The sequence below is a fragment of the Bubalus kerabau genome, chromosome 8, assembly GCF_029407905.1.
Source record: "Bubalus kerabau isolate K-KA32 ecotype Philippines breed swamp buffalo chromosome 8, PCC_UOA_SB_1v2, whole genome shotgun sequence".
NCBI classification, from domain to species: Eukaryota; Metazoa; Chordata; class Mammalia; order Artiodactyla; family Bovidae; genus Bubalus; species Bubalus kerabau.
The window spans coordinates 115,883,327-116,024,880 of NC_073631.1; the positions used below are offsets into that span (position 1 = coordinate 115,883,327).

Sequence of the window (141,554 nt, forward strand, 5' to 3'; positions counted from 1 at the left end):
TGAATTAAATATACTAGAGGTTGATGTTACTTGGATGTCGACTTTTTTAGTAGTACTATGAGACATGAGGTTTAATTTTTTTCCAAACTTATTTCAAAATGTGTCACAAACCTTTGGCTTGGTAAGGCATTGATAAATTCAAGATAGAGTGGGAAATGAGTAATAACTTTAATTGGACATTTGTTATTAAATTGTTTAGGGTGTTGCTTTGCAAACCAACTTGCTGCTTTTGCTTTCGGACAAAATCAATGAGGCGATTTTCAGTGATGATACTCAATCCATGTAAGATAATACACACCCCAATTTTTTATCTTAGGTTTTAGAATTTGTATACTTGATGTGCAGAAAATTTGGCCATGGAACCATGGTTCTTGGATCATACCTTCAGTGGAAGAAAAGCAAATGTCATGCTTCATAACCTGTTTAATTTTCTTAATTGAATTTAGCTCAATTGAAATCCAGTGAATTTCAGTCCTTTGAGGGCGTAACTTTAGTATTTGTGTATTCTGTAAACAAAGAATTGATTGAATGTAGTTCTTAAAAAGCTTTTATGCTTATTAGACTATAGTGATTCTAGAAGGAAACAATTTGTTGTCCCGTTATTCATTATTTAAATAAAATTGCTAGTGAGGATAGAAATTTTCATTGGCACATTTTGTCACTAAAATTCAACTTTTCAGGAATTTCCTGGCGGTCCAGTGGTTAGGATTCGGTGCTTCCACTGCAGGGGGCCCGGGTTCAATCCCTGGCTGGGGAACTAAGATCCAGCAAGCTGTGTAGCACCTCTAAAAAAAAAAAAAAAAAAAATTTAGCTTTTCCTTATCCTAGATAACGGTCAATAGTGATCCTCCTGTCTTATCGTCTTCAAGTTATTTTGAGAACTGGTTTGATAATTTCACAAAGAGAAGCAGTGAGTTTCATTTATCGGTTGTAGCGTAAGGAATGGTGTGGACACAAGAGGTAGCCCAAGCCCGAACCGAGTGAGTTAGGGCAGGAATTCGGTTTGATTGTGGAGCAGATGCGTGGTCCTGGTGCTCATCTCCGTCGCCCAACTCCTTCTCTGACTGTCAAATGGCTTCGTAGGTCCCAACATAGAGACACACACAGAAAGGGAGCCCCTCGCCTGAGCAGTTAAGCCTCTTCCCAAAGTCCCCACAGAAGAGGGGAGCTTGGTCCAGAACGAGGGGGGCTGGCTTGGCGCTCAGCATCTCTGTCTTCGTGTTTGGTGGGCCCCGTGCTGTCCCCAGGTTGCTGGGCTGGCCTGGCCTGTCTGCCGTGTCCACGGGAGAGTCAGAGCTGCAATTCGAGAAAAAGGACTGTTTCGCCTTCTGTATTGAGGATCCACGAAGAAGAAATTGGGAGGCGGGCTGCAACAGCATTAGCAGCACCCACTCGACGTTTAAATTCTGACCGCATGACTGACCTGGGGCTAATCGCTTCACCTCTGTGAACTTTATCTGTAAGAGGGACTATGCATCCAAGAGAAAATGAAAGTATTTACTTAGCACAGTGTCGGGAACGTGGTAGGACCCAGTGAATCATACTGATAATCACTATTAATGCCTAATAAACTCAAGGCTAGGGTCTGATTTCTGACTGGAAGTTTTCACAGTAGGTCCCTTACTATCTTAGCCCTTGATTTAACTAGTGTTTTTTCTTCTGCCCTCCTGCCTTCCCTCTCTTTCCTTCCTTCCTTGTCTCCCTTCTTTCTTCCTTCCTGTCTTTTCTTGCTTGAAAAATTATTTTAGCCTGGAGTTACCTTTGGTAGAAAGCAGAAATAGAAGGGTTAGTTGGTGTTTTAACTAAAAACACCCATTTCAAGGAACCCAACGAGAAGTGGTCAGTGCAGAACTGATTGCAAATCTACATCTAGAAGTCCCCACGACGCCGGGTGAAAACAGTAAGAGGCTTCAGCAGCTGAAAACGCTTTCCAGAAAGCCCGAGGAGAGGCCTCGGCCTGACTCACTGTTGCCCTGGCAACAGGAGGGCCTGGAGGCCTCCGTCCTTGATCCCTTAATCTGAGGAGCCGCCACAACACCGCCCCCGGAGAGGTCCCCACAGACACCTGGCTCGTTACAGCTACCCTGCCTGAAAGGAGGGTCAGGGGAGAGACGGCAGTGTGGCCCTTCCCCCGACAGCGGCCTAAAGGTCTCCGTCGGGCCTCAAAGGAGAATCAGGCCGCAGTCTGCGGTGGCTTCTGAGTGCTGTCAAGGCAGCGCAGGGTCTCCTAATCCTTTTGTGTTTCTCCATGGAGCCCAGCACAATGCTCTGCACACAAGGGGTGTCTAATAAGTACGGCGTCCGCGTGGTGCCGAGCGCCCGCTCCAGTGCCAGCCCCATGGCCGGCTCGCTCACTGCCCCCTCCTGGGTGAGCCAGCCCGCGGGCAGCGACCACCTGCTCCTCCCCGTCTCCGTTTCTGCAGCTGCAGACAGGGGCTCCCTGACCCTAAGGCCTTTCTGGCCCCTAAGATTCTTTTTTTTACTCTCTTGCTACGTGCGTGATTTTGGCAAACGTTTGGCACAGGCCAAAATTCTGCTAGGTATACGGATTCCCGATTGTACCTTAAATTTTAAAATCTGATGGTAAAATGGAGTAATTTTGAAAAGAGGGGCTCCGGCTTCTCTTTTGTCAATAACCATAAAGGTTATTTGGTTATGAGGCCAAATACTTGGGCTTTGGCGCCAAGATGGCTTGAGTTCAAGTCTTAGCTCTGCCACATGATGGCTGTGTGACTCTGAGCAAACCAAACCTCTCTGGGCCTCAAACACTTCACTTATAAAATGAGCATGTGGTGTACACACCCGAGCTACAAGGCCTTAGAAGGTACGTAAAACCTTCAAAAGTGAAAGGATTTCAATAAATGGCAGTTATTCTCTTGGGCACACAACCCCGTGGGGGCCAATGGCAACTGACAATTCAGGAATTTGAGTCTGGCTTTCTAATAAGTTAAAGGTCCTGGGGAAGTGCCATGAGGGTACTGCTACCCAGGAAGGTGGGTCCTACCCACTGCAGGTGCTGGCGTGTGGCTGAGACGTGAGTTTAAATCCCTGTCCACTCCCACTTCAAGACTAAGTGCGGTTGTCTGTGTGATTTAACTTGAACTTCTTTGCACCAAAGTAATTTTCTGGCTGGTGGGGAAATTGTCTTTCTCAGAGATTCATTCTTTTAGGACACAACACCAGTTCACTACCTGCCCAAACTTTTGCTTTTACTAAAATTAAGCTATCATTGGCTTCCCTGGTGGCTCAGACGCTAAAGAGTCGGCCTGCGATGAGGGAGACCTGGGTTCGATCCCTGGGTTGGGAAGATCCCCTGGAGAAGGGAACGGCTACACACTCCAGTATTCTGGCCTGGAGGATTCCATGGACAGAGGAGCCTGGCAGGTTACAGTCTTTGGGGTCACAAAAAGTTGGACATGACTGAGTGACTTTCACAGCCATAAACTAATCTGAAATTAGCAAACTTTCATTCAGACCTTGGGATGTGCCAGCATCTTTGCTACATATTTACTCTATTGTTATTAAGCCTCAAAACAATGGTTTAGTGTCTGCAGTTCATAGGTGAGGACAGGGTCAGTTAATTAGCTTGTTCAAGGTGACACAGCTATCATGTTTAAATCCACATCTGTTTGACTCCAGGGTCCGTCTATACTTATAGTGACTCCTCTGTTTGATGCTGGTCTGTGGCTGCTGTTGGGCAGATGGAGAGTGGGGATCACACAGGTGTCCAGAAGTCGGGAAAAGGGAGGAGTGACCTGGAGTCCAGGGTGCTGGGCTGCAAGGAGGAATAAGCATGAGGAGGGGGTTAGAGCCAAGGAAGGGGAGGGGGGTCTACCGATCAGGTCTGAACAGCCCAGGTACCCTCAAGGTCTCAAATTCCAAGACTTGTAAAGATTTTGAGCAGCAGTGGCCTTCCACCAAACCTCTCCAGAACACCTCTGCTCACATCTCTTCAAGGCGTCAAACATCCCTGTTTCCTCTGTCACACCCCTCACCCCCAGCAGCAGATCGTCCACAGACCCATCCTCTGACCCGTCCTCTGACCACCGCTGGTTCCCTGTCAAGTCTGACTCCGGACCGTTCCCATCGCAGCAGCCCCGATACCCACTTGTCCCCATCTCTCTCCTGCTCAGCAGTCGGCAATGGCATTTCCTACAAGATCAAGTTCAAACTCCACACTCTCCAGTCTCAGATCCCAGACTCCCTCCACAACACTGTCTACCCCCAGCCAGCCTGTCTGGCTCTGTTTTCTCTCCACAAGCCCTTTCTCCAGTTCACAGATTTCATCAGGCACTGATCCCTGATTCAGCTGGGCCCACTTTCCACGCTTCAGCCATCGAGAATGCCCACAGCTGGAAGGCCTTCCTCCTGCCTCAAATCTGTGAAAGCCTCCAGCCCAGATCCCACCTCTGCAGGCAGAGCTATGCTGTGTCTAGGCTGTCCCCTTCCGAGATTGGCCGTGCATTTATGACGGGCTTGGCACGTAAGTGTTTCCCGCACACAAACCTAACGACTTGTTCCTGGATCTGAATCTGCTCTCCAGCCGGTTCTGCAGGTCAGGGCCTGACTGGCTGCCTCTCCAGCCCTTCACGCCAGCCCAGGGGCCTCTGCCCGGCCTCTGGCCGCTGGCCCTAATGTCCTCCCATCCTTTTAGAAAATTTCAGTGGAAACGAACATATCATATCCTTTCCAGTCTGTGCTCTTGGGCCGTCATGTCCCCTCTCTCATGCCTTACTTCATGCATCTTTATAAAGGAGGGTGTTGATGACCCCCAGTGGTAAAGAACCCGCCTGCCAATGCAGGAGATGCAAGAGATGTGGGTTTGATCTCTGGGTCGGGAAGATCCCCTGGAGGAGGAAATGGCAACCCCCTCCAGTATTCTGGCCTAGAGAATTCCACAGACAGGAGCCTGATAGGCTGCAGTCCATGGAGTCGGAGTCGGACACAACTGAGCACACATGCACATGGCCCCTTCAAAGCCAACCTTTTCCTTCCCCTTTCTGAATGCCCTGAAAGAGTATCTCATCCTCTGCTCTCCGCTTCCAGACTTAAGACTCAGTCCTCGACCTTCAGCAGCTGTTGGCTCTCAGGCTCTCTGCCTTCAGAAGTCTGGCTTCCCCAGGTCCCACCGCTGAGCCGGGCACTCTGCTCGCCTCCATGAACTGTCCCTTCAAATGGCCTGAACCCCGCCAGACTCAGGAGCGGAGCGAGAGTAGATCGCTCTGTGGGCCAGTAACCCGCCCGAAGTTTTCTTTCTGAGCCCCACTGGAGGACGATTGGAATCAATACCTAGCACAATGAGGGTACACCGGCGCCTTTAACAAGTCCAAAGAGAGCAACTTTGATGCAACATACACATGAAAAGTGTTCTGATTGGTGCCTTTTGTGGTTTTCCCAAATTGGCACCAGGTGCCTCTGCACCCCTTCCCTTACCCACACCCCTCCTCAGCCCCGGGCCACAGCCACACCTCCACCAGCTGCGTTTCCAGCCAGGCAGGAGGGCTGCCTGGTCCTGAGGGTAGCGTCCAGCTTCTGCTGTCGGTCTTCCAGCCTCGTCCAAACCTGTCCCCTCTCCCTGCCTCCCACCTAAGCCCCACTGTCCTCTGACGCCCGGGCAGGGATGGTGTGCGCTGGGGGCTCCACCCTCCGGTCGGCTCATTCACGTATCAGGCCTGCTTCTCCGCGCCCCCTGGGCCACCCAATACGAGGAAGCGGCACAGAAAAGGACTCCACGGAACCTGGCCACTGACACTGGGCACATGCCCCTTGGCCACCTCCTCAACCCCTCCCCTTTCACGACCAAACAAAAATGGCAAACAGGAAACGCTCGTCTTTTAAAAATTACTCTATTATTATCAAATAGAACCACAGTATCCAAAATGTCATTATAAAGTTCTATCCCCAACTAAGTGGCCCCGCCCTGCCCCTCCGAGTGGCCGGCGGCCAAATCACGCCCCCCGTGCTGATTGGTTTCATCCATTTTATTGTCAAGGAAATGAACAGCCCAAAGGGGGTTCCCCAGGTCCGCGCTAGCCCCCGCCCCCGCCACTGGGGCCTCCCGGGGGAGACGCGGCCGCCCCGTGTCGGGGAGGAGGGGGGAGAGGAGGGATGAAGGGAGAGGGGGTGGGGGAGGGCTCACGGCAAAGGGGCTGGGGTGCCCCGTGCCCGCCCGCTGGGCTCGGGCCGGGCGGCGGGCCGGGCCGCGCTCACTCGCCCGTGTGGGTCCGCAGGTGGTACTTGAGCGACTGCTTGTAGCGGAAGCACTTGGCGCAGTGCGTGCAGGGGTAGGGCCGCTCGCCCGTGTGCGCGCGCTGGTGCTCCAGCAGGTGGTGCTTCTGCGTGAAGCGCTTGCCGCACTCAGCGCAGTGGTAGGGCCGTTCGCCTGTGTGGATGCGCCGGTGCTCCAGCAGGTGGTGCTTGCGGATGAAGCTCTTGCCGCACTCGGGGCAGGCGTGCGGCCGCTCGCGCGAGTGCACGCGGCAGTGGTTGGTGAGCTTGGACTTCTCGCTGAAGCTCTTCTCGCACTCGGGGCACTTGAAGGGCCGCTCGCCCGTGTGAGTCCGCTGGTGGCGCAGCAGGTGCGAGGGGCGGCTGAAGCTCTTGCCGCACAGGCTGCAGATGAAGGAGACCTCGTGTTTGCCCGCGTGCACACGCTGGTGGATGACCAGGCTGATGTGCAGGCGGAAGCTCTTCTTGCACTCGGGGCACGTGTAGGGCCGCTCGCCCGTGTGCGTGATCTGGTGCTTAGTGAGGCTGGACTTGTGGCTGAAGCTGCTGTCACACTCGGGGCACTTGTAGGGTTTGGGGCCGCCGCTGCCACCGCCGGAGCTGGGCGACTTGGGGCGCGGCTTGAGCGCGTGCTTGGGGGTGAAGCCAGGGCCACGCTCGGGTGACACGTAGCCGCCGCGGACGCGGTGGATGCGCTGGTGCAGCGTGAGCTGCTGCTTGTGGCGGAAGCTGACCTCGCACTCGGAGCACTCGTACGGGCCCTCCTTGATGTGGTTGCGCTGGTGGATGATGAGGTTGATCTTCAGCCGGAAGCTCTTCCCGCACTCCATGCACGTGAAGGGCCGCTCGCCGCGCCGGTTCCGCTGCTGCTGGCTGCCCGAGCCCCGGTTCTCACCCGGGTGCCGCTCACCGTGCGACGGGGGCGCCAGCCGCTTCACCGCCGGGTTCCCCAGCTGCAGCGGCGGGGGGCTCTCCTCGCCCTCGGGGGACAGCTCCCCCGGCAGCGACGTCGGGTACAGGCCGGTCTCGTACCTCCCGGACAGCTGCCCGAGGGACTGCAGGTGCTGCGGCAGCTCATCGTCCTCCTCGTCTTCCTCCTCCTCCTCCTGCTCCTCGGTCTTGATCACGATCCCCTCTGCTCCAGGGGGCGGGGGACGGGGGTGGAGGGGAGAGAGATAAGACGTCGTTAGGTGTTGCCTGGCGCCCCTGACCCGGGTGAGGCAGACCCTTCGCCCACACACACAGCGTGCGCACTGCCGGCCCCGAGCCTTCGTGCCTGCTCGCTCCCCGCGGCCCAGGGAACCTGGGCTAGCCACGGGGCTTAGCTCAGGAAAGGGCCCATTTAGGCCGGTGCGACCAGGCCCAAAACAGGCGGGTCGGAGCCCTGTTTTGGAATTTTCTGCAGGGAAGCGGGGACAACGGGATCCTCGTGGTGGGACGTGGGCGCTACGTGTGCCCATCACCTGGCACCTCTAGCGGGCAGGGACTCACAGGTAAGAAGGTACCCGCATGCGGAGCCCTCCTGGAGGCGCTTGGGTCCAGGGAGCCAGAGGTTGGTATCCTCAGGACCCACGACGCTCCAAGCCCATCAACACTCCTGTCTTATTTTGGCCACTTGAGGGTCAGGTTTCTACCACGCAAGGGTCCTGACTCATCAAGTTGGCAACCTCTCCCCCTCTGCGGTCTCCTCTGCCTGAACTCGGCTCAGCCTCGCTGGCCTCCTTTCCGGAACTCACCTGGAGATTTCTCCTCCAGCAAATCCTGCCTACTGAGGAGGGGGGTGTGTGTGTGTGTGGGGGGGGCGGTCTCCAAATCCTGCCCATTGCTTTACACCCAGCCCCGATCCTGTCTCCCCCAGAAAACCTTCCTTGGCCTTCCCAACCTGTATCCCTCAAGCCCTCCTGAGCCCACAGCAGGCGTGGCGGTGCCTCCTGAGGTAGCACCTCACCTACATGGGTGGATGGCTCACTGCAGGCGGACTCCACCAGTCCTGACCCTGGAGCTGGCTGGGGTCTGAGGTAAGTGTTCCATGAACACCCCAAATGGTGATGTCCTCCTCCTGGCGCTCTGCCCTCTAGCCTAAGAAGTTGTCTGTTTTACAGGGTTCCTGGAGAACCTAAGTTGGAGAGTCCGCCAGCATCTGTGTGAATTTTCTCAAGCGCCTTGTTCTTACCTGGCCCTCTCTAAACACTGAATTGGGGAGCTCTATTCTTAGTGGCCAACTTTGTGTGACATGAGAAAGGCATTCATTTTTGAGTCTACCTGTGAGATGGAAGATGTGACAGTCTGACATTTGTGGAATTCTCAGGAGCAAACAACTAAACTTTTCCAGAACACTTTCCACCTACGCTCTCTCATGTTCCCACTATCCTATCACAGGAGACGTCAAGCAAGAATTATCCCTGTCTCACAGACACGGGGCACCCAAGCTTGCCGCTGTCACATAACGTTTCCAAATAAAGTAAATAAACTGAGACCTCTTCAGCACTTTCAACTGAAGGTCCAGCTAGTCTGTCCCCTCAACTGACAGGGAAACTGAAGCTGGCAGTGTTTGTGAGCTGGCCAAAGTCTTGTAAGTCTGTCAGTGACTGCTAGGCCACAGCACTTCCAGCTACTCCTCTGCACCCTGTAAGTGGCAGTGTTAAAATTAGAACACAGGTGTGCCGAGTCCCAGCTCAGGCCTCCCCTGCTATAAGACAATGCTGCCTCAGTCCAGTCAGGACGCTCAGCAGGAAGTGACCCAGAACATCCCTGGAACATGATGCTTAAAAGATCAGGAAGGAGGAAGCAGCTTCGGAGGTTGGCAACTCATGGCCCTGGTGTTGATCCTGAAAATAGGGTTGTTATGAAAGACAGAAGGGAAATACGGGCCTTAGAATATTGGAACTCTCCTTGGGTTTCAAAGTTGTATTTTCTTAACAAAATAAGAAGAAACAGTTGGCCCTAAAATTCAGGACTTGAAATCCCACAAAGAATCTTAGAATATTACTAAGTGGTACTAATAAAACTAACGGGAATGTTCACAGGGCAATCAATGCAAGGTAGCCTCACAATTTGCCTTGTGTCTTTCGCTATTCTCTAATGAAGGACAACGTGGTATGTTAAAAAGGTTTCTCTACTATCATGCAATTATTTAAAAATAAAGAGTTAGATCCACATCGTTTGACCAAGAATAATGTCCATGATAATTTATTATTGTGTGCAAAAAGACAAACTGCAAGGAAATAAAGTGAAAAAAATTTAAATCATCATTTCTCCGTATAAATATTAACTGATACGATGGCTAATGACTCCTAGTATACTAGACTTTGATAAGTCTAGTATAATCTTAATGATGATTCAAGAAAAGTTCAGGTTCATTTCATTTATGCATACAGTTGTACAATTCCCGAGTAAAACAGTAGCTAAGTAGACTTAGTAGCTAAGTCTAGTAGGATATTTAAAAAATACACCATGAGGATCACACGGGGCTTTTCTCAGGCCTGCATGGACGGGTCAGCATCACAGAAGCCGTCCTGGCAGTGCTCCTGAGAGCGCACGTCCTCACAGGGAGCAAGGGTGTGCAGCCTGGTGACTCCGAGGCTTTGAGAGTAAACAGAAATGAAGCCTAGATTCCGCCAGAAAAAGACAGCATGGTCTCAGCCATTTGCAAAGACGTGCGACCCAAGGTGGAAATCTTCAAGCCAGTTGAGGCTTCTAGTGTGACACAGGGATGACCAAGGACAGACATATCAGAAGACGGAAGTTCTCGCCTTGCCACCAGTGTGTGACCTTCTTGGCCTGCCGAGGGAGGGGCCGGAGAGATGATCTCTGCCATCCCCAGAGGTCCTCATCTGACCTGGTCTTTGGCTGCAGTGCCCTCTCTCCTTGCCCGGGGATGCTTTTAAATCCCGGGGCAGGGGACCTGGACCTAAGGCCCTGCTTGGTTCGGTCACAACTGTTGAGCCCTCGGTGGCACACAACCTCTCTGAAGGAGACCTCGGCTTTCCCCCAGGACCCCCTACCCTGCCCCCTCTGCAGGCCTGACGACACCAGCTCCCCCCACTCACCTGCACAGTTCCTCTGCTGCACCAGCATCTGCTTGAGCTCGCTGAACTCGCCTGAGCCCTCCGTGGATGCCTCCAGCGGGTTTTCCGGCTCCTGCATGTCCAGGTCCGGCTGCTCGCCGCACGGGTCTCCCAGCTCCGAGTCCTGGAAGCCATGCTCCTCTACCTGGCCCATCAGGGGCTCCGGCGTCTCCAGGCTCTCCGAGCCCTCGTCGTTGGTCTGCACCTCGATCTTAATCACGATCCCATCGTGAGCTGAGAAGGTGGGCGGGTGGGGGCGGGAGAGGACAAGAGATTCCAGAATATGTTCATTCCACCTGCTCAGGTTTTTGCAGCCCTAGAATTTATATTTTCAAAAAGTCTTATTTTAGAGACCCTGAAGAAATATCCCGAGTTGGCGGTGAGTAGGCTTAAACCTCTCTGGACACCGTGTAGCCCTGAATATAAACTGGAGTCAAGTTAAAATAGAGGCAGTTTGTTTCCACAAGCCCCTGTAATTTTATAAGATAGTCATGGTTTCTTTTAAAAAGAGACCCCAATTCCTTTTCCCAGGATAGGCCAGAACAAAGCCAACAGCAACTCTCTCTCTCTCCACCTCAACCAAGTTAAAGACAAGGCTAATCATGTGGTTGGGCTTCCCAGGTGGTTTAGTGATAAAGAACTTGGCTGCGATGCTGGAGATCTGGGTTCGATCCCTGGGTGGGGAAGATCCCCTGGAGGAGGACATGGCTACCCACTCCAGTATTCTTGCCTGGGAAATCCCATGGACAGAGGAGCCTGGCGGGCTGCAGTCCATGGAGTCTCAGAGTCGGACATGACTTAATGACTAAACAATGACAACAGTCATCTGGTCATTTGCACACCCTTTCAAGTCCTGGCCAGGTGTCCTATACCGACAGACCAGAGGCCCCCACCCCCACCCCCGGCCCTGCCCCAGTCCCCTCTCCCAGCCTCCATTTATAGGCACAAGATGGGGCCGCCGGGTTGTTTTTAGTTAAATAGCATCTGATGACACACATGGCCCTGACATTTTTTTTTTTTAATCTACTTGTATGTCTGTTGTAGGCTAATTTCAAATGTTGTTACACACAGGCATCACTTTACATAAATGGGATTATAGCACACATTTCTGGTTTTCAGTGCAGTATTTTTCCCCTTTTAATTTGCCGCCCCTTCCCCTCGCTCCTCGCTTGACAAGTACAAGCGTCTCCGGTAACTCCCGTAATGGACCTCACACTTTTCTCTGTGCTTATGGAATGATTTATCACAGCACGTTTATATTCATGTTTCTTTTCTAGCCATTGGTTGCAAAAAATAAAACTGCCTTATACATAATCCTCTATGTTCCTTTTCTCACTCAAATATACTGTAGAAATCCCTTCACAGCAATTTCTGTAGGCTAATGCATCCTTTTAAAAGCTGAGAATATTCCACAGTGAGGATCATATAGCAATGTGTTCAATCATTTCCTTATTGACAACATTCACTTTTTGCTCCTAGGCTTTTGCCCTGGTGAACAGTACTGCCATAAACATGTGTTTATTTATATCTCTAACCAAAAGGAGTGCTTTTATTTTTAGGAGAGTGGCGGGAGTGGGACTTCAGGGTCAAAAATTAAAAATATTTTCGATTCCGACAGATGTCATCAGCCTGCTTGTCCACAGGCTGCGACAATTCGCACCTCTCCCGGCGCTTTCCCGTCCCCGCCAGCAAAGGACATCACTGCTCTTTTAATTTTCCTCGGTCGGAGGGGTATAAAGTGATAACTTACTGATACTTCAATAGTTCTACTTCCCTGATGAAGATAATGTGAGTGTTATTTCTTGGTCTTTGAGAGTGGATTCTGTGTGAACTGTGTTCTGTCAATTGGTCAGAGACCTTTGATTCCTGTATTAAAGATAACCCATTTTTCTTACTGGCATTTCAAATATTTCCCCCAAACTCATCATTTGTCTTTGCCTTTGTGTTACCTTTTATCATAAAACCTTCCTGAAGTTTTCATCTCATCAGTTATGTCCCTTTTCCTTTTTATGGCTTGTGGGTTTTCTATTTTACCAGAGTTAAGCAGGAGGTCTCCTCTGGCCCTAGGTGGTTCATCTGGTCTCCCAGATTTTATTCCCAGGTCCTTATCATTTTATTTTTTACCTTTATCTCTTTATTCCACCTGAAATTTGCTTTCATCTTGTGTATAGTGTGGGGTCTCCACTTTATTTTCTTGCTTATGGATAGAGCTATGCCAGCATAAACCCCCTCAAATCACTGTGTTAATTAGGGAAACTAAATGTACAATGCGTGAACATACACATTCTTTGAACATTTATCCCATAGCTATTGACTGAGCACCAACGACGTGCCATGTGTGTTCCAACGGTGGAACACATGAGGCAACAAAACAGACCTCCCTGCCTGCCTATATCTCACATACGGCAATAACAGAATCAATAAACTAGATGGCGTGTTACAAGGTGTAAGTGCTGTGTTAAAAGAAACGGGACCAGGATCCCAGTGGATGAAGCTCCTCATTGTCCTTTGCCATGCTCCCTTGTCCCGCCCTAATGAAGTGGACCACATCACCAAGAAAGCAGACCGCTAATCATACTAGCGACTGATGGCACATGCCTAACGCTGGGTTCTTTCTGATGCCTGGCAATCCTTTAATTCCTCTCTGATCAGCCGCCTATTAAGTCCCAAATGATGGGGAGTGCACTGCATAGCCAACAGTCCGACAGCCTTCCACGCGGCCCGAGCCTACTTTCCCTCCGAACTGAGCCGCCAGAGATGTCTTCATCCTACTCTCTGTCTTACAAAAAAGATAAGTCATCCACACTCACACCCTGGCTTCCTCCTGCTCCAGCTTGACGTCTTCGCCTGGCCTCCTGTGTCCCTCCTCTGGCCTCCCCTCTTCTGGGCTCTCTACTACATCACAACCGTGGATCCAGCATCAGAAAAATATCTTCCCTGACTTCAAAAACTCCTGGAAATATTTTGCTTGCCTTCTCCCTAAGATAATTTTTTAAAACCAGGTACTCATTTGCACCTTCCTGAATAAATACATAAAATGCTTCAATCGCTGCAAAAGATGTAATTTCTGGAGTATTGTAAATATTGATATTTTAAAATAAACTCTTCCATTGCCATTTAATGTTGCCAATGGAATCTTAGAACTCTGGCAATTTAAAACCCACCATTATTCACTTAAAGAATACATGAACAAGTTCTTCTTTGATACTTGAAATTTTAATATCATTCCTTTTCACCTTGGACTTCTATTTCCATTCCCACTTTACCCACAGAATTTTATCCTAATAGAACATCTTTTTGTGCTCAGATGCCTTTTACTGATCACCTCATCTACCACTCTGCCACAGAAATGTGCATGTAAATGGAAAGATTAATTTTGCTTTCATTTCTAATAACCACAGGGCTCTAAGAGTTACTTTTCTGCCTGGTTTAAGTCATCCTTAGTTATTACTATTGTGGAATGAAAAATAATTATTCAAGATGGGAAACCAAAAACCTGGAGGAAGTGAATCTCTTACAAGGATGGATAGGGACTTTTCCCCCAATTAGTTCACTTATCTGAGAGTGAATATTCTTATCTCTTGAGTGAGACAGAGTTCAGAATAAATTCTATTCCTACTTTTCATTTTTATAAATATAACCATTGGGAGAGCTCATTTGCATAGATCTGGAGATGGGCTGGCGGGAGCTTTGTTATGGAATCATCCCTCTATTCTGTGAACTTCTGAATTACAATGCTGCAAAAGCACATGGTTAACATATCATCAAAAGCTGTTTTTAATGACCTATTAGCTGACAACTTAATTAGGTTCTCTTTCAATTTTGTTGAAAGCCAGGTATTCCAAATATCTGACTTCCAAATGAATTCACCATCCGGGCCCCTGAGCCATGCACTTCTGGTCCCCATCCCCGCAACAGTCTGGCTTGTGCCTTTGTTTCACGACCCCAAGGGCGTTTTACACCTCAGAGAAACACTCCATAGTAAGGCAAGATGGGCAGGAGGTGCCTGTTCTTTATTTTCAATAGTGGGAGACCCGGGAGCTAAGGAACAGCACTACTGGGACCGCATGCGGCCAGCGCCCTCGATGATGCGTTTTATGAAGAACAGATGGACGAAGACTTGGAAACGGGACCCACAAAGCCATCTGTGTTGTGCCTTCTGGGAAAGCCACTTGTACCCCATGGGCATGGGTGTTCCAGCCTGAAGACCAAAGCCTTCCCATCCCTTTGTTGTTCAGTCGCTAAGTCATGTCGGACTCTGCGGCACCATGAACTGCAGCATGCCAGGCTCCTGGGTCCACCACTATTTCCTGGAGTTTGCTCAAACTCATGTCCATTGAGTGATGCCATCCAACCATCTCGTCCTCTGTCATCCCCTTCTCCTCCTGCCCTCAATCTTTCCCAGCATCAGGGTCTTTTCCAGTGAGTCAGTTCTACACAGTAGGAGGCCAAAGTTCTGGAGCTTCAGCTTCAGCATCACTCCTTTCAATGAATATTCAGAGTTGATTTCCTTTAAGATTGACTGGTTTGATCTCCTTGCTGTCCAAGGGACTCTCTTGAGTCTTCTACAGCACCACAATTCGAAAACGTCAATTGTTCGGCGCTCAGCTTTCTTTATGGTCCAATTCTCATACCTGTATGTGACTGCTGGAAAAACCATAGCTTTGAGTATGTGGACCTTTGTTGGCAAAGTGATGTCTCTGCTTTTTAACATGCTGTCTAGGTTGGCCATAGCTTTTCTTCCAAGGAGCAAGCGTCTCTTAATTTCATGGCTGCAGTCACCACCCGCAATAATTTTGGAGCCCAAGAAAACAAAGTCTGTCACTGCTTCCACTTTTCTCCCTTCTATTAGCCATTAAGTGGGGGACCAGATGCCATGATCTTCGTTTTTTGAATGTTGAGTTTTAAGCCAGCTTTTTCACTCTCCTCTTTCACGTCCTCCTTTAAGACCCGCACTCCACCAGACATCCTAGGTTGCTCTCAGCCCATCATGAGTGTGATTCTCTGTGAACCCAAGCTGTTGTCTGCTCCTCTATGGCATCTAATTCTTTTCCCCTTGAAATGGGCAGCAGGTAGACATTTTTGTGCCTCTCCCCTACTTTCTGGGCAGCAGAGAAGCCAGTGTTTCCCACTGAAAAGTTTCCTCTGCACCGAACAACTTTTGAAACAGTACTGACAACCAACAGCCAGACTGCATTCATAAGCAGTAATCTGTTCTCCCATTTAGAAAAAATTAATCAAAGACTAATACATTGTGGGAACATAGTTTATGACCAAAGGTAGCATTTCAAACCATCGGAAAGGGATTAGGTAAGTGGAGTGGAGACAACTGGCTTCCTGACTAGAAGAAAAAAAAAATCTTCACATATCTCACCTCAAAATAAATTATGGATGAATAAAACTTTAGACATAAATAATGAAATCACACTAGGATTAGAGAAAAAAAGCACAGTTTTCCCCCCCTCCCCTCTTCCTTCCTTTCTATAAACAATGTTGAGCTGAGGAACTGGTTACTCCGAGACCCTCTGGGACTTCAAAGATTCCTTCCAGAAGCTACCTGGTCAGTTACACCAAAGATATTGAATATGCACAATACTATAATCTTTAGTATAATGTGCAATCAACTATAATCTTTTGGTGTAAATTTTCTGGAAAAAAAATTTGTAGATTTGCCTTGATGTTGTTTGGTGATAAGAAATATTTAATTTGTGATTGGTTTTTAATCTTGTAACTACATTTCTTCATAAGAACTCTTCTGAGATGGGAAAAATCTCTGCTACAAATTGTTTTCAAAGGTATTAAATGTTGTGAACACATTTAATTATTAATGAAGCAGGTATAATGTTATTCTGGGAGACAGTTAAACATTTAATTATTTACATTTTGTAATTTTCAAATAAAGACATCAAAGATATATTTTTGGAAAAAGCAAGTTGCTAAACAACGTACTTCTATACTGTCTGAAAAAAATTTTTTTTAACAATGAGAAAGCATTTATTACATAATTAAGGCTCTGTGTATATGTGTTTGACTACATGCACATACAGTGAAAGGAATAAGCTGCTCTTTTTTTTGGCTGTGCTGTGCAGCTTGTGGAATCTTAGTTCCCCACCCAGGGATCAAACCTGGGCCCTTCGCAGTGAAAGTGTGGAGTCCTAACCACTGGACCTCCAGGAAGTCCCGAGCTGTTGACTCTTGAAAGAGAAGTATGGAAACTTTCACTCTTTCAGCTTTTTTTCTTTTTGAATTATGTTGCTGCAACTTCACAATTTCATTGGAAAGTGAAAACCAGCATTGTCACGTTAACTTTCTCCAACAGCTCAAAGCACAGAAATGATGGCTGACACGGGCTTTCCAACCTTCTCGTGGGTACACTTTCTGTTAGATTTTTTAAACTTTGGTATATTAATTTTTAAAATCATCTTTAAAAAGTTTATGTATGCACATAGGTCAGAGGGTTGAAGAGTTCTTAAAAACTCACTTTTAAAAAGCTCCCCACCATGCTTCAACTTGCTCCCAGAGGTAGTCACTTCCCATCCTTCTAGCTGATTCTTTTGTCATTCACCTTTATACCTCTCTGTAACATAATGACACTGCTACTCCTTGAGTTTTCAGTTTTAAGCATCATCTACTGACTTCCTAGAGCTGGAGAGGACCATCTCTTCCTCTTCCATCCACATCTTGTCCAAATCTCTGATTCTTCCCAGTTTGTAATTCTGATTGGATTAACAATGGGTGTTTTTGTTATTGGATTATGTAAATACTATTTAAAATTGAATCATGTAGCACACTTAAAAGTACTTTTCTATGCTTGTAAACACTTTTCGATTTCCCTGGAGGTAGTTTTCTTTTGTTTATTGGTGTTTAGTCGCTCAGTTGTGTTTGACTCTTTGGCAACCCCATGGACTGTAGCCCGCCAGGCTCCTCTGTCCGTGGGATTTCCCAAGCAAGAACACTGGACTGAGTTGTCATTTCCTTCTCCAGGGGATCTTCCTGACCCAGGGATCAAACCCAAGTCTCCTGCAAGTCTCCTACATTGCAGGCAGAGTATTCTTACCTGGAGAATCCCATGGACAGAGGAGCCTGGCAGGCTGCAGTCCACGGGGTCGCAAAGAGTCGGACACGACTGAGCAACTTCACTTCACTTCACTTCCTTACCACTGAGCCACTGAAGAAGCCCCTTCTTTTGATTAACCTGCTGTTAATTACCACTCAGTCGGCTCCAAAGTCTCCCCCAACCCTTCCTAAAACCCTCCTCTCAAAATATCCAAGCATAATGGGTATTTCTCAGGTTTACTGACTTGAAAATTTTTCTTCAAATTTATGCTCCAGTCTGGACTTGTGCCTCCAGATCCACAATGTCTTTTGGGGATCCCCTTTGGTGCACCCCAGGGATTCCTTCACCTGTCTTGTGTTGGAGCTCCTTACACCTCTTCCTTTGTTTATTTCTTCACTTGGCAAAATATGTGCCCCAGCTTGAGGAAGGGAGTGTGGCAGACCTTGTACATCTCATTATCTTGATTTCATTCTCATATCTAATTAGATGATTCTGGTTAGATATCAAATTCAAGAATGTTGGAAAATACTTTCCAATTTTATAATGTAAAGAACTTTAAAGGCATTGCTCTGCTGTCTTGTAGTTTTCAATACTGCTGAAATGTCCAAAGTCATTCTAATTCTCGTTCCTTTGTATGAACCTGGATTTTCTCCCAGAAGTTTATCAGATCTCCTGGGTCCTCAGCTGTTTTGCAATTCCTTGCTCAAGTATTTAAGGTGACATCAATTTTTACCCGTTGTTCTGGACAGTTGGTGGCTCTTAAACCTGGAGAGTTATGTCTTTAAGTGCTGGGAGTTTTCCCTGAGATCTTTCATCACTAATTCTCTCCTCCCTGAAAATCCTCTATTCTTTTTTTCTGATTTTTCTGTTATTTGGATGGTGAACTTCCATCTTTTGATTTTCTTATTCTTTATTTTCTTTTCTGTTGTTTTGTTCTATTTTCCCAGGTCATATACTCAATTTTATTAAACACTGCTCAGTTCAGTTCAGTTCAGTTCAATCACTCAGTTGAATCCGACTCTTTGCCACCCCATGGACTGCAGCAAACCAGGCTCCCTTGTCCATCACCAACTCCCGGAGCTTGCTCAAACTCATGTCCATAGAGTTGGTGATGCCATCCAACCATCTCATCCTGTGTCGTCCCCTTCTCCTCCCGCCTTCAATCTTTCCCAGCATCAGGGTCTTTTCCAATGAATTGGCTCTTCCCATCAGGTGGCCAAAGTACTGGAGTTTCAGGTTCAGAATCAGTACTTCCAATGAATATTCAGGACTGATTTCCTTTAGGAAGGACTGGTTGGATCTCCTTGCAGTCCAAGGGACTCTCAAGAGTCTTCTCCAATACCCTAGTTGAAAAGCATCAGTTCTTCAGCGCTCCGCTTTCTTTATAGTCCAACTCTCAATGACTACTGGAAAAACCACAGCTTTGACTAGACAGATCTTTGGTGGCAATGTAATGTCTCTGCTTTTTAATATGCTGTCTAGGTTGGTCACAGCTTTTCTTCCAAGGAGCAAGCATCTTTTAATTTCATGGCTGCAGTCACCATCTGCAATGATTTTGGAGCCCAAGAAAATAAGTTTGGTTCTCGGTTATCCATTTATATTAAAATTTGAGTACTCAAAAGTGAATTGCAAGTCTGGTGCATCCAGATAGGGTGGGGTTTCCCAGCAGGATGGTTTGGCTAGGTCATTTCACTGTGAAATCTTTTGGGCTGGCCCTGAGAGTCTCCAGATAAGAGTTTCCCAGTACCCTGCCCTGAGGGTTAAACTTGGATGAGAGCCATAATTTGAGGAGTCAGGTTAGGGAAAAAAGCTGGCGATTTCAAGATCTGTCTGTAAGCTTCACTCATTCCCTTGTTTTCAACATGGTACCCATCTTCTCAATTGTGCCTGGTGTCCATGTCCAGAGATGCTTCTGTCTTCAGAGAATAAGCCTTGGTCACCCAGCAGGGTTGGGTGAGGCCGTGGAGGGAAGTGGCGGTGTTTAATGGACTCTTAAGATGTTTGACTAGTGCTCTGTTTTTAGCCTCACCTTTACTGCCATTTCCAAAGCTACCTGGTATCTCCAGTGGTGCTAGTTGCCGGGTCTTGAGCAGGGTTGGGGTGGACTGTAGATTGGGTTTCCTCCCAGCTTCCTTGACACCAGTTTTGGATTCAGCTTTCTAAATCAGTGACCGCTCAGCCATCTGCTCTTAGCCTTCCAAAACTCAGCTGCTGCCGTCTCCTCGTCCATTCCTTTAAAAAGTCCCTTCACTCCTGTTTTAGGAGGAGGGGGGGAGGTGGGAGTAAGCACATGTTCAATCTGCCACCTTAAACTTGGAGTTTTTCTTCATTTTTTAAAAATTATTCTTAGTGAATAAGAAGTGATATACGCTCACTTTAGAAAATGCTAGAAAGCATAGTGAAATATGATTTGGTTTATATTTCCACCCAGTTTTTCCCCTATCTTTTGTGGACGTTGTTGACTTCCTACTGCATTTACATTATCTGCTTCTTTTTTGGCCATGCCGCCCGGCTGCTGGGATCTTGGTTAACCCAGCAGGGATCGAACCTGGACCCTCGGCAGTGAAAGCACAGAGTCCTAACCACTGGACTTCCAGGGAATTCCCTACATTACCCATTTCTATATCCATGTTTCATATCAGCTGGCTTCAAACAGGCTTGGGCAATCCTCATCTTAAGCAAACAAGGCTCCTTACCCCACCCACCCAGCCAGCGTTTCTGCTCTGCACTCACAGCTACGCTGGATAGCCTCCACTTCCTCATCATGTGTCCACTCTTCAGCCCACTCTACAGGCCTCCACCCTGGCCGCACCACCAGTGCTCCTCCTGCTAAGACCACTGACGCTGCTAATGTGCAAATCCAGCGGACACTTGGCAGTCTTTGCCTTGAAAGTGAAAGTCGCTCAGTCATGTCCGACTCTTTGCAACCCCATGGCCTATTCAGTCCATGGAAGTCTCTAGGCCAGACTACTGGAGTGGGTAGCCTTTCCCTTCTCCAGGGGATCTTCCCAACCCAGGGATTGAACCCAGGTCTCCTGCATTGCAGGTGGATTCTTTACCAGCTGAGGCACAAGGGAAGTCCAGGAATACTGGAGTGGGTAGCAGATTCTTTACTGACTGAGCTATCAGGGAAGCCCATAAGTAAGTAAGGAAGAAAGTCTTTGCCTTACTAAACCACAATGCAGCATCAACACTGTTCACCCTGCTCCCTCCCCAGGGAAACACTCTTCTCTTGAACGTTGATGCATTATCCTAATTTCTTACTACCTTTCTGGCCACTCCTCCTATTTCCTGTGATTCCTCTGGTTTCTTCTTCTTTTCCCAAACCCTTCAACAGTGGTTTTCCACCTTGGGCTGCACATGAGAATCACCTTGGAAGCTTTTTAAAAAATACTAACACCTGGGCCCCACCAGGCCCACTATATTCCAAATCTGCTCTGAAAGTCAGGACTCTGGGGGCACATCCTGTGCTCCTGCTCTTCCCCCGTCCAGGCTGGGAAAGATGATCCTGTCCACACGATCGAGGCCCCCAGGTCCATCTCTAGCTCAGGTCTCTGCTGGGAGCTCAGGTCTCCGTCACTCAATACCAGCCCCTGGACATGTCCTGAGATCTCACACCTAACGTGTTGTCTTTCCTCCGGGTCGGAGTCTCCCATTGTCCTACCCCCTCACTCGTGTCATGGCCTGGGAGTCATCCTCAAGACCCCCTGTCCTTGTACTCAACATCCACCAGCCACACTTCATGGACATCCACATCTGTCCCTGGCTTAGGCGAGCTCCTACCTGGCCTACGGAGAGAGCCTCCTGGCTTCCGGTCCTCCTTCTGCATGAGGAGTTCTCCTCCAGGAACTCCCACTTGTGTTTCCACTAAAAATCCCACCTCCTCAGAGGCTTCTGCCAACCACCCGGGCTCAATAAGGCCTTCGCCACTGTATGTCCCAGAGCCCTGGAGCCTGTCTGCACGGCACTGCCATAGTGGCCGACTGTATTTTTCTATACATGGGGCGTTTAGGTTGTTAACACCATTCTCTTGACATAGTACAGGGTACAAAAAGTATTGGATGAACTAAATAATAAACAGACAAGTGAAAATACGGTGCAAAAATGCTTCACATGTGATTTCAGTGGCTGTATGACCATCTATCATGGTGTAATACAGTATTTGTTCATCCTTATTTTTAAAAGATTTTTTTGACGTGGACTATTTTAAAAGCCTTCATTGAATTTGCTACAATACTGCTTCTCTTTTAGGTCTTGGTTTTTTGGCTGTGAGGCGTGTGGGAATCTTAGCTCACCACTGCTACTGCTGCTGCTAAGTCACTTCAGTCGTGTCCGACTCTGTGTGACCCCATGGACTGCAGCCTACCAGGCTCCTCCGCCCATGGGATTTTCCAGGCAAAAGTACTGGAGTGGGGTGCTATTGCCTTCTCCCTTAGCTCCCCAACTAGGAATCAAACCCACATTCCCTGCATCGGAAGGCAAAGTCTTAACCACTGGACCGCCATGGAAGTCCCCTGATATTTGTATATCTTAATCCATATTTTGGGATTTTTTTCTAGGCTACAGACTCTCAGAAAGGAAATTATCAGGTTAAGTAAATGAATATTTTAAATATTTAAAACATATTTTAAGTCCAAAAAATATCAAATTGCTTTGTAAAAAGGCTGAAGCTACATACAATATATGAGAATCTGGATTTCAGCCATGGCTTCTGGTGTGTTTGCTTCACTCTACTAATCCGTCAGGTGACAGTGGTCTCTGGCTCCCCCGGTCCCCATTCACCCTTACAGGGCTGTGAACAGGAGCCCCGGCTCCGGGGAACTTGAGCAGGGCCAATATCTGAGTCACCTTCAGGCCTCCTTGCCCTTAGGAATCCGAACCATAAATGACAGCTTATGGACTGCATTTACTCAACCAATTCATAGAATGGTGATGTTCTGTGTATTTAGAACCATGACAGTTCTGTCTTCTAGCTGTTTCCCCCTTGGTATCACACTTTCAGGTCTGGCCCGGGGCTGGCCTTGTGGCCGCCCTTCCGAGGGAGAGGACACACAAATAAGAGGTGACCGCTGGCATGTTTGGGGTTCTGATAACTGAACTCATAGGACAAGCCTGCGGCCCCGAGGCCAGAGCCCCACATACAGGGGTGCCCTGTGGGCAGTACTTCCCGTTCCGCTCCTGTCCTCAACTCCAGTCAGGCTCCTGGTGGCTGAAGACGGTTAGTGGAACAAATGGCACATTCCAGCCACACAAGGCAGCCTCTGTGAGGCCACCGCTGCCCACAGACGCTCCGGCTCGGACGCACTTGTGCCAGAACCAACCCCGCCTGGGGCCGAGCCGGTTGAGGTTAGTTATTTGCTCTTGATTCTGGCCCCACTCAGTGGGAGGCCCACCTGTAATGAGGGTGTGAACAGGCTGACTGCAGACAGGGTCCATGTTCCTGTCCCAGCACTTCTAAGAAGATGCTAGAAAGGCAGAACCTGGACTACAAAACCCCACGGAAACATCAGCGGGGTTCTAGGATCTTTACCACAGACCGCCTCTCCCCTCTCGTTTTCTGCCTCCCAAGTCCTCTTTCTGACTTCTCCTCTTTTGCATCTCTCCATTCGCAGTGATACTGGTTTTGGATGTGGCCAATCAATCCTTTGACATCCAGACTTATTTTCCTCCAAACAAATGTCACATCTTGTCCCCAAACCCCTCTCTCACCTCATCTACTTATAAATCCATCTTTCTGCCTGCCAGAATGAACTCAGGACCAGCCCCTTCCCTCCATTTAAATCTCTAGGCAAATCTCTAGAAAGTATCGATGCTTTAGGGTTTCTCTGAAACACGCCAGCATTTATTTTTCCTTGGGGTCCCACCTCTTCCTGAAGTTACTTCCGCTCTTACTCCACGTGGCCACCTCCTCCTGGTCCCAGAGCCAGTGACATTCCTTCATACAAGACCCCGCTTTTGACCCCAGTGGGCTCTTCAGCCATATTATCCTCCTTTTGCAAAAGACAGGATCACCAATGACATTTGGCTACAAAAGACAAGGACTGCCCCCACAGAAGACCTTCAGGTGAGTGATGCAAGCCCAAGAGCAATGCCGAAGAAGGGGCTCTGAAACCACCTGTACCCCAAGAACACCGCGGTGCCAGTGTGGGGGCTTCTGAGTGACCTCTGTGTAAGGAACCGCTCCCCATGCGGACAGACAGTGCCTGGCGTCCCAGGCTGCTGACCCCTGTGGGTCAGCACGCCGGGCCCTGGCTCTCAGTACCCCTCCTGTTTCACAGATGAGAAAACAGACCTCCAGAAGTCTCAGCAACTAAAACCACACAGCGAGGACGCAGCAAGGCCGGGGCTCAGGGGCAGGCAGCCTGACGCTGGGTCTGCTCCCGAGCCCACGGCGGTCCTGCCTGCACCTCCCTGCCGCCGCCACCTCGCCGCCTCGTCTGGACCCCGCCCGCACACTGGAGGACGTTCAGGTCAAGTCTCTCCACTCACCGGCCGCAGGCCCAGGGACGTGGCCCTTCTCTGGGGAGCTCGAGGCTGCACCAGCGTCAGCATCCTGACAAGGGAACGCCTTTCTGTCAGTTCTGGTTTTGTTTCCAGCGGAGAGTGAGGTGACGCTCGGTCAGGTCAAAAGCTCCCCGAGACCATGGTGTTTTTCTAGTTCCGCCACCAGGGCTGCTGGTGACCCGGAGGCCCCAGGGCCTCTGGGCCGCCCTCCTGCACTGGCCTGCTGACATAGCCCGCTGGGGTCTCCTGTGGGCCACACACCCCACACTGGGCCTCCCGGGCACCAAGGCCACGATCGCCTGCAGCCACTCACCGGCACTGGGATCGGCAGGCGCCTCGCCCTCCTCAGAGTCCTCCTGCTCCTGCATGGCCGGCCTCTCCCCTCGTTCCATCTGTGACATGAGGTCTGGTTTGGAAATTGCATAATCTGGGCAGGAGGAAGAAAAGAAGATATTCTATGGGGTGATGTCGCACTGAATGCTACAAAACTGTCCCCTGTGTGCATGTGACACCAGGAGCAGCTGCCCTACTTGAGGCCGCAGTGCTGCAAACAGAAGGGCCAAGTTTCCAGCCCTTCTCCTCAAGGCATGCTGAGTGTGCACATGTGCACGCACGTGTGTGTGTGTGCTGAACCCATCTCAGGTCCTCCCGGCGGGACCAGCAATGGGCCGCACTTGCCGACTGATGGAAACCAGCCCTCGGTCATCTGTGGCTCACAGGTGGCCAATGCCTGCTCGGACTTTCATGACAAAGGCAGAAGATACTTAACATTTTATAAATGAAAAAACTAACCTTAGTAAAATCTAGAGGTCATGAAACAAAACACTGACAGGTTTTTTTACATTACAAAAAGTTTCAAGCTCTTTGGAAATAAAGTCAAAAGATTATGAAACTTGAAGAAAACAGTATGGCACATACATTTGTAAAATATAAGGCCAAGGGTTAGCATCCACAATTATATATATATATATATATATAGCCTCTACAGTTACTGAAATAAAAATATCAAAGGTACGAATAGGTAATTCATAAACACATAAAAAGACGCACAAGTTCCCATACCGATACAAGTCAGTATCATTTTTTGTCCACTAGAAAAGACAAATCTTTACAACAGGAGAACCGCGGCTGGGGTAAGGGTGTGGAGATGGCGTTGTCACGCTGCTAGGCAAACACACACAGCCCTGGGGACAGCCCCTGGAAGCGCCCGTGACACTGTACACGAGCACCTCTTTCCTTGGCAAGCCCACCTCCTGGAATCCATCCTGTTGAAATACTCGAGGAAGTGCACAAACACAGAGAAATCCTGACTGCAGCCCTCTGCAGCAGGGCTGCCGCTCATCAATAGTTCAATATCAACAGCGCAACGGTTCACCAGGAACACTGCACTGCCCTTCAAGAGGGCCTGTGGGCTGACACAGGAGCTGTCTCTGGCTACCGTTGGTAAAATAAGTGAGGGATCCCATTTGTGCAAACCACAAACCACACGTGCACGAGCGCACAAAATGATGGGAAACAGTATAGGTCCCAGGGTCCACGGTGGTTCCCTCGGGGGAGCAGCACTGACTAGAAGTTGGCGGCTGCTCGTTATCATACAAACCTAAATTGTTGCATTCGCACAATTATGTATATACTTTAAAAAGAAAAGTGGGGGGAAAAAAAGGTACCCCATGGAGAAGTACAAATGGATAAAAGTAACAGTTCCAGCAAGGATCAAATTCTCTATGCAACAGCATATTTAATGTTTTTCTAATTTTGTGTGTGTGCGTGTGTGTGTGGGTGTGGGTGTGTGTCCGAAGAGTTCCCCACATCAGAGAAAAGGATACATACAATACTAAAGCTTATCTTCCTAAGTCTTCATCCTCAAATACTCTTATTAACAAAGATAACAAGAATATACAGATTTGGGGGGAGGAGAGATATCGGTGAAATTGTGACCTCCCAGTGGGGACCTAGGATGTTCCTTTAACCCCCGGGGTCACACCTCATCTCTGCACAAGGGGGACAAGAGCTCTCAATCAATGGCAGTATTCAGGGCTGATACCTGTCCTAACTCCCGCGCGGGAAAGGTATGCTGTTTAAGTGCCGTTCTCACAAGGCATCTCACACTTTGTTCAGTAAGGGTCTGCTGGACAAACTAATTTTAAGGTTTATATATATATATATACAAACACCACTGATGTCCAAGTTTGTCCCCCGACTCCTGTGGCTTCTCCATAGAGCGGTTTCTCTGTTTACAAACTGTGCTGATCTATGCTGCACTGGTGTATGTGGGTATATGGGTGCCTGTTCTTTTTTGTTGGGCTCTTGAAAATGATTTCTGGGCGTTCAGAGGCCCCAGAGATTCCTAACGAGCCCCCAGCAGGCCGGCAGGAAGCCGTGGGCAGACAGCCGTCTTCTTACCCATGGAAACCAGAGATTCGTAGTTGCCGCGCATCACATTCTTGTACAGCTCCTTCTGCCACTCGGACAGGTTCCCCCACTCCTGCTCCGAGAAATGGACGGCCACGTCGTCGAACGTCACAGGGACCTGAAACCACACAATAGGCTCAGTGTGGACCCACTGGAAGGCGTCACTGGGCCTGGGGCTGCCGGATCCCAAAGCCGAGGACAGCTCCGGCCCCCTAGGCTTGGGTAAGAACTCTCAGGCCTGTAGCAGAAAAGGCCCAGCTATGAGTTTTCACCAGGGACCTCTCTAGAAATCAGAAGGCTTCAGCCACTGTCCTGGCCCGAGACAGTCAGGGCCCCGGGCTGTCTGGTCCCCTTCTCCTCTAACAGGATAATCCCTGCTGCTGTAAAGCGTGGTCTGCAGACCAGCAGTGGCACCACTGGAGAACATGCTGGAAATGCAGACTCTCGGGCCTTACTCCAGACCTTCTGATTCAGACTCGGCATTTAGTAAGATCCCCAGGTGATTCAGCCACTTACCCTGGTGGCTCAGATGGTAAAGAATCTGCCTGCAATGCAGGAGACCCGGGTTCAATCCCTGGCTCGGGAAGATCCCCTGGAGAAGAGAATGGCAACCCACTCCAGTATTCTTGTCTGGAGAATCCCGGACAGAGGAGGCCCGGGAGGCCACAGTCCTTGGGGTAGTAAAGAGCTGGACATGACTGAGCGACTAAGACACACACTTGCAGGTGATTCATATACACAACACGACCGCAAAGCGCCGGCCTAGACAACACGGTCCATGCATCATCCCCCGTCCCCACCCTGGCCCTGCCTTGAGGCTGCGCAGAGAGGCAGTAGTATAAAAAACAAAAAACAGAAAGAAAACCAGTCCACTTTCAAGTGCTCTCCTCTGGGAAACAATATTAAAACCTATCTGTCCTCTGGTGTTTTAGAACATCTCTGAAAATCACATTTTTACTTGCATTAACATGACTTTAAGTTAACTGATACAAATGTTGCACGCGACAGGGCCCTGTAACATTTCAGTCTTCCTTCCACCCCCACGGGAAACCACACTGGTCCACACTTGTCCACAGCTCAGCCACTTGGCCTTCAATGTGCCTTTTATCCCCAGACGTCATGACTGAACTTCCTTCTACCCTAACAGCTCCCGTCACTAGGATGTCCCTCTGATCTATAACCTATGCTTTTCATCAACAGGAGGAATCATTTGGTATGGGTGTGTCCTGTTCTTAGTGGAGCTGGGGACCACACATCATCAGATTCTTTTCCTTCTTACCTACGGCTTTCCCTTTCTTTGATACTAAATTCCTAAAATCCATTCCAGTCCCGGTCACTCCTTGGGAAGCCCCGGCTGGGATAAGGTTACCTTGGGAACTTCCCCGTTGCTGCCCGGGGGCAACCGCAGGATCCAAAAGTTTCTGTTCTTCAGCAGGTTCTCCATGTTCTCCAGCCGCCTCTGCAGCAGCCCGTACTCCTGCAGCAGGGTCCCCAGCACGACCCACTTGCTCTCCAGGTGGTTGGCGAACTCCACGGCTGTCTTCTCGCAGTCGGCTATCTTCTTCTCATTTGTGCCGGTCCTGCCCTCCAGGGTCAGGAGCCGCATGGCTTGGGCCTCCAGTTTCCTCTCCACCGCTTGGACGGCAGCCCACACGGCCAAGCGGGTGATCTCTGCCGTTGGGAGTGGGGTGTCCTTCTGGGCCGCAGCAGAGATCTGGAAGGGGGTGTCCTTCTGGGAAACTGGGCTCTGGAGCAGGGGGTCCATGTCGGTCTCGGGCACGGTGGGGGACAGGGTCAGGGGGTCTCTCTCAGGAACTTCGGGGGAGTGGAGCGGGGCTTCTTGATGGTGGGCGGAGTGGGAGAGAAGGGACATCTCTTGTTCGGCAGCGGCAGGGGGCGGATACGGGGGCTCTTCTGGGGAAGTCAGGGGGCCCTGGATCCGAGTCTCTGGCTCAGGAGCGCCAGGATACAGGAGTGAGGGTCCCTTCTGGAGCACAGGCGGCATTCGGCCAGAAGTCTCTTGCTTGGGGGCGCCAGGAGTCTGGGGTAGGCAGCCTTGCCGGGAGACAGCGGGAGACAAAGAAGGGAGTTCTTTGGGGGGAAGCACGTGGGATTGGAACAGAGTTTCTCGAGGGAGTCCGGCCGGGCCCTGACGTGGAGTTTCTTCCTGCAGGACGTTGGGGAATGACAGAGGGGAGGAGCGTTGGGTCTCCATGTCCAACTGCTGGACCTGTGTTCAAGGAGAGAAAGAACAGTGTTGAAGGCCAAGAGTCTCCAGCAGGCAAATAAATTCCGAAGATAAACACCCACATTAAAGGGGCTTCAGGCTTTGTAACAATACTATACGCTCCATGGACATGAGTCTCTTCTTGAGACCCTCACGCTGATCTACGTGTGGATGATACAACTACATTAACAACAGATAAAAGATGGTAACACCACCTCTGCTTCCATAGAGCGGTCTCCTTTCCACAACCTACACTTCGCAGGAGTCATCTCACGAGTAGAGGTGTGGGAGAGGAGAAAGGATACTGGCCTTGAACTGGAACACTCAGTTTTCAGCCCCATTTATACCAATGCTGTCTGGGTCCCCCTGGCCCAGCTATTTGACTTCTCTGTTCTCAGAGTCCTCAGCCATTAGACAGGGTCATAATATCTCACCCACCTGCTACCTCACTGAGTTCTTCAAGCAATGAGCACTAAATATAGAGTAAAGCTCTGAAAAGCAGTAGAGCAGAATCTTGTCAATGCTGGGCTAGCCAAAAACTGCCAGCAAGGTGGGGCTGGTTCTACGAAGGAACTTACTTCCAAGGTGAACCCGACATCCAGCCCCCCCACTTCTATTTGTATCATCAGGCAGTCATGGCACCCATGTTCTTTCCCTTGTTTTGTCCAACGGTAAGGACACACAATTATCTTAAGCTTCCCAGACCTTTTGATAAAAGCTGAATTGTTGACTTAATAACATTTTTCAGAATTGATACAGTATAGGTTTGCCTTTGAAACACTGTGGACACAACCCCTGCTGGAGAGGCTGAATGGGCTACTGGGCACCCGGGCTGGCTCCTGTGACATGCAGAGAAGACAAACACTGACACAGGTGTGGGCATGGCAATTCAGAGCCAAGGTTCCCGGGCAGAGGGTCCCCAGCGGTAGGTAGACCCTGCTTGTCGGGGTCCTCCCCATGGTTCATGAGGTGGGAAGGAGGAAAAACGGAAGCCTGGCAGGATGGGAAACAGAGCTGAAGTCAGCCAGTTCTGTGACCTGTGTCATGGTTGGTGGGGACTGGAGCCAAAATAAAGACCGACTCCTTCAATTACTTGAAGGGGGTTTCAATTATTCACTCTCCCCATTCCCTGACTTGCTATGTCCATGTTCAAGGAAAGCTTGTATCATCATGGAGGTGAAACCAAGGTCTTCTGAGTGATCAGCGCTGTTTCTATCTACCCAGACAATCAATATGTTTATTGGAACTGAAAAGAATTTCTTCTTTATCTACGTTTGTCAAGCACACTCTTCTTTCAGTGAACTGCTGAAAGGCCAGTTATTATGTGCCAGATAGAAGTTATCTTTAAAGTAACTGAAATTCCTTTTTTCTTCATTTGAAAATTAGCATATCCCTGGTGTCCAGTCTGAAACACAGTATGTGCTCAACACATGTCTGCTGAATGAAAAGTATAAATGACAGGGTTACAAAATGTTACTAGAGTTAATAATGAGGGGGTTTAGTAATAGCTCAGTTGGTAAAGAATCTGCCTGCAATGCAGGAGACCCCGGTTTGATTCCTGGGTTGGGCAGATACCCTGGAGAAGGGACAGGCTACCCACTACTGTATTCTTGGGCTTCTCTTGCAGCTCAGCTGGTAAAGAATCTGCCCACAAAATGGGAGACCTGGGTTCGATCCCTGGGTTGGGAATATCCCCTGGAGAATGGAAAGGCTACCGACTCCAGTGTTCTGGCCTGGAGAATTCCATGGACTGTATAGTATAAAGTAGGAAAAATATAGAGTTAATAATGAAGTTCTTTGAATCATCAAAGATGATTAATCTAAACTTATTTATATCTTCTAATGCTTTCTTTCATTTGTTCATTCATTCATTCATGTGTAGCGTAACTGAGACAGCAACAGGCTTTTAAGACAAGGACTGAAGATTTAAGACCTTGTTCAGGCAAAAGGTTTCTGAGGTAGTACAATCCAACAGCTTTGCAGGGAACCAGATGTGAGGGCTAATTAGTCAGGTAAAAGCTGACAATTATTTGGCCTTTATTATGTGCCATTAACTGTGTTTTACAGGGTTTATCTAATTTACTCTTCACAAAACCCTATGTTGCTGCTAAGCTGCTAAGTCACTTCAGTTGTGTCCGACTCTGTGCAACCCCATAGACGGCAGCCCACCAGGCTCCCCTGTCCCTGGGATTCTCCAGGCAAGAACACTGGAGTGGGTTGCCATTTCCTTCTCCAACGCATGAATGTGAAAAGTGAAAGTGAAGTCGCTCAGTCGTGTCCGACTCTTGGTGACCCCATGGACTGCAGCCTACCAGGCTCCTCCATCCATGGGATTTTCCAGGCAAGAGTACCGGAGTGGGGTGCCATTGCCTTCTCCAACAAAACCCTATAAACAGGGACAATTAGAATTCTTATCCAGATTTAGCACAGGAAGGCACGGAGGTTTGGAGAGGCTAAGGAACTGGCGCAAGGTCACACAGCCGCCTGGCTCTGAAGTCTGAGTTTCAGCCTAAGCTGTAGGTCGCCTCTGGGCCTCACGTACCAACTGAGACAGCTGGTCAGTGTGTGTTCTGAATCCTTTTTACCTCTAAAATTCGAAGGCTTGGAGATTAAACAAAGACCTGTGGGAAGGCCCTGCCCATGGACATTCTGATTTAATTGTGGGGTCAGGGACCCCTTCAAAAAGCTCATGTAAATTATGGATTCTCCCCCTCAAAAACACACATGAGCACATACCCAAAATTCAGCAAGCACTCTCAAGGGCATCACAGACCCCTGAACCCAAAGGCTCATCAACAACTAAGCCACCTCTCAACTCTTCACAGGCGAGGGAGCGACTAGACGACAATCTGAGATAGGAGTCTCAGACACAGGGAAAGTGACGAGCCTAACAGAACACAATAGGTACAGGTATGGCCCTGTCCTCACGGGGGTTTAGGGTATTTGCCTACAACTGGTGGGAAGAAGGGAAAATCCCCAGGGGCGAAGTGAGTCTCTTGGGCGTGATCCAGGGGTTTAACTGGAAACAATGAAGAAAAGCTTCAGGACAGTATATAAAGCCATTAGAGCAAGGCATCTTTACTAAGTAGTCTAATCAGAGCTCAAAGGAAAATACCAGTTATTTGCTCTCTATTATTAGAGTGTCTCTATCCATTTCCGGATTCTGAGCACTGTAGAGCCATGAGGGGCCACAGAAGCACATCCCTTCCACCACCCCCAAATAAAAGCCCCTGGCTCTATTTTCATCAGTCCCAGTAAACCTATGGCTTGATACTACGCTAAGCAAAAAGAAATGGCCAAAGGGAGAAATGGAGCTTGTAAATATGATATGTAAGATTAATAAGCTTACATTTTCAAACTGTTAGGGACAGGGAGAGAATTCCTCTGGTTCTTATTTCATAGGATTTAACCCCACCCCCCACCCCATGTATCCTAAACGGGTGGGGTCTCCAGGATTCATTCATTAGCAGAAAAATTCATCATACCTATCTTGACTTATAAAGCCGTGCCATTGTCTTCTATGACCCAATGTGGTTCACCCAGAATTGTATACTATTCAAGGGTCCTGGAGACCTAGGCACTTAACAACCATTTTATTTTTCATAGCGTTGCTTTTATTGTTATCATTATTATTATTTTAAGACCTGAGGCTCTTCAGAAAAGCCCTATATCCCGACCCCTTCCTGTACCCAACAGGAAACTGAGGCTCAGGGTTCTGCCTCCCATGCAGCAATCCTCCTCCCAGCACGACTACTGCATTTTAAAGAGCAGGTCTGCGGGGAGCTCTGGAGACTGATTTTTAAGAACGGCCCCTAATAGGGGCACACCAACCCCCAAACCCTTCGTAGCTCGCTTCCCCAGACCCCAACCATCCGGACACCCAGAGTTCGACCGAGCCTCCGGACGCAGAGAGGCTGGAGGCCGAGGCGCCCGAGCCCGAGGGTCACCTGCTCCCCACGCCGGAGACGCTCGGGTGGGCGCTGCCCAGCCTACCACCCGGCCATCACCTCCCCCCGACCCCGACGGGCCGCGGTCCCAGCGCGCCGGCCCAGGCCCCCGCCCCAGAGGAGGCCGCCGCCAGGGCCGCTCCCCTCCCCGTCCAGGCCCGCGGCGGCCCGGAGGCAGGTATTTCTGCGGACGCGGGCGCCGAGCCACGGATGACTCGCTACGTGACCTTGGGGGCAGGCAGGGCCGGTCGCCGCCAGAAGTCCGTGCCTCAGTGTCTCCGCTCTGCGAAATGGGGAGAGCCGCGTCAGCGCCGCGCTCCGGCCGCGGGAGGCTCGGCGGGGCCGAGCTCTGCGGAAAACGTGCGGCGGCAACCCCGACGGACGCGGCGCCGGCTCCGCAGGGAACGAGGCGCGCCGCCTCGGCGCCCGCCTCCGGGCCCGCGTGCGTGCCAGGCCCCGGGCGTCCCCGCAGGCGCGCCCGGACGGCCGCCGGCTCCCCGGCCCGGCTCCGCGCCCGCAGCCGCCCCCCTAGCCCCCCGCCTTCCCGAGCAGGGGCGCGCGAGCCCTCCGGGTCCCCCGCCCCCACGTCGCGGCGCTTCCGTCCCTTACCGAGACCCCAGGCCGGGCCGCCGAGCCCGGGACACGCAGGCCGTCCCCAGGGCCCCGAGTCCGCGCGTCCGTGCGAGCGCGGGCCGCCCTCGCCGGAGCCGGGGCCGCCTCGGCCATGGCCCTGCGCTGTCCGGCCCGGAGCCGGAGTCGCCGCCGCCGCCGCCGCCGCCGCCGCGCGGCCCCACGCAGGCCGGACCCCCCCACCCCACCCCCCGGCCTCTCCGCAGGCGGCGCCTGCCCGACCCGGCCTTCCCCGCCCGGGCTCTCGCGGCCGTCGGGCCCGGCCTGCTCGGGGCGGGCGGGGACGGAGCGGCCGAGCCCGGCGGCGGCGTCGGAGCGGGGCGCGCGGCGGTGCGGGTGGCCCCGGCGGGCTGCGCCCCGGCCGCGAGCTGGGCCCCGGCCCTCAGCACCGGCCCGCGCGCGCGCGGCCCCTCAGCGGCCGCGACTGCGACCCCCCGGCTCCGGCCCCGGCCCCGGGCTGCGAGCTGCGCTGCCGTCCCGGCGCCTCTTCAGCAGGGGAGCTGCATAGCAGCTGCCATGTTGATACAAACTGCATCCTGGGAGGCATGTCCCTCTCAGGCCGTTTAAAGAGAAACACTCCGAGGCTCGTCGGAGGCTGCAGGAACCCAGACAGCTCCATCTACAGCCGGTAGGAGCGAACAGTGTCGAGCGAGCAGCCGGGGCGGCGACGGACACGCCCTGAGCCCCGGGGCCAGCCCGTCGTGCCGCCCGGGCCGAACCGCCCGGGCCTCCCGCCTCCCCGACCCCCGTGGGCCGCCCCCCCGCCCCTCGGCCTCTCACCTGGGGTCCTCGCCTTGCCGGCCACCCTAGGGCGAGACCCGGAGGCGGGAGAGCGGAGGAGGAATAACCGCGCGCGGCCGAGAGGCGACGTGCTGGGGTCTGGAGGCGGCTTGATTGGCTCCGACAGCCTTCCTCCCGCCGGGTCCCCCCCGGCTCCTCTCAAACCCAGAACCCGGGTCGTTCCCTTTTCAAAAACCTGCGCCTCACAAAGGGATCTGAGAAGCCCGTCACACCAAAGAAAAAAAAAAAAAAAGCCCGGAGTTCATGTGACCGGGCTCTGTGCAGCCGGGGTTCCCGGGGAGCCAGGGGGTTGGGTGCTTTTTTTGTGAGACGCGCCCGGGGTGTTTGTTTTCGACCTGAAAGGACGGGATGCGGAGGGGGGATCGGAGAGGGCCTGGGGGGCTGGCGGGCGGGGGCGGGGGCCCGAGCCGGCGTCCGGGAGGAAACTGAGGCCGGGTCGCGGGGCGTGACTTGTTTGCCTCCAGTGCCTCTTTTGGTCCCTGGGAGGAATGCTCTTTCGAAGGGTGGGGGAGAGCGATCCCAAGAGGAATGGGGGGGTGGGGTGGGGAGAGCGTGGACTTGGCGATTCCCTCTTTCCTGGACAGGTTCACCCACACACACACGTATTTATGAAGTACCTACCGAGATAGCAAGGGCGGGAAATGACACGGAAAAGAAAGTATAGGCAGGCGATGAAAACCCAACTCGAAGTAACTGAAGGAGAGAGAAAAGTAGAGTCTATTTGTTTACCTAAAGGGACCCCGGGTGGGGGGCGGGGGGAAGGGGTGGTCAGGGCCGGTGGGCTTGCCCTGAGAGACAACAAGAACCAGACTTAGTCGGTTGTCAGATCTCTCTTTAAAAAAATAGAAAAATAACCGGTGGATAGAAGGCCAGGGCCACCGAATCCTTTTCTTCCCTTCCCTTCCCCGGTGCTTTTCCTACCATGTGTCAGTAAACAGTGCATGCTCTGGTTTCCTATCCAAGACTTTTACTAGAATAATGTAGGTCAGTCCATATCCTGTTGGAACTTGCTTTATTTCCATGCATCATTATGTTTCTGAGATGGAGTCATGCTTGAACAAGCATGCCTGGGTCATTCGTTTTAACCACTGTATAGTATTTCATTGACTAAATAACCTCGTTTACTTTCCACTCCCCATAGGGGAATCCCCGTAAATGTCTCTTTGCCCACTGGGCAGAGTGGCTCTTGGAGGGACACTGAGACACAGATCCTCGGGGCTGGGGACAGGAGCGCTTTCATCTTCCTTGGACTCCCCAGAGCGCTCACCAAAGAGAGGGGGGCCCAGTGACACACCCACCAGCAGTGCCTAGGTCCACACCCTCACCAACACTTCCTGATGATGGACATTAACCTTTGCCAGCAGGATGAGTGTGGAATGGCAGTTCATTATTTTACTTATTTATATTTCCCTGATTATTAAGGAAGTTGAGCATCTTTTCATGTTTGCTGGATATTTGGTTTCTTCCTCTGTGAATTTTCTCTTCATATCCTTTGCTGTAAAGTCTTATTGGTTTACAGGCTTAAAAAAAAAAAAATACACATTCTGGATATTAATTCTATCACCAAACACTTAAGGTGATCCATTTAAGTCTCCCATCTTACTACTTACTCACCATAGTTGTTTTCTGTGTTCCATGCATTCAGTCATATTTTTTCCTTTTCTTTTGCCTGTTTTTGGATTGAGTACTTTTCTTAGTAATTCTATTTTCATCAGTCACTTATTAGTTATACATCATTTTTAATGGTTGCCCTACGTTTTACAATATACATCTTTAAGTTTCAACAGCCTGCTTCACATAAATTATACCACTGCCCCTGTGTGCTTTAACCTTATAGTTTATCCACCGTCCTTTGGGCTGTTGTTCTTAGACGTTATAACCAGCATACTACATTGTTGGTCGTGCATATAGCAAATATCTTCTCCCAGTCTGTCTCCTGTCTTTTTAAATTTTTCAGAAAAGAAATTTCTTTCTTTTTAAAAAATATTTATTTGGCTGCGCCGGGTCTTCTGCGGAATGCTGACTCTTTGGTTGTGGCATGTGAACTCTTAGTTCGGGCATGTGGGATCTAGTTCCCTGACTGGGAATGAAACCCAGGCACCCTCCATTGGGAGCTGGGAGTCTTAACCACTGGACCACCTCGGAAGTCCCTGTCTTTTCTGTTAACATTTTTCATGGTTATATATCTTACACAAATATTTATATTTAAATATAATTAAATTTAGTACTTTAGGGTTTGTACTTTTATTTTTATTTTCTTCCCTATCCAATGCCTTAAGGATATGTCTCAATTTTTTATTCTAAATTGTTTACAGTTTAACTTGTACACAGATCTTTAATCTAGAATTGATTCTTTTAGCTTTTAATAAAAGTTGCATCTCTACTGAGATATAATTCACATAGCATTAAATCCCTTCATGTAAGGTGTACAGTTCGGTGGTTTATTATGTTCACAGAGTTATGCCCCCATCACCATGGCCCAAGTGTAGAATATTTTCATCACTCTAAAAAGAAACCCTGTACCCAAAAGCAGTCATTCTCCATTTGCCCCTACCACTTCCACTCAGACCTGGGTAACAACTAATCCACTGTCTGTCTCTATAGATTTGCCTATATGGACATTTCAAATAAATAGAAATGTAATATGTGGTCAGTGTTTACTGGCTTTTTATACTCGCAAAGAGTCGGACACGACTGAGCGACTGAACTGAACTGAACTGAATGTTTTTAAGATTCATCCACATTGTAGCATGAGAGTATATCATTCCTTATTATTGCCAAATAATACTGTGTTGTATGGATAGACCCAATTTCAGTTATCAGTTCATCACTTGCTAGGTTTTTAGATTGTTTCTACTCTTTGTTATCAAAAATGTTGCTGTGAACATTTGTGGACAAATTTTTGTATGGACGGATATTCTTATTTCTCTTGGGTATAAACCCAAGGGTAGGATTACTCTTACTTGGACTAACTACTTAATATTTTCAGGAACTGCTAAATTGTTTTCCAAAGAAGCTGCACTTTATATTCCCACCAGCGGTGTAAGAGGGTCCTGACTTCTCCATATCCTCACCAATACTTAATTATCTTTCTTATTATAGTGATCTCTGGGTGTGGAGTGGTATCTCACTTTGCTTTTTCAAAAAATAATTTTATTTTAATTTATTTTTAGGTATTCTGGGTCTTTGTGGCTGCTTGGGCTTTTCTCTAGTTGTGCCGACTGGGGGCTACTCTTCATTGTCGCAGGCTTCTTATCGCAGTTACTTCTCTTGTTTTGTTTGGGGCATGAGCTCCAGGGCAGGCGGGCTTTAGTAGTTGTAGCATGTGGGCTCTAGAGCACAGGCTCAGTAGTTGCGACACTCGGGCATTATTGCTGCATGGCATGTGGGATCTTCCTGGACCAGGGGTGGAACCTGTGTCTCCTGCGTTGGCAGGCGAATTCTTTACCACTGAGCCCCCAGGGAAGCCCCTCAAGCATAGATTTCCATTTCCTTAATGACTAATGATATTGAGCATCTTTTTATGTGCATGTTGGTCATTTGTATGTCTTCTTTGGAGCAGTGTCTGTTCAGAATCTTTGCCCATTAAATTTTTTTTAATTGCTGTGAAGTACACATGATATAAAATTTAGCATTTTAACCATTTTAAAGTGTACACTTCAAAGTCAGTAGTATTTAGTGCATTCACACTGTTGTATAGCCAATCTCCAAAACTCTCTTTATCTTGCAAAACTAACACATCATACCCATCCAACAATTACTCCCCATTTGCCCCAGCCCCAGCTCTGGGCAACTACCTTTCTTCTTTCTGTCTCTATGAATCTGACTATTCTAGGTACCTCATGTTAGTAGAATCATACAGTATTTGTCTTTTTGTGACTGGCTTATTTTACTTAACATAATGTCCGTCATCAAGATTGATCCTTGTTGGGAATTCTCCGGTGGTCCAGTGGTTGAGACATAGGCTTTCACTGCTGTGGGTCCAGGTTCCATCTCGTTGGGGAACTAAGCTCCTACAAACAGCCAGGTGCAGCCAAAAATAAATAAATAAACACAGACTCTTCGGGGACATCCCCCATAGTCCAGTGGTTAAGACTCTACCTCGCAATGCAGGGGCTGAGTGTTTGATCCCTGCTCCAGGGACTAAGGTCCTACATGTGACCAAAAATTAAAAAAAAAGATGTATCCATGTTGGAGCATGTGTCACAGTTTCCTTCCGTTTTAGGGGTGAATGATATTTCACTGTATGTGTAGATCATATTTTGCTCATCTGTTCCTCCGTGGCTATTGTGAATAATGCTGCTATGAACATGGTTGTATAAATATCTCTGAGACGCAGCTTTCAATCCTTTGGGGTATGTACTCAAAGCTGAATTGCTAGATCATACGGGTTCCATTTTTAATGTTTTGAGGAACCACCATAATGTTTTCCATGGCAGATGCACCATTGTACTCTCCTATCAACAGTGCACAAGGGGTCCAATTTCTATGCATCCTCGCCAACACTAATCATCTTCTGTTTTGTTTTGTTTTGATAGTAGCCATTCTAACAGGTGTGAGGTGGTATCTGATGGTGCTTTTGATTTGCATTTCCCTGCTTCCCTGGTGGCTCAAATGATAAAGAATCTGTCTGCAATGCAGGAGACCTGGGTTCAATCCCCAGGTTGCAAAGATTCCCTGGAGAAGGGAATGGCAATCCACTCCTGTATTCTTGCCTGGGAAATCCCATGGACAGAGGAGCCTGGTGGGCTACAGTCCCTGGGGTGGGAAAGAGTTGGACACAACTGAGCGACTAACACACACGTATTTTTCACTATGAATTTAGTTCTGTAGTTGTATAAACTTTTGCTATATTTTCTCCCTCAAGATTAGCAGTTGTATATTTGACACAGTAATAGTAAATATTGTGTAATCAGTTGAAGTTTTTTGCTATGAACTTATTACATAGGAATTGTTCCAAAAAACAAACATGTAAGGCAGTATTAAAATGTCAGCAAAATGTGTTTTGTTTTTCTTCTTTAAAAATGTTTATGTATTTGACTATGTGGGGTCTTAGTTGTAGCACAAGGGATCTTTTAGCTGTGGCATGTGGGATCTGGTTCCCTGACCAGGGATCAAACTCAAGTTCCCTGCATTGGGAGCTTGGAGTCTTAGCCACTGGACTACCAGGGCAGTCTCTGGTTTTTTCTTAAATAAGTGGTTAATATTAAAAAATATATATTTTGTATATCATTTTATTATTTATTTCTTATTTTATTCCATTGTGATTATAAACAGTGATCTGAATAAAATTATTTGGAATTTGTTGTAATTTGCTTTGCAGCCAATTTTTGTAAATATTCTATGTATATTTAAAAAGAACATAAAATATCTAGTTGTTTTTCAGATTTTCTATATTCTTACTAATTTTTGTCTGTTTTATCAATTATAGAGAAAGAGGTGCGTAGATACACGCCATTGTGATTTTTTTCCTATTTTTTCCTCATTCTGTCATTCTTTGCTTTTTGTGTTTTGAGTTCATGCTGTTGGGTACATTGTGCGTGCTGAGTCACTTCAGTCATGTCCAACTCTGCGACCCCATGGACCATGGCCAGCCAGGCTCCTCTGCCCGTGGGATTCTCCAGGCAAGAGCACTGGAGTGGGTTGCCATTTCCTTCTCCAAGGTACATTGTACCTTACTTTTTTCACAACATCAGTTCAGTTCAGTTGCTCCATTGTGTTCGACTCTTTGTGACCCCGTGGACTGCAGCACACCAGGCCTCCCTGTCCATCACCAGCTACCGGAGTTTACTCAAACTTATGTCCATTGAGTCCGTGATGCCATCCAACCATCTCATCCTCTGCGTCCCCTTTTCCTCCTGCCCTCAATCTTTCCCAGCATCAGGGTCTTTTCAAATGAGTCAGTTCTTCACATCAGGTGGCCAAAGCATTGGAGTTTCATCTTCAACATCAGTCCTTCCAATGAATATTAAGGACTGATTTCCTTTAGGATGGACTGGTTAGATCTCCCTGCAGTTCAAGGCACTCTCAAGAGTCGTCTCCAATACCACAGTTCAAGAGCATCAATTGTTCGGAACTCAGCTTTCTTCACAGTCCAACTCTCACATCCATACATGACCACTGGAAAAACCATAGCCTTGACTAGACGGACCTTTGTTGGCAAAGTAATGTCTCTGCTTTTTAATATGGTGTCTAGGTTGGTCATAGCTTTTCTTCCAAGGAGTAAGCGTCTTTTAATTTCATGGCTGCAGTCACCATCTGCAGTGATTTTAGGAGCCCCCCAAAATAAAGCCTGCCACTATTTCACAACATCAGATCAGATCAGATCAGATCAGTCGCTCAGTCGTGTCCGACTCTTTGCAACCCCATGAATTGCAGCACACCAGGCCTCCCTGTCCATCACCAACTCCCGGAGTTCACCCAGACTCAACGTCCATTGAGTCGGTGATGCCATCCAGCCATCTCATCCTTTGTCGTCCCCTTCTCCTCCTGCCCCCAATCCCTCCCAGCATCAGAGTCTTTTCCAATGAGTCAACTCTTCGCATGAGGTGGCCAAAGTACTGCAGTTTCAGCTTTAGCATCATTCCTTCCAAAGAAACCCCACGGCTGATCTCCTTCAGAATGCACTGGTTGGATCTCTTTGCAGTCCAAGGGACTCTGAAGAGTCTTCTCCAACACCACAGTTCAAAAGCATCAATTCTTCGGCACTCAGCCTTCTTCACAGTCTAACTCTCACATCCATACGTGACCACAGGAAAAACCATAGCCTTGACTAGACGAACCTTTGTTGGCAAAGTAATGTCTCTGCTTTGAACATGCTATCTAGGTTGGTCATAACTTTCCTTCCAAGGAGTAAATGTCTTTTAATTTCATGGCTGAAGTCACCATCTGCAGTGATTTTCGAGCCCAGAAAAATGAAGTCTGACACTGTTTCCACTGTTTCCCCATCTATTTCCCATGAAGTGATGGGACCAGATGCCATGATCTTCGTTTTCTGAATGTGGAGCTTTAAGCCAACTTTTTCACTCTCCTCTTTCACTTTCATCAAGAGGCTTTTGAGTTCCTCTTCACTTTCTGCCATAAGGGTGGTGTCATCTGCATATCTGAGGTTATTGATATTTCTCCCGGCAATCTTGATTCGTTTGTGTTTCTTCCAGTCCAGCATTTCTCATGATGTACTCTGCATATAAGTTAAATAAACAGGGTGACAATATACAGCCTTGACATACTCCTTTTCCTATTTGGAACCAGTCTGTTGTTCCATGTCCAGTTCTAACTGTTGCTTCCTGACCTGCATACAAATTTCTCAAGAGACAGATCAGGTGGTCTGGTATTCCCATCTCTTTAAGAATTTTCCACAGTTGATTGTGATCCACACAGTCAAAAGCTTTGGCATAGTCAATAAAGCAGAAATAGATGTTTTTCTGGAACTCTTTTGCTTTTTCTATGATCCAGCAGATGTTGGCAATTTGATCTCTGGTTCCTCTGCCTTTTCTAAAACCAGCTTGAACATCAGGAAGTTCACGATTCACATATTGCTGAAGCCTGGCTTGGAGAATTTTGAGCATTACTTTACTAGTATGTGAGATGAGTGCAATTGTGCGGTAGTTTGAGCATTCTTTGGCATTGCCTTTCTTTGGGAATGCCAAAGAATGAAAACTGACTTTTTCCAGTCCTGTGGCCACTGCTGAGTTTTCCAAATTTGCTAGCATATTGAGTGCAGCACTTTCACAGCATCATCTTTCAGGATTTGAAATAGCTCAACTGGAATTCCATCACCTCCACTAGCTTTGTTCATAGTGATGCTTTCTAAGGCCCACTTGACTTCACATTCCAGGATGTCTGGCTCTAGGTCAGTGATCACACCATCATGATTATCTGGGTGGTGAAGATCTTTTTTGTACAGTTCTTCTGTGTATTCTTGCCATCTCTTCTTAATATCGTCTGCTTCTGTTAGGTTCATACCATTTCTGTCCTTTATCGAGTTCATCTTTGCATGAAATGTTCCTTTGATATCTCTTATTTTCTTGAAGAGATCCCTAGTCTTTCCCATTCTGTTGTTTTCATCTGTTTCTTTGCATTGATCGCTGAAGAAGGCTTTCTTATCTATTCTTGCTATTCTTTGGAACCCTGCATTCAGATGTTTATATCTTTCCTTTTCTCCTTTGCTTTCACTTCTCTTCTTTTGATAGCTATTTGTAAGGCCTCCCCAGACAGCCATTTTGCTTTTTTGCATTTCTTTTCCATGGGAATGGTCTTGATCCCTGTCTCCTGTACAATGTCACGAACCTCCATCCATAGTTCATCAGGCACTCTATCTATCAGATCTAGGCCCTTAAATCTATTTCTCACTTCTACTGTATAATCATAAGGGATTTGATTTAGGTTATACCTGAATGGTCTAGTGGTTTTCCCTACTTTCTTCAATTTAAGTCTGAATTTGGCAATAAGGAGTTCATGGTCTGAGCCACAGTCAGCTCCTGGTCTTGTTTTTGCTGACTGTATAGAGCTTCTCCATCTCTGGCTGCAAAGAATATAATCAATCTGATTTCGGTGTTGACCATCTGGTGATGTCCATGTATAGAGTCTTCTCTTGTGTTGTTGGAAGAGGGTGTTATGACCAGTGCATTTTCTTGGCAAAACTCTATTAGTCTTTGCTCTGCTTCATTCCGTATTCCAAGGCCAAATTTGCCTGTTACTCCAGGTGTTTCTTGACTTCCTACTTTTGCATTCCAGTCCCCTATAATGAAAAGGACATCTTTTTTGGCTGTTAGTTCTAAAAGGTCTTGTAGGTCTTCATAGAACCTTTCAACTTCAGCTTCTTCAGCGTTACTGGTTGGGGCATAGACTTGAATTACTGTGATATTGAATGGTTTGCCTTGGAAACGAACAGAGATCATTCACAACATAGTAACCTTTTAATTCTAGTACTGGTTTTTGCTTTAAAGCCTGTTTTATCCAGTCGTATTGCTGTGCCAACTGTATTTTGATCAGTGTTTGGTGATGTGCCTTTTTTCCTTCCCAGTTCTTTACTCTGCACTATACTGTGTCCTTAGGTTTTAGGTATTTAGTCACATGCTGTTTACATAATATCAAGTGTGTTTTTACCCTTATCTGGGAATCAAGGCTAAGGCCCGGAGCTGAGGACGAAAGGCATTAAACCACCCCACATTTTGATTTCGTGCAGCCTGAAGGCACGGGGACAGTCACTTATCTACAGAACTTATGAGGAGGCACCACTTTCGAACTGACACTGTCCCTCCTGCCGCTCCCCTACCCCCACCCCAGCATAAACAGGACTGCAAGAGAAGGGGTTTCTGGGCCGTCCTTCCCCTTCCACCGTGTAAGAGAGATCTGGGTCCCCTTTTGTGGAGCCCGGGAGTGTGGCTCAGGGCTCTCTTCCATTACAGGGAAGATGAGGCAGGTACGTGATACATGTTTCCTGAAGTCTGTGGGAATGTTGGAACATGGAAGCAGACAGTTTTTAATATAGCCATTTCTGAAGGCTTTATACATGACCAGGAAAACATGACGCTACTCCCACCTGGTTCAAGTTCCCCTCAATCTCTGATGGTGCAGTGTAAAGACCCAAGCAGCTTCCTCGCCTTCTTGTAGAGCACAGAGGTTAGACGGGGTGGACCAGGGACCCTGCCACTGTCCAGATCTACACAGGTCCACAGACCAAGTAATGGGCACCTACCCCTGGGAAGAATTAGGGGCAAACGTTTCTAGTTACCCCTCTGGGAGTGAGTCTCAGTGTGAGAGAAGGACAGGGTGAAGCTGAGCCCTGCCCCAAGATAACCTCCCCTATTGCGTCCCTAGAAGCCTCGGTAGCAGCACAGGCCTGTGGCCTCCAGGTGGCACCCAGGGGAGGGAGGGCTCTGGTCAGCGCACACAGCCACGTTCTCCTTCAGCTCCCTTCCGAACGCTCCATGCCTTGGCCCAAAGTGAGGCTTTGCAAAGGTCTAAGCTAGAGTGTGGGCTTCCCAGGTGGCGCTCGTGGTAAAGAACCCTCCTATCAATGCAGGAGATGTAAGAGACTTGGGTTCAATCCCTGGGTTGGGAGGATCGCCTGGAGGAGGGCACCGCAACCCACTCTAGTATTCTTGCCTGGGGATTCTCAGACCGAGGAGCCTGGCCAGCTACAGTCCATGGGGTCACACAGAATCACACACGACTGAAGTGATTTGTCACACACACACACAACCTAGAGTGTGGATAAAGGAAGCTGGGAAGACAGGACAGAGAAAGGAGGAAGGGTTTGATGAGCAGACCATGTGCTCTCCTCACTTCAAGCCACTCACTAGTGTCCCAGACAGATCTAGCCTGAACTGGAGTAGAAGGGGCCCCAGCTCTGACTGAGTTCAAACATGGTTCAGACTGGAGGCTGGAATGAGACTTTCTGACAACAGAAAGATTTTGAAACATTTTGGAATCTCAAAAAAAATGTCATTATTGTACTGAATAACCAGTAAGGAAAGAAGGGTTGACATAACACAGTTGTGGGGCAGTCATTGGAAAAGGGGAGACTATTTTATGTTTATGCCCCCAATGAGTTAGTATTTCTCATAAAACTTCAAAGCATAGAGCTGGATTTTTGCATAGTTTTATAATCTGATAATATGTCTCCTTGACATTTATTTATTTGGCTGCACCAGGTCTTAGATTTGGCACATGGGACCTTTGATCTTCATTGCAGCACGCTGGATCTTTAGTTGCAGCATGTGAACTCTTAAGTTGTGGCTTGCGGGATATAGTTCCCTGACCAGTAATGGAACCCAGGTCCCCTGCATTAGAAGTGTGGAGTTCTAGTCACTGTACCACTAGGGAAGGTGAAGTCGCTCAGTCGTGTCTGACTCTTTGTGACCCCATGGACTGTAGCCTACCAGGCTCCTCTGTCCATGGGATTTTCCAGGCAAAAATACTGGAGTGGGTTGCCATTTCCTTCTCCAGGGGATATTCCCAACCCAGGGATCAAACCCCAGTCTCCCGCATTGCAGGCAGACGCTTTACCCTCTGAGCCACCAGAGAAGCTAGGGAAGTCCCTGACAATTTGTCTTTCAAATGAAGAGCTTATTTTCTTTGTAGTGAATATAGATATATTTGGATTTTTTTCCTGTCATCTTATTTTGTGATCTTTATTTTACTGTAACTTTGCTTCTTCCCCCCTTGCTGTACCTTCTGTTAAATTAATCAGATTTTCTTTAGTCACCTCTTTTCTCTCTGCTATGAGCCATTCTTCCTCTTTCCTTTAGCGGCTATTATGAACATAATAAATATGTATGTTTGGCTTAGTCTAAATGTAGTCTCTCTCTCTGCCCTTCTCGTGAGATCACCAGGGCTTTCGTTGAAGTTATGCTCCATCCTTCTTAAATGTTGTCTGCTGTTATAGTTCCATTTGTTTTGTATCTCCTAGACTTGTCTTTATTATTGTCTTATAAAGTCAGTGCATATTGAGATCTACCCATGATTACTGAATTTATTTTGCTCATCAGCTTTCTTGTGTCCTTCTTCTTACTGCATTCAAGTTTCCCCTTCTCAAAGTATAGTCCTCAGTAGTTTTTCAGTGAGGTTTTATAAATGGTATATTTCCAATTTTTATCTTCTGAAAATGTCTTTATTTGGCTTTGCGTGTGTGTGATAAATTGATCAGAGTGTGAAATCTAGGTTGACAGTTATTTTCCCTCACCACTCTTGTAGGTGTTTGTCCATTGTCTTCTGACCTCCACTTTTATCACAGAAGAGCCTATTGTCAATCTAATAGTTCTCTCTTTGATGTCAATCTGCCTTTTCTCTGGCTCCTTTAAGGACTTCTGCTTTGCTTTTGGTGCTCTAATTTCACCACAAAGTTTATACATGTGGATTTACATTTGTGTCTCTTAGATTTGAGGATTTATGTCTTTCATTAATTCTTGAAGAAAGTTAGTTATTCTTTCAAAAATATTTATTTTCTTCTAATTTCCTAATTATCTCTTTCTGGATGAGAAAATATGATCTGATAGATGTATGGTAGGTGTTCCTAGTCTGTGTTCTTAACATACGCTGTGTTTCCATCCATCATTATATCTGTCTTTCATTCTGGGTACTTTCTTTGTCTATCTTTCATTTAAGTAATTCTTCCCATCTGTGTCTAGATGTGCTGCTTAACCTTAACAAGTCCATGGATTTTTCAGTTTTCAGTGGCTCTATTTTCTTCTCTGCATATCTGAGGTTATTGATATTTCTCCTGGCAATCTTGATTCCAGCTTGTGTTTCTTCCAGTCCAGCGTTTCTCATGATGTACTCTGCATATAAGTTAAATAAACAGGGTGACAATATACAGCCTTGACAAACTTCTTTTCCTATTTGGAACCAGTCTGTTGTTCCATGTCCAGTTCTAACTGTTGCTTCCTGACCTGCATACAAATTTCTCAAGAGACAGATCAGGTGGTCTGGTATTCCCATCTCTTTAAGAATTTTCCGCAGTTGATTGTGATCCACACAGTCAAAGGCTTTGGCATAGTCAATAAAGCAGAAATAGATGTTTTTCTGGAAATCTCTTGCTTTTTCCATGATCCAGCAGATGTTGGCAATTTGATCTCTGATTCCTCTGCCTTTTCTAAAACCAGCTTGAACATCAGGAAGTTCACGATTCACATATTGCTGAAGCCTGGCTTGGAGAATTTTGAGCATTACTTTACTAGCATGTGAGATGAGTGCAATTGTGCGGTAGTTTGAGCATTCTTTGGCATTGCCTTTCTTTGGGATTGGAATGAAAACTGACCTCTTCCAGTCCTGTGGCCACAGCTGAGTTTTCCAAATTTGCTGGCATATTGAGTGCAGCACTTTCACAGCATCATCTTTCAGGATTTGGAATAGTTCAACTGGAATTCTATCACCTCCACTAGCTTTGTTCGTAGTGATGCTTTCTAAGGCCCACTTGACTTCACATTCCAGGATGTCTGGCTCTAGGTCAGTGATCACACCATCGTGATTATCTGGGTCATGAAGATCTTTTTTGTACAGTTCTTCTGTGTATTCTTGCACCTCTTCTTAATATCTTCTGCTTCTGTTAGGTCCATACCATTTCTGTCCTTTATCGAGCCCATCTTTGCATGAAATGTTCCTTTGGTAACTCTGATTTTCTTGAAGAGAAAGACCCTTATGGCAGAAAGTGAAGAGGAACTAAAAAGTCTCTTGATGAAAGTGAAAGTGGAGAGTGAAAAAGTTGGCTTAAAGCTCCACATTCAGAAAACGAAGATCATGGCATCTGGTCCCATCACTTCATGGGAAATAGATGGGGAAACAGTGTCAGACTTCATTTTTCTGGGCTCCAAAATCACTGCAGATGGTGACCGCAGCCATGAAATTAAAAGATGCTTACTCCTTGGAAGGAAAGTTATGACCAACCTAGATAGCATATTCAAAGCAGAGACATTACTTTGCCAACAAAGGTTCGTCTAGTCAAGGCTATGGTTTTTCCTGTGGTCACATATGGATGTGAGAGTTGGACTGTGAAGAAGGCTGAGTGCCGAAGAATTGATGCTTTTGAACTGTGGTGTTGGAGAAGACTCTTGAGAGTCCCTTGGACTGCAAGGAGATCCAACCAGTGCATTCTGAAGGAGATCAGCCGTGGGGTTTCTTTGGAAGGAATGATGCTAAAGCTGAAACTGCAGTACTTTGGCCACCTCATGCGAAGAGTTGACTCATTGGAAAAGACTCTGATGCTGGGAGGGATTGGGGGCAGGAGGAGAAGGGGATGACAGAGGATGAGATGGCTGGATGGCATCACCGACTCGATGGACGTGAGTCTGGGTGAACCCTGGGAGTTGGTGATGGACAGGGAGGCCTGGCGTGCTGCGATTCATGGGGTTGCAAAGAGTCGGACACGACTGAGCGACTGATCTGATCTGATCTGATTTTCTTCTCTTGTTTTCTTTTTAAAATGTTTCTTTTTAATAGTATCTTGTTTTTTCTTATGGTTTGTTGATTTGTGTTAACTTTACTTTTTCTATGCTGCTTCCTTTTGCCCGTGTTTTGTTTTTTTTTTAAAATAACAATGTAAGAAGTTTATTTACTTTTAGTTGCACAGCTCTCAGGATCTTATATTCCCAATTAGGGATTGAACCTGCATCCTCTGCAGTGAAAGTACAGAGTCCTAACCACTGGGTGGCCAGGGGATTCCCTGTTCTTAGTTTTTATAAAGTATAAAAATATTAACATTCTAGTCTATTTTGAATTATTTTACCTAAATTCAAGTTCTTGGATAGTTACTCTTGGTCTTTTGTTTCCTTGTGGATTTTGCAATTTCTGATTGTGAGCTTATATTGAGCCAGGTTTGTGGTCTGAACTGTGGGATAGTTTCTCCTGTTTTTGTTTCTTTCAGCCAGAAACCTCAAGTGCTTTCATTGGCCTAGGTCCAATTTTAATGTCAATTTATCAGCCCTGAGGGTAATATAAACTTGAATCCCAGTCTCCGTAAGGTAGTAGCTGTGGTTTTGGATTCTCAAGGAAGATATCACCCCATCCATTACCATCACTCAGAGCTTCAGTTCAGTTCAGTTCAGTTGCTCAGTCATGTCTGACTCTTTGTGACCCCGTGGCCTGCAGCACACCAGGTCTCCCTGTCCATCACCAACTCCCTGAGTTTATTCAAACTCATGTCCATTGAGTTGATGATGCCATCCAACCATCAGGTAAGCTCAGAGCTTAGCTTGAGATAGCCTTTTGTCATCTGTGGCAGCCACGGAGTCATGCCACTGAGATCTCTGTTCAAGAGCTTACCATTCAGCTACAAGAAGTGCAGTTAACTGACCAGTTACTAATGTTGTTGTTCAGTCACTCAGTCATGGCTCATGGCCTCCAGCATGCCAGAGTTCCCTGCCCTTCACCATCTTCCAGATTTTGCTCAAACTCATGTCCATTGAATTGATGATGCCATCCAACCATCTTGTCCTCTGTTGTCCCCTTCTCCTGCCTTCAATCTTTCCCAGCATCAAGGTGTTTTCTAATGAGTTGGCTGTTGGCAACAGGTGGTCAAAGTATTAGAGCTTCAGCTTCAGCATCAGTCCTTCCAATGAATATTCAGGACTGATTTCCTTTAGGATTGACTGGTTTGATCTCTTTGCCATCCAGGGGGCTCTCAAGAATCTTCTCCAACATCACAGTTCGAAACCATCATTTCTGCCCAACACAAGACTCATCTAATGGGCAATATTTGCTCTAGAATCCTTTGTTCAGTTGGCTGAAACTTTGTCAAGGCTGCATCATGGTCTATTTCTGCTTCCCAAACCTGCTTCTTCTCCTCCTTCCTTTCACAGATGCTGGACCAGTGTCCTGGTCTGAGATGTTGCCTGCAAAACCCCATTTCCTCTTCCTTTTACCTTTATAGGCATCATTCTCCAATAATCCTCTTGTACTTCAAACTATGTCTCAGCACCCACTTCCCGAGGCCCAAAATAACATGTTGTCTTTTTGGGTTAGGATGCATTTTTTTCTGATCCATACATTTTCTGAAGATGAGGCCTTGAAGGGACTTTATCTGGAGGTGTTAGCTCCAACTTCTCACCTTGAGGGGCCCAAGGCCTATTTACTCTTCTCTCCACCCCACTCCAGGTACCTATGGCTGCTACTCTCAGGCTTCCAACATGGCTGCTCTCTTTTATCTTCATTTCTGGCACAATATGATTTCCCTTTATTCCTTTTTATATTAGCTCTCTATTTGAAATTACATTTATTATATCACATCTGGAATTTCTAGGTATTTGTATCAGGAGTGTGCTCAGTATTTTATATTAATTACTTTTTGACTAAGAACTTTCTTAAGATGGAAATTATTAAAGTATATATACTTAATGTCTAAATTGTGCTTTTAAGATTTTTAAATAATCATGTATAAATTGTACAATACTCAGGGTGAAAAGAAATTTGATATGCAAATCAGGAACTTTGTTTTACAACTGTCAGGGAATAGTCTTCCTTATGACTTGTAAGTCTATTGCCTCTTTTTTTTTTTTTTAATTGAAGTATAGTTGATTTACTGTATTGTGTTAGTTTCAGGTGACAGCAAAGTGATTCAGATTTTTTTCCATTATAGGTTATTATAAGATATTGAATGTAGTTCCCTTTGATCTATAGTAAATCCTTTTTGCTCATCTGTATTATGTATAGTAATATCTCTGCTTTTCAATATGCTATCTAGGTTGGTCATAACTTTCCTTCCACGGAGTAAGCGTCTTTTAATTTCATGGCTGCAGTCACCATCTGCAGTGATTTTTGAGCCCCCAAAACTAAAGTCTGACACTGTTTCCACTGTTTTCCCATCTATTTCCCATGAAGTGATGGGACCAGATGCCATGATCTTCGTTTTCTGAATGTTGAGCTTTAAGCCAACTTTTCCACTCTCCTCTTTCACTTTCATCAAGAGGCTTTTGAGTTCCTCTTCACTTTCTGCCATAAGGGTGGTGTCATCTGCATATCTGAGGTTATTGATATTTCCCCTGGCAATCTTGATTCCAGCTTGTGCTCCTTCCAGCCCAGCGTTCTCATGATGTACTCTGCATAGAAGGTAAATAAACAGGGTGACAATATACAGCCTTGACATACTCCTTTTCCTATTTGGAACCAGTCTGTTGTTGTGTGTCCTGTTCTAACTGTTGCTTCCTGACCTGCATATAGGTTTCTCAAGAGGCAGGTCAGGTGTTCCAGTATTCCCATCTCTTTCAGAATTTTCCACAGTTTATCATGATCCACCCATTCAAAGACTTTGGCATAGTCAATAAAGCAGAAATAGATGTTTTTCTGGAACTCTCTTGCTTTTTTGATGACCCAGCGGATGTTGGCAATTTGATCTCTGGTTCCTCTGCCTTTTCTAAAATTAGCTTGAATATCTGGAAGTTCATGGTTCACGTATTGCTGAAGCCTGGTTTGGAGAATTTTGAGCATTACTTTATTAGCATGTGAAATGAGTGCAATTGTGCAGTAGTTTGAGCATTCTTTGGCATTGCCTTTCTTTGGGATTGGAATGAAAACTGACCTTTTGCAACAAAGGTTCGTCTAGTCAAGGTTATGGTTTTTCCAGTGGTCATGTATGGATGTGAGAGTTGGACTGTGAAGAAAGCTGAGCGCCAAAGAATTGATGCTTTTGAACTGTGGTGTTGGAGAAGACTCTTCAGAGTCCCTTGGACTGCAAGGAGATCCAACCAGTCCATCCTAAAGGAGACCCGTCCTGGGTGTTCATTGGAAGGACTGATGCTAAGGCTGAAACTCCAATACTTTGGCCACCTCATGCGAAGAGTTGACTCATTGGAAAAGACCCTGATTCTGGGAGGGATTGGGGGCAGGAGGAGAAGGGGGGGGGCAGGAGGAGAAGGGGACGACAGAGGATGAGATGGGCTGGATGGCATCAGCGACTCAATGCACAAGTTTGGGTGAACTCTGGGAGTTGGTGATGGACAGGGAGGCTTGGCATGCTGCGATTCATGGGGTCGCAAAAAGTGGGACATGACTGAGTGACTGAACTGAAGTGAACTGAACTGAGATGTATAGTAGCGTGTATCTGTTAATCCCATACTCGTACTTTCTTTCTCTTCACCTTTTCCCCTTTGGTAACTGTTAATTTGTTTTGTATGTCTGTGACTCTACTTCTGTTTTGTAAATAAGTTAATTGGTATCAGTTTTTTTAGATTCCACATATAAGCGATATCATATAGTGTATGTCTTTCTCTGATTAGTATGATAATCTCTAGGTCCATCCATGTTGCTGCACATGGCAATATTTCGTTATTTTTTTATTGTTGTTGTTGTTCGGTCACTAAATCATGTCTCTTTGTGATCCCATGGACTGCAGCATGCCAGGCTTCCCTGTCTTTCACCATCTCCTAGAGTTTGCTCAAACTCATGTCCACTGAGTCAGTGATGCCATCCAACTGTCTCATCCTTTGTTGCCCCCTTCTCCTCTTGCTGAGTAATATTCCATTGTGTATGTATAACACATCTTTTTAAACCAGTCATCTGTTTATGGGCATCTGGGTTGTTTCCATGACTTGGCTATTATAAATAGTGCTGCTATGAATGCTGCAGTACATGTATCTTTTCAAATTAGACTTTTTGTATTTTCTGGATATATGCTTAGGAATGGGATTGCCGAATCATATGGTAAGCCTATTTTTAGTTTTTTTAAGGAACTTCCATACTGTTTTCCATGGTGACTGACCAGTTTATATTGCCACCAACAGCATAAGAGGGTTCTTTTTTCTCCAGACTGTTTCCAAAATTTATTATTTGTAGACTTTTTGATAAGGGCCATTTTGCCCAGTATGAGGTAGTACCTCATTCCTGTTCTGATTTGCATTCTCTAATGATTAGTGATGTTGAGCATCTTTTCATGTGATTGTTGACCATCTGTATATCTTCTTTGGAGAAATGTCTACTTAGCTCTTCTTCCCATTTTTTCATTGGTTTTTTTTTTTTCTTTATTGAACTGTATGAACTGCTTGCATAGTTTGGAAATTACCCCCTTGTTGGTTGCATCATTTTATTGCTTCATTTTTACACATTTACCTTTATACTGTTTCCAGGAACACATGATATGGAGAGAGTCCAATGAAATGACAGATGGTGTCTGAGCAAGTGTCTATGGAAAACAGGGGAGGCATTAATCCCACCTGCAGAGACTGGGGAAGGCTGGGTGACACCATGATCTGAGGGGTAAGAAGGGATACACTAGGTGGATGAGGGTGGTGGGGCAAAGGGAGGGAGGACATGGTCTGCAGGGGGAACAGCACTTGCAGAGCTTAGGAACAGCATGATGCTCTCAGAAGGGCAGGTGGGTTTGGGTCAACTACAAGGTCAGATGCAAGGGGAGCTGCAGGAGATGGGGCAGGGAAGGAGCCACCTGAGTTGCTGCACTGAAGTTTAGATTCTCAATGCAGGTGACGGAGTCCCTGGAGGACTTTAATTGGGAATGAGACGGATCACATCTCCCAGTTAGAAAGGTCACCCTGCATCTATGTGAGGGAAGCAGCAGTGCAAGATGGGGTCAGAATCACAGACTTACCCAGAAGGACTTCTGGCAAGCCTTTGCTGATGTGGAAAAAGACTAATAAACAGAGAAAGAGAGACAAGGTGTCAGGAACTTTAGAGGAGGGGACATCTTCCCCGGCAGGGAGACATAAAAGAGGAATGGTTACACGCGGCCAGCACAGTCTCCAAGGATCGTGGTGCTGTTGCGGTGCTTAGGGTGCAGCTGACCCACCTTGTCCTCAGTCTGCTGTAAACACGGCAATGATGTAGCACTACTACTTAACAACAGAGAGTTGGACGGGATGCAGACCATTTTTGGAAGCATAGGAATGAGAACAAAGTTGTAGAAAGATGAAGGTAAAGAGAGATGTCAACAGGGGGCAGGCAGCAGATGGGTACCTTTTGATGGGGAACAGAGGGTGGCCAGGATGAAGGAATGACTGGGGATGATGAACCTCAAACGTTCTCACTTTGGCACGTTATTTCAGTGCCAGAACACACCCGAGCATCCCAGGAGGATTTGGCCTGGCCTAGGAGAGGTGCATGAAATGTTCCCTTGGTATCTCTAATTTTCTTGAAGAGATCTCTAGTCTTTCCCATTCTGTTGTTTTCCTCTATTTCTTTGCATTGATCGCTAAAGAAGGCTTTCTTATCTATTCTTGCTATTCTTTGGAACTCTGTATTCAGATGTTTATATCTTTCCTTTTCTCCTTTGCTTTTCGCTTCTCTTCTTTTGATAGCTATTTGTAAGGCCTCCCCAGACAGCCATTTTGCTTTTTTGCATTTCTTTTCCATGGGAATGGTCTTGATCCCTGTCTCCTGTACAATGTCACGAACCTCCATCCATAGTTCATCAGGCACTCTATCTATCAGATCTAGGCCCTTAAATCTATTTCTCACTTCCACTGTATAATCATAAGGGATTTGATTTAGGTTATACCTGAATGGTCTAGTGGTTTTCCCTACTTTCTTCAATTTAAGTCTGAATTTGGCAATAAGGAGTTCATGGTCTGAGCCACAGTCAGCTCCTGGTCTTGTTTTTGCTGACTGTATAGAGCTTCTCCATCTCTGGCTGCAAAGAATATAATCAATCTGATTTCGGTGTTGACCATCTGGTGATGTCCATGTATAGAGTCTTCTCTTGTGTTGTTGGAAGAGGGTGTTATGACCAGTACATTTTCTTGGCAAAACTCTATTAGTCTTTGCTCTGCTTCATTCCGTATTCCAAAGCCAAATTTGCCTGTTACTCTAGATGTTTCTTGACTTCCTACTTTTGCATTCCAGTCCCCTATAATGAAAAGGACATCTTTTTTGGCTGTTAGTTCTAAAAGGTCTTGTAGGTCAGAATGTGGTCTTGTAGAACAGAATGTGGTCCACTGGAGAAGGGAATGGCAAACCACTTCAGTATTCTTGCCTTGAGAACCCCATGAACAGTATGAAAAGGCAAAATGATAGGATACTGAAAGAGAAACTCCCCAGGTCAGTAGGTGCCCAATATGCTACTGGAGATCAGTGGAGAAATAACTCCAGAAAGAATGAAGGGATGGAGCCAAAGCAAAAAGAATACCCAGCTGTGGATGTGACTGGTGATAGAAGCAAGGTCCGATGCTGTAAAGAGCAATATTGCATAGGAACCTGGAATGTCAGGTCCATGAATCAAGGCAAATTGGAAGTGGTCAAACAAGAGATGGCAAGAGTGAATGTTGACATTCTAGGAATCAGCGAACTGAAAGGGACTGGAATGGGTGAATTTAACTCAGATGACCATTATATCTACTACTGCGGGCAGGAATCCCTCAGAAGAAATGGAGTAGCCATCATGGTCAACAAAAGAGTCTGAAATGCAGTACTTGGATGCAATCTCAAAAACGACAGAATGATCTCTGTTCATTTCCAAGGCAAACCATTCAATAGAAAGCATCACTGTGAACAAAGCTAGTGGAGGTGATAGAATTCCAGTTGAGCTATTTCAAATCCTGAAAGATGATGCTGTGAAAGTGCTGCACTCAATATGCCAGCACATTTGGAAAACTCAGCAGTGGCCACAGGACTGGAAAAGGTCAGTTTTCATTCCAATCCCAAAGAAAGGCAATGCCAAAGAATGCTCAAACTACTGCACAATTGCACTCATCTCACACACTAGTAAAGTCATGCTCAAATTTCTCCAAGCCAGGCTTCAGCAATATGTGAACCGTGAACTTCCAGATGTTCAATCTGGTTTTAGAAAAGGCAGAGGAACCAGAGATCAAATTGCCAACATCCGCTAGATCATGGAAAAAGCAAGAGAGTTCCAGAAAAACACCTATTTCTGCTTTATTGACTATGCCAAAGCCTTTGACTGTGTGGATCACAATAAACTGTGGAAAATTCTGAAAGAAATGGGAATACCAGACCACCTGACCTGCCTCTTGAGAAACCTATATGCAGGTCAGGAAGCAACAGTTAGAACAGGACACACAACAACAGACTGGTTCCAAATAGGAAAAGGAGTATGTCGAGGCTGTATATTGTCACTCTGCTTATTTAACTTCTATGCAGAGTAATCATGAGAAACGCTGGGCTGGAAGAAGCACAAGCTGGAATCAAGATTGCCGGGGGAAATATCAATAACCTCAGATATGCAGATGACACCACCCTTATGGCAGAAAGTGAAGAGGAACTCAAAAGCCTCTTGATGAAAGTGAAAGAGGAGAGTGGAAAAGTTGGCTTAAAGCTCAACATTCAGAAAACGAAGATCATGGCATCTGGCCCCATCACTTCATGGGAAATAGATGGGAAAACAGTGGAAACAGTGTCAGACTTTATTTTTGGGGGCTCCAAAATCACTGCAGATGGTGATTGCAGTCATGAAATTAAAAGACGCTTACTCCTTGGAAGGAAAGTTATGACCAATCTAGATAGCATATTAAAAAGCAGAGATATTACTCTGCCAACAAAGGTCCGTCTAGTCAAGGTTATGGTTTTTCCAGTGGTCATGTATGGATGTGAGAGTTGGACTGTGAAGAAAGCTGAGCGCCAAAGAATTGATGCTTTTGAACTGTGGTGCTGGAGAAGACTCTTTCGAGTCCCTTGGACTGCAAGGAGATCCAACCAGTCCATCCTAAAGGAGACCCGTCCTGGGTGTTCATTGGAAGGACTGATGCTGAGGCTGAAACTCCAATACTTTGGCCACCTCATGCAAAGAGTTGACTCATTGGAAAAGACCCTGATTCTGGGAGGGATTGGGGGCAGGAGGAGAAGGGGACAACAGAGGATGGATGGCTGGATGGCATCAGTGACTCGATGCACATGAGTTTGGGTGAACTCTGGGAGTTGGTGATGGACAGGGAGGCTTGGCGTGCTGTGATTCATGGGGTCGCAAAGAGTCGGATACAGCTGAGTGACTGAACTGAACTGAGGTGCTGGGGGTTGTCCTGAGATCTGGGTAGCTGTCCACACCCTAATTCCCAGAACCTGTGGCTGTGTGGCCTTATAGTATGGCAAAAGGGACTTTGCAGATATAATTAAATTAGGATCTTTGGATGGAGAGCTCATTTCTGGTTATCGGGGCAGGCCCAAGGAAATTGCAAGAGGCTTTATGAGAGGGAAGCAAGAGGATCCAAGTCAAAAAGAAATGTGATGACAGAAGCAGAAGTTGGAGTGATTCCCTTTGAAGATGAAGGGGCCACGAGCCAAGGAATGCAGGTAGCCTCTAGCAGCTGGAAACGGTGAGGAAATGGATTCTCCTCTAGTCTCCAGAAGGAATGCAGCCCTTGATTTTAGCTCCAGGAGACTGTTTTGGAATTCTGACCTCCAGAAATGGTTTAAGCCATTTAAGCTAGCTCAAGCCACGAAGTCTGCAGTAATTTGTTAAAGCAGCGATAGGAAGCTAATACAAAGGACCACTGTGCTTGGGCCTCAGTGGGATTCCTAGAGTAGTGGCAGAGGAAGGTTTCCCAGGAATCCTTTGGGAGTCGCTGGAGGCCCCCATTCCACAGTGTGTGTCTGGTGTCCCTGATTGAGTGCCCCCTCTGGATGTCTGAGACTGAACTAACTCCATCTTCCCTCCCCACTACCTAAACCCTTTCCTCCCATGCTGTCTGTTTGGAGACTGCACCCAAGCCAGAACGTAGGAGTCGTCCATTCATGAGCCATTGGGTTGTAGCATAACAGGCATGCAGCGTGTAGGTCAGGGGATATGAGGACACTGTGAAGATGGGTGAGGGCGTGGTGGTGGAAGAGAGGTACCATGAGCTGGGCAGACACCAGAAGTGTCCCGGTTGACTTCCAAGCACTTGAGACATGGCCAGCGGGGGCCAGGGTGGGCCAGAAGCACAGGAGACAGGTCAGAGCTGCTAAGAAGGAAAGAGACGCCATGTCCTGTTCCCACCATCTCACCATGGGTCTAGATGACTTCCACTCCCCTTCCTTCTCTGCCTCCCATGCCCTCGGTGACAAACGGGTGGATTTTTTTAATCTTTTTGTTTTCTTAAACAAAAAACAATGATCAAAACAAGAGAGTGTAACCAAAACATGAGATAGGATTGCTAACAACTGTCAACTCTGGTTGGTGGGAATATGGGTGTCAGCCAGCCTGGCTCAAGTCCATCAGGTAGACTTCACTCCAAGATCAGGGTTATGGCCACTACAGGCACCCAGGATCCTCACCTCTGCCCAGCCAAGAAAAGACGCAAAGAGAAAACACCCGGCTTGGTTTTTTTTTTTTGGATATCCTGCAATTTTTTTTTCTTCCTGTCTTCATGTACATGGTATCATATTATATTAAACTCAATGACAAAAACCATGACTATATCCTGAAGCAAAGGGACTGGATGTGGCTTTATTTTCTCTCAGATGTCAGTTTTATCACCACAAAGTCAAACTTCTCTGGATTCTCCTGTCCCAGCTCTCAGAAACAGTCGCCTCCCTGGGCCCAGCGACCCTGAGCAGAAGGAGGGTACAGAAGTTGACCACGGGTGATGCGTGCAGAGAGGCACCAGCGCCAAAGACCAAGTTTAAGAATGGAACCCACCAAACCACCTTGGTGCTGGTTAGGTTTTATTTTTAGCAGGATGTCTCCTCTTCATTTGTTTTTTTCAAAATATCAGTTATATCAATATTAGAAGTGTAAACAGGTACAAAATATACAGTACATAGAAACAATTTTCTTAACTAGTCTATTGCCTAATAAAAGTACACACAAGGGAGCTGAATGAACAGGAGCCGTGGTCTCCCTGTCCTCGGGGAAACGAGATCCCGGCGGGGTCAAAGAACCAGCGTCTGCCTCAACAAAACAGGAATGGATACTCGTGTGGCAGGGACAGCATTGGGGTGGGATCAAGAAACCTGAGCCCATTTCTGATTCCACCTTCTTTTAAGATGCCAGCCAGGGGGCAAGCAAGCCCTGCCCCGGCCCCTGGGGTGGGAGGGAAAGGAAGCGCAACACCAGTCACAGAGGCCGCGGGTCAGCTAAAGTGTGAGGCCTGACACTTCCGGCTCGGGCAGTTAGGGGTCAAATCTTTTAAGAGGGCAGCGTGAAAAGCTGTCCACCCCAGACTGCCGGCCCAGGAGGATGAGCCTCGCGCCGACCCGTCTGACCCAAGGCTCTTGCCAGCTGTCTGCACTCACTGTGCACACGGAGAGGGGGGCGCGAGAGGCTGAGCTGAGTCCCTCCTCCGAGTTAACTTTCTGCCTCTTATGGGAAAGGATGCTCCTCTGGGCGCTTCACTAGGTCACAGGAACGATCAAATGAGATTCGGAGCGGAAGCGTTTGGACAGGGAGAAGACACCACACGAGGAGAAAAGGAAGCAGGCATCGGGCTGGAGCAGAGGGCAGCATCCCCCGTGGCGGGGTGGTGGGCAGGCCTGGCTCTGTGGCTAGCTCTGCTCCCGCCGCCCCCCACCCCGCGCCTCACCTCTGCAGCCCTACCGGTGTCTTCAGACAGCCCTCCATCACGAGGCCCCGAGTCACGTGCGTCCCAGGGCCATGGGGCGGCAGTTGTCTGCCGCAGGGCCGGCACTTGTGCAGGGGGGGTCTTTACAGGTGCTGGGAGACGCCGGGCCGCTCTGGCTCAGTCCTCCTCGCGCCCGAGCTGCTGCTGGACGTCCATGGCGCCCTGCTGGCCCTGGGCAGAGCCGGATCTCCACTCCCCTGGGGCTGTGTGCGCGCTGAAACCGGCCCGTCCCCGGGGGTCACTGGGGCCAGGGAGGTCGGAGTGCCTCCTCGCCCGCATCCCCGGCCGGCCAAGCTCCTGGCGGCTCTGTCAAGACTCCATAAGGACACAGCCCACAACACACACGCAATCCAGAAACCAAAGGTACACTGTTAAAGTTTAAACTGGTACTACTACCATTTTCCAGCTTTGTCTTCCAAGAATTAAAAAAAAGTTTCGTAATTAAATTACTTAAGATTCTACGCTGCTCAGTTTCACAATCAGAGAATTCTACTTTGTTTAGAGGTGGAAGCTGGGCCGTCTGGGAGTTTCTCCTGCTCCGGTGAGCAGTTCAGCAAATGGGAATCTGGTTTCCCCTCCAGGCTCCATCCGTCCGGTTTCGAGGCTTTGCGCACGCCGCCCGGCCGTCTGGAGAGGCGATTCTTTACACCCAGGCCTGCGGGGGCCCGAGGGCTGGGCGGCCGCGCAGGGCTCAGAGGTCCCCACCGTCGGTGGGTCCCAGGACACTCAGGCCACAAGTCCAGTCGGTCACGAGGTCCGTGGGGGCCAAGGGTCCTTTGGCGGCGGGGCTCTTGAAGGGGTCGGGGGGCACGGCGGGCAGTGGCGGCAGGGGCTGTCCCCGGGCCGGCTTGGCGCCCGCCGCGTGGTTGCGCTGGTGCTTGCGGAGGTGGTCCTTGCGGATGAAGCTCTTGCCACACACGGTGCAGGTGAAGGGCCGCACGCCCGTATGTGTGCGGTAGTGGTCGATGAGCTTGGAGCGCTCAGTGAAGCGCTTCTCGCACTCCGTGCAGGGGAAGGGCCGCTCGCCTGTGTGCAGCATGCGGTGCCGGATGAGGTGCGCCGGCCGCGTGAAGCAGCGGCCGCACTCGCCACACCGCAGGCCGCTGCCATCCCGCGCGCCGCCCGCCGCCCCGGGCACCCCATCGGGCTGGCCCCCGCAGCTGCGCTGGTGTGCGCTCAGGCTGACCTGCAGCTGGAAGCTCTTCCCGCACGTGGCGCACGTGAACGGCCGCCCCCCCGGGGGGGCTGCCGGGTGCTTCTTCAGACCCGGCTTGTGGCCGAAGCCTTTGGTCCGGCCGGGGTATTTACAGGGGTCGTTGAAGGGTCTCGGGGCCTGGCCGGGGTCCAGCACGGCCTCTCCGTTGTCGGAGGAGGAGAAGGGCAGCCCCTCGGGCCCGGTCCTCGGGTTGAGGCCCGCGGGAGGCTTACACCTGAAATTCCAGCCCCACCGGACCCCCCCGAAGAGCCAGTCCCCTGGAGAGGTCTCGTCCTGGGTCACTGTGGGGCTGGGATCCCCTAGGTCGCGCTCGGGCCGGGCGGGCTCTCTCAGCCCCAGCACGGGGTCCTGGCTGGGGAACGAGCTGCCCTGGCTCTCCCAGGCTCCTTCCTGGACAGGACTGGGGAAGAACCTTGTGGCCTGGCCTGGTCCAAACAGTGTCCCGTGGGCTTCTAGGTCAGTAGGGTGCACTGGTGTGGCCACCACTTCTTCTTCTTGGACTTCTGTTTTTATCACAATTTTTACATCTGCTGAGAAAGACAGAAAAGACCAGGTATCATTCTGTCCCCCTTCCTGCTTAGAAAGGGAGGATCTGATACTTTAATCTGGATATTCAACCCCACCAAGGCCACTCTGAGCCCTAGTCTCCAAGCCTCAGGATCCAGTTCAGCAGAGGTGCCCAAGGTGGTCAGGCAACTGCCTCAAACTGTGGGTGAGAACATCGTGTTCCAGAACTTTCTCTACAGGTAAAGCAACCATCATATCTGCTCACCTTGTTCTAGAGCCTTCACCACAGGTAAGGAACCATTGCATCTCCCCATCACTTCCCATTTTCACTTCGGCTGGTAAGGCTAATCATGAAGCTATTCCAAGGAAGGAACTCAGACCACTGGTGGCAATGCACAGAGCTGGGCTCAGGCACATCTGAGACTGGACCCTGGCTCCCCACAGAGCAGCTGCAACTTCAGGCAAGCTCCTCTGTGAATACCCTTTTCCACAGGGTTGCATGAAGATTAAACCAGGCAGCCCACATGAAAGCACTGAGCATGCTGTTTTTGCATGCAGCAAGCATTCAGTAAATGCAGCCAGCTAGCTAATGATAAAAATACTCATGAAAATAGTAATGTTTGATTTTACTTAAATGTACTTGAATTTCACACTTTCAAGTTTTATATCAGAGATCTAGGCTTTTAGCACAATTTGGGGGTGTTAAAATATGACAGAAATTATTGAAGTAACAGCTAACTGTTTTTCAAAACAGAACAGAAAATTAATACATAAATATGGCAGTTCTTTTGAAAAGACTCATTTGAAAAGACCCTGATGCTGGGGAGGATTAAAGGCAAGAGGAGAAGGGAACGATAAAGGATGAGAGGGTTGAATGGCATCACCGACTGATGGACATGAGTTTGAGTAAGCTCCGGGAGTTGGTGAGGGACAGGGAAGCCTGGCGTGCTGCAGTCCATGGGGTTGCAAAGAGTCGGACACGACTGAGCGACTGAACTCAACTGATGGCAGTGCTTTCCAATTTGAGCTGGTGGACCTCTGTCTTTGGTAGTGCTAATACCTAAGAATTGGTTCCGGTTGGGTTTGGCTTTTCCAGGTCAGAGAGGGGCCAGGATTGCTGAGTCTGGGCAAGAGGTATATATTCTCTCAAGGGATCAGCCTGTCAGGACTGACTGGTTAACAATACAAGAAAGGAACTGTGGGAAACATGGACATTCTCAAGAAAGGCTCTTCAAGTCTAACAATGTGGAAGGAGAGAAAGGCCAGACTGCACAGAGTTCTCACATCACTGGCCCCTAAATGCCTCCTGGCTGGCGGGTCTGGTGCCTCAGAGAAAGACGCGAGCACTTCCGGTCCCCACGAGCACTTCCGTTCCTCCCTCTTCCAGTCCTCCCGCCATACCCCGTACCTTCTGTGGAGGCAGCTGTGCTGAGTTTCAGCGTCCCGTCCGAGCAGGCGGAGGAGGGGTGGTGGGGAGGGAGGTCGGCCTGCCAGGAGGTGGGCGGGATAGTGGTTGAGAAGTTGGCGTGGAGGCCTGCAGTGAAGAGAGAGCGGGCGAGCGGGTGGGTCAGGGAAAGTGCGGGGAGGCAGGCGCCCGGGGACCCCACCAGCGGGAGCTTTCCCGCCCGAGCATCATGGCCCCACCTCTCCTGAACCAGTTTTTGCCCCCTTCTCTGAGGCACCAGGAAACGCAGATGTCGCTGACTCTTGTCATACAGCCCCCTCCCCCCCTTTTTTCTTTTTTTTTGAAGTACAGTTACTTTACCATGTTGTGTTAGTTTCTGCTGTGTTAGCAGTGAGTCAGTTATACGTGTACACATATTCTGTCTTTTTCAGATTTCCTTCCCATTTAGGTCACCACAGATCACTGAGTAGAATTCCCTGTGCTGCACAGTACGTTCTCATTAGTCGTCTATTATACATAGTGTATACATGTCATTCCCAATCTCCCAGTTCATCCCACCTCCCCGTCCCTACCCCCTTGGTAACCCTAAGTTTGTTTCCTACCTCCATACAGCGCCTCTTAGGAGGCAGCTGGTGATTTAAATGCTCAGTGCTGGGGCAAGAAGAACAGGGGTGTGGCTGGTGAGAGTGAAGCAGAGAAATACCAGGACAAGAGCATCTCAGAGACAAGAGGGACTTGCAAGATGTCATCCAGAGCAACCCCTGCCACGAGGTGGGAAACCTAAACTAGTCAGGCTAGATGTTCCAGAGCCCGCAGCCCCGCCACGATGCTTCCAGGAACTCCTCCTCCCAGGCTTTGCCCTCAGTCTCTACATCTGGTTCCCGTTGTCTGCTCGCAGCCTCAGCCACTCACCAGAGGCAGTGTCGGTAGAGACGTCTCCTGCTCCAGAGTCGAGCTGGCTGAGGCCCCACGGCTCCTCCCCAATATCTGGCTGTCCGGCTGCCCATGCCTCCACACCCAGAGCCTGCTGCTCCTGGAGCTGGAGCTCACCTTCTTGCTTGATCTGCATTAAGAGGTCAGGGGCAGGAACCGGGGGCCCAGAGCCTGAGAAAATAGAGAATGCGTGAGCGACAGCATCAGCGGCCCTGGGGTAGACATACTTCCAGCCAAGGAAAGGCGCACAGGGCCTTGCAAAGGTCAAAGAGCCTGGTGGAAGGGAAGGCAAGAGCTCAAAGAGGAACTGAGGGGTCTTCCAGGCAAAGCACGAGGTCACATGGTATGGAGCACATGGGTCAGGCAGGAAGACAGAACACACGCTCAGGGCTGGATCTCTGGTCCATGAGCAAGGCTGAACTGCCCTAGGGAGGTCCTGTTCTCATTTTAAACACATAAAATCTACCCCCTGTCCCCACAATCTTACCCATACACATGTACTTACGCAAGCACAAGAGAAAGAGTCCAGATATATAAGAGTCAAAGGAAGAACACAAAGTCAAATGAAGAGCTTGAGTGAGAAGCCAACTAGAGCTGCTGAAACAGGATGCAGGCCTTAGGGGCTGGGCTGTGATGTCCAAGTGAGGAGGCAGCAGGGCTGAGCTGCCTGGATCATCCAGCCAGGAGGCTTTGTCCCGTCGGGGAGTGGGGACTAAGACCATCTATGAGGAAAGGCAAGCTATGAGGAAGCTGCCTCTTGTCCAGGGCCATGGGTAGGGAAGCCATCCAGAAGAAATTAAAAGAAATTAGAAAGTAACTTCATACTACCCATATGGTGCGGAAGCCCTAAGTTGAGAAATTCACAGAAAAGTTGACTGAAAACCATGGCAACCCAAGAGACACCCAAACCAAGGCAAATGCAAACCTGCCCATTAGGGCATCCCCACAAGGCAAGCCTTACAGGGCCCCTACTAAAAGGCTAAACCTACAAACCAGAAGTGGAGCCAACTGGCATGAGAGCCAGAGCAGAACTCACTCCCACAAACTACAGGAAAAAAAGAATAGCTAGAAGGATACAATAGCATATGTATGTTTAAAACAGTCAAAGAAATGAAGGGAGACTCTCTAAGGCAAGGACAGGAAATTATTTTTAAAAAGGCAGATTTGAAAGAGAACCATGCAGACATTCTAGAAATGACAGAACCAGTCACAGGTATGAAAAAGTCAATGGCTGGCTTAACAACAGAATGAACACAGCTGCAGAGAAACTTAGTGACTCAGAAGACGGAACTGGGGAAACAGTCCAGAGCACAACACTGAGAGATAAAGAAATGAAAATATAAAAGAGAAGCTGAGACACAAAGGATTCAACGAGAAGTTCCAACATAAGCTGGTAGAAATCTAGGAGGGAATGAGAAATGGATACATGGCAATGGGTAGAAAGAAATAATGGCTCATAATTTTCCAAAACTGAAGGTATGGTGAGCCCATGGTTTGAAGGAACACACCAATTCCTAAGTAGGGAGTAAGAAAGAATACAAACCTAGACAGTACTCATGTGAAATGGAATAAGAGCAAAGTCAAAGAGAAAATTTTAAAGGACACCAAAGATAAAAGAATGACATTCAGATTGAAAGCAGATTTCTGTCAGCAAGATAATATCTTCTGTAAGAAGATAATATCTTCAAAATGCTAAGGGAAAATCGCTTTCAACTCATTTTGAGGCTGGTATAATTTTCATTGCACGAACTAGAGAAACAATTTATAAAATGATCATTTATGAACAGATACACAAAGATCCTAAATGAAAGAATTACAATTAAGTCCAGTGATATGTTTTTAAAAAAGAAAACAGACAATACATTAAGAACAAACCGGATTTATCCTGAGAACTCAAGAAGAAGCTACTCCTGGAAAATGCAGTAACACAACTCACAAACAGATTAATGGAGAAAACCATACAGTCATTTCAACGGACACAGAGGCAACATTCACTTCTAATGTTTCTGTCTGACTGGTTAGCTGTGCAGAGGAACTCTTCTCAGTATGGAATATCAAAAATGATGGGTAAAGTGTAAAACCCCCAAAGTTTTTAACCATGGATGACCTCTAAGAAAGCATAGGTCAACCATGGTAAATTGCCAGGCGTTTCCCGCTCTACTACTGGGCTGTGATGGACTGGGCCCACCTGTGAGAAGCCTGGGGCTCAAGCAGGGTGGGAGGTTGGGCTGGAGACCCCTCACCACCACCACACACATAAACCAGGGCCCAAAGGCAACATTCCCAGTGCACTAAACTTAAAGGTGAAAACCTGTCCCGTGGAAGGAGACTGCCCATTCTGGCCTTTGGTCTTGTCTGAATGGGAAGAACAGCCTCCCCGGGAGTTGACACAGCCCAGGTGGGTGCTCAAGGGTTTCTGGTGCTGGGCCTCACACAACAGCATGGCCCCAAAACCTCGAGGCCAACACTGTAGTGACCTGATGATAAGCTAAGGCAGAGAGAGATTCTCAGGACAGCATTTTAAATAGCTCTCAGGCATTAAAGAACTCCCAAATATAAACCACCACCTCAACAGGAAAACCAGTCACCTCAGTCCATCAGAAATCATGAGCTGCAGAATACTAACTGCAAAAACTGGATATGGAAAACCTCATACACAGAATCTGAAGTTTAATGCACTCATAGAAATAAATAGAGCGAGAGCATAATGAATAAGAGATGGACAAAACAGTTGTAACATAAAATAACTGAGATTTAGAAACCCAACCTGGAGGTTAAACAACAGAACGGAAACGACTGGATAGAGCGAGGTGAACCAACTAGAAGAAAAGATCAGAAGAGATGTTTCAGAGCTCAGTGAAGGGACGGAGAGGAAGATGTGACAAGGTCAAAGTATGAACTGATGTGAACCGTTCCAGAATAGGAGAGCAGAGGAAATGGGGCCAGGCAGTATTCACAGACAGTGCTGCAAAACTTCCCAACTTGTTGAAAAATATCAGTGATTGGAGCAGGATAAAGAAAGAGAAATCCACACCTTGATACACTGTAGTGAAACTGCAGATCACCAAGACCAATATCTAAAAGGCAGGGGAAAAAAGATTACCCACAAGAATACTGGCTAGCAAATTATCTTCAAAGGGCTAAAAGAAGCTAACGATCAAACTAGAATTACGTCTTTCAAATGTAGAAATGGAGGAAGGACATTTTCAGGTACATATAAACACATATAGAAACCCACACAACTGAGAGTTTTTATCATCACCAGATACACACACACACACACACATACACACAAATAACAAGTGTGTATTTTAGAAGATAAACATCTCCAGATTACTTCTAAAAGAATAGAAACAATACATAACTTCCAAACTAATTAAAAATAATAGAAGGTCCTATAACTATTAAAGAACTTAAATCAGTAGATAAAAATCTCCCCTAGAAAGAAAAACATTCAAAGAATAGATAATTCCAATATTACAGAAAGTCTATGACCAAATTAAAAAAAGAGGGAATGCATCGTAACTTTTATCTTTAATATCAAAACCAGACAAAGCCAGTCTAAGAAAGGAAAAGTATAGGCCAGGCTCACTCATGAAAAAAGATTCCAAAATTCTAAACAAAATACTTAGCATATTAAGTCTAGCACTGTTTATAGAGAATCATGAGTAACTTAGACTTTTCCCCAAGGTTGCAAGCGTGGTTCAACATTAGAAAAATAACATAATTTACCATTCTAGGAGGTTAAAGAAGAAGAATCATATAATTGTCTCTCTTTGCGACCTCATGGATTGTAGCCTGTCAGGCTCTTCTGCCATGGAATTCTCCAGGCAAGAGTACTGGAGTGGGTAGCCGTTCCCTTCTCCAAGGGATCTTCCCAACCCAGGGATCAAACCCAGGTCTCCCACATTGCAGGCAGATTCTTTACCATCTGAGCCATTAGGGAAGCCTATAATCATCTCAATAGATACCAAAACAGCATTCCATAAAAATTCACAGCTACTCTTTTTTTTTTTTTTCCAAATTAATCATTTTATTTTATTCATATTGAGTGTTATGAAAGAGTACAGAGTATAATGAGTGCTTGACTTGGCCATTAAACTACATGAGGATCTGGAGGTTTTCTTAGGAATTTATGATTCTATTGAGATCTGATAAATGAGTCAAAGCTAGATAAAGAGACAACTAAGGTTCAGCTATTCTTGTTAGAAATATCTAGTCAACCAGAAATAGAGAAAACTCTTTTAGCCTGATAAATGACACTGATCAACAAAACCTTTAACAAATATTAGACTCAGTGTGAAAAGTTAAAAAGCATCTTCTTTAACATCATGAACCACTTGGACACCTGTTGTCATCACTTCTGTATAAGAATTTTCTGCGAGCTCTCAGCTAGCACACAAGAGAAAACTAAAAGATTTGAAAACAAAAAATTCATATTACTCATAGGGGATATGATGATCTTTTTAGAAAACCTGAGAATCATCAGACAATTATTATAAAAGTTATTAGGACTAATGAGAATTTTAGCAAAGTTCTTAGAAATATCAATAAATAAAAGACAACTGCATTTTTGTTTACTCCTAGGGTTTTAAGGGAGCATAGCAATCACCATTTTTCTTCCCTGTCATGGATCTTAACAATCAGAGAACTAAAACCCAAGAGGAAGGCTGGTGAGGATAAACTCTTCTTATAACTGATAAACAGGGATGGATAAACTCTTCTTATAACTGATAAACAGGGATACAGCTTTTATCTGTGGCAAGAGGGGTTCTCAGTACTGACCCTGGATCAGGAAGTCACCCACTGGACCATGGTGAAGGAGGCTTTCTCCAGTACAGCAGCACGTCCCTGGGGGCGGCCAGCTGCCCAAGGGAAGAAGGGTGGGCAGGGACTGCGCATGTCCAAGCCTTGCTCCCAAACTCCCTGACAAGGTGCATCCCTGGTGGGATGCCTAACTGTGTGGGAGACGGTGGGATGTTACATAACAGAGCCCTGTCCCAGGAGAAAAAGCACTGGGAAAGGGTGCTCCCTGTCCCCACGACCCCAGCACACACCAGCAACAAACAGAAAATGCACCTTAAAAAAGGCACCATGACAACAGTGATTCAAAACATGCAAAGAATGGAGGAATATAAGATATAACGAAAAAATGTTATAAAACTTCACTGAGACATTACAGATGAGCTGCATGGAGGGACTTAACAATCTTCACAAATAAAACCCTTAATATAGTAAAAAGGTCAGTTCTCTTCAAAATGATTAACAGAATGTGTGCAGTTCCAACCACAATCCCAACTCGATTTTTTATGGAATTTGGTAAGGCAATTCGGACGTTTACCTTAAAGGACAAAGGAAAGGAAGCCCAGAGTGCCAGTGAAAAAGTACCAGCGTTCCAACCTCCGGTGGCCATAAAAGTTTGTTCCGGATGGATTAAGAACTTGACCATGAAAGGCAACATTTTAGAAGAAAAATAAGATGGTGTATCATGACCATGAGGTAGGGGAAAATTCCTTAATTAAGATATAAAAAGGACAAACCGTAAAGGTAAAAATTAGAAAGTCCAGGTATGTTAAAATAAAAAGCATCTGTTCTTTAAAATCTACCGTAAATGGAGAAAATATATATGTGGGTGGCTCAGAGGGTAAAGCGTCTGCCTGCAATGCAGGAGACCTGGGTTCGATCCGTGGGTCAGGAAGATCCCCTGGAGAAGGAAATGGCAACCCACTCCAGTACTCTTGCCTGGAAAAGCCCATGGACAGAGAAGCCCGGTAGACTACAGTCCATGGGACGGCAAAGAGTCGTACATGAATGAGCAACTTCACTTTCACTTTCATATATATATAGGGAAAGAATTAATATTTAGAACAGTAAAGAACTCTTACAAGTCAATACAGAAGGGGAAAACAAAAGTATACAGAAGGCATAAGCAGGCATTTTACAGAAGAGGAAAGATAAGTGGCCCATAAACAGAGGATATAATGTTCATTGATTAGGAAAATACACATTTGAAACTATAAATTTTAAACCATTTCACTGCCACCAGATGGGCAGAAATAAAAATAGACGGCATTTCTAGGGCTGAGGACAGGGTGCGCTACTGCTGGAGAGCACGCTGACACGCTACCGGGAAGAGCCACGTGTGCACTTTCCTATGACCCAGCAGTTCTGCTGCCCGGCCTCCACCTTGAGAAACTCTTACACATGCGTAAGACTTTCCACCACAGCATTGTTCCTGAAAGCAAAACAGTTAGAAACAGCACAAACACCATCACCAGCAGAAAGAAAAAACGCATCGTGTGTTATATTCAAAAATACAAACTATAAAGGGGTGAAAATCATGAAAAGGAATGAACTACAGCTATACTACATCAACGTGGATGACTCTCAAAAATGTAAAGTCAAACAAAAAAAGCAAGTTAAAGAAAAAAAAATATATATATATATATAGTACGATCTCATTCACAGAAAGTTCAAAAATTGGTTAAACAATGTTACTTAGGAATATATACACAGGTAATAAAAAGGCAAAGAAAAGCAAGGGACTGATCTCAGAGGTCTGCATTTCTGTTTATCTGTGAAGAGTAAGGGAGGGTGTGGGGTCTGGAAGGGACAATGGGTTCTGGAAGGTTGGAAGGTTCTGGTTATGATCTATTTCTTATGTTGGAGGTTGGGAATATGGGGGATGTTGACTAATTGTTCTCTCAACTTCATGTATTTTGTTTATGTTATGTATATTTATTCTGTATTTTTTATGTTATATAATACACAGTAACAATGTATGAAAGAAATAAAACAATATTTAAAAAAGAAGCATTTGGTATAATATAACAAATTTGTTCAGGATTAAAAACCATAGCCAGAAGTGGAAGGAAACATCTTTAAACTAATAGTTATCTTCAAAAGTCTATGGCAGATTTTTTAATAATGGCCATCCTGACCCGTGCAAGGTGATACCTCATTGTACTTTTGATTTGCATTTCTCTAGTAATGAGCAATGTTCAGTCCTAATGAGGTGGATGAACCTAGAGCCTATTATACAGAGTGAGTCAGAAAGAGAAAGACAAATATTGTATATTAACACATGCATATGGAATCCAGAAAGATGGTACTGATGAACCTATTTGCAGGGCAGCAGTGGAAATGCAGACGTAAAGAACAGACCTGTGGCCACAGTGGGGGAAGGAGAGGGCGGGGCACACAGGCAGGAGCATGGAGACAGATCCGTGACCATATGTAAAATAGGCAGCAAGTGGGGATTTGCTGCGTGACACGGGGAGCTCAACCCAGTCCTCTGTGACAACCTCGAGGGCTGGGGTGGGGAGGGAGGTGGGAGCAGGGTTTAGGAGGGAGGGGACATATATATGCTTGTGGCTGATTCATGTTGATGTATGGCAGAAACCAATACAATATTGTAAAGCAATTATCCCCCAATTAAAAAACAAAAAGTCTATGGCAAAAAATCACCCTAAATGCTGAAACTCCACAGACAAGGATGCCAGCTATCGTGGCTGCTACTAAAATTTAACCATGTCCTATACCCACTGCGAAACCAGAAAAATAAAGTTAGGAAAATTTCAAAAGAAGAGGTAACTTTTGTGCTGTCCATGGATGGCACAACTGTCTATGTAAAAAAAAACCTGGGAATCTAAATTGACAAGTCATTAGACGTAATGAGAGGTTGAGAAAATGTTTTCTTTCACTAAACAGAGTCATCGGCATAACTGCACACCTGCAACAACTATTTAAAACGTGTAATTAATTTAAAAATCTCATCCACAATAGAAACAACGAGCAGGAGAAAAGTGTTAAAGCCTTATTCAGGCACACGCAGAAGGCGACAATAAACGAGTCTTCCTGTGGATAAGGGGGCTCCATATTGCAATGACAGGAGTTCTCTAGATGTGAAATTACAAAGGAAATGCAATTCCAGTCAAAATTCCAAGAGGGTTTCTGAGAACCTGACATAAAGATTCTGAAATCCATATAGAAGAACAAAGGTCCAGGAATAGCCAAGAAAAGTTTAGAAAAACAAGTAGGGAACGTGTAGTCTACTAGATGTCAAGGCTTATTATGAAACTAACAACAGTGAGAATTGGTACAGAGATAGAGACAGAAGAAATGAGTGAAGACAGAGAAACGGTGCACGCGTGTATGGAAATCTGGTTCATGATGCAACAGACATTACACACGGAGAAAAGGAAGAACATCCAGTGAACTCTGCTGGAAAGTCAGATGTCTTGTGGGGAAACTTTGAAAGAATTCTCCCTTGCAATCTACACAAATGTGAATTCTAGTTGGATTAAAGACTTTAATGTGAAAAGCAAAACTAGAGGGAGGCAGGAAAGGATATTTTAAGGCAGAAAAAGCACAGATCGTAAAGGCAAAGACTGGTGTTAACGACTCCGCCAAAAATTAAAACTTCTACCCAAGGACTACAAAGTTAAAAGACCTGCCACAGCCTGGGCGAAGATAATCTGTAATGCAAATAACAGATAAAGGGTTCATATCCCAAACTACATAGAGGTCCTGAATCAGTAAGATAATGAAAACAGCAGAAAAACAGAAAAAGATAATTCACTAGAGAAGAAACCAAATAACAATCTGAAGAAGGTGCTCAGCTCCACTGGCAACTGGGGAAATGCAAATTAAAACAAGATACCACTTCATTTCCATCAGACTGGCAAACATCTAACTCTGAAAACTGGACAAGGAATTAAGAAGACAGGCACCACCCGTAAGGGCTGGGAGGCACAGACGCCCAGGGTGGGTGATCTGTGGTTAAGGGCAAAGGCAGAGGTGCAGGCTGGCACGCCCGTCCTGGTCTGTTCCCTAGAGGACACCAGCACCTGGACACGGAGAAACGCCTTTGAATGTCCACTTGACTTCCACTTGTGACGCTGAGAAATTAGAAACCACTTATGCACAACTCAACGGACGGATGGATAATAAATTGAGATATAGTTGCTTTTGGAATACTGAGCATCCATTTTAAATGAATGCACTTGATTTATATGCACCAATAGAGATAAGTATGAAATACAGAGTACTCATAGACAGCATGACATTTATGTGATGTTTTCAAGACACACAAAACCATATTCTGTATTGTTTATGGCTACATATGTACATAATAGAAGTTTTAAAATGTGGATAGAGAGGACAGACATCGACTTTTGGACAACTGGTTACCCTGGGGAGGAATGAGACTGAGAGAGCTGAAAAGGAATTTAGATTACATCAGAAATATATTTTTTCACACATACATACAAATGATGAAACACGGCACACGTTCAACAAATATTAAATTCCTACTCTGTGCTATATATATACACTCTGTGCAGTATTCTAGGAGCCAAGATTATATGAACAAAATCAATAGAGGTTCTTATTCTCTTGAGATTTATATCCTAATGAAGGTGGGGGTGGTTACCAGATAAGCAAATCTATAAATATGAAACATGTATCTTCTATAAATACGAAATGTATTTTATTTCTACATACTTAATAATATCTTTGTCCACATAAAATCCGTGAATATAAAATAGTATCTGGAGAGCATGCCTGGCAGAAGGCAGGACCAGGAGCAAAGGCTCAGAGGCTGGCCCAGTGTAGAGTTCTGGGAGAACAGCAGGGAGGCTGGGACAGGGAGTGGAGGGCCAGGGGGGACAAGCCCGACGGTGCGAGTCGGTGCAAAGCCAGCAGGGCTGTCTGCTGTAACGCGGGAGACCAGGCCCTAGAGGGTCAGGGAGACGGGCAGGAGGTGCCTGCCATAGGCCATGCAGGAAACCAGGGACCTGAGAGTCTGCAGGCAGTACTAGCAGGGTTTCCCTGATGGGACAGATGGGTGTGGATAAGGGTCAGAGACGACCCTGGGTTTGGGGCTGCAGCTGAGGATGGAGGCTGCCTACTGCCTGGGAGGAGCGGGTTTTGATGGCGGACAAGGAGCTTGGCGAGGCATGTGTTCCAAACAGGACGTCCGTAACCTGTCCATGGGCACATGGACCCCACAGAGATCAGGGGAGAGGTCCCAGTGAGAGCACCCGCCAGGATGACTGGGTATGGCTGTGAGAGGGCACACTGAGGGCACCCCAACCACGAAAGGTCAGAAAAGGTGGGGGGGGGGGCTGGAAATAGCAAAGGACAGGCAGGAGGAAAACCAGGAGAAGCACCCCTGGTGCCCAGTGGAGGGGAGGGGAGGGGAGCAGGCGGGACTCTTGGGGTCGGGGGTGGGGGGGTGGGCTTGCTGGGGACCGAGTTCCACAGAGCACTACCGTGGGAGGACTTTGGGGTTGCAGAGAAGTAGAGAGGAGGTCTGTCAAGGGGCTGCACCAAGCCCTGAGCTGGGGAGGGTGAGCCAAGGACCAGGCTGGGAGGGGATGGGGGGGCAACCTGGCAGGGGTTCCCGCAGAGGAGCTCAAGGCCAAGAGAGGGGAATGTGAGTGCCCAGAGGGGGTGCGGGGGAGGGTCTCGCCAGAATCCACCGCACTTCCAGGCCCCTATTTCACTCTCTTAGCGTGCTGGAGAAGCCAGGGAGGCCTCCCCACGGATGTTGTCAATGCACTAAAACAGACCTACGGGGAGCCTCCCACCCTGGCAAGCAGCTGGCTACCCGTGTGTCCTAACTGTCTTCCCCATCCAGGCAGCACTCTGCTCTTCGTCAAGGTCTTGCTTTCAGCACAGTCCCTGGCACCCGGGAGACTCTGAAAAAAAACATGTTTGTTGACCTAGACGGGTGAATGCTTTCTGGGCACAGCCTGCCCCTGGGAAACGGCAAATCGAACTGCGGTGATAACGGCACACATGGAAGACACGTTTCATAAATCACAAATTAAACACATAAGACTGTTTACTAAGACAGGTGTTCAGACAAGAAGGAAAGCCCCAGGCAGGTGGTGCCGACAGACAAGAGGTCTTGGGAGGAGGCCGGCTTGAGGCTGCAGGGGTTGCCCCCTGCTTACGGACAGACTGTCGCAGACCCCCAGCCCAGCAAGGTCTTCCCTTCACCCGTTTGGCTTTTCTCGTGTGTCCACCTGTCCTTCCCTTAACTTTCAAAGGTGCTGACTGGCCCAGGAAAACCTGAGAATGTGGTGTCGGGTATCCAGATTCACCTGAAATAAATCGGTGGCTCTGGTCAGACTGAAACGTGACTAACGGGTCAATGTTCTGTGACTGCTAATGGGTTTCAGTGAAATCTGGTTCTCGGGTGGAGGCAAGGCTGACTCTTTGAAAAGCTATGAATGAACTAAATCCTGTCTTCATGACCTTCTACCTTCCTGTCTGCTTCCTGCTCCCTCTTCCCCTAATTCCGAGCCACAGACACCATCTCTTTCCTAAAAACTAGGTTTGCTACCTGTTTCCATGCTGGGAAGATGAATGTGCTGAAGGCCTTAAGAAAACTCGGGTTTAAAGCACTGCTGTTTTTCCTCAGCTCTCCCCTGGAAAGAAGGTCACGGCCGCCCTGGCCGTGTCCTCCCCTGGGTCCATCCGACCCCCTGCTGTCTCCCCGGCCATCCCCACCCCTCACCTGGACTCGGGTCCACAGGAACATCTGGAACCTTGGGGCCAGCGCGACGCCAGCTGCACGGCTCCTTCCCCTGTTCGATCTGGGAGAGGACCTCAGGCTTGGAGATGGCGTAGTCTGAAGAAGAACAGAAGGGTTAGCTTTGGCCACGTTCCACTTCAGAGGTGGGGATAGGCAGCCCGGGAAACCAGGATGGCCTAGAAACCACACCTCTCGATTTGTATAGGGTAGTGATTCTCAAGCACAGGTGAGTCTGTCTCCCAGGGGGAAAATGGTCAGAGTCGGAGATGTTTTCGGTTGTCGAGACTGGGGACGGGGCAGAGGTGCCGCTGGCATCTACTGGCAAGAGGCTGATGGCCGTCCTACAAGGTCCAGGATGGTCCCCAAAACAAAGCCTCATCTGGCCCAAGATGCGGTGCTGAGCATAAGACACGTTGATACAGGGTCTCTGGGTTAAGAAGCAGTTGTTGTTTAGTCGCTCAGCCGTGTCTGACTCTTTGCGACTCAGTGGACTGTAGCCCTCCAGGCTCCTCTCTGTCCATAGGATTCTCCCAGCAAGCATACTGGAGTGGGTTACCATTTCTTTCTCTAGGGGATCTTCCCAACACAGGAATCAACTGCATCTCCTACACTGGCAGGTGGGTTCTCTACCACGGAGCCACCAGGGAAGCCCCTAAGAAGCAGTGCATTCCTGCAAACCGGAATATAACCTCACACCTGTTTCTGCTCCCGCCTCATAAGCACGCCTTGTTGCCTTCAGACAGCGGTCACACAGACATCGTCTGAAGAGGTAGCAAGTCCAGAAGAAACAGTCCAGGCCTTCTTGGGGGGTATCGCATGAGGGTAGCGGCAGCAGGCCCAGGGTCAGGGAAGCCTCCAGGTAAGAGGGCAGCACTGGCTGCGAGAAGCCTGGTCTGCCCGTATTCTCCTCGGTCAAGGCCTCATGTCTCAGTAAGAGAAGGCGAGAGCAAAAGCACTCCTCAAACGTGGACTGATCGTACAAGATCTGAGAATCGGAGGAGCCTCCTCCGCTCCAGGACTCAGCAAGAGACAGAAACGGCTGTGCTCCGGGCCTGGTTAGGAGAGGGGTCGCTATGCCTCTCGGTTTGGCAATCCGTGAACTTGACCGGGCAGAAGACAGCCTTTGACTCAGTCACCCTGGGCTCAACTTCAGTAAGAGGAGGGAAATAACTGTCCATGGTCAAGGGTCCCAGTGATTTACGTGTCCTTGCGATAAAAAACCACCAGCAGCAAGAAAGAGGTTGAGATCTCCCCGTGCTGTCTGTGCTTAGTCGCTCAGTTGTGTCTGACTCTTTGCGACCCCATGGACTGCAGCCTGCCAGGCTCCTCTGCCCAAGGGGATTCTCTAGGCAAGAATACTGGAGTGGGTGGCCATGCCCTCCTCCAGGGGATCTTCCTAAACCCAGGGATCGAACCCAGGTCTCCCACATTGCAGGTGGATTCTTTACTGTCAAGGAAGCTCAGGAATACTGGAGTGGGTAGCCAAGCCCTTCTCCAGGGCATCTTCCTGACCCATGAATCGAACTGGGGTCTCCTGCATTGCAGGCGGATTCTTTACCAACTGAGCTACCAGGGAAGCCCTGAGACCTCCTTAAATCACATTTAACCAGGAAATGAATCGCATGCCTTACCCAGGGAGACCAGCGTCTCATAGTTGCCCCTCATCACGTGCTTGTACAGCTCCTTCTGCCACTCGTCCAGCTTGCCCCACTCCTGCTCAGAGAAATACATGGCCACGTCATCAAAGGGCACCTGGAACCACAGGGTCACGCAGGCTCACCCACATGCCAACAGGCAAGGGCCGCAGGCTGTCCCACCCCCGGTGCCCAGAGCTTACCTTGGGGGCCTCGCCCTTGCTGCCCGGGGGCAGCCGCAGGATCCAGAAGTTCCTGTTCCTCAGCAGGTTTTCCACGTTCTCCAGCCGCCTCTGCAGCAGCCCGTACTCCTGCAGCAGGGTCCCCAGCACGGCCCACTTGCCCTCCAGCTGGTTCCCGAACTCCACGGCCGTCTTCTCGCAGTCGGCCAGCTTCTTCTCGGCCATGCCCGTTCGGCCTTCTAGGGAAAGCAAGCGGGCGGCCTGCGATTCAATCTTCCTCTCCATGGCCTGAATCGTGGCTGCCATTGTCCAGGGAGAAATCTTTCAGAAACAAGAGAGGAGACCAGCATCAATCATTCCATCTGCTGTGTTTCAGGAGCCCCCTCTCCCTGAGGCGTCAGGGAGCTGTGCTGGGAGGGGGTAGTAGTGTGCATGGCGGGATGGGGGGTGTTCAGGCCGGACCTCCACCTGGGGGGTCAGCTCCTCTGGGTGGGTACCCTCCCTCCAGGCCTCTGCAGCCCACCTATGGAGACCCCAGTCACGGCACTCAGCACCCTGTACAGTGAGTTACCTCCCGCCTCTGCCTCTGAAGGCAGTGCTGTATCTGCTCACAGCACACAGGGGCCCATGGTAGGCGCTCGGTGCAATTGTGTTAGATAAATAGTGACTGCAAGCTGCTGGTACGTTTTAGTGGAGACATAGTAAACTGCAGGTTTATTAGTGCCTAGCCAGCACCTCCCATCATAACCGCACAGGATCTGTCTACTGACGATGACCTAGCAAAAAAAAAAAAACAGCTGGTTCACTGAAACGACACAAACACGAGCGTTGCTCAATTGCTCTTTTAAAAAAGCATCTCGTGTCTCTTTAATAAACATGGAAATCCAGTGACCAATTCTTCTCCACCCTAGGACAATCTGATTTTGTCCCCTTCCCAATTACTACCCCCCTCAAACTAAAAATCACCATGACTGCAAATCTCCCCCCCTCCCCCCGCTCTGCCCCCAGCCAAGAGTTAAGACTCCGATCCAACACGAACGCCCTGCCCTGGTGAGACTGACTGTCTCCTCTCACTGTTCCCACCACTCACAAGGGGAGAACCAGTTTCAGACATTTTTGGTGCTGCCCAGGATCAGTGACACATCTTACAGACGGGTGAGGAAGGTAAGACATTCGCCGACAGGTTAGACTTTATATGCGCTGTAACCATCATAAAGACACGGAGACTCCCCAGCGACCTGCCTGGCACATTTTGCTTTGGGTGGGCTAGACCTCTAGACACCCCCTACACACACACACACACACACACACACACACACACACACACACACATATACACACACATCTGAATGTAGGACCCATGGGTCAGGGAGGAAGACCTGATATTTATACCTTCTGGCAGCGTCTGAGGATCAATGGTCCTCAGAATGACCTTACAACATTCTGAAAATCATTCCTAACCAAATGTCTGGTGACTATTTGCAAAGTTAAAAAGTGACTCATAGGAACCAGTGAGGATTCATTTAAAGAGTTGCTGAGAACCAGCACACGGGTGGACACCTCAGAAAATAGTGACAAGACAGTTTGAAAACAGGTTGGAAAAACTGTTGAGGACGGAGCATCTGGGATCGTGGGGTTGTCTGGAAGGCCGCTGGACCAATGACCTCTGACCTGAAGAAGGAAGACAGATCTCAAAGGATGGAGGAGCTGGACTGGCAGAGAAACAACTGGATGTGGGTGGGTCTCTTGCTCAAGAGGTAGGTGGTTCTGCCCTGAGGCTGTGGGGACTGCACCAGCCTGGCACCTTGGGCTGGCTCAGCCCTGCCTCTGAGTGCGAGGCGCCCCTGGGCGCGGGGCCATGTTTCTTCCCTTCCCCTCAGTCCTCCTCTGGTGACCAGTCCCTGACATAGGGCCCCGGACGCTAACAAGTGTCTTCACTTTATTGCCCAGCTCTGTATCCCCTAAAAGCCTACTTAACCTCCTCCAAGAGCATCCGACTGCCATTATCATCATCTTTGTGTTGCAAGAAAAGGGCCTTTGCATAAACTCTGACCTTATAGACAAACGCACCACCCAGTTTTCTGACATTTTAACGGGGGCCCAGGGAGCTTCCTGGAAGGCTTCCACACTATTTGGTGGGAGGAGGCCACTGCTCAAGGAACGCTCCTCACTGACGGGTGAGCGGACGACATGGGGCTGGCCTCAAGGCTCCTGCCAGGGAAGTGGAAACCCTCCGCCTGGGAGCCGCCGATGGGAAGAGAACAGCCAAAGCCTTCAGTTGCTCCCCACCCGGGATGATGCAGTCCAGGTCCTCACACCCCTTCCAACTCTCCCTGCGGCCTCTTCTCCCCCTGCCTCCCTACCAAAACCTCCTTTTCCAGGCAAACGGACTCCTCCTCGAACACACCGGCCGGGGCCCGCCTCTCCGTGTCCAAGCCTCCTATCCTATCCGAAAAGCTCCACCGGGTCCGCGCACAGGGTGGTGAAACCCGAGCCTTCCCCTGCAAGACCCACTCGCATCTCAGCAACCCAGGCCCAGAAGGTGTCCTCCCCTGCCTCTTTCATGTTTTCCTTCGCCATCACCAAGTGTACCTGTCTGCTTGCCCCGAGGCGTCGAGTGTCCCAGCACACAGAGCGACCCTCTCTTCCCACGCACTTGCCAGCTGTGCGATCCTGGGCAAGTTAACTTCTCTAGGCCTCGGGTTTTTTCATGACAGTGAGGACCTACCCCCGCCCTAGGTTTGCTGCGAGGACAAAATCACGCCTAACGGCTGGTGCGGCGCCTGCCTCTACGAAACCGGGGGGAGCAGCTGTCTCCCCGCCCCGAACCGCACCCCCACTCCCCCGAGGAGCTGGGCGCGCAGAGGGGGACTCTGTGCCTGCGGAATCGCGGCCGCTCCGGACACCTCCCAGGTGCCACCAGGCCGCTGGGGGGAGCTGGGGGGTAGCGAGCGGTGGGCAGAGAAAGGAGACGCGGGGTGGTGGTGGTGGGGGGCGCGCGGGGAGATGGGGGGTGGCCAGCGGATGGGGCGGGGGCAGGAAGCCCCGGAGGGCAGCAGGAACTCGGCGAGGGGCGGCCCGCGTTGCGGGGACGACCGGTTCCGCCCGGCTCAGGCTCGGCCCAGAACGGGGAGGGGGGGGCGCCCAGCCGGCGGGCGGGCGCCGTAGGCCCCGGCGGACCCCGCGTCCCGCTCGTCCGGAGCCCCAGGCCCGGCGGCCAGGCCCGGCCCCCGGAGCCCTTCCCCAGGGCCTGCGGCACCGTGTGCTGGGCCCCAGCCGCCCCGGGGGCCCCCGAGTCCGCGCGTCCGTGCGCGCGGGCCGCCCTTACCGGAGCCGCGGCCGCCTCGGCCATGGCCCTGCGCTGTCCGGCCCGGCCCGGAGGAAGTCGTCGCCGCCGCCGCCGCCGCGCGCGGCCCCACGCAGGCCGGCCCCGGGCCTCTCCGCAGGCGGCGCCCGCCCGGGCCCGCCGTCCCCACTCGCGTCGCCGCGCTCCTCGCTGGCCGGCCCGCGCCGCTCCGCCCGCAGACGCGCCGCCGCCGTCAGCGACCGGCCGGTCCACACTGCATCCTGGGAGCCGGCGCAGGCCCGTGAGGCTTCCTGGAGGCAGCGCGGCCGCACAGCCCCACCTGCAGCCCGGAGAGGCGAACGGCAGGCGCGGCGCCCGCCCCGCCCCGCCCCGCCCCGCCCCGCCCCACGGCCCGCCTGTCTGCCGAGCCCCCAGACGCTGCCCGGCCCGCCGGCCCAGCGAGCCCTCAACTCCCCCAACCCCTGCCCCGCCGACTTGCCCACACTCCCCCTCACCCCAACCCCCGGCCCCCGCCAACCCACCGACTCACCGGCCGCCCGATCCACCGGCCCGCCGATTCTCCGGCTCCCTCGATCTACCGGCCAACTGGCCCGCCACTCCGCCGACACCCCGATCCCCAGATTCCCCGACGCCAGGACCCACCGGCCGCGGCCGGGCGCGCGCGCAGAGTCGTCGCCTGGACGCAGCGTTCGACCTGCCCGCGGGGCCGCGAGCGTCTCGGGCTTCCGTCCCCCTGCGCCCCGAGGGGCTCAGTGACCGACAAGAATCTCCCCGCTGCAGGGACCAGCCGGGCCCCCTCCCCCCCCCCCCCCCCGCCTGGTGACCGCGGCGACAGCAGCCGCCCCCCCACCCCCCACCCCACGCCAGCCCCTGGAGGCCCGCGCCGTCTCTCCAGGGGCAGCAGCCACGTCGCCTCTGCGGCTTTGGGTCCTGGCCCCCGTGCTCGGGGCTTCTGCGTGTTCACTTCCTTGGCCAGCCGTCCCTCCTGTTCACCTTCGAGTTGAAATGAAAAACGTCCTTCCAGCAATAGGAATATAGTTCACTATATCCCGGTAGGCAGCACTTGCAGCTTTCTCTAACGTGTGGGTGACCTATAAAAATGTTTTTTTTAATGCAATGGACAACGGAACACAACACCAATACCTGAAATTATTTCGCTCAAAAAGGTGGTAAGGGAAGATGTTCATGACACTTTAAGAGAAGTCTGTCAAGGATGGTTATATGATTTTATATATTATGTATATAATATATATTAGGTATATCATGATTACGTAGATAATCATTGGAAGGTTTGGAAGCATATGGTCTAAGTAGTTCTCTAACAATCAGACCACAAGCCATTTTTATGCATTTTCTAACTTAGATGCTTTACGTTTTGTAGTAACGACAGTAATGTTTTAAAAATATTTTGTAATAACAAGAATAGTATTTTTTTAAACGAGGAGAGAAAAATAAGTCGCAAAACTCTAAAGGCGAACCGGAGCGGGCGGACAGAAAGCGCCTTTGACTGACGCCCCCATGTGGCCGTGCAGATGCATTGCCGCCCAGCATTTCCTCTAAACCGGACTCTGGGCGGAGAGGGACCTGCGCACCACGTGCTCGGTACTCCGCAGGGCTGCGGCTCTGGCCGCCCCGGGCCTTAAGGTGCCTTTGTTTTCTCACCATCACCTGGAGCTGAACATACCGCAAGGGGGTCATCCCGCATGCGTACTTTGTGTACGGAAGTGGAATCTCCCCAGGAGGAGCGGGGGTGGGGAGGCGACACTTTACTCACAGTGTTGCCTTTGCGGGAGGTCTTTTCCGGTGCCTGGCTTTCTTTTTCTCACTCATACTAGCCCAGCTGGTTTCTGATGAGCGCCCCACCCTCCGACCCTGGCTCTCAAATGTGGGAGTGTGATGAGGGATAAAGGTTTCCCAATTGGAGCCCCTGCATCCTTTGGCCTTTTGGAGGAAATTCGTGAGCAGGCAAAGTCGACCCACTCACTGCAGGAGAATGTTCTGGAATCTTGCCCGGGGTCCTTTGCCTTTTTTTATTTTTTTCTTTTTCTTTTCCTTTTAGCTTTTCTTCCATATCATCTTTCCTTCCCAAATAACCCATCCCCTGTACCAAGGGTGCACACCTGAAGCTTGTATAATTGGGGAATATGAAGAAAAAAACCTTCACCAAATTCCAAGTTTTAAAAAGTCTGTACACAAGTGACACAAGGGATGCTGTCTGAAGCTTCCTTAGCTTCACAGAAAAGTCCTTGATTTTTTTAAAAAAAGGCCATCAGAACCTAGCCAAGTCTTGTCTAGGTTGGGACTTGTGCAATGTGTTACTGTGGGGAGAACTCGGGTTCTAGGACGTGAAAGTTCTATTATTTACTGGTTCTATTATTTACTTGGGCCCATCTGCCAGCCTCTCCCCGGCTCTCCTTGCTCACATGTAGACCCAGATTACATCAGGTTATTCTGCAAACCTTCCTGGGTCTGGGCTTTCTTTTGCACTCATCTGCTTTGATACTGGACCCAGCTGAACACTACTGGGTCTGCTCCTCTCACTGTGGCCTGTCTGATGGTGACTCCATGTACTAGCTTGGGCTTCCCAGGTGGCATTATGGGTAAAGAGCCGCCTACCAATGCAGGAGACATAAGAGACTCAGGTTTGGTCCCTGGGTTGGGAAGATCCTGGAGGAGGGCAGGGCAATCCACTCCTGTATTCCTGCCTGGAGAATCCCATGGCTAGCGGAACCTGGCAGACTACAGTCCACAGGGTTGCAAAGAGTTGGACATGACTGAAGCGACTTAACACACATACTAGCTTGCTTATGTTCTCATGACACCATGTGTCAATCAGCTCCCAGATTACCTTGGAGAAGGGGCTTCTTCATTCTCAAGGAAACAGAGTGGTGATGTGTCCCCTCGGGGTCCCAGTGCTTCCAAGATGGGACCCATCACCTGCCTTGTGGAGGAGGAGAACAGCACGGGGGCAGATGCAGCCTGGCCTCCAGTGACCATCTGTGTGAATTCTTCCCAGGAGAGAGGATCTGATTAGGTTGGTTCTTTCATCTAATAGGCGGTGCCCCTTTTAAGCTGAGTCAAAAGCCAAGGCCCCCAAAGCTGGTTGGAGGCCAGAAGAGCACTGCTAGGCTAACATTTTGTACTTGGCAAAATTGCCAGCAGCTTTATGTAGAGAGATCTACCACGGATTCAGTTCAGTTCAGTTCAGTTCAGTCGCTCAGTCGTGTCCAACTCTTTGCGACCCCATGAATCGCAGCATGCCAGGCCTCCCTGTCTATCACCAACTCCCGGAGTTCACTGAGACTCATGTCCATCGAGTCAGTGATGCCATCCAGCCATCTCATCCTCTGTCGTTCCCTTCTCCTCCTGCCCCCAATCCCTCCCAGCATCAGAGTCTTTTCCAGTGAGTCAACCTTTCGCATGAGGTGGCCAAAGTACTGGAGTTTCAGTTTTAGCATCATTCCTTCCAAAGAAATCCCAGGGCTGATCTCCTTCAGAATGGACTGGTTGGATCTTGCAGTCCAAGGGACTCTGAAGAGTCTTCTCCAACACCACAACTCAAAAGCATCAATTCTTGGGCACTCAGCCTTCTTCACAGTCCAACTCTCACATCCATACACGACCACAGGAAAAACCATAGCCTTGACTAGACGGACCTTTGTTGGCAAAGTAATGTCTCTGCTTTTGAACATGCTATCTAGGTTGGTCATAACTTTCCTTCCAAGGAGTAAGCGTCTTTTAATTTCATGGCTGCAGTCACCATCTGCAGTGATTCTGGAGCCCAAAAAAATAAAGTCTGACACTGTTTCCACTGTTTCCCCATCTATTTCCCATGAAGTGATGGGACCGGATGCCATGATCTTAGTTTTCTGAATGTTGAGCTTTAAGCCAACTTTTTCACTCTCCACTTTCACTTTCATCAAGAGGCTTTTTGGTTCCTCTTCACTTTCTGCCATAAGGGTGGTGTCATCTGCATATCTGAGGTTATTGATATTTCTCCCGGCAATCTTGATTCCAATTTGTGCTTCTTCCAGTCCAGCGTTTCTCATGATGTACTCTGCATATAAGTTAAATAAGCAGGGTGACAATATACAGCCTTGACGTACTCCTTTTCCTATTTGGAACCAGTCTGTTGTTCCATGTCCAGTTCTAACTGTTGCTTCCTGACCTGCGTACAGTGGAAGTGAGAAATAGATTTAAGGGCCTAGATCTGATAGATAGAGTGCCTGATGAATTATGGAATGAGGTTCGTGACATTGTACAGGAGACAGAGATCAAGACCATCCCCATGGAAAAAAAAAATGCAAAAAAGCAAAATGGCTGTCTGGGGAGGCCTTACAAATAGCTGTGAAAAGAAGAGAAGTGAAAAGCAAAGGAGCAAAGGAAAGATATAAGCATCTGAATGCAGAGTTCCAAAGAATAGCAAGAAGAGATAAGAAAGCCTTCCTCAGCTTTCAATGCAAAGAAATAGAGGAAAACAACAGAATGGGAAAGACTAGAGATCTCTTCAAGAAAATTAGAGATACCAAGGGAACATTTCATGCAAAGATGGGCTTGATAAAGGACAGAAATGGTATGGACCTAACAGAAGCAGAAGATATTAAGAAGAGGTGTGAAGAATACACAGAACTATACAAAAAAGATCTTCACGACCCAGATAATCACGATGGTGTGATCACTGACCTAGAGCCAGACATCCTGGAATGTGAAGTCAAGTGGGCCTTAGAAAGCATCACTATGAACAAAGCTAGTGGAGGTGATGGAATTCCAGTTGAGCTATTTCAAATCCTGAAAGATGATGCTGTGAAAGTGCTGCACTCAATATGCTAGCAAATTTGGAAAACTCAGCAGTGGCCACAGGACTGGAAAATGTCAGTTTTCATTCCAATCCCAAAGAAAGGCAATGCCAAAGAATGCTCAAACTACCGCACAGTTGCACTCATCTCACATGCTAGTAAAGTAATGCTCAAAATTCTCCAAGCCAGGCTTCAGCAATATGTGAACCGTGAACTTCCTGATGTTCAAGCTGGTTTTAGAAAAGGCAGAGGAACCAGAAATCAAATTGCCAACATCCGCTGGATCATGGAAAAAGCAAGAGAGTTCCAGAAAAGCATCTATTTCTGCTTTATTGACTATGCCAAAGCCTTTGACTGTGTGGATCACAATAAACTGTGGAAAATTCTGAAAGAGATGGGAATACCAGACCACCTGATCTACCACAGATTACCTTCCTCCAAAGGGAGTTGTGGGCATGAACAGCCTATAGAGTTTGTGAGCCTTGTCCAATGTCAGTCCTCGTCTCCTACTCTGGCCCTTTGCACTGGGTACATCTCTGGGCAAGGACAGTGACTTGCTTCTCTTTGTATTCCCCAAGACTGGTAGACAGCCTTGCACACAACTGGTAAGAAAGTGTATGTGTGTGTGGATGTGTGCATGCATGTGCACACACATATAGTAAATATATATATATATATATATTTTTTTTCTTTTTCTTCAGAGTCAACCTTGTAAAGTAGATAATGTTTGAACTGGATCTTGAAGGATGTTAATAATCAGAGAGCATTCCAGACCAGAGGATGGTAGCAGAGATGTGAGCTGGGGAACAGCATAGGAAAAAGGGGGGCCAGAGGGTACAAAGCGCATTTCAGAGAAGGAACGTGATCAGTTAGGACTTTGAGTCACAAAGGAAAATAGACTGAGTCATATTATAGCAAGCTTTACAGACTTTATTCTGGGGGTGGGGGGTGCTGGGTCGGATAACTGCGGCCAAGCAGGGAATAAGCCGGTCACAGTGCTGACATGGAGATGTCCCTGAAAGTGGCGGGCAGGAGGGGTCGAGAGGGATGTAACATTGGTCAGGTGGCTGCTACTGCAAGAGTCCAAGCGTGAAGTGAGGTGAGTTCTGACCAAGCATAGCAGGAGTGGGATACAAAGGACTGAACAGACTGGAGACCAGCACTTCACAAATGTTTGACACCATGGTGCTCAAGGCTGGACACAAGACTTTGTGTGTCCTATGGGTCTGGGCACTGCCTGAAAAGCCCTCAGCAAACCGGAAGTTGTATTGAGTGGCCATGCTTTAATGATCCAACCTAGACAGCATGTTAAAAAGCAGAGACATTACTTTGCCAACAAAGGTTAAGGCTATGGTTTTTCCAGTAGTCATGTATGGATGTGAGAGTTGGACTATAAAGAAAGTCAAGTGCTCAAGAATTGATGCTTTTGAGCTGTGGTGTTGGAGAAGACTCTTGAGAGTGCCGTGGACTGCAAGGAGATCCAATCAGTCCATCCTAAAGGAAATCAGTCCTGAATATTCATTGGAAGGACTGATAATGAAGTTGAAACTCCAATCGTTTGGCCACCTGATGCAAAGGACTGACTCAGTGGAAAATAACCTGATGCTGGGAAAGGATGACGGAAGATGAGATGGTTGGATGGCATCACCGACGCAAGAGACATGACTTTGAGTAGGTTCTGGGAGTTGGTGAGGGACAGGGAGGCCTGGCGTGCTGCGGTCCATGGGGTTGCAAAGAGTTGGACACGACTGAGCAACTGAACTGAACTGATAAATCTTGTAGTCGCTCTGTAACACTCCTATGATTGTTTGAATTTTTAAACATTGTTTGCCATATGAACCACTGAAGAAGGTTGGTGATTCGATGCTTCCCGTGGCCTCCCTCGCTCCTCCCCACCTTCACTCTGGGCCTCCCTCCTTGCCTCAGTCTGAGCAGCACAGCTCCAGGGAGGCTCAGTTTCCCCCGTGATGGCATCACCCTCAGCCAACCTGGAGGGAGTCCCTGGAGTGGCTTTAGAGAGCCGGGGGCACGGTGGGCATGCGGCAGATGTGTGGGGATGCTTCAGTGCCCTGGCATCCATGATTGCCCCTCGTGCTTTCTAGAACCTTCCATGGCCTCAGTTATTTCGATACGCAAGTGTCAGCTTGCCTACACTGAGGATGTCAGTGCCTGACAACAGCTTAGACACTGACTCATCCCAGGGCTCCTGCATCTTCCCTGGGATCAGAGCTATGAGCCTCAAGAATGAAGGATCAAACCCCAGGGGATTCCAGGCTCCCTCAGTAGAGGCAAAGCCTCTAGGCCTGGATCACCCCCTGAGCAGAGGTGAGGTCACCTTGAGCCAGTAAAGGTGAGAAGAACAGCAAAAGGATTTCAGGGGGTCTCGTGTGTGTGCTCAGTCGTGTCCAACTCTTTTGAGATGCCATGGACTGCAGCCCACCAGGCTCCTCTGTGCATGGGATTCTCCAGGCAAGAATCCTGGAGCGGGTTGCCGTGCCCTCCTCCAGGGGATCCTTCCAACCCAGGGATCGAACCCTCATCTCCTGCGTCTCGCACATGGATTCTTTACTAGTGAGCTGTCAAGGACAACCCTTAGGTGGGTCTTACTTTAAGCAAACCCCAGATGTGGAAAAATCCAGACATATTTTCATACAAGCATCAGAGTTTGTTTTCAGGTTTATTGTAAAGAATGACTAAGGTTATTGAATTTCCCCATAACTAAATTCCCCACAGCTTTTGGGAATAGTGTTTCAGTTAAAAACAAAAAACAAACATTTCTCACCATGTACATTAAGGAGCACTTACTGTGCAAATCATGGCCTACCCCAGCAATGACATTATTAGTTATAAAAGAAACAAGCTTATTCCTCAGATTATGACTCATATTTACAAGCAACGTTGAAGTTTTATAAGGCTGACCCCTGAGTCAGCCATTTTTGATGACCTTGTAATGAGAACAATGCCACCTCTGGCTTTGAAGGTGAAGCCTGTCACATCAAAGGCTAGTCAGATGAAATTAGGAGTGTTTTATAGGGACACCGAGTCCTTTCTAGCTTGGCGAGGGGCAAAACTTAGTAGCACTTAGTCAACAAGCCCATACTGAGTACCTGAAGGTCGTCAGCCTGGAGAGTATATAGTCAAGATGACCACATTTTGTAAACAAAACTCCCAGGTTTTCAGTATAACAAAGAATTTTTATGTCACTTTCTGGTGCTAAGAGATCGTCTGGGTAATGTCATTTGGACCCTCAAAGTAGAAAAACCTGGGACAATTCATGGATTCATTTGCATAAAAGAGAACATTTGAAATGATGATTGTTCCAGAAAATAAGCACGCAAGGCGGTTTGCTCCACTGACACCGCTCATGCTGAAGCTGCACGATGGGCGTGGAAACGTTCCGTCTCGCGCAGGAGGTGTGCTAGGTCCTTCCTGCAAGCGCAGGCGGTTTCTTAGAGCATACAGGGTCAGTAGGAATTTGCTAAGCAGACAAAGGCTGGGGGGCAAGGAACATTCCAGACAGGAATCAGAAAGTCTGAAACATGGGGAATGGTAAATTATGACACTCTTCTCAAGAACTCACAGAAATTAGAAAATACTTTGAAACGAATGCTGATAAACATAGAACAGATGTAAAATTTGTGTGTTACACCTCAAGTCATCCTTAGATGGACTTAAAATTTTTAATTTCTTTTTGGCTGCACTGGGTCTTCATTGCTGGGCCCAGGCTTTCTCTAGTTGCGGCAAGTGGGGTCTACTCTTCATGGTGGTGCACGGGCTTCCCGTTGCAGCGGCTTCTCTTGTTGCAGAGCACGGGTTTTTTGTGCGCAAGCTCAGTAGACATGGAGCACTGGCTTAGTTGCTCCGAGGTGTGTGGGATCTTCCTGGACCAGGGATTGAACCTGTATCCCCTGCATTGGCCGGTGGCTTCTTAACTACTGGACCCCCAAGGAAGTCCCCTCATTATTTAAAGTTCAGTATCTTAGCAAAATGACCACACAAGTGATATTATGTCTTTTGTGCCTCACATCAAAAGGAAATGATGAAAAAAAATTTTTTAATTAAAAAAAAGGGAAATGATGTTACTTTGTTACATTATTGATGAAGTTGAATTTGGATAATGAATTGAAGTAGTGTTTAGCAGATTTTTCTGTTTCCTGTTCCCTGATATTCTTCATCTAACAAATTAAGCATCCGTTAATGATTCTTATCTAAGTTTTTACAATGATGGTCATAAATTGATGATTTTGTATTTAGATCCTGCTTTTTACCTTTATTAATTGACTTGTTGGTAAAGATTTTTGTAAAGCTTTCCTTTCTCTACCTAAAAAAATTTTAAAAACCTTAGTAACATGGATTTATGGATTCTTTAATGAGTTAAAACGTTTGTGTGTGTGTGCTAAGTCACTACAGTTGTGTCTGACTCTTTGCAACCCTGTGGACCATTGCCTGCCAGGCTCTTCTGTCCATGGGATTCTCCAGGCAGGAATACTGGAGTGGGTTGCCATGCCTTTCTCAGGGGATCTTCCTGACCCAGGGTTCAAACCCACATCTCTTATGTCTCCTGCACTGGCAGACAGGTTCTTTACCACTAGCAATGGCTGGAAAGCCCCAGTGAGCTATAACACATTCCTCTGTTTGTTTTGATGCTCAACTTATCCCAAATTTAGCTAGTGATGAGCCTCTTCAAGCTGGCCCTGTGCTCTGTTGACGTGTCCCCATCGGTTTCGGGGCACTTTCCTACTTCCTAGCACGACACATTCCATAGTTAACCTTTTAGGTTTTTTGCCTGGCCCTGGAATCAGCCAGATCTCCAAGTTTCTGGCTCTTTTTAATGGTATTTAATAACTACAATACGGACATCAGGAGCGCTCACTGCAACTGAGATGTTTCTAGTGCTCTTCAGAGAGCAGAGTTAAGAAGTGTATGTGTGTACTTGCGTGTGAGTGTGTGCATGCACTGTGTGCACGTGTGTTCACATAGCTATTTACAATTCCAGTCCAGCTCCACAGTTCTTCCTTGCCTGTCTCCGTTCCATATTTATATCTCCTGTCTCAGGATTAGAACCCTGGTTCCCCCAAATATCAAAACTTTATTCATTTGCTCAAAAACATAGGTTTTGTAAGTTATACCAAACAATTTTCAGTTCAGTTGCTCAGTCGTGTCCGACTCTTTGTGACCCCGTGGACTGAAGCACGCCAGGCTTCCCTGTCCATCACCAACTTCCAAAACTTGCTCAAACTGTGTCCATCAAGACAGTGATGCCATCCAGCCATCTCATCCTCTGTCGTCCCCTTCTCCTCCTGCCTTCAATCTTTCGCAGCATCAGCATCTTTTCCAATGAGTCAGTTCTTCACATCAGGTGGCCAAAGTATTGGAGTTTCAGCTTCAGCATCCTTCCAATGAATATTCAGGACTGATTTCCTTCAGAATGGACTGGTTGGATCTCCTTGCAGTCCAAGGGACTCTCCAGAGTCTTCTCCAACACTACAGTCAAAAGCATCCATTCTTCAGCGCTCAGCTTTCTTTATAGTCCAACTCTCATATCAAGTAAAGTGAAACAACTTTACTTCTAAGTAAAGTTCAGTATCTCTTTTTCCCCTTAGTATATATACCACTGAATGTACTTTCTTCTTTGTGGTCAAATTATCAGTGTGACATACCATTGGGTTTCTGGGTTTTGTTTATATTTTCAGGTTCGTCTTTCCATACTTGAGTTGTTTTTTTTTGGAAATGTAATAAAACATTAAAATGATTCAAATTTGAGGCTATATAAAAGTGTACACTCAGGAAGGACCAATTCTCTACTCTAGCCCTTACATCTCATTTCCATTCTCCCCGAGTCATGTTCTATTTCTTGATCTGGATATGAGATTACATGGTGTATTTTTTATTATTATTCATAAAGTGGAACACCTATGATTTATGCATTTTCTGTACATTTTACACATGAACAAAAAAGTGAAAAAAATAAACCCAGTGAGATGTGCCATTCAGTATTCATCTGAGAAGCAAAATCACCCTAAGTATTATTGAACAAGGGAATTATAGAGCCTTACACAATTTATCCTGAAGTAAAAGTCCAGAAGGGGGAGTTGGAGGATCAAAAAACATTCAAGATCCTGCCGAAAGTCAAGACATAGCTGCGATGAGAGGAAAGGAGAGGGGAAAGGCTGAGATGGGCAACAGAGCCCCCCAGTCCACCCCTCAGGACTGGGGTGAAGGTGGGGAAGATGAAAATCGAGCTGGGGGCAAGTTGGTAGATGGAGCTGCTGAGGAAAGGGAGGAAGGCAAAGGAGGGCCCGCGCTTAGCAGTGATTTTTCCAGCTGGTGCCTTCACGGTAGTACCAAGAAAAATGAGACTGCAAAATTGTGAGCAGAGGTTTCTGGGGGCTAAAATTGGGAGGGAGGTCTATGGGGAAGAGGAGGGCCAAAAGGTGCGAATTTTCTGTCAGGCAAAATTTCCATATCTTCAGAACTTTCTGAGAATCAGTAGAAATTTCAGTGCACCGTGGGTGTGGGCATTTCAACACAGGTGAGAAAGTATTTATTAGCTACCACTTATAAGCAAGGGGGTATAGCTCAGGGGTAGAGCATTTGACTGCAGATCAAGAGGTCCCTGGTTCAAATCCAGGTGCCCCCTCAAGTAAGTCTTATTTTAGTACCTATACCAAATTACACCTTCAGGTGGGTTTTTCTCGGTGGGCAGATTGAGGGGTGCAATAGTTGGTAAAGGAGATGGTGGCAAAGGAGTTAGTAAAGTAGAAAGGAAGCTGTCGAGCTCATCTCCTGGGCTGGGGCAATGGAAAGTCCCAGAACCAGCAAGATAGTTCTATCCTGGACCATGGGGACTCCAGGCTCATCTGAGCACTAGAACTACCCGGAAACATATAAACATATATATCCCCCTCTAGGCCTGTCTCCAGAGATTCGGGTTTTGTTTGGCTGTTTCAACAGTAAAACATCCCCTGATGTTCCTTTCTGAAACTTCCTTTCAGTTCCATCCTGAAACTTCCTTTCATCCACTCACATCACAGAAACATCAGAGATGATTTTTTTTTCTGGGGCCACATTTAGCAACTCCTGTACTGGATCATCCTGAAAGCCCTTCTGGGAAAACAGCAGTCGCTTTAGAGGACTTGGCATGAATTGAAGGGTGGGGAGAAGCTTCAGGGCCGCCAGGCTGGAGGGTGTCCACACTTGGGGGAAGGAGAGGGAATGGGTTTAGTTGACAGTGGAGTTGTCCTCATGGGCTGATGGAAAGTAAAAAAAAAGGTGCTGCTGAGATTACAGTTATAACAAGGGAAGGGCCTGCGGGGTTGAACCACAGGGACCCCATTTTCTCAGCTCCATCTCAGGCCGGCAGTCTTATCCCCTCCCCTCCTTTAGCCCACTTATAAGGAATGTGTCCAAGACAGAAATTCTCCATCAGCTTTTACCCTTGCTTCCCTCTGAGATAAACCACAGAAGAGTGCCTTTTGCTGATCCTGGTCATGAGTTCTGGTCATGAGATCCCCACGGGGGAGGACAAAACCTGGGTTCCCATCAATGTGGATGTCTTCCTCCTGTAGTGGTCAGATTCTGTCTTTAGCTTTGGCCGCTATAATTCCCCTGGTACCCCATCAGCGGCGCAGGGCGCCACTCTGAATGATGCTGGATCGTTTTCCGCCAGGTCCTACCTGTGAAGGTCATCCACAATAAACTTTCGTATTTGTACTTTATGGAGTCGTCTGCTTCTTTTTCCATTCTTAAAGTTCCTTCTCGGTTCAGAGGATGTGATTTGGTCTCTCCACCTTCCAACAACTCCCTTTCAGTTAATTTTCTGTGATTGAAAAAAACGTCTTTTTTTAGCCTCTGGTCCCGTGGAATGAGTCTTCGTAGGATGGAGGAGAGGTCGGATAGTTTAGGTCTTTGCCAGAAAGCCTCTCTAGTTTCTTGCAGCCCCAGGTGAACTTCTCCAGGGCTGACTGGATGCCCATTAACACTTACCTTAGAGCCTTGCAGACGTCACCTTTCCTGCGGGTTCATCCCCCCTTCACCATGCACAGGCACCGCCGTGGTGGGGAACTGGGAGCTTTGATGCCTCTCCTACGCTCGCCTTGTAACCAAGCACAGTGAGGTGCTTACAGGAGGTCCTCGGGGCTCCAGTCGCTCCATCCTGAGCTGCTTCAGCAGGGTCTGCACAGAGCAGAGAGTAAAGAAAGGGCAGTGGTGGCAGTGATGGGCACTGTTGAGGGAGCATGCGGACGGTGACTGGCGGCTACACAGTAGGGGCTGCAATCCACTTTCAGTCATGCGATCCGTGCCACGCCCCAGGCTACTTTTCCATCAGAACCTCAGTCACCCGCCTTTAACAGGGACCCTGGAAATGTACTGTGGACGTCGGCTTTTGGCCCGAGCAGCAAAGACTCACAGGGCCCGTGGTGGGGGGGCGGGTGTGAGTGGGCGCCAACATGTTTTTTCAGGAAGATGATCCAGGTGACTGCTTCCGTTTGAGTTTGTTAGGAATAGGTTGCCGATCTTACCAGCTCTCCAGAAATAAGTAGAAACTTTCAGTGTGTTACAGGAGTCCTGGGTGTGACCATGAAGGTGAAAGGTGGTTGTATGAGTGATAAGTCACTTCAGTTGTGTGACCCCGTGGACTGTAGCCCACCAGGCTCCTCTGTCCATGGGATTCTCTAGGCAAGAATACTGGAGTGGGTTGCCATGCTCTCCTTCAGGGGATCTTCCCGACCCAGTGATCAAACCCGCGTCCCCTGCCTTGCAGGTGGATTCTTTACTGCTGAGCCACTGGGGAAGCATGAAAGGTGGTTATTAGACACCCATAACGAGTAAGGGGGTATAGCTCAGGGGTAGAGCATTTGACTGCAGATCAAGAGGTCCCCGGTTCAAATCCGGGTACCCCCTACTGCACTGGACTTTTTATGGCATATTGGAGGAAAGCTGGCAAAGGCAGTGGTTTCCATTCTGTTGTAATGGATGCTCAGTTATTCACACTGGCATATTGTAGACGGCGGGCCGGTTGTCTCCCGAGGAAGCTCTTACATGCATGCACACTAAGTTGCTTCAGTCGTGTCTGACTTTTGTGACCCTGTGGACTGTAGCCCACCAGGCTCCTCTGTCCATGGGATTCTCCAGGCAAGAATACTGGAGTGGGTTGCCATGCCCTCCTCCAGGGGATCTTCCTGTTATTTCAGGTCAATAAACTCACATCATGACCACATGGGGGCGCATCTAGCTAGTTCACAGACTTCACTGCCCTGTTTATTCCACTTGAAATTCCGGGTCCTCTCCCTCCACTCTTCCTCTCCATTTCTTCATCAACAATTTGTTGCTCAGTTGCTCAGTCGTGTCCGACTCTTTGCGACCCCATGGACTGCAGCACAATAGTTAAAAGCGAAAATCATACTGTCTGACAGGTTTTCTCTTCCAAAGCGAGGGAATAATAATAACCACTAATAATATAATTGTGGGCTTCCCTGTCGCTCAGATGGTAAAGAATCCACCTGCAATGGAGGAGACCCGGGTTTGATCCCTGGGTCATGAAGATCCCCTAGAGGAGGGCATGGCAGCCCACTCCAGTATTCTTCCCTGGAGAATCCCACGGACAGAGGAGCCTGGAGGGCTACAGTTCATGAGGTCCCAAAGAATCAGACACAACTGAGCAACTAACGATAATATAATTGTAGCTGCAAGTTGCTTAGTTATATAAAATATTTGCCTAAGAGGCATGAGGTTACCACTAGCTTTAGGAAAATAAAAAAGATCCAGGTTAGGGACTAAGAAGTTCACCAACCTCCCCAGTGTCCCCACCAGCACCCCCAGGTTTAATGCACAGATACACAGGCTGAAGAGACACGTTCTGGTGTAGGTACTGCATGTGTCTCCCAAGAGATTGGCAGGATCTCTTCGACTTGCTGTTTTGTAGTGCAGAATAAGAGAAAGACAAATTCTAAAGGCCCTTCCAGCAATAGATGTCCATGCTTCTCCAGGCTGCTGCTGTCACCACACACGGAGGAGAAGGGAGAGAGGCAGGCATGTGAAGGGGTAGGGTTGTGGGACTCCAGGGCCTGGGGTGGGGAGACCTCTATGGGCTGAGCTCGTGGAGGAATAAGTTGCTGGTCTTACCACCTTCCTAGAAACCAACAGAAACTTCCAGTATGTTACATGAGTCCTGGGTGTGACTATGAAGGTGAAAGGTGATTATTAGACACCTATAATAAGTAAGGGGGTATAGCTCAGGGGTAGAGCATTTGACTGCAGATCAAGAGGTCCCTGGTTCAAAGCCAGGTGCCCCCTGCCATATTGGATTTTTCATTCATGGAGACTGTTACTCGTTCCATTTTCCTTCATTTTTCCACCAGTTCGGATCCTCCTTGAAACAGGAAGCTCCAGGTCAGCACTGATACAGGAGCAGCCTGGGTGGACACCCCTTCCCTTGTCTTCCTGTACTAACACTCCAGGTATCCCGCCTCCTTGTGGCATCTGCGTTTTCTTCTTCTGTGTGTTTCTCATTTCTCCAGCTCTGTTGGATCCTCAAAGAGAAGGCAAGGCCCCCGATACAGACTGATGGGTGTTTTTAGGGCAGGCTAGAAAGTTGTAGATACAGCTGACTTCCCAGCAACAGACAATAAATGGTAACCCTAAATTACCACCCTCATCCAAAACAGTTTGGCACAGCAGAGTGGGGGTGGGGGTGGGGTCAGACCTATGGGAACAAGGGTCCAAGAGCCCAGGGAGGGGTGTGTGGGCAGTTATGGAGACCTTTGGGTAGCTCTTGGGCTAAAGCAAGGTGATCGGAAGTGGGTTGGGGTTCATCAGGCAACTGCTCTCCCTTTCTCCTTGTTGATGACCCAACACACCAACTGAGGCCTGAAAAGTTGTAGACTGGATGGAAGATGTCTTACTAGGAGCCAGGTCTGGCAGCTTCCAGAAAGTCAGTCCTGGAGGATCTATAAGTTAATTTTGTAGAGTTTAGTGTCACCACACGGATGAAAGGTGTTCCTTAGACTGTGCCGGTGTTCCTGGGGCTGTAGCTCAGGGATAGAGCATTTGACTGTAGATCAAGAGGTCCCTGGTTCTAGGACTGGCACAAAGGTGGTCAACAAGGGCACAAATGTAGATCAATGCAACAGGATAGAGAGCCCAGAAATAAACTCAGGCGTCTACAGTCAGTTACTCTACAACAAAGGAGGCAAGAGTATACAATGGGGAAAAGACAGTCTCTTCAATACATGGTGCTGGGAAAACTGGACAGCTACATGAAAAAGAGTAAAATTAGAACATTCTCTAACACCACATATAAAAATAAACTATAAATGGACTAAAGACCTAAACGCAAAACCAAATACTATAAAACTCCTAAAGGAAAACATAGGCAGAACACTGCTTGACATAAATTGCAGAGATATTTTTTTGGACTGGTCTCCTAGAGTAATGGACATAAAAACAAAAATAAAACAAATGAGACCTAATTAAACTTAAAAGCTTTTGTACAGCAAAGGAAACCATAATAAACAAAATGAAAAGATAACTCACCGAATGGGAGAAAATGTTTGCAAAAGATACAGTAGACAAGAGATTAATTTTCAAAGTATACAAACAACTCATACAGCTTAATATTAAAAAAAAATGGGTGAAGATCTACATAGGCATTTCTCCAAATAAGACAGCAGGCACAGGGAAAGATACTCAGTGTCACTAATTATTAGAAAAAGGTAAATCAAAACTAAAAAGACAGTTACCATACGATCCTGCAATCCTGCTCCTAGGCATGTGTCCTGAGAAAACTCTAATTCAAAACAATACATGCAATCACAACATTGTTAATCAGCTATATCCCAATACAACATAAAAAGTTTTTTTTAAAAAAGATGCCCCTCAATGCTGATTGTTCACTGCAGCACTATTTACAATAGGTAAGACAGGGAAGCAACCTAAATGTCCATCTACAGATGAATGATACATATATTTGTTGTTGTTCGGTCACTAACTAACCGACTCTGAGACCCCGTGGACTGTAGCACTCCACTCTCCCCTGTCCTTCACTATCTCCTAAAGCGTGCTCAGATTCATGTCCACTGAGTCAGTGGTGCTATCTAACCATCTCATCCTCTGCCCACCCCTTCTCCTTTTGCCTTCAATCTTCCCAGCATCAGACACATGCAGCATAAGTGGCAGCTTGCAGCAAGCACTGTGAGCAGTAGTTGGAAGCAGGGTCTTAGTTTCCCAGACTGGGAGTCCTAAAACTGGGCCAGAGGAGCCAGCAGTTAGGCCTAAGGTCCCTAGTAGTGTCTGCCTAGTCAAGACGAATTCAGGCAAGGAGGCAGAAGGAAATGAGTAAAGTAAAAATTTTATTGACAAGAAAAGTACATGCTGAAAGGAGACGGGCAAGCTCAGAGACAGAGTTACACCTTTGGGAAGTTTAAATCCTTTATAAGGGGGCAGTTCTATGGGTCTTTGTCTTCCTGTGCCTTATTCCCCCCTGGTTAATTTGTCTCTGGACCTTCCCCTGGGGTGTGCACACCTTAGCCAAGATGGATCTCAAAGTGAAGGCTTCTGGGAGGAGCAAGACTCATTCTGGCCTGGAATTATCCTCTGACTTTTGACCCCAAGTCTCTCTGAACATGTGGAGTGTCCCCTTATCTTTAACTCAGGAATTTTTTCTTCTCTTTGTCCTTGCCACAATTATTTCCATGAAGTGTTTACAAGAGACTAAGACTGGCTATTTACCAGTCAACAGAGGGCTGATTGTAAATTCCTCAACTAAAGCCCACCTATCTCTTATCTCAGGAAATGCAAAGAGGAGGCTGGCTGATGGTAAATGTCCAGCGTGGAGTCCATCTATCTCCTAACCTCAAGAGGAGGGGAAATAGTGGCTGGGGTGTCAAGGCCCCAAGAGGGAAGCTGATGGGTGAGAGGGAGAGATTCCAAAGTTGGGAGAGACACTTTGCAGCAAAGACAGTTTACCCGCTCTCTGGCATGGAGATGGAGGGGGCCAATCAAAGTGAGTTCATCTTACACATTTGCCCACAGATCACACAGCCTCTGGTAGAATGTGGTTCTTCTCCAGCAGCATTTCTTGGTCTTAGATTTATGTTAGCTTAGGTCCATTCATGATCTAGGGGATTCCTAAATCTACTCAGCCACCTTATACTACGTTCCATTCAGTCGCTCAGTCGTGTCTGACTCTTTGCGACCCCATGGACTGCAGCATGCCAGGCCTTCCTGTCCATCACCAACTCCTGGAGCTTGCTAAAACTCATGTTCTTTGAGTAAGTGACACCATCCAGCCATCTCATCCTCTGTCGTCCCCTTCTCCTCCTGCCTTCAATCTTTCCCAGCAGCAGGGTTCTTCCCATCAGGTGGCCGAAGTATTGGAGTTTCAGCCTCAGCATCAGTCCTTCCAGTGATTATTCAGGACTGATTTCCTTTAGGATTCACTGGTTTTCTCTTCTTGCACTCCAAGGAACTCACGAGAGTCTTCTCCAACACTGTTAGGAGAAGCACACTGATTGAAACCGCCCACCCTGGCCAGGTACCACAGTAACCGTTTGCATGAGCTGTTTTACAACAGGAGGTCCTGGTAAACCTGGTAAACCTCCACCAACCAGCAGAGTTCGGGAAAGGTCAAAAGGAGACACCACCTGTCCGACCACCTCCTAGAATCCTTCTCTCTGGCATCCATCTTGGCTGAACAAGGCGTGCACCACCAGGAAGGACTCTGAGTCAGAAGGATTGGCTAAAGACAACCTGGAAACTAATCCATCATCATAAAACCCGAGACGGCAAGCCATGTGACAGAGCTGTTCTCCTGGGTTCCCTTACCCTCCTGCTCTCCACCCAGGTGCCCGTTCCCAATAAAATCTCTTGCTTTGTCAGCACATGTGTCTCCTCGGGCAATTCATTTCCGAGTGTTAGACAAGAACCCAGTTTCTGGCCCTGTAAGGGGTCCCCTTTCCTTCAACAACACCACAGTTCAAAAGCATCAACTCTTCGGTGCTCAGCTTTCTTTACTGTCCAATTCTGACATTCATATGTGACTTCTGGAAAAACTATTGAACATATGGACCTTTGTTGGCAAAATAACATCTCTGCTTTTCAATACGCTGTGTAGGTTTATCATTGCTTATCTTTCAAGGAGCTGCTGCTAAGTCACTTCAGTCATGTCCGACTCTGTGCGACTCCATAGACGGCAGCCCACCAGGCTCCCCCATCCCTGGGATTCTCCAGGCAAGAACACTAGAGTGGGTTGCCATTTCCTTCTCCAATGCATGTAAGTGAAAAGTGAAAGTGAAGTCGCTCAGTCGTGTCCTACTCTTAGCGGCCCCCTGGACTGCAGCCTGCCAGGCTCCTCTGTCCATGGGATTTTCCAGGCAAGAGTACTGGAGTGGGCTTCTATTGCCTTCTCCGTTTCAAGGAGCAAGTGTCTTTTAATTTCATGGCTGCAGTCACCATCTGTAGTGATTTTCGAGCCCCCCAAATAAAGTCTGTCACTGTTTCCACTGTTTCCCCATCTATTTGCCATAAAGTGATGGGACCAGATGCCATGATCTTCGTTTTCTGAATGTTGAGTTTTAAGCTAACTTTTTCACTCTCCTCTTTCACTTTCATCAAGAGGCTCTTTAGTTCTTCACTTTCTGCCATAAGGGTGGTGTCATCTGCATATCCGAGCTTATTGATATTTCTCCCAGCAATCTTGATCCCAGCTTGTGCTTCATCCAGCCCAGCATTTCCCATGATGTACTCTGCATAGAAATTAAATAACCAGGATGACAATATTCAGCCTTGACGTACTCCTTTCCCAATCTGGAACCAGTCTGTTGTTCCATGTCCAGTTCTAACTGTTGCTTCTTGACTTGCATACAGATTTCTCAGGAGACAGGTAAGGTGGTCTGGGATTCCCATCTCTTGAAGAATTTTCCACAGTGTGTTATGATCCACTTGCAAACCATTTCAGTATTCTTGCCTTGAGAACCCCATGAACAGTATGAAAAGGCAAAAATATAGGACACTGAAAGATGAACTCCCAGGTTGGTAGGTACCCAATATGCTACTGGAGATGAGTAGAGAAATAACTCCATAAAGAATGAAGAAACAGAGCCAAAGCAAAAACAATGCCCAGTTGTGGATGTGACTGGTGATGGAAGTAAAGTCCAATGCTGTAAAGATCAATATTGCATAGGAACCTGGAATGTTAGGTCCATGAATCAAGGTAAAATGGAAGTGGTCAAACAGGAGATGGCAAGAGTGAGCATCAACATGTTAGGAATCAGCGAACTAAAATGGACTGGAATGGGTGAATTTAACTCAGATGACCATTATATCTACTACTGTGGGAAAGAATCCCTTAGAAGAAATGGAGTAGCCCTTATAGTCAAGAAAAGAGTCCAAAATGCAGTACTTGGGTGCAATCTCAAAAATGACAGAATGATCTCTGTTCATTTCCAAGGCAAACCATTCAATATAACAGTAATCCAAGTCTATGCCCCAACCATTAATGCTGAAGAATCTGGAGTTGAACAGTTCTATGAAGACCTCCAAGACCTTCTATAACTAAAACCCAAAAAAGATGTTCTTTTCATTATAGAGGATTGGAATGCAAAAGTAGAAAGTCAAGAGATACCTGGAGTAACAGGCAAATTTGGCCTTAGAGTACAGAATGAAGTAGGGCAAAGGCTAACAGAGTTTTGCCAACAGAATGCACTGGTCATAGAAATCACTCTCTTCCAACAACACAGCAGAAGACTCTACATATGGACATCACCAGATGGTCAATACCAAAATCAGATTGATTATATTCTTTGCATCCAAAGATGGTGAAGCTCTATATAGTCAGCAAAAACAAGACCGGGAGCTGACTGTGGCTCAGATCATGAGCTCCTTATTGCAAAATTCAGACTTAAATTTAAGAAAGTAGGGAATACTACTAAACCATTCAGGTATGACCTAAATCAAATTTCTTATGATTATACAGTGGAAGCAAATAGATTCAAGGGATTAGATCTGATAGACAGAGTGCCTGAAGAACTATGGACTGAGGTTCGTGACATCCTACAGGACACAGTAATCAAGACCATCCCCAAGAAAAAGAAATGCAAAAAGGCAAAATGGTTGTCTGAAGAGGCCGTACAAATAGCTGAGAAAAGAAAAGTGAAAGGAAACAGAGAAAAGGAAAAATAGACCCATTTGAATGCACAGTTCCAAAGAACAGCAAGGAGAGATAAGAAAGCCTTCTTAAGTGATCAATGCAAAGAAGTAGAGGGAAAAAATAGAATGGGAAAGACTAGAGATCTCTTTAAGAAGATTAGAGATACCAAGGGAACATTTCATGCAAAGATGGGCACAATAAAGGACAGAAATGGTATGGATCTAACAGAAGCAGAAGATGTTAAGAACAGGTGCTAAGAATACACAGAAGAACTACACAAAAAAGATCTTCATGACCCAGACAACCACGATGGTGTGATCACTCACCTAGAGCCAGACATCCTGGAAAGTGAAGTCAAGTGGACCTTAGGAAGCATCGCTACAAACAAAGCTAAAGGAGGTGATGGAATTCCAGCTGAGCTATTTGAAATCCTGAAAGATGATGCTGTGGAAGTGCTGCACTCAATATGCCAGCAAATTTGGAAAACTCAGCAATGGCCACAGGACTGGAAAAGGTCAGTTTTCATTCCAATCCCAAAGAAAGGCAATGCCAAAGAATGTTCAAACTACCGCACAATTGTACTCATCTGACACACTAGCAAAGCATTGCTAAAAATTCTCCAAGTTAGGCTTCAACAGTACATGGAACTGTAAACTTCCAGATGTTCAAGCTGGATTTAGAAAAGGCAGAGGAACCAGAGATCAAATTGCCAACAAACATTGGATCATAGCAAAAGCAAGAGGGTTCCAGAAAAACATCTACTTCTGCTTTATTGACTACACCAAAGCCTTTGACTGTGTAGATCACAACACACTGTGGAAAATTCTTCAAGAGATGGGAATCTCAGACCATCTTACCTGTCTCCTAAGAAATCTGTACGCAGGTCAAGAAGCAACAGTTAGAACTGGACATGGAACAACCAATTGGTTGCAAATTGAGAAAGGAGTACATCAAAGCTGTATATTGTCACCCTGCTTATTTGACTTATATTCAGAGTACATCATGGGAAATGCTACTCTGGATGAAGCACAATCTAGACTCAACACTGCCCTAGACGTATCCATAACCTCAGATATGCAGATGACACCACCCTTATGGCAGAAAGTGAAGAACTAAAGAGCTTCTTGATGAAAATGAAAGAGGCTTAACAGCTCTTTCAGAGCTTAAAGCTCAACATTCAGAAAACTAAGATCATGGCATCTGGTCCCATCACTTCATGGCAAATAGATGGGGAAACAGTGGAAACAGTGACAGACTTAATTTTGGGGGGCTCGAAAATCACTGCAGATGGTGACTGCAGCCATGAAATTAAAAGACACTTGCTCCTTGGAAGAAAAGTTATGACCAGCCTAGACAGCATATTGAAAAGCAGAGACATTACTTTGCCAATAAAGGTCCATCTAGTCAAAGCTATGGTTTTTCCAGTAGTCATGTATGGATGTGAGAGTTGGACCATAAACAAAGCTGAAGGCTGAAGAATTGATGCTTTTGAACTATGGTGTTGGAGAAGACTCTTGAGAGTCCCTTGGACTTCAAGGATAGAAAACCAGTGAATCCTAAAGGAGACCAGTCCTGGGTGTTCATTGGAAGGACTGATACTGATGCTGAAACTCCAATACATTGGCCACCTGATGTGAAGAACTGACTCAGTGGAAAAGACCCTAATGCTGGGAAAGATTGAAGTCAGGAGGAGAAGGGGATGACAGAGGATGAGATGGTTGGGTAGCATTGCCAAGTCGATGGACATGAGTTTGAGCAAGCTCTGGGAGCTGGTGATGGACAGGGAAGCCTGGTGTGCTGCAGTCCATGGGGTCACAAAGAGTTGGACATGACAGAGACTGAACTGAACTCAACTGTTGTGATCCACAAAGTCAAAAGCTTTAGCATAATCAATGAAGCAAAAGTGGATGTTTTTCTGGAACTCTCTTGCTTTTGGTATGATCCAAGGGATGTTGGCAATTTGATCTCTGGTTCCTCTGCCTTTTCTAAGTCCAGCTTGAACATCTGGAAGTTCTTGGTTCATGTACTGTTGAAGCCTAACTTGGAGAATTTTTAGCAATGCTTTGCTAGCGTGTCAGATGAGTACAATTGTGTGGTAGTTTGAACATTCTTTGGCATTGCCTTTCTTTGGGATTGGAATGAAAACTGACCTTTTCCAGTCCTGTGGCCACTGCTGAGTTTTCCAAACTTGTTGGTATATTGAGTGCAGCACTTCCACAGCATCATCTTTCAGGATTTCAAATAGCTCAGCTGGAATTCCATCACCTCCACTAGCTTTGTTTGTAGCAATGCTTCCTAAGGCCCAATTGACTTTGCACTCCAGGATGTCTGGCTCTAGGTGAGTGATCACACCATCGTGGTTATCTGGGTCATTAAGATCTTTCCATAGCTTTGCCTTTTTCAGAATGTCATATAGTTGGAACCATACAGGATGTATCCTTTTCAGATTGGCTTCTTTCAGCTACTTCTGCCTGTTCCTAGGAGTGGTGACTCTCTGTGGTCATATCTCTATTAATTGAAGAAACAGAGGTTGGTACCGTCATCTGTGCCCTTGACTGAGTTTACTAGAAAGTTCCCTGAACTGAGTGTCAGCCCCTGAGGGTTAGACCCTCATGAAGTGAATTTGGACAGATATCTCCATCACCTCCAGTTTCTGTTCTTCAGGTGCCCACCATGATGGGCACAGTCATCTGACTCTGAAGGCCATTCTGCAGTCAATGTCTAGGCTTCTCCAGGCTGCTGCCCACACCTGGGGCTATAGGCTGGGGGCAGGGCTGGGTGAGATGGGGACACAGGCTGTGTGGTTTTTGAAGAGAGAGCTGGCTGCCTTTTCTGTAGCAGGTTGATGAGTTTTCAAGCAGCAGATTTTGCAGTTTCCTAGAGAGGTCCATCCTGAAGTGGCAGCTCACAGGTTTACAGGTAGTCTGGGTGTGGCTGGATAGACAACAACATTAATTAAGTCACACCATCACAGAAGGGGGTATAGCTCAGGGGTAGAGCATTTGACTGCAGATCAAGAGGTCCCCAGTTCAAATCTGGGTGCCCCCTACTTATTCTTGACGTTTGCCTTTTGGTACAGCATTTCAACTTCTTCCTTATTAGACGTCAATGTAAAGTTTTTTGTTTTTGTTTTTAGAACCAGAAAATTGTGAAGCTTTACCATGATAGTTGGCAGTTCTTAACTTTGAGTATAAATTAGAATCCCTTGAAGAGTCTATAAAAGTACCATTTCCCAGGCCACACCCAGACCAATTAAATCAGTGTATTTGAGGTGGAGCCCAGGTATGGTAAACTCTCCCCAAAGCTCCTAAGTCTGCAGCTAAGTTGAAACCACCTTTAGCAGAGATTTCAGAAGTCTTCTCAGAGTGGTTCCCTTATCCCAGCTCTGTCTGTTACTGAGTCCAAGTGAATCCAAGAGACAAGGTATTGAGGCAAGGAATATTTTATTTGGAAAGCTGGCTGACTGAGAAGATGGCAGACTAATGTCTCAGAGTAACCATCTTGTTGGGGTCTGGATGCCAAGTTCTTTTACAGAATCAGAGGGAGAAAAGCAATGAGGAACTAAAGTCAAAAGGCAGAATAAAGAGGGAGAGGCAGTGGAGAAGTAAAGTGAAAGGGTCTTCAGCCTTTCAGTCTTCAAAAACATCTCTGGGAATGGCCAGCCTTTGGAGGGGTGCGTTAATCTCTTCTTTTTCTTGTGGCTATTCACAAGGTGGTCAGGGTCAGATTATCACTCTAGGAGCTGAGCAAAGGCACTTTAGTTTACAGTCAGGCAGAGGGGAACGGTTCTCTGAGGTAGGCTTTTATGTATGATTGCAGGTGGCACTAGTGATAAAGACCCCACCAATGCAGGGGACAGAAAAGGTTCGATTCCTGGGTCGGGAAGATCCCCTGGAGGAGATCATGGTAATCCACTCCAGTATCCTTGCCTGGAGAATCCCATAGACAGAAGAGCCTGGTGAGCTACAGTTCATAGGTCACAGAGTCGGACGTGACTGAAGTCCTAACACACACACACACACACACACACACACACACACACACACACAATAACAAGAGCAACCAAAAACAAGCCAAAGAAACAGTTTTCAACATGAAGTCAGAATTGGCTTCTTCTCTGCAATATGTCTGCCCAGCAGCTTGTGTTCTGGCGTTCCTCCATTCTGAAGGGTATTATTTGTCACTTGACCTTAAAGTCATCCTCCAGGAACAATTGCTGTTTCAGCATTTATTGGTTTCCTTAATTTTTCCCTGTCTCAGTCCAGTCATTCTCTATGGGACAAGGTGGAACTGATCTATTTCCAAGCCAAACCACCAGGACCCGTGGCTCTCAGGGAGTGAACCCTCCCTGAGAGGGGCTCAGAGAGTGCGCAGAGGATGAAAATGTGAAAGTGTAGGTTTGGGTTGTGTAATTATTAAAGACAATTTTATGTCTTGTTCAAGCTTTACAAGTAAACTTCTGCAGAAGGAACAAGTAAATTATATCAACTATCTCAAAACTAAAGAACTCCATGACTTTCTGGCTTGGAGAACAAACGTTTTGGTTGATGATCTGAGAATTCACTGTAGGTTCAGAGCTTAGCATGTAATTCAGAAGTACAGTTCATGGGAATTTTATCATTTGAATTTATTATCCCTGACATTAACCATCTTTTATGACCTTTCTTACAACTACAAAAGCAGAAGTCTATATGGGCTAAAATAAAAATAAATAATAATAATAAATTATTATTATAAATAATGATAATAAATTTCTCATAATAAAACTATTTGACTGCAAGAAAGTCTTAATCTCTTTCTATTGAGAAATAGCCATTTAAGACAGAGCATGGCCAACTCTGGTTTTCCTTGAGACTTTGTCTAACTTGATAAGTTGGCAAATAGCTCTTTGTCTAACTTCCTGTGTTGTAACTATTCTGTTCAACACGAGTTATCTTATCAACATATGCATACGTGCCTGTAAAAACAAAACTTCTTTAATTGTCAGGGCTGTACTCTAATTCCTCTTTCATTAAAGCTCATTGATTTTGTTAACAAGAGACTTGAATTTTTAAATTAGTATTTTTTTCCTCAGGGAGGTGGCGATCGTTATTCCAGGTTCATAAGCACTTGGACTTTTGGCTTAGAATCTGGTTGCTGGTCCCTTTCCTGTCCTTGCCCTCCCTGGACGCTTCCTGATAGTGAAGGTTATCTCACTGATGGCCACCTCTGTCTTGCCTCCTCTTTGCTCCTTTTGGTCCTGCAACTTGACCCATCAGCCCTGAAAGCAGTCTGGAACCCCATTGACTGGGGTGATTCCTTCCTTCTTAACCTTTCCCATAATGTAATGGTCTGCGTGCTCAGTCGTGTCCAACTCTGTGGCCTCTTGGACTGTAGCCCGTCAGGCTCTTTTGCCCACAGAATCTTCCAGGCAAGAATGCTGGAGCAAATTGCCATTACCTCCTCCAGGGTATCTTCTTGACCCAAGGATTGACCCAAGTCTCCTGAGTCTCCTGCATTGGCAGGAGGATTTTTTTTTTTTAACCACCAAGCCATCAGAGTCGGACAGGACTGAGCATGCAGGCTCTGAGTGGGAGGCAGTTGCATCCGCCTGTCTCTTGCCCTTTAGGAGGCTCCCTAGGGCCCACCCCACCCCCAGCTGTCTCCCTCTGGCTGAGGGGAGGCCTTGTCAGTTGTGTATATAATTTCATCACTTAGCTGGGACCAGGCCCTTCCTTGAATACCTTGCTCCAAGAATGAATATAAAAAACTTTCTCTGCCTTTAAAAACACTGCCATCCACATTTCGATTTACAGTAAGTCCCCTACATACAAATGAGTTCCGTTCAGAGAGCGTGTTCATATATCCAATTTGTTCCTGAGTCCAGCTAAGTTAGCCTGGGTACCCAACTAACACAATCGACTATCTACTACTACATTGTAATAGGCTTATAATACTTTTCACACACGTAATACGTACATAAAAAAACAAACAAAAAAGAAAACATTTTAATTTTATAGTACAGTACTTTGAAAAGTACAGTAGGGAACTACAACAGCTGGTATACCGGGGCTGGCATGCATGTGCTCATCTTTGAAAGTTCAAAACTTGAAGTTTTGTATGTAGAGGACTTACTGTATTGCAAGGCTCAACTAGCCTCAGAGTTGAGCTTTCCTCTAATTGTTCTCAGACACTTACATGGGGATGGACGCAGGAGCTCTGTTTCCTGACCAAGGATCGGACCTGAACCTGAACTGTGTCTCCTGCATTGGGAGTGTGGAGTCAACCACTGAACCACCAGGGAAGTCCCCACAGTAGCTTTTTAAAAAGCCCAAATGAACTTACAGCATACACGCATTTGTCATGCAATTTGGTTTTTTTCACTTAATGGTATTGTTAAGCATCTTTCCATGACACACTCTGGACCAATTTCATCCTTTCTTGTTGCATCATATTCCTATGACTGCACCATAATGTTTATAGCCAGTCTCCCTGTCAGTGGATATTAGGTGTTTCCAGTTCACTGCTAATACAGAAAGAGGTTGCGGTGGGTCTCCACCACTCGCTGTGCATTCATGAGTATTTCTGAAGGATATATTCCTACAAGTGGCACTCTTCTAGAGTATCATTTTTCCTAAGAAACATTTTTTTTTTTTACAATGGCAACGTGCTCAATATAGAAAAGTTGAAAGAGAAAACACACAAAAAGTTGAAATCACCTATAATTCTTCTCAGACACACTTTTGTAACTGCCTTTTCACTTGAACTTTCATAAAGATTAGTCTATGTTTTTAAATAACTCTTGGGCATAGGCTGTGAACTTCTTTCAAGTGGGAGAAGACAATGTCACCATGTCACAGTTACATTGTCATCCCAGCACGCCTGACACATAGTAGATGCTCAGTGCCTGTTAGCACCCAAGAGGATTATCTGGAGGATTTGAAATGTTTCCCAACCTGTAAAGGTCAACCAGGCTACCAGGGGGCCCCCAGCCAGATGCACATAGAAGTGACAGGGAAACAAAGGCTGGTGCCTGGCAGCTAGGAGGCCAGGGTTCAAAAAAGCAGAGCTGACCTGGACATCTCAACCAGCAAGATGGAATACTGGTATGTCAACACAGTAAAAGGTGTTAATTATACCTCCCTACCAGGTCTGGGGGTATAGCTCAGGGGTAGAGCATTTGACTGCAGATCAAGAGGTCCCTGGTTCAAATCCAGGTGCCCCCTCCTTTTTCTCATTTTCAATCCCAAAGTGGGTCTGACGTTACCCCCCTTCCCCAGATCAGGACACCTGGAGAAGAAAGACAAAGCCATTCAAACCCTTTGATTCACAACTCCTGGGAAAGTACAGACCCAATCTGAATTTAAAGGTGCTCCTTCAGGTGACTTGTATGAAAATGGAAGTGCACAAGGCACAGATCCCTGCCTCCTCCAGCCCTTCTGGCTCTGCCTCAGCTCCAGCCAGAGATTTCAACCTTCCACAGATTCGCACATTCTCCACAGAAGTGGCTGGTGTGTCTCCATCATACCCAAAGTGGGTTATGATGCAGAACTGGTTGAACCGACAGGAGCCTCTGTATTAGCTTCCTGAGCCCCTCACGCTGGGCTGCAGGTCAGAGGTCCTGGACTGAGGGTCCATGTCCCCAGGTCCTAAAGCTCCAACTGGGTCTGCTCTGACTCACAGACCAGACAGAGCAGGGCCTGGGGAAGAACAGGATCAGCCGATCCTTCTCGGCTGTGGGATTAAAGCCAAAGAGTGAGGGGATGGCGGAAGGACTTGCCTGACTCTCCTTGCCTCTTTTCTCTCTCTCCTCTGTGCCACATCATCGGCTCTGGCCAGGGAAAGGAAGCCGGAATCACAATAAGAACAGGGAAGACTCAGCTGTCCTTAAAAGCTCATCTCTTTGTTTTGGCCAAAAAGAGACCCCTGGGCTTTGTGATTGTATCCAGCACTCCTCCAGACACTGAGCTGCCCTGTGTCTAGTGAGCCCAGGAACCCTGCTCTATTGCACCTGGAAGGCATCCCTGCTTGTCATCCCCTTCTGCACCGTCCTCTGCCCCCGCCCAGCCATCCAGGGCCAAGCCATCAGTAGAAGTCCATGGCTGTGTCATGGAGGGCCTCTGGACTAGACTGAGGCCACAGTGCCAAAGCTGGGCTGCCCATCACACACAGGCCTGTGAAGTAGGTAAGTAGAATGTGCTTTCATGGACATGAAGTTCAAGGCTCCAGGTCAGACCTCCTGAATCAGAAGGGTTGGCCATGAAATCAAAGGACTCCATTAAAAAAAAAATTATTTATTTATGGCTATGCTGGGTCTTTGTTGCTGCACAGGCTTTCTCTAGTTGTGGCAAGTGGGGGCTACTCTCTAATTTCGGTGTGTGGGCTTCTCATTGCGGTGGCTTCTCTTGTTGCAGAGGATGGGCTCCAGGGGATGTGGGCTTCAGTAGTTGACACACTGGGGCTTAGTTGCTCTGCAGCATTGCCGGGAGCCGGCATATTGCATATTGAGTTCATATTGCATATTGAGTGCAGCACTTTCCACAGCATCATCTTTCAGGATCTGGAATAGCTCAACAGGAATTCTATCACTGCCGAGAGCCAGCGTGAGGAACTCCGCCCATGACAAAGGTCATGAGGAAGGAGGCTCGGCATACGCAAAGGCGGGATCAAGCCTCAGGAGTCCCCCTGGAAATTCTCGAGCATCTACCCCCAAACCAGAGTCTGCCTACTTTCTGCTTTGTGCTTTCACCTACACCTCTGACTTTACGGGGGGCTGTCCCCCACTACCTCTCTCTGAAAAAAGAATTAGCTTACAGCTCCAGTTAATAATTCCTGGGCGTGACAGTGTTTAACCTACAAACTCCTTTGGAAATCCTCTAGCCTGCCTGAATAGGTTTTTCCGGCCACATGTGATTATTCAGAGCCTCCCAACTGTGAGAGGCAGGAGATGTTCTAAACTGTCTAAACACAGATTCTTTTGAGTAGTTAAAAGATTGATTAGAAATTGTATTGGTGAAGGGTTTTTCACTTATTGAGCCAATGTTTGCTGCTAAGTCTCCATACTCCTTACCTACTGTGTCCTTGGTGGTGTATTGATTGATATAATGGGTGTATAGAAATGTAAAATGCAGCTTTGTCCAATGCTTTTTTGGAGGCTGGTGCCTGACTTTGAAATAATCACCTTTAGAGAAAAATAAGTTTCTTAAAATGTTAACAGGCCTCCTGGCCAGAAGATGATGTAAATCACCTGAACTTTTGCATATGATAAGTTTGAAAGCCTGGCTTCGATTAGGACCAGGAACTGCTGTCCTTGCATGACTCCACCCCTTCCCCCATTATCCTCTATGCACAACTTAAGGTATAAAAACTACTTTGGAAAATAAAGTGCAGGCCTTGTTCACTGAAACTTGGTCTCCCCATGTCGCTCTCTCAAATTCTGGCTGAGTCTCCATCTGGAGCGCAGAACCCACCATGCTTGCTAAATATGCCTGGGCTTCTAAGATCCCACCGGGGAGGCCTCAGTGTCTCCTCTTCTTCGGGAGAACGGAAGGACGCCTGTGGCCTACGTAAGTGGTGCAAACTTCTTGTCTTGAAGTTTTATTGGTCTCCCGCGTAAACCAAGCTACTCAGCCTCTTTTCTCCACTGAATTTTCCTACTGAGCTAACCTCATTCTATTACTCTTTATATCCTTAATTAACGTTTAATTAAGCAGTTGTTTCCTGACCCTCGCCTACGCCGTCTCTCCTTCGAATACCCTGGATCAGATGGGGCTGGACCCCGGCACAGCATGTGGAATCTTCCCGGACCAGGGATCAAACCCGGGTCCCCTGCAATGGCAGATGGATTCTTAACTGATGGACCACCTGGGAAGTCCTCTATATTTTTAAATATAAATTTTTGGCAAGATCATTTCTTTTGAATTTAAAAAAAAATTTATTTGGCTGCATCAAGTCATAGTTGTGGCATGTGGGAGGTAGTTCCCCGACTAGGAATCAAACTTGGGCCCCCTGCCTTGGGAACACAAAGTCTTAGCCATTGGACCAGCAGGAAAGTTCCCAAAGATTCTATTTTTAACAAACTCTGGAGAAGATCCCCAAAGAAAGGGAGAATTGGGAATCACCAATTTAGTTTTGTGTTCCACATTATAGGCTCAAAAAGAGGCCATAATTAAGAGACGTGCCTGTGCACACACGCCTGATTAATAATAGGGTTGGGACCAGATCCACATGGCTGGTTCTCAGGCTCTTCCTGCCCCCAACACCCCGGGGCAGGGCACAACCTTGCCCACTGCCTTCATCTGCTGCCCATTCCTGTGGCCGAGCCCTGACGGGGTGGAGTGAGATAGACCTTCCCCAGAGATGACCTGAAAGGTTTCCACTTGATGTGTGTGTGTGTGTGTGTGTTCAGTTGTTCAGTCATGTCTGACTCTTTGCGACCCTGTGGGCTGTAGCCTGCCAGGCTCCTCTGTCCATGGGATTTCCCAGGCAAGAATACTGAAGTGGGTTGTCATGCTCTCCTCCAGGGGATCTTCCCAACCCAGGGATCAAACCTGTGTCTCTTACGTCTCCTGCGTTGCAGGTGGAATCTTTACCACTGAGTCACCTGGGAAGCCCTGCACCTGATGTCCGGTAGTAAATGAAATAAGCTTGCAGGGGCCTGAAAATCCAACCCTTTAAACCTGCAGTCAGAGGCCCCTCCCCTGAGCCAGGAACCCACTTCCGACCCTTTCCTATGTGACACTGTTTCATGATTGTGGCCTCCCCAGGGAGGGTCCTCCAGTCTCCCAGTCTTTGTATTTTAAGTTTGTATTTTTTAATCTGTTACAATATTGTTTGTTTTATGTTTTGCTTTTTTGGCCTAGAGGTATGTGGGATCTTTGCTCCCCAATCAGAGACTGAACCTGCTCCCCCTGCGTTGGAAGGCAAAGTCCCAGCCACTGGGCCACCAGTGGAAGTCTCTCCACACCCTAGTCATTTCTGTTTCTCCCTGGTCAGCTCTATGGCCTGGCTGAGCCACCCTCTTCTTACCATAAGCTCTTGTTCCTCCAGGCTCCTCATTTGAGCACTCAGAAGCTTCTTCTGCTAAAATAGAGGAAGAACGTTCCGGTGATGGGTTGGCAAAAAATAAGACAAAAGTCCGCCTGAAGCCACAAGAAAGGGACTGACCTAGTGCAGCGGAGTTGGGTGTTGGAACCCATCTGGCTTTGTGACAAAGGAAGACCTGTAACCATGTGATTCTGACCCCGCCCCTTTCTCTCTTCCTAAGGTTGGGGGGACAGAGCTGTTTTGGCAGATAAAAGCAGACTCATTAGTGGGCACCCAGATTTGAACCAGGGACCTCTTGATCTACAATCAAATGCTCTACCCCTGAGCTATACCCCTTTCCTGGGGCAAGGGTGGTTTATTGCTGTTAATCAGTGTGCTCCCAACCCTCACCAGCACACTGTCGTTCCTGTTTGTTCCTAGTCTGTTCCTGGGCACCTGGCAGAAGGACCTCACTGCAAACTGACCCTTCTCCGGCCATGAGCTCAGTTCTTCTATGCTCATGGGGCCCGGACACTCCTCTGCCCTGACCTGAAGCTCCTCTCTATCAGCACCCACCTGGGGCCTCCACACTGTGCCCTCTAGAAGTGCAGAGGGACTTTGGGTCTCCATGGCCATCTCCTCCTCTGTGGTGTTTCCCTCATCCATGGCCAAGTCCAGGGCTTTGGCAGAGTCTGCAGAGACTTGGTGGACACCAGGGCAGGTATTTGGCCATGAAATCTGCAGCCTCCCCGCGAGGCTGAAATGCAGCTCCAGCTTTCCGCAGGAGGCCCCAAACCAGCAGGTTGGCCTGGCTGAAGAGCTGACCCCTTGGGGCCCTAGAGACAGGCCTCTCCTTGCCAAGCTCTGCTTTGCAGCAGGACAGACCACTCACCACCGAAGGACAGGCTCTGGTAATGTCACTGACTGATCCTTCTTAGCAGCTAAAACATCGGATGGCTGCCACCCAGGGGGCCAAGGAGGACCATGGCAAAAGTGTGTTAGGAACAGGACTCATTATTCTTGTAACACGGCTAAGTTCTGGGAGGTAAAAAGAAGAAGGGGGTGGTAGGAAGAAAGAAAATATTCCTTCTTTCAGTCATCTCAAATTCCAGGCTGAAGGCAGTGCTTGTAAAGCCATGGCTTGGTACTGAGACTCCCTCCATCCTGCGCTTTTTCTATTCTAACCCCTTCAGGACCCCGCCTCCCGCACGACCTCCTCCTGGGCTCCACCAGACAGACCTAGGCTTCAGCGCGCATCTGCTGCTGTTCTTCCTCCCTCTGGTCCTCTGCTTTGATGGGATCCTCCCGGGGAAGCTATTCGCTGTGATTGTGGTGGTTCAACAGGGTGAGGTACAGGATGTCGTCATTCCTGGGATATATCCCTCAAATATTAGACCTCCAGAAGTTTCACAGAGGCAATAGACACCAATAACCTGGAAGATACATGGGTATTTGTCTTTCCCGAGTAAAGGGTTTCCAGGTAAACGGCTGAAGGGCACTTTGGGGAAATCCAGGAGTAAGTTCACATCCCATGGTTGGATATTTTGGAAGAATCCTTTACTCAAGTTTACTCAGATTTCCCTTTCAAGGGATGCTGGGCCTCTGAACTGATTCAGATCTGGGAACCAAGTGAGAGGTCAGGAATCTCCTTGTGCTACAAATCAAGAGGACGGGGGCTGGCTTCCCATCGTCAGCCCCAAGGACCTCAGGACCAGTCAAGCACAGCCATGCTCTGTGTGGCACGGACCAGACAGTAACCTCCAACTTGCATCTGGAGGTGAAGTGTCATACTTCTTGAACTCTAACACCCTAGTATCCTCCTGTCCCCACTGAAATCAGAGAATCCCTCTCCACTGTAAGATCTCCAGTGAGCATCCCTGTCTATAGAGAACAGTTACTAAAATGTATCTTGAAGATATAGATGCTCCACACACCCATGCATCTCCTAAGACTTTAGCGAAGGTAATCATTTTTGTTTGAATGGGCAAGTCACACATGATAAATAAATAATTCTTTTAATCTGAGAGCATGGGATATCTTTCCATTTCTTTGAATCATCTTCAGTTTCCTTTGTCAATGTTTTATAGCATACGTCTTTCACCTCCTCACTCAGATTTTTTCCTAGGTGTATTTTAAAATGCGATCTTTAATGGGATTTTTTTTCTCTTTCTGATATTTCATTGTTAGTGTAAAGAGATGCAATAATTTCTGTATGTTAATCTTGTATCCTGCTACTTTGCTGAATTTATTAACAGTTCTAGTAGTCTTCAGGGTTTTCTGTATAGAGTATCATGTCATCTGCATATAATAATAATTTTACTTCCCATAATCTGTATTTTGATTAGGGATTTCACAGTAAGTTTCGAAAGGCTTTATTCAGACTACATGTGAACTTGGTATATGTTAATAAAATGGAATGATTTCTAATCTGCTAAAAAATAATAAGGAAGTCAGTGGAAATATTACAATTCTAAATCTAAATGCACCCAATAACATAGTATCAAAACATGTAAAACAAAAGGGACAGAAATAAAAAGGAGCAACAAAGCCTCAATCATAGGACTGAGGAGACTTTACCTTTCTCAATACCTTACAGAACAGGTAAACAATACGGCAGTGGGGTGTGGAGGGCCAATAACAGAGCTGACAAACGTGGCCTGATTGATACACACATATTATTTTCACAAAGACCAGGATACAAGTTAGAAGGGAAGATGTCGTGGTAAGTAAAGGGGACACAAATGGATCCTGAGGTGGCCTGCAGGATTCTCAGGGGATCCTCCTGCAGGGGATTGGATTCCTCCTGCAAGGGATCTTCCCGACCCAGGGATCGAACACACATCCAGTGTCTCCTGCATTTTAGGCAGATTCCTTGCTGCTGAGTCACCTGGGAGGGGGGTGGCTAGCAATGTTTTATTTTTCCCCCGGCAGTGGATACATGGGTATCTATAAGTATTTATTAAATACTGTATTAAATAGTACATATGTTTTCTATATGTATATTTCACAATGAAAATCTATTTGCTGGTACTTTCAGACTTTGATGTTGACAGTGTCTATATGTCTTTTCTGGAGAAAAATTTCACAATATAACGGCTTAAACATGGATACGCATACATTCCATGTGTAGGAATTTATGATAAAGCAAAGTAAGATGAAAAACAGAGACACATCTTCAACAGGACGCTTCGCAGAGCTGTCTATAGGAGTGGAATTAGAGACTGCACAGATATCCAACAAAGAAGGGCTGGCTAAATAAATGGTAGCAGCAGCCATATAGAATACTATGCAGCTACTATGAAAGGTGTCCTGAAAGGTTTTTTTTATTGGCATGAAAAAGTAATCCAGACTTCTATTGTTAAAAATCATCATAAAACAGGAAGAAGAGCTAATTGTTATAAGAAATTATAAATATGTATTATTTCTGAAAGGACTTATTTGCTTTTTTCCAGACAATTCAGTCTTGCTTTTTAAAAACGCAATGGTTTCAATTGTCAGTGTCACTTAAGAAATGCTTTTATCTGAAAAGAAACTGATTTGAATAAGGATTGAAATGGGTCAGCGGAGACAGGTCCTGGCTGCCCAGATTCCACCTTTCTTCCTGATCGTGTTGCACGGAAGACACAGCATCCAGGCTGCTGTCTCATCACGCAGTGACACCTGATTCAGGATCTCTGACCTCATTTTGGTGACTCCAGTGGTTTATTATTTGAAAGAGTTTTTGCATTTCTACAGAACCAGATAGGTTTTTCTTACAAAGCTTCTGACTCTCGCCCGCTGCTGGTCCAAGCACATCACCGCTTGGATCTTCCAGTTGCCAGAAAGTAAGAAGAGCGTGAAGACAGCTGTATCCATCTTTCAGCAAACTTCTTTTCCTAATTTAAGAGGGTAATTTATTGGAAACACATCACAAAATTGCTACGACAATGTGAAAGGCAGGACCAAGTCAAACTCTAAGATTCTGAAGTCAGCTTCGAAGACTGAGTAGCAATCTCACCATGAGGCTGGAGTAGTCAGGGAAATGCATTTGCAGAATCCAGAACCAGCCAATCTGGGTGCTTTGTCTCTTGCCTAAGGCTCAGATTCCTTGCAAGGAGGGATCATTTGCATGACCTAGTTAGTATCAAGGCATGCCCACTTCTTAGTTATAGAAGGTCTGAGATTCCGGTCTTACCAGACTCGATCCAAGTGGAAACTGGAATGCTATTAGGACGTGGAAATGGAGGTTGAGAAGTCAAAGTACTCCCCCCTATCTACAACGTTAGTTATTATTGAGATATTTGCATCAAGAAATGTGAAGCAGTCACTGTGTTTGCAGTATAGGAATAGTTGTTGCAACTGGACATCTGAGAGGATAGAGAAATTGGGAGACCAGTGCTTTCCTAGTCTGTACTTTTTGCTTCTGCCAAATATCCGTTTTAACTCAACACCAAGGCTCTTTCTCTTACTGTTGTGGTTTAGTTGCTAAGTTGTGTCTGACTCTCTGTCCATGGGATTTCCCAGGCGAGAATACTGGAGTGGGTTGTCATTTCCTACTTCAGGGGATCTTTCCAACCCAGGGATTGAACCCACGTCTTTTACATTGCAGGCAGATTCTTTACCATGGAGTCACCTGGGAAGCCCTTCTCTTATTACAAAGTTCAATTTATTATTAGATGTTATTGGATGAGAAACAGAAAGTCTGTTTCTCATCCAATAAGAAAGCCACCACAGACATTCAAATGGGAGATGTCAAAGTTGTGTGTGTGTGTGCACGCGCGCGTGTGTGTGGATTTGTATGTATGAGTTAAACATTTTTTTAAAAAAGCTTTGGGATTACCACAAATATAAAAACATATGTACATAGATGTAGAACTTGGCCACTTGTAACCACTGGCTCTACTCAACTACTCAGGGAGACCACGTTGGTGTCAAAGTATTTTAACATCCTTGGTACCATTACCTGAGGGACAGAAAACACTCCCAACAGAAGCTAACTGAGGGCAAGATGCAGCAATTTGTGTTTCGAGTGTGAGGAGTTGTCCTGAGAGTCTCTGAAACTTTGCAGGAGTGGCCGTCACTGAAGTGGCAATTGGTACCAGAAACGGGGAAAACAACGAACCCAACTAGGATTGTAATTTGGCAGCTCTGCCTTCATTTACCAGCAGTCCCCGTCATTCAGCAGCACGAGCTGAGTTTTTCAGTGCAGTCATTGGGAAGACTGACCATCTCCACCTGAGTCAGAGAAGAGAATGCAGACATTTGAGCTTTCCATCATGTGTCTTCGAGCTTCCCAAAGCCTTCGGACTTGGCCCTTCATACCATTCTCAGAACAACAGCTGGTCTTTAAAAGTTTTGTTCAAGAAGAGGTGATACTCAAAACCTTCAACGGCAACCACAGACACTGACCAATCAGAATGGATGCCAGATATAAATAGTCATTAAGTGCCTTCCAGATGAATAACCAGCCTTGAATCCAGAAGGTTAGTTGCATCTGTGTGATCAGCTACTTTGCCACTGAAGCCCTGGGCTCCTGGTTTCTTGGCCCTGAAGAATCAAAGGATTTCCACTTTCTTTAATCCCAATTAGGACAGAAAACCAGTCCTACATCTGCCCTATTTTTCTTTAAAGTCTTTTGTCTGCAACCCACTCCAATTGTTGCATTACCCTAGGCACAGCGTTACAGAAAGCGAAACTGGTAAGACAGGCATTGTCTGATGTTGGAGAGTTCATGGCACTGAAGGAAGGTTGGAGACACGGGTTCATGAACCAGGGATGGTCCAAGGGAAGGAACCTAGCCAGCTTGCTGGGCAAGTCACGCTGGTTAGGGCGCTCCTGGATGGTGCTTGGGCCCTGCCAACCCTGGGGTGTGTGCCACTCAGTCTATGGATATCATGTGAGTCGGAGATGCCAGGAGGATGGAGGGAGGAAATAGCCTTTGATTTTGGCTTCTGCAGCTGCCAGAAGAGCCATTTCTTCCACCAGGGCTCATGCTCACACAATAGGGAACCCTCAAAACATGGAAAAGGGTTGAAAGGCTGGGGTAAAATGGAAAAGGAAGCAACACATCCGCCTATAAACAAGGATTCTCTGAATCATCAATCAGATGTTTTACTCAGACACAACCAGTGGCGTCTATAAGCCTGTTTCAATTCTGCACTTTAACGAAGGGAGCTGAGTTACTACTTATGGGCAGTCACCCCAGCTGGCAATACTGTGCCGCTATAACCTGTCACCACTCTACCATGCCTGTGCCCTCCTCCGGTCCCACATTCTCCCACCTCTGCACACCTGGCCATGGTCTATGCCTACAGCCCTGCACCCTGTCTTCCCTCAGTCCTGGGCTGAAGGCACCACCTGGACCCTTGAGGTTTGCCACCAGAGGTTCTTTAGCATCATACAGGGGTATAAGTTCCCAAGGGAATCCCCGGTGGCTCAGCAGAAATCCAACTGCAATGCAGGAGCTGCAGGAGACCTGGGTTCAATTCCTGGGTCAGGAAGAGCCCCTGGAGGAGGGCATGACCCCCTCCAGTATTCTTGCCTGGAGAATCCCAGGGGCAGAGGAGTCTAGCAGGCTACACATAGTGTCACGGAGTTGGACACGACTGAATGACTTAGCATGCATACTCAAGTTCCGAAATAGTTTTCTAGCCGCTTAGAATCACTGGATTTTGGGGTCAAGGTTAGCAGGGGAGTATGTCCTTCCTCAAAACAAAGCTCACATGCCCCTCATTAGTTCTACTAAGTCAGGATTTCTGGGGCTAATCTGTATTTCAAAATTTTTTAATTTTATTTTTTTTTGAAGTAGAGTTGTACAATACGATATGTTACAGGTGTACAAGGTAGTGATTCACAATTTTTAAAGTCATACTCCATTTACAGTTATTATAAAATATTTGTTATATTCCCTGTGTTGTACAATATCTCTTTGTAGCTTATTTTATAACCGAATAGTTTGTACCTCTTAATCCCCTACCCTACATTGCCCCGTCCTCCGGCTAATCTGTATTTTTAATAATGTCCCTAAGTAATTCCGGTGCAGTCAAGCAGGGTACCCTGTGATTCACTGTGTCCTCCATAATGTAAATTTTAAAGAAGAGGAACTCATTAAGAAGTGAAACACACACAGATCATCAAAGACAGAACTATGAGGGGCCTGGTGGGCTACAGTCCATGGGATCGCAAACAGTGGGACATGACTGAACACATGTACACATGTACACCATGATCTGTGTCAGAGAACACAAGGAGAAAGCTGACAAGGACCATGGAAGAGTGGTGACGATGGTGAGGGTGGTGAAAAATGCTAAATAGGGTCATTTATCTGTATCTGCTAATAAAGCAAGCTACCAGCAGGGGGCACCCAGATTTGAACCAGGGACCTCTTGATCTGCAGTTCTACCCCTGAACTATACCCCCTTACCTAAATAAAGGTCCTCCTTAGCTTATTTCACCTGTGTTGCCACACCAACCAGTTCCATAGTGTGCTATAAACTTTGTTCATTCCCAATCAGACTGTGGACATTGGCGGACTCACCCCAAACTGAGACTGACTTCTGTCTATGAGTTCATCTTTTTTCCATTCCCCAGACACCCCACATGTGTCTAATCAACACTTTTCCACCCTCTAGCCACAAACCAAATTTCTTCAAAAACTGAAGTCTCATCCTCTCCCCTCACTCAGAACCTGGTGAGCACTGTAGTAGGGGAGAGAAGACTGTAAGAACCATAGTTGTATCAGTCAGCGATGCCCATGGTAATGCTTCAAAGCAAATAATCCCAGGATTCTGATTCATGCAACAATAAGCATTTATTTTCATGTTCATAGGGCAGCAGAACAGATGCCAAACAATGATGGATCTCAGCTGGACTTTACCTGATGGCCCCGCTTGAAGCTGTGGGTCCATCTGTGCTCGGTTTCTGTGAACTGGGCTCGGGTTTGCTCCCTGTCTGTTCATTTCAGAGTCCCAGTTGGAGGAGTAGCAGCTTGCAGGGGAAGCTTTCTCTTGGAAATGGCAAAAATGCAAAAAGTCCGATGACGCAAGCAGATCACAAGCCTCTGCTTGTATCACATGTGCTAACATCCCATCAGTCAAAACAAGTCACAGGACCAAGCCCTAAAGCAAGTGCAGGGAAACATACCTCCTTCTAATGGGAGGATCTGAAAAGCTTTGTGGCAAAGGGCACAAGACAGAAAAAGTGAACAAGGTGGGGGAAAAGTTTAATCTACCATGGTGTGCCTGCTCTGTCATAATTACTTGCAGCTCTACCACATGCAAAATATACTCAGCTTCATCCCAAGTCCTCAAAGCCTCATTCAATCAGACAAAGTTCAGGATCTACATTAGGTCCAGGTGAGGCACCTGGAAACCTATGACAAGTTATCCACCCCTCACACAGCCCGAATCCAGTGACAGGACACTGCAGATTCACAGTAGTGGACCACTTGCAGTAGACTTACTGCAATAAACATTTACTTTCACAGGCTGGACAAGACAGGAAGCAGATATGAGTATGCAGAAGAAACTACCACGTGCCCTTCTACCTTTGGGTACAGCCACAGCCTCCTCCGAGACACCGATTTCAGTACTGGCCGGTCTTATTCACAAAAATCCTGCATAACAAGTCGCCCCCAACCAGTAACACACAACAATAAGCATTTACTGTCGCCTCCATGGGTTTGCAGGAATCAGCTGGTCTAGGCTGGGCTGGGCTGGGTGAGTGGGCTTCAAGCTCTGGGCCAGCTGGCCTTGGTGCCTCTCAGTGAGCTGGGGTCAGGGTTGGGTCTTGTGTGCTCATTCAGGGGCCCGGCTGAAGGAGAGAAGCTTACAGGGTAAGCCCGGCTCAGGGTAAGGGCGGAAGTGCCAGAGGGCAAACCCAACCTTGCAAGTAGATCTCGGGGCGCTGCTTGTATCATATCTACCCACATCCTGTTGGCCAAAACAAGTCACATGGTGTGCCAGTTATCAAGACTCTCAGCTCCAAATTCACCCTTCCATACCTGCGGTGGGATAATGGACTGGGTTCTTTGTTTCTCCTTTAAGTGAGCACAATATTAACAGTTGTCAGTAGAAGGTGCAGGAGGGACACTGCAGGAGAAAGCGGTCCTCTGCCTAGTTCCTGCTGCAGGTGTTTGCCCCTGGCCCTCGTGTTGCAAGTTGGGCAGTGGTGTGGATGTGTAAGGACACTTGATGATGCTCTGCCCCAGGTACACACCCAGAGGATGAATCAGTTGGTGACCTTGCACCCCCGCTGAGCGGATGACCACTCCTGTACCTGCCAGCCGCCACCCCCACCCCCCACCATGCACCTGCCTGCCAGCCTCGACTTGCCTCTGCCCAGAAGTCTGATTTCATATCCTCCCAGTGTGGACACTGCACAGTTCAGGCCTCACACCTCCACATGGCTTACCTGTGTCCCCCAAGGCTGCTTCCTGCTTGCCTGGAAACCATGAGCTGGTCTGGCTGGGGCAACGTGGTTAGCGGGCTATAACCCCACCTTCCTCGATGAGGTTTGATTCCTATCTTTGGTGAAGGGTTCCCCTTCCAAATTCGCCCTTGACTGGGCCCTTCACCCCAGGGATATCTTTAGGGTTTTCTTTGTGCCTTTATGGGGCTTCCCTGGTGGCTCAGACGGTAAAGTGTCTGCCCTCAATGTGGGAGACCCAGGTTTGATCTCTGGGTCAGGAAGATCCCCTGGAGAAGGAAATGGCATTCCACTCCAGGACACTTGCCTGGAAAATCCCATGGTCGGACACAACTGAGCAACTTCACTTTCACTTTCTTTCACTTTTGCACCTTTATAGTTATTCCCTCTTCATAGCACAATCGTTCTTTAGCACAATCATTCTTTATTTTAAACGTCCCTGTTTAAATTACTGTGCAGTTTCTGTCTCCTGATTGGCCTAGACTGATAACTGCAGCAGAGCCCAGCGCAAAGGGACGCAGAGGACACCGGCTTCTGCAGCAAAGACAGGTCACAAAACAACAGGGGTAGAAACGACGATAGAGGTGAATTACAGCCAATAGGTCAGTCTACCTCACTTCTCTCTGACACAGGAGAGAAGGCACTTGGAAAGACAACAAGTTCTGGGGAAGAGTGGTGGCGGAGTTATGACACATCTGTTGTCAGGGAAGCCATTTGGCAATAAAGGAAGCTGCCAGGGGGCACCCGGATTTGAACCGGGGACCTCTTGATCTGCAGTCAAATGCTCTACCCCTGAGCTGTACCCCCTTCCTCCACAATGGTTTCTCAATACCCTACTTCAAGTGTGTTACCACACCCAAGCATTCCATAGCTACTGTAAATTCTATTCATTCCTCACCGCCTCTGAAACTGGCGAAGCCACCACAAACTGACTGGAGTCCATTCTCGGGCCAGGGTTCACCTTTGCAGCCCCCGAGGCCCCGCCCTTGTCCAAGAGGTACCTTTCCATTCTAGTTGCCACCACACTGCCGGCAGCGGGGAGGGAGGCACCATGTTTGAGAACTAGGGCTTTTAGGGTTGAGACCCCGCCCCCTCAGCGTTCTTCCTCCCTTTCCTCCTCCCCCAGCTCCTCTGACCCCGCCCCCCGCTCTGCGCCAGCCTCCTTGCCTCAGCCTCCTTCCTTCCCTGACCCTCCAAGGCACACTCAGCTCTCCCGGCCTGGTGCCCGCCTGAAGCGGTGTCCTAGGGGCTGAACCCAGGGGAGACTCGAGGAGAGGTGGCGCCAAGATCCTTTGGGGAGCACAATCGGGGAACCTAAGACCAGGCGTTCAGTTCAGTTGCTCAGTCGTGTCCGACTATTTGTGACCCCATGGACTGCAGCACTCCAGGCTTCCCTGTCCATCACCATCTCCCAGAGGTTGCTCAAACTCGTCCATTGAGTCAGTGATGCCATCCAACCATCTCATCTTCTGTCGTCCCCTTCTCCTCATGCCTTCAATCTTTCCCAGCATCAGGGTCTTTTCCAATGAGTCAGTTCTTCACACCAGGTAGCCAAAGTATCAGAGTCTCAGCTTCAGCATCAGTCCTTCCAATGAATGTTCAGGACTTTATTTCCTTTAAGATTGACTGGTTGGATCTCCTTACAATCCAAGGGACTCTTAAGCATCTTCTCCAACACCACAGTTCAAAAGCATCAATTCTTCGGTGCTCAGCCTTCTTTATGGTCCAACTGTCACATCCATACATGACTACTGGAAAAACCATAGCTTTGACTAGATGGACCTTTGCTGGCAAATTAATGTCTCTGCTTTTTAAATATGCTGTCTAGGTTGGTCATAGCTTTTCTTTCAAGAAGCAAGCGTCTTTCAATTTCATGACCAGATACGTAAAGGCGGTTATCTGGGGGCCTATAGGCTGGGACCAAGGGGCGCTGCTATGTGGTCAGAGCTCTTTCCTTCTGGCCCGCGGTGGGAGATCCTGGGTCCTGTGTGTGCCTGTCCCCTTGCAGACTTCCAGACACCCCGTATCAGGTCCAAACAGAGGAATATTATTCAGTGATGAAAAATAACTAGCTATCAAGCCACAAAAAGGCATGGAGGAACATTACATTCATATTGCTAAGTGAAAGAGGCCAGTTTGAAAAGGCCATATAGTGTACATTTCCGACTAGATGACATTCTGGAAAAGGCAAAACTGTAAAGACAGCAAACAGATCAGTGGTTGCCTGGGATTTAGGGTGGGAGAGTGGGATGAATAGGTATAGCAGGGGAATTTTTAGGGCAGTGAAACTATTCTGAAGGATATTGTAATTGTGGGTACATGACATTATGCATTTGTCAAAACCCACAAAACCATATGATACCAAGCATGAACCTTAATGTTAACCATGGACATTGGTTAATATTAATGCATCAACATTCATTTGTTATTTTTAATAAAGGTCACACTAAATCAAATCCCTTACCATTATAAAATGGAAGTGACAGATTGAAGGAATTAGATCTGATAGAAAGAGTGCCTGAAAAACTATGGATGGAGGTTCATAACATGGTACAGGAGACTGTGATCAAAACCATCCCCAAGGAAAAGAAATGCAAAAAGGCAAAATGGTTGTTTGAGGAAGCCTTACAAATATCTGAGAAAAGAAGAGAAGTGAAAGGCAAAGGAGAAAAGGAAAGATATATCCATCCACTGCAGAGTTCCAAAGAATAGCAAGGAGAGATAAGAAAGCCTTCTTAAGTGATCAGTGCAAAGAAATAGAGGAAAACAGTAGAATGGGAAAGACTAGATATTTCTTCAAGAAAATTAGAGATACCAAGGGAACATTTCATGCAAAGATGGGCACAATAAAGGACAGAAATGGAATGGACTTAACAGAAGCAGAAGATATTAAGAAGAGGTGGCAGGAATATGGAAGAGCTATACAAAAAAGATCTTCATGACCCAGATAACCACAATAGTGTGATCACTCATCTAGAGCCAGCCATCCTGGAGTGGGAAGTCAAGTGGGCCTTAGAAAGCATCATTAGAAACAAAGCTAGAGTATGTGATGTAATTCCAGCTGAGCTATTTCAAATCCTAAAAGATGATGCTGTGAAAGTGCTGCACTCAATATGCCAGCAAATTTGGAAAACTCAGCAGGACTTTTCATTCCAAAGTCTCACAGGACTTTTCATTCCAATCCCAACAAAGGCAATGCCAAAGAATGTTCTAACTACTTCACAATCGCACTCCTTTCACACATTAGCAAAGTAATGCTCAAAATTCTCCAAGATAGACTTCAATAGTAAATGAACCAAGAACTTCCAGAGGTTCAAGCTGGATTTAGAAAAGGCAGAGAAACCAGAGATCAAATTGCCAACATCTGCTGGATCATAGAAAAAGCAAGAGAATTCCAGAAAAACATCTACCTCTGCTTCATTGACTATGCTAAAGCATTTAATTGTGTGCATCACAACAAACTGTAGAAAATTCTTAAAGAGATGGGAATACCAGACCACCTTACCTGTCTTCTGAGAAACCTATATGCAGGTCAAAAAGCAACAGTTAGAACCACATATGGAACAATGGACTGGTTCCAAATTGAGAAAGGCGTAAGTCAAGGCTGTATATTGTCACCCTGCTTATTCGACTTCTATGCAGAGTATATCATGTGAAATGCCAGGCAGGATGAGATACAAGCTGGAATCAAGATTTCTGGGAGAAATATCAATAACCTCAGATACACAGATGACACCACCCATATGGCAGAAAGTGAAGAGGAACTAAAGAGCCTCTTGATGAGGGTGAAAGAGAAGAGTGAAGAAGCTGGCTTAAAACTCAACTTTCAAAAAACTAAGATCTTGGCATCCAGTCCCATCACTTCATGGCAAATAGATGGGGAAACAATGGAAACAGTGACAGACTTTATTTCACTGGGCTCCAAAATCACTGCAGCTGGTAACTGAAGTCATGAAATTAAAAGACTCTTGCTCCTTGGAAGAAAAGCTATGACCAACCTAGACAGCATATTAAGAAGAAGAGACATTACTTTGCCAACAAAGGTCCATCTAGTCAAAGCTATTGTTTTTCCAGTAGTCACGTATAGATGTGAGAGTTGAACCATAAAGAAGGCTGAGCACAGAAGAATTGATGCTTTTGAACTGTGGTATTGGAGAAGACTCTTGAGAGTCCCCTGGACTGCAAGGAGATTAAACCAGTCAATTCTAAAGGAAATCAGTCCCGAACATTCATTGGAAGGACTGATGGTGAAGCTGAAACTCTAATACTTTGGCCACCTGATGTGAAGAACTGACTCATTGGAAAAGACCCTGATGCTGGGAAAGACTGAAGGCAGGAGGAGAAGGTGATGACAGAGGATGAGATGTTTGGATGGTATCACCGACTCAATGGACATGAGTTTGAGCAAGCTCCAGGAGATGATGATGGACAGGGAAGCCTGGCGTGCTGCAGTCTACGGGATTGCAAAGAGTCAGACGTGACTGGACGACTGGACAACAACAACAACACTAATATAAAATTGAATAATGGGGCAGCTGGGAGGGGGCAGCTGAGGGGAGGGGATGGGGGGAGCTCTCTGTACTTTCTGTTCAGTTTTTCTTTAAAATTAAAACTACTCTGAAAAATAAAGTCTATTAATTTTTTAAAGTGACAGCAGTAAGGTTACTTGGATTATGAATCAGAGACCTCGTGATCTGTGTTTAAATGATCTGTGAGCCGTTATTATCTAAAAAGCACCTTTCCACCCATAGCACAGTGAGTCACCCAGGTGGTTGTGGCTTCCAGAACCTGGGGGTCTGCCCCCTGGCAGAAGCACGACTTTCCCACCAGGTCTGCGCTCTCCCTCCTTGCTCCTGGCCCTGTCGAGGGCACTGGCTTTGATAATCATATTTGCGTGCTAAGTCGCTTCAGTCGTGTCTGACTCTTTGCGACCCCATGGACTGTAGCCTGCCAGGCTCCTCTGTCCCTGGGATTCTCCAAGCAAGAATACTGGAGTGGGCTGCCATGCCCTCCTCCAGGGGATCTTTCCGTCCCAGGGATTGAACCTTCATCTCTTAGTCTCCTGCATTGGCAGGTGAGAGAGTCATTTCCTAGGCAGGTTGATAGGAAATCTAGGGGTCCCCAAGGAGAGAGGGGTCTCCAAATGGAAGAAATAGCCTGCAAGAGTCAGACATTTTTATCTCTCTTAAGCGGCAGGAGGAAACAAACTAGCAATATTTTTTTCCTTCTCTATACAAATTTAAAGAGAGGTTTCTCTTAAAATACTGTGTTGCCATAATGACACCTGGTTTCGCCTGAAGTTAGCTATTCTTGAGCCTAGAGATAACCAATGCCTTTTTCTTATGAAAATGTTTGTCTTAAGCCATGCTAATGTACTACACCTTTACCCCAAACTCTGTCTCCAAGTCAGTTCGCCTCTTGGTCCAGAACCTACTTGACAAACCAGTATGTTATACTCAGATATTGTTGCCCTAATCTATGTAAATGAAACTCTTTGTATGGTGGTCTGCCCTTCTTTAAGATTCAAGTTAATCATTTTATGGCCCAGGATAAACCATTTGGTGCCATTCTGAATTTTAACACATTCCTTTCTTTTATTAACAGACTGCTAGTGACTATAACATCCAGTTGAAGACTAGCAGGGGGGTACTCTTTCTGCTCCCTTCTTATGCCTATGTCAGAAGCTTTCTCTATCTCCTTTATACTTTAATAAAACTTTATTACACAAAAGCTCTGAGCGATCAAGCCTCATCTCTGGCCCCGGATTGAATTCTTCTCCTCCGGGGGCCAAGAATCCTGGTGTATTCGCGTGATTCAACAACAACCTTTCACAGGCAGGTTCTTTTATCACTTGCACCACCTGGGAAGCCCATGTTCAGGCAAAACGCGCTTGAGAATCATCCAGTATCATCTCTCCCCAAATGTGTCTGATCGGGTAGATAGTGCTTGTTGGGTAGGAAGAGCAGAGAATGTGTTGTTTTTCAAATAAAAGTATTCAGATTTGTCCCCAGAGTCTGTGGGGCAGAGCTGTTAATTCAGTTGGCTCCTTGGACCTTCCTAACTCACTTGAAAAGAGAAATAGTAATATAAACAGCAATTGGAAGAGCTGACCAAACACACACAGCTCTTAGTGTCAAGACAAAGCCTCTAACGCTGGATGAGGAAAACTTCCAACCATTTCCTGAGTCAGAAGATGACCTTTTCTATCTTTCTTCTCCTCTCCTTACTCCTTCCATGTTCTGTTTGCTAAGCCCCCCTAGAAGAAAGTAGCCTAATTTAAAAAGCCTCCCAACAAGTGGGGTTGGGGTGGAGGTGAAGGTTGGTGGTACTGAGATCTAATCTACAGTGACCACGTGTGTGGTCTCCAGATGGAAAGAAAATCAGCAGGGGGCACCCGGATTTGAACCGGGGACCTCTTGATCTGCAGTCAAATGCTCTACCCCTGAGCTATACCCCCAGGCTGTTCTAGGTTCTGAACTAGCACCAATTCACAATGTCATAACACCCAGGTATGCAGTAGACGGCAATTACCATCCATTCTCCAAGAGCCAGTGGGAACCTGTAGAACTGCATCCCTCAGTAACACCCTCTGGTCTCCAACCTCCCCTGCGCCTCCCACAGAAGTGCTTACTTCTTGGATGATTTCTCTACAGACTATGTTAGCTGTTTTGGTTTTTTCTTCCAGGTGAAACTAATTATCTCATCTATATACTTTTTGTCCTGTGGGTTTATACCTTTTTATGGCTTTATTATAGTTCTTGTTCAGTTGCTAAGCTGTGTCCGACTCTTTGTGACCACACGGATTGCAGCACACCAGGCTTCCCTGTCCTTCACCATCTCCCCGAGTTTGCTCAAACTCATGTCTAGTGAGTCAGTGATGCCATCCAACTATCTCATCCTCTGTCATCCCCTTCTCCTCTTTCCCTCAATCTTTCTCAGCATCAAGGTCTTTTCCAGTGAGTCAGCTCTTTGGATTAGGTGGCCAAAGTATTGGAGTTTCAGCTTCAGCATCAGTCCTTTCAATGAATATTCAGGGTTGATTTCCTTTAGGGTTCACTGGTTTGATCTCCTTGCAGTTCAGGGGACTCTCAAGAGTCTTCTCCAGCAATCACAATCAAAACCATTAATTATTTGGTGCTCAGCCTTCTGTACGGTCCAACTCTCACATCCATACATGACTACTGGAGAAACCATAGCTTCAACTATACAGACCTTTGTCGGCAAAGTCATATTCTGCTTTTTAATATGCTATCTAGGTTTGTCACAGCTTTCCTTCCAAGGACCAAGTGTCTTTTAATGTTGCGGCTACAGTCACTATCTGCAGTGATTTTGGAGCCCAAGGAGATAAAGTCTGTCACTGTTTCTACTTTCCCCTCATCTATTTATCTTGAAGTGATGGGACTGGATGCCAAAATCTTAGTTTTTTTGAATGTTGAATTTTAAGCCATTTTTTTCACTCTAACTGTTGCTTCTTGACCTGCCTACAGGTTTCTCAGGAGACAGGTGAGGTGGTCTGGTATTCCCATCTCTTTAAGAATTTCCACAGTTTGTTGTGATCTGCACAGTCAAAGGCGTTAGAGTAGTCAAAGAAGCAGAAGTAGATGTTCTTCGGGAATTCTCTTGCTTTTTCTATGATCCAATGCATGTTGGCAATTTGATCTCTAGTTCCTCTGCCTTTTCAAAATCCAGCTTCAACATCTGGAAGTTCTCAGTTCATGTACTGCTGAAGCCTAGCTTGAAGAATTTTGAACATTACCTTGCTTTCATGCGGAGAAGGCAATGGCACCCCACTCCAGTACTCTTGCCTGGAAAATCCCATGGACAGAGGAGCCTGGTAGGCTGCAGTCCATGGGGTCCCTAAGAGTCGGACACAACTAAGCGACTTCACTTTCACTTTTTCCTTTCATGCATTGGAGAAGGAAATGGCAACCCACTCCAGTGTTCTTGCCTGGAGAATCCCAGGGACGGGGGAGCCTGGTGGGCTGCAGTCTATGGGGTCCCACAGAGTTGGACATGACTGAAGCGACTTAGAGGTAGCAGTTGCTTTCATGTGAAATGAGCACAATTGTACGGTCATTTGAGCATTATTCAGCACTGCCTTTCTTTGGGATTGGAATGAAAACTGATCTTTTCTAGTCTTGCGGCCACTGCTGAGTTTTCCAGATTTGCTGACATACTGAGTACAGCACTTTATTATTATTTATCATAATTAGGAAAATGTTATTTTTTAAAATTGTGTAAGTGAAGATATAGGCACAAATAAGTAAAATTAAATAGCTGTGTGGCCAGACCCAACTATGCATGCATTTCAAAAAAAATTTTAATGTGATACTTTGGTGAGAAGAGCAATTGAATAATAAAGTTGTCTTTACTGATACTTTATAGTATTATAAAATAAATTTTTTAGGTTTAAAGAAAAATAACTTCCAACCTAAAATTCTGACAAGATCGGGTGCGTTCAGGGTGCTACAGCTGTAGATTCAATCTAGAATTCTGAACCCAGGTAAACTGACATTCAAGCAAGAGGACAAAAGAAAGACATTTCAGATGTGCCAAACCTAAGAGCATTAACTGGATCAGAACCTCAATGAATTAAGGAGAAAGAAGGGAGATGAACCCAGAGAGAAACAAGGAAATGCAAAGCTGAAGGATGACTCCGCTGGGATATCTGGAACCGCCTTCTCTCCTGAGCGACTTGCCTTTGTGGGGCCAAAGATACTCTCCTGTCCTCCGTTTCCTCATCTGCAATATAGGAGTCACAGTGCAACCCCCTGGGCTGAATTTTTCTGAGGCAGACTGAGGATCTTCAGCTTGAATCGGGCTGCTCTGGACAGAAGAGCTGGATCTCCTTGACTCCCTTGAATGAGTTTTCCCCGTATTGGCAGAAGCTTCTTTAGATTTAGTTTCCTGAATGGTAAACTAGGAAGAGAGCTAATCCATGACAAAGAAGACCCTCCCGGGGGCTCCCAGCAGGCAATGGAAGGAAAGGGTGGGGGGGGTGGGATGTAAGGATATGGATCTTTGATGGAGTGGAGGAGGCACCAGTGCTCAGTAAACACACAGATGAGGCAAGGGTGAACAGGTACCCTGGGTGTGGCTGCAAGTGTGAAAGGGCCTGGTCACAGATGTGTGGATCTAGAGCAGCGGTTCTTAAAGCATGGCCCCAGACCCCCAGGATCAGAGAATTTACCTGAGAATTTGTTAATTAGAAACTTTCAGGGGGAAGCCCAGACATCCCTGTTTTAACAAGTCCTCCTAGTGATTTTGACGCACCCTACAATTAAGAACCAGGGGTCTAGAACAGAGTTCAGAGGATGAGCAATCTCACTGTGGTCCTTGGTTTTCATCCTGCCTCTGCCCACCAGCTCAGCCTGACCCTGAGGCAGGTGCTAGAATTCCTAACCCATCCCTTCCTGGGGGTTCAGTACCTAAGTCTTCCTGCAGGTGGCGCACAAGGGAGCCGATATAGATCTGTGACAGGTGTTTCTCAAAGTGGGATCCCCCAGACCCTCAATAAGAAGCTTGTTCCTAACCCCACATCACATCTGCATGTTTGACAAGCTCCCAAGATGCCTCCTGAACTCAGGAAATCTGAGGACTGGCCCGAAGGGTGTAGCATGCCCAAGGTCAAATTCTGGTGTCCCCATTAGCTTTTCCTTGTGCTCTGCTAGGCCCACACTCTAGTTCCCCTGATGGTCCCAATTCATCATTAATCTATTAAAGCGCTCCTCTTCCGTAGCCTTTACATTTTTTGACTGATAGAGGATAGGGAAAAGAGGAAGATAAGAGACTCACTGGCTTAGTTATAAGGTCCTGAACCCAAAGTCAGGAGAAGTGGATTCAGGTCCTGAGTTTATCTGTGAGGAGCTGTGTGTGCTTGGGCAGACCAGTAATCCTGAATCTCTGTGTTCAGATGCCCACTGTGAAGGGCATAGACCAGTGACCCTGAAGGCCCCTCCTGCCATAAATACCAGTGTCAGTGCTTTTCCAGAAAGAGCAGGGAGGTGGTTACAGGGAGGGGGAACCTGGTGCTTGTTTTGCATCAAGGGAGTAAAATTATAGTGAGGCCGGTTTGGCAGCTTTGAGCAGGCCCAGCCTGGTGAACATCTTGTGGCAAAAATTTATAGGAGTGTTGGGCATGGCTACACAGGTAAAAGGTAGTACTAAGGCCTCCATTTACATCAGGGGGTATAGCTCAGGGGTAGAGCATTTGACTGCAGATCAAGAGGTCCCTGGTTCAAATCCAGGTGCCCCCTTGCTGTCCTTCACTTTTGCTAGCTGAAGCTGGTATTGAAGATTCGGCTTCTTTCCCCTATCCAGGGCCTCAGGATACCAAGTCTTCTCAAATCTGGGGTAACTTAAAACCCTGTCTCTGAACACCACAACTCTAGAGTGATACGTTCCTCCAACTATGACTTTTTATTTCACTTACTACTGGTCTTGTTCTACATAGGCATGTTTCTACATGTTTTCATTGCCTTAAGTCAGTGCTGTGTTGGTAAGTGTTTAACGACCAGCTCTTGAGGGGAGGGGAAACATTGATTTGCAGTGTTTTCCAACTTCACAGTATAAATAATCTCACCAAATCCAATGTCAAGCCACAAACATAAGATCGCTGATCACGGTGTTGGGAAGACATGCTGAAGTGCCTCTCTGGTGCAAGTAGGCTCAAGCACACCACTGCTCCTAACCCATCTTCCCTATAGTGGCATGGGCTCTTTGACCCCCCACGCTATCCTCACAAAGCTTACAGAAATAAGAGCAATGGCTATGACAGAATCATCCATTTACTCAAGACATATTTGCGTTCTACTTGATGCCAGACACAGGAGAGACAGAGCACAGCAGGAACTGTTTGTGGTGAGCAAGGGAATCAAATGAAGAACTGGTCAATTGAATGTAAGGATAACTAGATAAATGAAGAAAGGTGCTAATTTAAAAGAAAAGGAAAAAAAAGGGAAAAAATAAAAGAAAAGGATTTCTGTAACCAGCAATATGCTAGACTTGATCTTCTAAAACTCCTCCTACCTCAGAATGTCCAGAAATGTAAAGTGAAAGAGAGCAAATATCCATTCATTGCTGAGCTCTCACAGCAGTAAAGATCTCTTAGGAATGGGGGTGGAGGGTGAACTAAAACCCTCCAAGAAGGACTGTGATGGTTGTGGTGATATAACCTACTTAGCTGAGTCTTAATAGCCATTTCAGTCCAGGAAATTAGGTTTTTATCCCCTCTAGCCACACCATTAGTGAAAGGGTGGACTAGGAAAACACCAGCACAAAGAAGACACGGGGCCTTTCTCTCTTCAGCAGGAAGAAGGCATCTCCCCTGAGAATTCATAGCCACAGATTTACTCCCACATATGTTATGGCTTTGAATTTACAGTAGCTGCATGCTTCAGACACTTCCCAAGCTGAAAGTTAACCTTAAACGTGCACTCAGGCTAACAATGATTCTGGAGTACCCAGAAGGAGCAAACACAAACTCTTACGGGCATGCCTTCAAGAGGCCCCACAGAACTCTGCTGATGAAACCTGGATTAAGATGAGTTCACAGTTCAAAATAGTAAAATATATGAGGAATCCATCTACCATGAATGAACACCATTAGACAAATAAAGAATGTCAGATAGCAGAATTATCAAACAGATATTATAAATTAAGTATGGTTAATGTTATTGGAGATATAAGGAATTGAATATATGAGAATAGATGATTTCTAATGAGATGAAGGACATTCATTTAAAATAAAAAATACAATAATTGAAATTAATAGTTTAGAGCAGTTTAGACAGAGAGAGAGAGAAAAGAGAAATCTGGGAATGAAATGGGATAGAAATCTTAGAAAACATGACCAAGAACAAAGCACAGAGGTCTAAAAGAATGCAAAACATAAAGGAGTGGCTAAGAAAGGTGGAGAATAAAATTGAAAGTTCCAACAAATATCACATATGAATTCTACAAACAGAAAAATAATGGAGAACAGGCACTATTAAAAGATATAATGTTTGAGATTTTCCAGACTTGTACAAAAATACAATGCCTCAGATTTAGGAACCATGAGTTCCAAGAAAGATAAATAAAAATAAATCCATACCTAGGTACATTGCAGAGAAACTTCATAATACCACAGACAAAGGATGATTTTAAAAGCAATCAGACAGAGAAGACAATTCTTGTGAGAAGGACTAATAATTAGACTGACAGCAGACTTTTCAACAGAAGCAATGAAAGTTGGAAGACAATGAAACAAAATATTAAGTGTGTAAAATAACTGGAGCTTCCCAAGAGGCTCAGTGGCAAAGCATCTGCCTGCCAATGAAGGAGACGCAGGAGACATGGGTTCAATCCCTGGGTTAGGAAGATCCTCTAGAGGAGAAAATGCAACCCACTCCAGTATTCTTGCATGGAAAATCCCATGGACACAGGAGCCTGGTGGATTACAGTCCATGGGGTGGTAAAGACTAAGCACAACAACAAGAGTAACTAACTTGGGATTCTCTACTTAGCTCAAATATTAAAGAGTGAGAGAATAATAAGGTATTTAACTGAAGTCATTTACTTCTAACATATCTATCTTTGCTATAAGAACTTTGAAAAGTTGTACTTCAGAAAGAAAAACATAGAACCCAGAAGAAAAGAAAAAGAAGAGAAAAAATAGTGAATGAAGATACTAGCAACCATGTTAGTAAATCTAAACAGCATAGATTATACAAATTAATATACTAAAGTCCTTCTATTGTTTAGAAGGAGAGTGAACTGTAAAATATAATTAGACTATATTAAAACAAATATGTGTATAAAAATTTTAAAGAGTAACCTCTAAAAGCATAGAAAAGGAAGGCATAAATTTAAAATCAGTAGAATAAAAAAGGTGAGTAAAGAAAAATTAATCAATCCAATAGAAGGAAAGAATGTAGAAAAGGCACAGAAAAAATCATTATCAATAGAAAGCAAGAAATAAGATGATAGAAATGAAGTAAAACATATTACTAAACACAATAAAGGTAAATAGACTACTTGCCAATTAAGATAGAGATTGTCATATTGGATTATGCAACAACAACAAAATGTAGCTACATACTCTTATAAAACACACAACTGAAATATAAATATCCAGAAAGTTTGAAAGTAGGATGGCAAAAGATATATTAAACAAATACTATCAAAAATAAAGTTAATGTAGCAATACTAAGTCAGGCAAAATGGAGTATAGATTAAAAGTATTATTAAGGATAAAGAGAATTAATTCATAATAATAAAATAAACACTTTCCCAGGAAAATACAATTCTAAACTTGTAAACACAGTCTCGAAATATGTAAAGCAAGAATTGTCAGAAATACAGGAAGAAATTGACAAACGCACAAGATTGATAGGAGGTTTTAACACATCTTTCTCAGTAACGGATAGATCAAAAGTTAAAAAATAAAAAAGATATAGAAGACATAAATAACACAACCCAAGCTTGATGTAATAGAAGTAACTTGATCTCTACACACACACATACACACACACACACACACACACACATATGTACTCTTTTGAAGCAAACATAGAACACTTTGAAACATTTATTGCATAACTTTAACACAAAGTGCGTATCAGAAAATCCTTAAAAATATGAGCATCACATACTACATTTTTTAAATGCAAGGCAAAACTCAATTACAAAAATATAACATCATTAAAGACATACATTCAGAAACTAAAAAGTACTCTAATAGATAAAAAAGGAAATAACAAAAATCAGAAAATATTTAAATACTCAAATTGATTGTGGCTGTTTTCACAAGGAGAAGTAGACAGCATCTCTACAGGAAGCTAGCTAAATTATTTGGGAAAACTGTAGCTGGCTAGTTCACCAAAAGCCAATTCACAGAATGACCAGAGAGCCAAAAGCAAAGTGTATGAAAGTCAAACCACTGAACATTGAGTTGCTGAAAAACCAATCTGAATTATTGAAAATCTTTAAAAATTGTGTTCCATTTGCATTCCTCCCTTTGTTTGTGTGCAGAACCGCCAAATAAACAATGATCTAAATTTAGGACCATTCTCCACAATCATTTTACACGGCAGTTACAGAAGCCAAGGTGGATGCCGGCATGGGGTGGGAGGTACAACTACAATTTAAAGGTAGGAAAGAGGTTTCTCAGGCACTGGGAGAACTGGCCATTTGCAAATTGATTTTTGGCAACAGGGTCATTCAGCACACAGGATGTTGGTGAATTGCTTAAAGCAATTGTTGACCCAGAGTCTACAGTTGGGGCCCCAGCCTGGTCAGGTAAGGGGGAGGTTGAATCAAAGAGGTACCAAGCCTGTACATGCTAAAGGAAACATATCTTTCTTGGGTAGAGATATTACTTTTTTTTTTTTTTAAGTGAAGGGATTTTAAAGTTTACGGATTCTGAAACTAAGGGTGGCATGTGGGATGAGCTGAGAGAAGGGATACCTACCAGGAGAAAGCTGACCTCAGCAAGAAGGGCCCTAGGCACCAAGCACAAGTAAGGTACTTACCAAGGGGCACTGTGGCCTTGAGGAATCCTGAGAGCAGATGTTGAACTTGCACCTGCCTTTTTCCACCGCCTGACACCTTGTGATATCTTCAGATCTTCAGGACCGTGGGCTTCACAACATGGGTCCTGTGTCAGTGATTCCCTGGGTGTGGAGAAGGGGGCTCTGTCCAGGGAAGGGGCTGGACAGTCACTGGGGGTGTTCTACCCACGCAGTCTTTCCTTGGAGGCCAGGCCAAGGTGGTCAACATTGTACCCCAAAGTTCTGGGAGGTGACCCGCAGCAAGGCCAGCGGAGACCCACGGAGGTTAGACCCACAGGGACCAACACTGGGATTTCTGGGCAATAAATTCCCTTTCTCTGAGTCCAGAGGAAGAGAACTGTCGGGGGCGCAGGCGTGGGGAAGGGCTCTCCGGGCGGCAGGCGTCGCCTCCTATTGGACCCCGGCTTCCTCGGCCTCTGCAAACCGCAGGTTTAGCCCCACGAGCCCGCCTTCTCTAAGCTGTTCTAACAAGGGTCCACCAGACCTGGGATGAGGCCCAGCCGGGGATCGTCTCCCCCGCACCGAGAACACAACTCTCCTCCAGCCTCTCTGCGTCCTTTCTGACCCATAGAATGGTGGGCTCGCGCTTCATTCATTCAACACATTTATCTGAGGGCCTACTCCGTGCCAGGAACGTCTACAAATCAACAAAAGAGAGCAGCAAATAGTTACACAGGTACAGTGGCTCCCTGGTCAAGGCGAGGGTGAGCGCGGGAGCGGGGGGACAGACCTGAGCGCGCGCTGGGGTCTGGCGGCCACTCCAGCCCATCCACCACCCAAGTCACGGGGTCCAGCCTGCAGCCCCCTCCGCCCCTCTCGGGGTCCGCTTCCCCCACCCCTTCCCTAGTCACGGTCGGCTTGCGGGATTCGTCCTTTGGCAGAGACGGATCCCGTTTAATCCGAGCATCCCCACCTGGCGGATAGGAATCGTTCAGTAAAAGTTGGATGCAAGAAAGGATGGATGGATGGATGGATGTGTGGATGCACGGGTTTAGTCCGGCAAGCACACAGCGAGCTGGCCACAAGGCAGATCCCGGCGCCAAGCCCCTCCCCTGGCAAGCTTCACCGGGTCTAGGCATAACCAGTGGGGAGGGGGCGCCGCCAGGCTCGCCCCGCCCTCCCCTCGCCCCTCGCCTTCCCTGCCGGCTAGGCGGCGCCTTCTGGGAAATGTAGTTCGCGCCTGCGCCCGGAGGGCCGCGGGGGCTGGTCCCCCTCTCCTGGGATGCGGTGCTCTGGGCTGCTTCGGACGCCCACCTACCCCTGCCCCCTCCCCTGCGGCCCGCTCCCCAGGGCCCGATTTCCTCCTGCGCCGACCTAGATCGCTGACGGAGCGAGTGCTCCCCCCGCCGTGCCGGAAGTCGGGAGCAGAGACTGAGTCCGGGATGGCGGGCCAGGTAAGGCAAGCCAGGACAGCGCCGCGCGAGCCGGGACCCCGCCGGCAGCCGGGGAGGACAGACGATCGCCTTGGCCGGGCCTGCCCAGTGCCACGCTGTGCGGGCCTCGAGGGCGGGGGGCGAGCCTGGGACCCGCTAACTTTGGCCGGGCGAGGTGCGTTGGGGGTTGGGGTGCGCAGGATTTGGTGCAGGGAAGTCCAGAATCTGGGACCCCTCCTCTTCCCTTCTCCCCGTCCCCTCCGTGTAAGGGACTTGGAGCCGGAGCTCCATCTTTGGAAACTCCTTTGGGTTAAGCCTCGCACTCTCTTGGCGTGGCTTTTAAAAATTATCCTGGGAGCGATGGGCATGGAGGCCCAAGGAGAAAGAATAAATCTGTGCACTTTCCTTCTTGGTAGGATCCTGGGCTCCCGGATGGGGGAGGGCATGAACAGGGTCCCAGGTTTTTAGCCATTAGGTGAGATATGTAGGTCCGAGAGCTACAAGGGGAGCCCCATCTGTCATAGCCTGGGACCAGTTTGTCGGGTGCAAGTTGTGTGCAGGGCGGTGAAGGCGCTAGGAAACCTGATGATACCAGTGGGGAGTTGCTGGACGTCCTTTTGGGGGAGCCTGGAGCCAGCTCTGTAATTGTGGCTCATTAGCTTGGGCCAACCTCAGGCAACTGCCAACTCCATGGTTTGAGGGCCCAGGAGCGGGTGGTAATGAGGGGCTGGGGCAGTCTGTGGCCAGGCAGAGCATCACTGTGCCAAGACCTTGATGGCGTTAATGCCCCACAAGCTCCTGGGAAAAAGCGAGAAGCCAGGTAGGTTAGGGGGCGACAGAGGATGAAATGGTTGGATGGCATCATCGACTCAATAGATGTGAGTGTGAACAAACTCCGGGAAATGGCAAAGGACAGATAAGCCTGGCGTGCTGCAGTCCATGGGTTGCAAAGAGTCGGACACGACTGAGCGACTGAACAACAACAACAGGCAGATTGGCTGCTGTGGGAGCAGGGGCAGTCTCCTTTTCAGATCTGGCCGTACAGTTAGGAAGCCGAAGGACACCCTCCACCATCACCCCCATCTCTGCTCAGATGTGCCCAAGGGCCCCATGTTCAGGCCTCCTCCGACCGCAGTTTCCTTCTCTATACAGCGAGGGGCTGGATCACTGATCGTTCAGATCCAGTGTCCTGGGGTGTGTCCTTACGCTGTGTGTCTTCATGGAAAAGGGCCTGGCCGTGGCCTTGGGGGCTAGTAGGTCACAGTCAGATGGAGAGGAACAGGGTGCGCCTCCTGTCTTCCTGTCTAACGTGACTCCCAAATGCCCAGAGGCTGTGGGAGCACAGCCCACAGGTGGGGGCAGCAGGGCTCAGGGCTGAGCCTGAAACACGCCAGGAAAGTGGGTTTGCCCTGGGAAGGACCCGCAGGCCGAGTCTGTGGCCTGAGGGTTTGCACATTGTGCTTGCTCCCTACCTTTTTTGTGCACGTGCACACACACACACACACACACACACACACACACACTCCTCTGTTTTTTCTGGGTGGGGGCTGCTACCAATGGACCCACTTACCCTGGCCACAGTCAGTTCCTGTTCCCGACTTTGTTGGACAAGAGTTTATCTTCTGGCTGAGGTGGCGAGTGGCCTGGAAACCATCTCTTCCGGATGTCTAAAAGAGCTGGTATATTTAGCCAGGAGACAAAGAGGCATTTGGGGTTAGGAGTGGTGTGTGAGGTGGCCAACTGTGACCTGCCAGTGGATGTGAGGCAGACAGATTTGGCTGCAGGAGCAGGAATCATAGCACTTAACCACATCCCAGCATTTGTTCTGAGCACTTTTCTCACAGTAATTCATTTACTCTTCACAACATCCCTATGAGAGAGGTTCTTATGATCTTCCTTTATAGATGAGTTTACTGGGCCCAGAGCTAAATGTAAGCAAAGCAGGGACTGGAATTCCAGCCACGTGGCTCCTGGGGTCAAGGTCAAACCTCCACACTCTGCCTGTTTGTGTCCCAGAACTTCTTAATGCCAGATTAGGCCAGCCATAGGACTGTGGTGAGCCCCCATAGTTGCTATGGGTATTCAAGTAGAAATTGAAGAGCCCCCTATTGTAAATAGAAAAAAAAAAAAAATGAATGAGTTAGTCACTCAGTGGTATCCAACCCTTTGCAACCCTGTAGACTGTAGCCTGCCAGGCTCCTCTGTCCATGGGATTCTCCAGGCAAGAATACTGGAGTGGGTGGCCATTCCCTTCCCTGGGGGATCTTCCCGACTCAGGGATTGAACCCACATCTCCCTGCGGCTCCTGCATTGCAGACAGCTTCTTCACCGTGTGAGCCTAGAAGTTGGCACTAAATGTTCACTACCCCTTAAAGGTATTCTGCAGTTGTCGGTGAGTTCTAGTTCACAGACGTTCTATAGTGGACAGCTCTCCCCTGCGGGGAGGAGAGGGTCCCGTTTACCGGAGTAGTTTTCATTTCTGGCAGCCCAGGCAGGTCTGCCCAGTCTTGAGCCAGTAACTGGACAGCAGCTCTTCCCCAGCACTCTGATTCTAAACTTAGAATGTGTCAGAATCATCTGGGAAGCTTGAAGATGTCAGCTTCTGGGTTCTGAAAGCACTGAACACAATTGTGATTTAGTCGATCTAAGATCAGGTGAGAAATTCAGTCCTCAATAAAGGGAACTGTGAACCTTATTTGAGCCTAAAAGCTCTTTTGTGTTTTCAGTTGTTAGGTAGTAAACTCTGATGGGAGAAGATAAGGACGCAGAGTATTTTTTATCTGGTTTGCTAAGTATAGAAGCTATCTGTTGGCGTGAACTAGCTGGTCAACAGAATCACCACTCAGCTCTGCTGGGTTCCCCGCCTGCTGCTACAGCCAGGGCCGTGCTATTAAACTCAGCCATTTAGCAGTGGCTTCCCTGGTGGCTCAGATGGTAAAGAATCTGCCTGCAATGCAGGAGCTGTTGTTCAGTTGCTAAGTCGTGTCCAACTCTGTGACCCCATGGACTGCAGCACACTAGGCTGCCCTGTCCTTCACTATCTCCCGGAATTTGCTCAAAGTTGTGTCCAGTGAGTCGGTGATGCCATCCAACCATCTCATTCTCTGTTGCCCCCTTCTTCTCCTGCCCTCAATCTTTCTCTGCATCGGGGTCTTTTCTAATGAGTGACTCTTGACATCGAGTGGCCAAAGTATTGGAGCTTCAACTTCAGCTTCAGTCCTTCCAGTGAATATTCAGTGATTGGGAAGATCCCCTGGAGAAGAAAATGACAACCCACTTCAATATTCTTGCCTGGAGAATTCCACGCCCAGAGGAGCCTGGTGGGCTTCAGTCCATGGAGTCATAAAGAGGTGGACATGACTGAGCGACTAATACACACACACACACATTTATTTGTATTTATTTATCATTTATTTGTACTCAAGAGCCATCCTGTCTCCTCCATAACCATCTTAAAAAACCTGTTATAGCATGGTGAATTCAGGGCTGGCTGGAGTTCCCATCCTGGAGTTGATGTTTTCTTGGGCCTGAGCTGCAGGCCACGAGACTCTCTGTATTAGCTTCCCTGGATTGCCATGAAAATACTTTCACAAAGCGGGGGTGGGGGCTTAAACAACAAATTTAATATCTCACAGTGCAAGAGGGGAGAAGTCCAAAATCAAAATGTTGGCGAGCCCATGCCCTCTCTGAAGACTCTAGGACAGGATCCTGCCTTCCTCTTCCAGCATCTGGTGGCCCTGGGGATTCCTTGACTTGTGGCCCCATCACTCCTGCCTCCCTGGTCACGTGGATTTTTCCTCCCTGTGGGTCTGTCTGTGCTCCTCTTCTTATAAAGACACCAGTCATACTGGATTAAAGTGAAGGAAAATGAAAGTGAAGTTGCTCAATTGTGTCCGACTCTTTGCGACCCTATGGACTGTAGCCTACCAGGCTCCTCCATCCAAAGGAATTTTCCAGGCAAGAGTATTGGAGTGGGTTGCCATTTCCTTCTCCAGATATTGAATTAAAGACCTACCTTAGTCCATTATGACCTTAGCTTAACTAATTTCATCTACAGCGACCCTAGTTTTGAATAAGGCCACATTCTCGGCTACCGGGGTGAAGACATCAGCATGCCTTTTTGGGAACACGTCTCTTGTCCCGTTGCCCCTTTGCCTGTTTCCATGTGTCAGGTGCCCACGCCGTGTCCACCAGGGGATGTGGGCTGGGTCAGCACGCCGAGGACCACTCCTGGGCGGCCTTGCTGGGAGGGAACGAGCCAACTGCCCTGAGGTTGTGCCCACAGGTGTCGATCGCCTTCCAGGACCTGGCCGTGCGGTTCTCCGAGGACGAGTGGCGGCTGCTGGGGGAGGGCCAGAGGGCGCTCTACCTGGACGTGATGCGGGAGAACTACGACACGCTGGCCTCCCTGGGTGAGGAGCGGGGCCGTTGTCGGGTGGGAGGGTGCCGGCGCAGCAACTTGAGGGCCCAGGGTTGCCTGGGAGCTCGGGTGTCTCGTGGGGCCTTAGTCTTCGTTCACACAGCAAGGTGGCGTCCGAGAGCCGACACTGAGCTGGGGGCGCCTCTCAGGTCTTCCATGCCATTGTTACTGTGGACAGTACCAAGGGTCTGGGTGCGATTTGGTGGGGGTGCCAAACAGCTGGCACAATGGCACTGGTCTTGGAAGTTCTGACGGTCCCTGGGGTTTGGGTGGTCACACAGACACACATATGTACACACATGTACACAGGTTTGGGATGG

The 141,554-nt window shown here is 47.4% G+C and overlaps 3 protein-coding genes, 2 long non-coding RNA genes and 9 other non-coding genes across 18 annotated transcripts in view; 9 read left to right on the forward strand and 5 right to left on the reverse strand.

Annotated features, from left to right (window-relative positions):
• Positions 1–4,403: 4,403 nt before the first annotated feature.
• Positions 4,404–8,449, forward strand: LOC129659650 (uncharacterized). The gene is made up of 3 exons (XR_008718169.1): positions 4,404–4,483; positions 8,087–8,246; positions 8,331–8,449. It is a non-coding gene; the product is annotated as an uncharacterized LOC129659650 (long non-coding RNA).
• On the reverse strand, positions 5,833–33,608 carry ZNF777 (zinc finger protein 777). Its single transcript, XM_055591234.1, has 6 exons — positions 33,052–33,608; positions 27,638–28,498; positions 26,260–26,386; positions 24,170–24,283; positions 10,278–10,529; positions 5,833–7,363 (listed from the first exon to the last, which is right to left on the reverse strand). The coding sequence occupies exons 1-6, from the start codon at positions 33,166–33,168 to the stop codon at positions 6,207–6,209; spliced, it is 2,628 nt and encodes an 875-aa protein (XP_055447209.1). The 5' UTR covers positions 33,169–33,608; the 3' UTR covers positions 5,833–6,206.
• Positions 33,609–57,678: 24,070 nt separating this feature from the next.
• ZNF746 (zinc finger protein 746) lies at positions 57,679–79,781 on the reverse strand. Of its 4 annotated transcripts, none has more exons than XM_055591239.1 (7): positions 79,559–79,781; positions 76,252–76,551; positions 76,046–76,127; positions 74,397–74,510; positions 62,849–63,040; positions 61,940–62,065; positions 57,679–60,551 (listed from the first exon to the last, which is right to left on the reverse strand). In XM_055591239.1, exons 1-7 carry the CDS (start codon positions 79,580–79,582, stop codon positions 59,500–59,502), a joined length of 1,890 nt encoding a protein of 629 aa, XP_055447214.1. In that variant the 5' UTR covers positions 79,583–79,781; the 3' UTR covers positions 57,679–59,499. The 4 variants fall into 4 exon arrangements, with proteins under 4 accessions (XP_055447214.1, XP_055447213.1, XP_055447212.1 ...); XM_055591238.1 differs by having other exon boundaries at positions 57,679–60,554; XM_055591237.1 differs by having other exon boundaries at positions 76,046–76,166.
• An 11,120-nt stretch (positions 79,782–90,901) lies between these two features.
• Positions 90,902–90,973, forward strand: TRNAC-GCA (transfer RNA cysteine (anticodon GCA)). Its single transcript has one exon. It is a non-coding gene; the product is annotated as a tRNA-Cys (tRNA).
• A 2,192-nt stretch (positions 90,974–93,165) lies between these two features.
• TRNAC-GCA (transfer RNA cysteine (anticodon GCA)) lies at positions 93,166–93,237 on the forward strand. Its single transcript has one exon. It is a non-coding gene; the product is annotated as a tRNA-Cys (tRNA).
• A 1,320-nt stretch (positions 93,238–94,557) lies between these two features.
• Positions 94,558–94,629, forward strand: TRNAC-GCA (transfer RNA cysteine (anticodon GCA)). Its single transcript has one exon. It is a non-coding gene; the product is annotated as a tRNA-Cys (tRNA).
• Positions 94,630–103,456: 8,827 nt separating this feature from the next.
• TRNAC-GCA (transfer RNA cysteine (anticodon GCA)) lies at positions 103,457–103,528 on the forward strand. Its single transcript has one exon. It is a non-coding gene; the product is annotated as a tRNA-Cys (tRNA).
• Positions 103,529–107,613: 4,085 nt separating this feature from the next.
• TRNAC-GCA (transfer RNA cysteine (anticodon GCA)) lies at positions 107,614–107,685 on the forward strand. The gene has a single exon. It is a non-coding gene; the product is annotated as a tRNA-Cys (tRNA).
• Positions 107,686–109,660: 1,975 nt separating this feature from the next.
• Positions 109,661–116,732, forward strand: LOC129658754 (uncharacterized). Of its 2 annotated transcripts, none has more exons than XR_008717512.1 (3): positions 109,661–110,025; positions 112,678–114,206; positions 116,532–116,732. It is a non-coding gene; the product is annotated as an uncharacterized LOC129658754 (long non-coding RNA). The 2 variants fall into 2 exon arrangements; XR_008717511.1 differs by lacking the exon at positions 116,532–116,732 and adding an exon at positions 114,937–115,091.
• TRNAY-GUA (transfer RNA tyrosine (anticodon GUA)) lies at positions 111,769–111,841 on the reverse strand. The gene has a single exon. It is a non-coding gene; the product is annotated as a tRNA-Tyr (tRNA).
• A 4,892-nt stretch (positions 116,733–121,624) lies between the features above and the next one.
• On the reverse strand, positions 121,625–121,696 carry TRNAC-GCA (transfer RNA cysteine (anticodon GCA)). Its single transcript has one exon. It is a non-coding gene; the product is annotated as a tRNA-Cys (tRNA).
• A 5,578-nt stretch (positions 121,697–127,274) lies between these two features.
• Positions 127,275–127,346, reverse strand: TRNAC-GCA (transfer RNA cysteine (anticodon GCA)). The gene has a single exon. It is a non-coding gene; the product is annotated as a tRNA-Cys (tRNA).
• Positions 127,347–131,073: 3,727 nt separating this feature from the next.
• Positions 131,074–131,145, forward strand: TRNAC-GCA (transfer RNA cysteine (anticodon GCA)). Its single transcript has one exon. It is a non-coding gene; the product is annotated as a tRNA-Cys (tRNA).
• Positions 131,146–135,712: 4,567 nt separating this feature from the next.
• Positions 135,713–141,554, forward strand: part of KRBA1 (KRAB-A domain containing 1) — a 23,557-nt gene continuing 17,715 nt past the window's right edge. The window contains exons 1-2 of the mRNA XM_055589416.1: positions 135,713–136,835; positions 141,100–141,226. Of these exons, the coding sequence (XP_055445391.1) occupies positions 136,824–136,835; positions 141,100–141,226 (139 nt within the window). The 5' untranslated portion in view covers positions 135,713–136,823. The remainder of the gene's footprint in view (positions 136,836–141,099; positions 141,227–141,554) is intronic.

What these genes read in the sequence shown, in the direction of transcription:
- ZNF746 (XM_055591235.1), bottom strand. Translation starts at nt 79,582, where the DNA reads ATGGCCGAGGCGGCCGCGGCTCCG. An exon ending in TGAGACGCTGGTCTCCCTGG is followed by an intron (nt 74,511 to 76,045) that starts GTAAGGCATGCG and finishes GTTCTTCTTCAG; the next exon opens with ACTACGCCATCTCCAAGCCT. An exon ending in CTCTACCGACACTGCCTCTG is followed by an intron (nt 62,066 to 62,848) that starts GTGAGTGGCTGA and finishes TCTTCACTGCAG; the next exon opens with GCCTCCACGCCAACTTCTCA.
- ZNF777 (XM_055591234.1), bottom strand. Translation starts at nt 33,168, where the DNA reads ATGGCCGAGGCGGCCCCGGCTCCGGCGAGGGCGGCCCGCGCTCGCACG. An exon ending in GCAACGGGGAAGTTCCCAAG is followed by an intron (nt 26,387 to 27,637) that starts GTAACCTTATCC and finishes GTGTGGTTTCAG; the next exon opens with GTCCCTGTGACGTTCGACGA. An exon ending in CGAATCTCTGGTTTCCATGG is followed by an intron (nt 24,284 to 26,259) that starts GTAAGAAGACGG and finishes CCTCCTGCCCAG; the next exon opens with ATTATGCAATTTCCAAACCA.